Source organism: Hippocampus zosterae, chromosome 5 (assembly GCF_025434085.1).
Source record: "Hippocampus zosterae strain Florida chromosome 5, ASM2543408v3, whole genome shotgun sequence".
Taxonomy (NCBI): Eukaryota; Metazoa; Chordata; class Actinopteri; order Syngnathiformes; family Syngnathidae; genus Hippocampus; species Hippocampus zosterae.
Window position 1 is genome coordinate 9,945,928 of NC_067455.1, and position 104,237 is coordinate 10,050,164.

A 104,237-nucleotide genomic window follows, 5' to 3' on the forward strand; every position below is an offset into this window, starting at 1 on the left:
GCCGTGTTTGGGTTTTGTGTTTTGTGTTGATACTTAGGAGTGACAAGGATGGGCAGGATCACAAATGCAGAAAACAGGGGTGGATGGGAATTAATGACTCGCTGTGGCAACCCCTGAAAGCCGAAAGGAGAAGAAGAAGTGTTCTGTGTTGATAGCACACGTTTTAGTACTGACAAAATGTAAACCTCATGAAAATCCGTTGAAAAATGAGCAAATTACGCCTAAATTTCAATTTCCATGAAGAGAACGACGCCCCTGCCAACATGGCCGCCACGCAGGCGCGTTGGTCACTTCTGACGCTGTTCTTCTTGCTGTTCGTTGCGTAACCAGTAGGGGTCTGCAATGAACTAAAACGTACCCCGTTTGCCGAAAATACCCTTTGAGTAAATGCGCGCCTGCGCGGTATTGTTTTGAAAACAGCATGGCGCCATTTGTGTTGTTGTCGTAACGTCTACCGCTGTCTTTATGCTTCACTCTTTGAAAAAAAAAATTTCACAGAGAAAAAACAAGCCCTTCTACTTGAGGTTATTTGTAAGACCTGACGATAAAACGTATGTGCTGATTCCTAGATCGTCCTTTTAACGCGAGATAACTGGTAGCTAGCTGGTTAATGTTTCTAACTAAGAGTGACTCCAAGAAATGGAGGAATCAGCCAATCGATATAAAGTAAGTGAGTTAACAAATAGAGTATATATCAGACTCGTGTGTACCTTGCTTTAACCCCCGAAAAGTGAAAGTATGTTATAGTAAAAGTATGTAATAACATAACGTACAATACATGTCTGTCTGCAGAGGAGACCAAAGAGGAAGCTCTGCTATAAGACCACCATGCAGAGGTATGTTTGATAGTTTATACAATTTACGCATTTTTTATTAATGCTTTCAACTCAATGTGCTAAATCTGCTGCACAGCGCACTGAAAGATGAATCGAGAGGCACGGTGTCCAAGGGACACGTCGACAGGATGTTTGATGACCTGGGTAAGTTTTCTCAATTTGTTTGTTTGTTTTTTAGTTCACATATTGCTTGCCGTGTGCCATATTCGTATTAGTCCCCATCACCCCCCGCCCCACCACCACCACCACCACCATCAATTTAGCTTACAACATTAAGACTTGTGTTGTCTTGCAAAGTGTCATTCTTTTAATAAAACTGTCCCTGTTGGCAGTAAAATAATTAAATCCCATTTTAAATTGTATTATTTGTATTTAAATTATTAGAATTTTATGTTAAATTAGTATGATTTTAAAAATATATTTATTTAATTGTCTAAATCAATTAGTACACACACACACGCCTGGTGGTCGCAGGCATGATGGAGCCTATCCCAGCTGCCATGGGGCAGCAAGTGGGATAACCCTGAACTGGTTGGTTATATTGAGACAACCATTCCCACCTATGGACAATTTAGAGTGTTCAATTAATCTACCACGCATGTTTTTGGAATGTGGGAGGAAACTGGGATACCCAGAGAAAACCCAGTATTAGCAACATTTAGATCGGTCCACCTATCACTATTTACCATTGACATTTGTGCATACATTTGTTCTTCACAGACTCTCCCTTTTGCGTACTCCCGTCACTTCTCCAACTCTCGGACTCGGATAGTGAGGAAATCCAGGCTGTGGGACGTGCTACACCACTGGATGTAAAGGCAACATCTGCAAAGGTACAAGTAAAACATGCAGGACTTCGTCTGTGAAGGATTTGAGTTTTGGAGTATCACAGGGATAGTCCCGCTGCAGACAAAAGAAAATTGGCAACGAGTTGCTGCACAAATGCTCGTCTGCTCACTAGCTGCTAGAAATAGTTGGGGGGGAGGGGGGATTTGTTCAGGTCATATCGCCCAGGCCAACATTAAACTAAACTAAACATGTTTCCTTTTGAATCTTTAGTCTGCCAAAGAAGACCCATTACATCCTGTGAGATGTACGCCTGTATTAAGTCCTGAACTAAATATCGGTAAGAGGTGTGCACACTTCTGAAGCATATTCGGCATTTTGTTTCACAATGCAACTTTGTTTCAGACCATTCAGACGTTCCTTTCCAAGAACCTGTGAATACTTCCAGCCCACTAGAGGTGAGCAGGGGTGGCAATTTGGCACAGACAAAGACCAACAACAACGGCAAGATGCTGTCACCGATCGTCTCTGACTGTGAAGAAAAAAAAGATGCGGCAACAATTAAGCCGGCCACTGATAAGTAAGAAGCGATTCTTCCTGCCACATCATTTTATGTAGCCTGCGAACTCAAATCATGTGCCTCTACTTCCATAATTCTTGCTGAAATCAGTAGGCCTACCAACATTAAAGTTGTCATATTTAGTAAATAATAACATTGAGCTATTGCAGGCACTTTTTTAAAATACAAAACTTCTTTTTACAGTAAATTGAACAATAGTTGAACAAACTTACCGCTGAATCCTCATTTCAAAATAAGTTATTTCATTTCTGATTGATTCTCTGATCAAATACTCTCGCCTTTGCTAAGAAAACTAATTCTGATTGGATCTTGTGTCTGGCAGATAGTTACATCTCGTTTTTAATCGTTGACAAAAATGTCAACATTTCATCATCGCAAATACATTTTAATGTACTTATCAGAAAAAAAAGGTTGTTGAGTTTTAAGGGGAGTGGGCTAGTGAGTGACATCATGGGTGGTTAGTCTGTCAGCATCAGGATAAGGGTTTGGGTCTCTTGTGTAGCAAGCAGCTTGCTACACTCGAGGTGGGTGCTAGTGCTGCAAAGTTGTTTATCTGAGTTGGATATTTTTTGTTGTTATTAGCAAGTCAGCACAACAGGAGACAAGTGTGACCACTGCTGAGAAGGACCACCAGAGCGTTCCCAGAAATTCCTCCACCAAAACCCCCATTTGGGCATTCCTGCAGAAGGTTCAAGACTCCAACCAGTCCAAAACCATAGTGTGAGTTGAACTGACCTTTCCCATTGGAAAATAATATGAATCTCATTGCTTTTTAATTCTTTTTTTAAGCGTCAACATCAAGTAACAACGTCTATAGTTTAAAAAATATTTATGTGAAAAGTGAAGACAGTGCTACGTTTCTGATAGGTGGTGCCTACTTAATGATTTGACGAAATTGTCATCATGGTTGGCGGGTATTTGTTTTCAGTCATTTATCCGTGAATCAACTAGAGATGAAAATCCTCCGGATTTTAAAATTTTCATGAAATTTCCTCCGGAAAATGGAGGAAATTTTGCCTAAAATTAATCTGGATATTAGTTGACAACATTGAACGAGCACGCGTTTGCGTTCGTTGTTTTGCTTTCACGAACATAGCCATGTTGAGGCACTAACACCAGTAACAATAAAGAGATTTTCGTCTCTTTATAAAGACACTTGCTGAACTCCAGTGGAACGAATAAAAGATGCCGTGGACAAGACAGCTGTTGTAGTAAAAAAAAAAATGTACACCTGTATATATACACTATATACATGTATATATATTTTTGGACAAAAAGGGAAACGCACAGATTAGCAGAAAAGCATGTCCGTCCAACTTCGAGCGTCGTGTCGTGTCGGCTAGCTTAGCTGTTGTCGTGGATCAAAGCGTCTTTGATCTGTGAAGTTGGTTGCGTCAGCGCTGATTGGTTGAAACCAAAAGACGCGCACGTGCGGACATGTTGGCGCTGATGCACGCACAGCAGAGCGCAGCGGACTATCGACTGCTGAGGCGCGCTTCGCTCGAGTGGTGTCGCTACAACAGTAACACCCCTCCGCTCGCATTCTCATGGCCTCACCATATCTCGGAGATTTCAAAATTTCGGCGAGAACGGAAGCCACAAAGGGTGCTTGTGTGCACACAAAAGGCAGATTATTCATTGAATGTCGAGAATTTGAATAGCGTTTTGTGGAAACTAATTCATGCGTGATCGCCCAGGTACGGCCCCAGCGCAATATTCAAACAGCTAGACAGGCAAGCTGACATATGTGGAATAGACACGAGTGTTAGGAACACGTTCAAGTGGTCATGGCTTGAGGAAAAGGATTGAATTGAGATTCCAGTGGTTAGGACGTCGGCTTCACAGTGCGTAGGTACCGGGTTCGATTCCAGCTCCGGCCTCCCACTGTGGAGTTTGCATGTTCTCTCCGGGCCTGCATGGGTTTTCTCCGGGTGCTCCGGTTTCCTCCCACAATCCAAAAACATGCATGGCAGGCTGATTGGACGCTCTAAATTGTCCCTAGGTGTGAGTGTGGGCGTGGATGGTTGTTCGTCTCTGTGTGCCCTGCGATTGGCTGGCAACCAGTTCAGGGTGTCCCCCGCCTACTGCCCGAAGACGGCTGGGATAGGCTCCAGCACCTCCCGCGACCCTAGTGAGGATCAAGCGGTTCGGAGGATGGATGGATGGATGGATGGATGGATGGATGGATGGATGGATGGATATATATATATACCGGTATATATATATTTATTTTATTTTATTTTATTTTTCAGGAAAGTCCACTTTCATCTCTAATTTTAGAATTTGCGTTTGTGCATTGTCGCACCCTGCAGTAGATGTGGGTGTAGCGGTAACATGCTGATTTCAGTGAAGCTCAAAAAAGAAGGTGGAATTGTAATGTGCTGTATATCTTGATCCGTGATATTTTGACACTTTACATGAAGCATTTTATCAAGACACCTGGGAACTCTTAATTTATTTACTTACCGGTACTTATTAATTTTTGAACCCTAACAAAGATACCCCAACGTGCTGAGGGTACAAATTATAAGACCTCTCACGCTTCTTTTTTTAATTTCAGGAAATCCCTGACAACGGTCAAAGCGCCCACGCACCCTCCTGATTTCGAAGACGATTTCCTGATTGTGGATGACAACGTCCCTTTTTGCTTTTCCATTGCCACTAAATCGACTAATAAGCAGAATAAGAACAAAGAGTCCATCAGTGGTGGCAATGGCCGGGAGATGGACGTGCCGAGTAAGAAGCTACTCAAAGAGCAGACAACCCTCCAGAAAACTCCAAAGAACACGAAAGAAAAAAAGAGCGAGGCCAAGCGTCGCATGACTTTCAACAAAAACAATCCACAGCGTTCGCGCAACAAGGCTGACGATCAACCCAAAGCGGCGACCGGCAGACAACCAGACAACCAGAGCGTCACGCCTTCATCCGAGGTGAAGACATTTTTAAAACATAGGCCAGACATGCAGTTTGATGCCTTATTTTATGAAATTGTGACTTTATTAAGGATTTATCGACATGTTTTGGAAAAAAAGGGACATTATTTTTCAATATTTTAAGATGTCTCTAAAATATACATTTGTCTTATTTATGTGTATAAGTTGATGAAAGTGAATGCTCAGAAAAATCACATGCTTGTTAGTAGCAGGTGAAATACAACAAATCCCAGCTCATATATGTTTTCTCTAACCAATTGTTAAAAATCATTCAAATCAAATGTTTGTGGAAAGAACTCCACACTCTATAAGGCCACATTGTTCAGGCGTAGCCTAAACTCAACCTTTCCATTTCTATCTTTAGTCTCCCAACGAACCGTTACATCCAGCGACACGCTTGCCAAGTGCTGCTCTCGACATCGGTAAGTGACGTGCACACTTCTGAAGCACACTCGGCATTCTGTTTCACAATGCAACTTTGTTTCAGACCATTTAGACGTTCCTTTCCACGAACCTGTGAGGACTTCCAGCCCACTTGACGAGAGCGTGAGTCGGAATTCGGCACAGACAAAGACCAATAACAAAGACAAGATGGTGTCACCGATCGTCTCTGACTGTCAAGAAGATGCGGCAACGATTAAACCAGCCACTGATAAGTAAGAACCGATTGACAAGGGAGTTTGTGTTTGGCTTCTGCTTGCAATATTAGTGTCTTGGTGGATTGATGATTGATGGGAAAATGTATAATCACGATGATTTTCACTGAACTTGAAATCGCGATTAATAAATTGTATAAATGTTCAACCACTAAAACTCAACGACTCAAAACTATTAACATAGCCCCTGCCCATTCATCCCTGCATCAAGCGCTCTATTCTTTTTGTCAAGTACAAAATGACCTTGTATAGTGCTGTAAAATCGTATTTGCCGCCTTTGTGATTTCTGCATTCTTTGCATATTCATCATGTACAAACGTTTCAGTTCATCAAACCAATTTTAACATCACACAGATTACCCAAGGAAATACTAATGCAGTTTTTCAATGCCAGTTTAATTTATTAAGGCAAAAAAAAAAAAAAAAAGCAACTAACTGTCCCTATAGGCAGCCCGGTGGTCCAGTGGCTAGTGCATCAACCTCACAGTGCAGAGGTACCGGGTTCAATTCCAGCTCCGACCTCCCTGTGTGGAGTTTGCATGTTCTCCCCGTGCCTGGGTGGGTTTTCTCCGGGTACCCCGGTTTCCTCCCACATTCCAAGAACATGCGTGGCAGGCTGATTGAACACCCAAAATTGTCCGAGGTGTGAGTGTGAGCGCAGATGGTTGTTCGTCTCTGTGAGCAATTGGCTGGCAACTGGTTCAGGGTGTCCCCCGCCTACTGCCCAAAGACGGCTGGGATTGGCTCAGTTTAATCCTCACAAGGTGGGTGACCCCTGTGAGGATTAAGCGGATCGGAAAATGAATGAATGAACTGTCCCCATGTGAGATTTTAGTTGATCAACTCCAGCTTTTTATTAGCCAACTAAAGTTATAAAAGTAATGGTTTCAAAATGGGTGGCACGGTGCTTAACTGATTAGCAGTGCTCTTCCGCCTCACAGTGCAGACGTCCTGGATTCGATTCCAGGCTCCGGCTCAGGGACAGCAGAATCATATCATGCAACACATGGTGCATTCGGGTTACTTTCACAACTTTGGGAACCTTTCCACGCACGCACCACACCATTCTGCACCTTTATCTTTTTTATTCGATTAAAATATTTTCAAGATGGAGACAAGGCAAAATTCAAATAAGAATTACATTTCAATTAATCGTCCAGCCCTATTTGTCCATTGTCGGACAAATAAAGGATATCTTATCTTATCTTATCTTACAAATAAAATCTCCCATGCTTGTTTTTGACATTTCAGGAAGACCCTGCCACCGGCTAAAGCGCCCACTCCCCCTCCTGATTTAGGGGATGATTTCCTGACCGTGGATGACGTGTCTTTTTGCGTTTCCATTCCTACGAAATCAACCAGTAAGCAGCTTAAGAGCAAAGAGTCCAGCAGTGACAAAGGCGGACTGACGGACAGCTGGCAGCGGAACGAGCCATCAAAGAAGAAGTTGCTCAAAGAGCAGACGGCCCGGAAAAAAACTCCAAAGAACACGAGAGTAAAAAAGAACCAGCTAAAGCATCGCAATACCCCCAACAAAAAGAACCCACAGCGTCCGCGCAACAAGGCTGACAACCAAACCAAAGTGGCGGCCGGCAGCCTGACAGACGCCCAGAGCGTCAAGCCTTCAGTTGACCTGGCTTCTCCTTTCGGTAAGATCATTTTCTCGTCATTTCTCGCTTTCACACTGGCGTCGCGGTAAATTGCCAGAACACAGCGGCGAGATACCATCGCTTGTCCTTTCGCAACATAACCCACTGAAGTATGACAGTTCCACGTTGACGCAGCTGGATTATTAGATACAAAATATTTTACGAGACATTTCCGAAAAGCCAAAAGCATAAAGTGTAATTGTTCGTTTTGAGCTACTTTTTTTCTCTCTCTCTCTGAGAAATTCTGCATCATATGAACGCTTGTTGCGTAGCCACTTTTCACAAAAGGTCAAATCATCCATCCAACATGATTAATATTGGGATAAAAATAACAGTGTAACATCATAATGTACCAAAGATTTGGCAGTCACGATCAAAAAGTGCCATCCTAAAACCAAAAATGCATAGTTCAGTTGTTTTTTTTTTTTTTTTGTTTGCACTTCCGGTAGTGCGCAGCGCTCGTTATTTATTTTATAGATTTTATTTACTATATTTTGCCGCTTCCTCGCATTTTGTTTTGGGATTTTGACTTTGCTTATACTACAAGTCGACTAAGACAGAAATATTTGTTTCTGTTATGATTTAATGTCGGAGTCAATTTTTTAAGAAAAAAGTAGATTGCACCTAACATTGATTGATCAAAACACAACAATAATGAAATCAAAAACATTATCCTGATCCAGAATATCAAATTCACAGTTTTTCTGACATTAAAGAATAAAAAAGCCAGAAATTAGGTTCAGGTGGCAACCTCCAAATTTTATATGAAGGAAAAAAGACTGTTTTTAGAATGTAACTCAGTTAGCTAATGCTAATATTTGGTGACGCTAGCAGGGGTGTTGCTTCCGGTTCCATGGAGGATGTGCGTGTTTCTACATGCGAGTGCCTTTGCGTCATCGTGTTTTAGACAGTTGCCTGAAAGTCTCTCGGAATCTTCGGCCAGCTTAGCTGATTATGTCTGTCATTTAACAGTCCTGTCAACTCCTTTGATCAATTTTTTTCCCTTTAAACATTGATATTTCATCTGACTTCTCTTCTCCCTAAAATATGCTTTGCACATCAATTCTTATTTTTTAAATTTCACAAATGTAGCTTTCATCACACAGATTTCGACTTGGAGCAACCCGACACCGCTGAGGATTCGGCAGCCCGAACAGTGGGCAAAAGGAAAAGAAACCCGCCTGGAGAGTGGTGGCTCGGCTGCCCTCAAACGGAGGCGCAACCTGAGGTGAGAGGCGAGGTGCACAGTGTCAAGAAGTCCAAAGCTAACCGCGGAGAACCGGTCAATGAAGCGTCTGCGTTACCGGCCAAGCCCAAGAGATTGCTCAAAAGCACAATCAAGAAGGTTTCGAAAAGGTCCAAGAAGGTTCAGTCGAAGGCGAAAAGAGCCCTGTGGAAAAGATCCAGTGAACCAAGCGGTGATGGAGCAGAACAAACAGAAGCTTGGCAGCAACAGCAATTCCCGGATCGGGACTCTTCTCCTCAGCTTACCAGTCCCCTGGACTTCATAGAACAGCCCCAGAACCACCATTCAGGTATGACACACACCCAAAAAGCCAACAATGGAAGCTTGTCCCAGCCGTCTTTGGACAGGTTACCAGCAGGAAACAAACAATCATTCACACTGGACAAATTCATTTTGAGTCATTCATTCATTTATTCTTTCATTTTCGGAACCGCTTGATCCTCACAAGGGTCACGGGGGGGTGCTGGAGCCTATCCCAGCTGTCTTTGGGCAGTAGGCGAGGGACACCCTGAACCAGTTGCCAACCTGGTGCCCTGCAACTGTAAAGACAAACAACCATTTGCGCTCACACTCACACCTAAGAGCAATATAGAGTGATGAATCAGCCTGCCATGCATGTTTTTGGAACGTGGGAGGAAACCGGAGTACCCGGAGAAAACCCACGCAGGCCCGGGGAGAACATGCAAACTCCACACGGGGAGGCCGCAGCTGGAATTGAATCCGGTACCTCTGCACTGTGAGGTCGACGGGCTAACCACTGGACCACCATTCTGAGTCATAAACTTGAAATTCTTTAGGTATGATAATTGCGAGCAAAAAATATTGCGGTATCACAGCAGCATGTGAACTCAATCAAGTTTATTTTGAAAGATATTGTAGAATATTTGGTACAGAAGAAATGTGTACCATGTTAAATTGAAATACGTAAATGTTGACTTTGTTCTGTTTGTATTAATTAGTCACAGTGTCCCATCAGAAGTGAGCTATTGGTAGAACAGAAATATGGCTGCTGGCACTTTTTTTTGGAGGTAGGGTTTGACAATACACATCAACAGCGCAAAAAAAAAAAGCCATCTGTGCTTGCTGTGCATCTTTCATCTTTCTCCCTCACTCCTCTGTGCATCACTCACCTGGAGGAGGAAAAGAAAAAAGGTCCCCTCAAAAAAGAAGAGCAGAGCTCATTACCAGTGATAGCCAGCGACTCAAATGGCAACATACTCGTGTTTTACAGAGCATCAAGTATTCCTTCGAATGTACCAGAAAAAAGTGTCCGGCAAGCCCATCCCGCCGAGCACCACGGGATCTCTCGAGCAGCTGCCGGAGAAACGGCGAAGCAGACTGCCCGGTGAATGGTGGAAGGTCACGGCCACGCCAGAGAACGCGGAGGCGGGGCTTCCGAGTCCCAAGAAGTCCAAACTTGGCGTGAAAGCCAAAGCCAAACAAAGCAGACCTTCGGCAAAATCGCCTCGGCAGGCGGTCGTTTTGCCGCCCAGTCGAACGACGCGGGACGAAGAGCAGGCGGAGAGAGTGAACACCCCTGCCAAGGTTTTCTCCACCCGGCCCTTACCCAACGACGGAGGCGCCGCTCAGAGTCATGAAGTCGTGGTGCGAGTCTACACTCCCGACTGCGCGACTGCCAACAGGCAGGGAACTTTCACTGTGGAAGGACGGCGGGACAACCTAGAGGACGGTTCCTGTCCTGAACAAGAAATGTAAGAAGACGGAGCATATGATCATTCGTGGGATTTTTGTCTCCTGTGTTCATGTTTTTGTTTTTCGGGGGACGGGGGCGCAGATTACAAAGCGGACCGGTGTCCATGATTGAACTAGAAGCACACCATGATGCAGGTAAGTCCAAATTAAAAAATAATAATTTCTTTTCAACCTCAAGAAGGGATCACGACTGGATGTGAGTGAGCAATGTTGGTCACATGAAGTGACAACGTTCAGTGTTCGTTTCAACAGAATGAGAATCCATTTCATAAAAGAATGCGATGCGGGCAAACGCCTCCGGGGAAGTGGTTCATCTCAGGACCTGCCCCAGTCCATCGATGCCGAATCCTTTCCGCAATATCACCAATTTGCTCATCGTCACCAGCATCTCTTCGCTGGAGAGGAGAGAGGAGAATAGGCAGTAAAACAGACCCACTTTTACTATGACAAGACATGAAAACCAGAAGAAATTGTCCAGCATCATGCATGTACTTGAATTCAGATTCTTCACCAATTTAGAAATTCATCAAGCATCATTATATTCAAACACTTTATTTTATTTTTTTCAATCCAATCCATTGATAACAATAATAATAATTTCGTTTTTTTGGGGGGGGTGTTTACTGTTTTCATGTTATTCATTCATTGTTGTACTCGTCTTTGTTTTATATGCCGTATTTTTACTTGATGTAGAAAAGGAAGGTGTTACGTGTAGTAAGTGCTCTATCGAGTTGAGTTTATTTCAGCAGCAGACAGGTACCAACGATCTGGTGTTTAGTTAACTGGCAACTCTTCATTCCAGACCTTCCGTCGACCAGACGCCGCCTCGCCGAGCTGTCGGTTTGCGACATGTGCGCTCCTCCTCTCAAGCCGTGCACCCTGCCGGCCAGGGACAGGAACGATCTGAGCGAGTGGCTCCAACTTCTGTTCCCCACCACACTCACAGGAGAAAATCATAAAAGTAGGACTGCAAAGGCCTTTTTAAAATTTTTGATGTTGTCTTTATTTGTTGACCAAACGCACGTTTTTTTGTCAACCGATCCCTGCAGACGCGGCCGTTTCCCCCGACCAGTTTGATTGGTACTTCCACAAAAACGGCACCATGGGCATCGTGGAGGACTTGCATTGTTGGAACTTCTCTCACGGGAAGATGCTGCTGGGCTCCTTCATGAAGAAACCTCTTTGGGTGGACCACAGCGCCACCGTGGTCAGAATGGTTTTTTTCCCCTCTCCAAATATTGGAAAATGTATGAATAAAAAATGATGTTTTAATTTGTTGTTGTTGTTTTGTTGGTGCTAAAGGTTTTTTTTCTGCTAACGAGCTCCGTCAGGGTCAACGTAGACTGTGTCGAGTCTTGTGTGCATGCGGGCAATTCCTTCATGGTGCCTTGTGGTAAGAACTGTCACTTTTGTTACTTTTATTCAGGACTGGACAAGTGATTACAACTGGTCAACAGCAAATTTTAATCGAGTATGGCTTTAAGTGTCGCAAACTTAGGTAATGGTCTCAAAGTAGGGCTTCAAATTGGGTTTATGGTTTCAAAGTAAGGTATGGTATTCAATTTAGTGTTTTAAACTTGAGTTAGGGTTTCAAACTAGTGTTTCAAAATCGGGTTTAGGGTTTCAAGCTCGGAGTAGGGTTTCAAACTCAGGAGAGGGTTTCAAAGTAAGGTTTCAAACTAGGATTAAGGTTATAAAGTAGGGTTTCACAAATTAGAGTGTCAAAGTAGGGTTTCAAACTCTGAATAGGGTGTCACGGTCAAGGTCATCTTTATTGTCAAATACACTTACATATATATGACATGCAGCATAGATGAAATTTCTTTCTCTCAATCCTCAGTGCAAATATGCATGCAAACATGCTATGTTTCATATTCGGGTTAGGGTTTCTAAGTAGGGTTTCAAACTAGGGCTAGAGTTTTAAAGTGAGATTCCTAACTAGGGTTAGGGTTTTAAAGTCGGGTTTTAAATTAGGGTTCCGATCTCAAATTGGAGTATGATACTAGGGTTAGGGTTTCAAACTAGGGCTATTTCTGCCAGCCCAAGTTAGATGATTCTTTCATCTTCTCTTCTCTCTTGCTCTGCTCCAACAGGCCACGCCTACAGCATCCAAAACCTGGCGGAGCAGCCCGCATTCCTCTGCTTTAACAGAATGCTCACCGAGAGTCCCGACTGAACATTGACCGGCCGCATCCAGTTTAGGATTCTTAATCGCTATTCGTCGAGCAGCAGTTTTGCCTAATGTGTTTTTTTTCACTATTTGGCAGAAATATGAAATGAATTTGTATAAGTCCATTTGTCAATGATTGTTTTGGAAGTAATTTTCTTCCTTGTACAGTATGTCTAAATCGCCAACCTTTGAAGCTGCTCTACTGCGGCCAATGTTGCCAGATCAGATCAGAAGAGGTTTCATTAAAACAGCTATTCATTTCAAAAAGTACCTTAGATCCATTTTCTGACCCCCTTATCCTCTAAACGTATCCACGACCCTTTAGACTCTAAAGGGTCACGGGGCATGCTGGAGCCTATTCCAGCTGTCTGGGCAGTCAGGGCAGTACATTAACCGGTAATGCATGTTTTTCTTTTTTGGGGGGGGAAATGTAGGAGGAAACCAGAGTATCCGGAGAAAACACGTTTTTAGCGTGTTTTGAGCGGGGAAAAAAACGACCATGTATAGTAAGACGTTTTTAGCCAAAAAAAACGACCACGTTTTGTAAGGTGTTTTTAGCCGGAAAAAACGACCATGTATAGTAAGGCGTTTTCGCCCCCAAAAAAACCCCACCATGTATAGAAAGGTGTCTTTAGACGAAAAAAACGACCATGTATAGTAAGGCGTTTTTAGCTAAAAAAAACGACCATGTATAGTAAGGCATTTTTGGCGGAAAAACGACCATGTATATATAGTAAGGCGTTTTTAGCCGAAAAAAATGACCATGTATAGTAAGGCGTTTTCACCAACAAAAAAAAAACGACCATGTATAGAAAGGTGTGTTTAGACGAAAAAAACGACCATGTATAGTAGGGCATTTTTGGCCGAAAAAAAACGACCATGTTAAAGTAAGGCGTTTTTAGCCGAAAAAAACGACCATGTATAGTAAGGCGTTTTTAGCTGAAAAAAACGACCATGTAGAGTAAGGCATTTTCACCAAAAAAAAAAAGACCATGTATAGTAAGGCGTTTTCACCCAAAAAAAACCCCCCACCATGTATAGAAAGGTGTGTTTAGACGAAAAAAACGACCATGTATAGTAAGGCGTTTTCACCAACAAAAAAAAAACGACCATGTATAGAAAGGTGTGTTTAGACGAAAAAAACGACCATGTATAGTAAGGCATTTTTGGCGGAAAAAAATGACCATGTATATATAGTAAGCGTTTTTAGCCGAAAAAAACGACATTGTATAGTAAGGCATTTTTGGCCGAAAAAAAACGACCATGTTAAAGTAAGGCGTTTTTAGCCGGAAAAAACGACCATGCATAGTAAGGCGTTTTTAGCTCAAAAAAATGACCATGTATATATAGTAAGGCATTTTTAGCTGAAAAAAACGACCATGTATAGTAAGGCATTTTTGGCCGAAAAAATGACCATGTTCAGTAAGGTGTTTTTACACAGTATGTCAGTATATCAGCGTCCAATGAAAAGACTGATCAAGAAATGTGCATCTCTTTAATTTCATACATAAACTCGCACACGCACTTACACACTCCTTGGAGCCAAGATGGCATACGTTAACCCTTAAATTACAATACATAAATAAGTTGTTTGCATATAAACACTCACCGGTGTACACGTTCCAAACTGGTGAGAGGCCTCAAAATGACCAACAGTTTGTTGCCTTTTAACTATTTTCGTACATTTTTCTCACCTGCAATCTTTGCATAACCAAGCAGGAGTAAATCCTCGTGTAGCTGCATTCTATTTACAATGACAAAAGAAAAAAATTGGGGCTTTTTTTTTTTTACATTCATGTGCCATCGAAGCAATGATAAAAACAGGAAATTTCGCGAATTACCAGTTAGACCAGTGAGGGGGGGGGGGGAAACCTACAGCTCACTGTGCACTTAAAACAAACACCTTCAAATCCTCACTATAGCGTATATACAGAGTATTGTTTTTTTTGTTCAATGGGTTGTTAAATTTCAAACAACACTTTGAGATTACATTAAAAAACTGAAGCAGCTCCTTTTGAGAAAGGGGTTTTCACCGTCACATCACTAATACTGTTCTCAGTTCTCACCTGCTTTACAGTGCGAGAATAAAACAAATCATAGTGCCATTCATTAAAACAAACAAAAACAATGTTGCTTGATCAACCAGCTTTGAAAGCTGTAAAAAAAAAAAAATTGTGTGTGTGTTTGGGGGGGTGCGACATCCCACAAACAATGTAAGGAACATTTTTGCAGCTGTTTGTAGTTATTGGACGTTTCAGTAAACAATACAAGGGACACCCCCCCCCCCTCCCACTTTTAAGTCCATTGAGAAGCGAGCAATTAATTGAAGTTGATGGCTTTTCTGTCAACGTTTCTGTTGGGAGCCTCCAGTTATTCTTCATCGGCGCTCTTAAACATGAGGATGGAGTTGTAGATCTTCAGGGCAGGACCCAGCTTGATGGACAGGATCTTGACGATGTCCGATTGGGTGAGCAGCAGAAAGGCCTCGCCATCTATTTGCTGGAGGCAACAAAAATAAATAGATTTCACCACTAAAACGTCAAATCTAAATCGCTCCATGTATTAAAAGCTGTCGAGACAGTTACCGTACCTCCGTTTTAAATGTAGCTGCATGTTCTTTACACCCCGGAAGTCCTTTTACAAAACTGGCCACCTGGTGGAAAAACAATTAAAACGTGAGCCCTTTTCACACTTCCTGGAAATGTCAGCTGAGTCATGACCGCATCCACATCCCGACTAAATGCTCACTTCAACCTCTGAAAATATTAAACGACGGCCCCAGTATTTGGGGTTTTATGGACGTTACGCTTTTATATTCCATGGGAACTCTTGAGTGAAAAAAAACGTCACTTAATGTCCGAAAACTATAATCAGTTATCACCCAAATTTAAGTGCACATCTGTACGCATACCCACAAAATATGAAAACAATTCCCTCAATATTTGGGATTTTATGGACGTTAAGTGTTTCCCTCTTTATAGAGAAAGCAGAATGTCCATTAAATACCGGAGTGATTGCTCTGATATCCACAGAAGTCGAAATGGGCGTAAATAGGGATGCTCACATCTATTTCGGTGATGATTGATTCTAGTTCGCTGACAATAAATGACTCTGCTTTTTCACACTGACGTAACTGCGTTTTCGACTGTCTCAAGGGTTGATAAATTGCTGCCCTGAGAAGTAGTATCAGAACTGTAACAGCAGTTTAAACACTCTGCGTCGAAGCTTACAAAATAGGAAAACCCCGTAGAAACTATCGCTCTACATCTCAGATTTTCGCATTGGACAGTTAGGTAACGTTATATAACAGATGAACGATGAATCGGAAAATACCAAAGGAAGACACTGTAGAGTCATGATCATATCAATCGTAAGAGTGCATGCTGAATGCCTGACCTCCTCGGTGCTCCATCCCGCCACCCTCTTGGCGGTGAGCCCCAAAACCTCGGGCAGCAACTGACAGTGTTTGTCCCAGCATAGCGCCACCCGGTGGGGTGGAGCGGCAGAGATGCCAGGGGAGAACACTGACTCGTGAAGGGCTTGCTGGAGGGAAATGGAGTCCGAGGTGGCTGTGCAGGGAGACAATATTAGACACTTTAGTGACACGGTGGTTTTCAGTGTTGGAATAAACGCACAGTTTATTCAAAAAGCACCCGCAGTCCTACAATTTGAACAATAGTTTCAAAATGCACGGGAAAAACATTGAAACATGTCACCATGCAAGATGTCAAGATACTAAAAAAAAAGGGATCAACTTTTTCATGACACTTCCAAGATGTTTCAGAATTTTTAGCTAGCGGATTGTTCTGTCAAGGAGGCCATGTTTTCAGTGAAAGGGTTAACTTCTTCAAAAGTTGACAAACGCCTTCTGAGCATAATCGTACCTTTGGACTTGAGGAATTGTATTGTGTTTACGTCTTCATATCGAGTCGTACTTTCCACACAAATTACCTTTGCATTATTCTTTCAACATCAAAAGGTTAACACTCGGGTGCTTTATTGTTTTTACATCTGAATGTGAACAGTGGTTAGGTTTTTTTTTCATGTGCATGACAGTAATTAAGTACAAATATGTATAAAATGAGACCTGTACATTTTTTATTTCACACTAACATTCATATTAAATTTGTTTTGTCACACGACTTATACATTTTCCCTAGAGTTAATTCAGGGTTTTACGACAGCAACAATTTGGTCCTGGAACGGATTATTTCGATTCCCCTTACTTCCTATGGATCATTTTTTGCGAACAAATTGTGCTCTACACAGTGAAAAAGTACACACACCTTTACCATTGCCAGGCTCTTCTTTCACGTAGTGCATTTTGAAATATTTGGGAAGAGGAGCAGTCCTGAAAAGAACAATGTTAGAGCTTAGAATTCATTTTGTGTGATGTGACTTTTTTTTTTTTTTTTAAATAAACCTTTTGAGTTTGGTTCCATTCTGGTTCTGCTCACTAGCACCTCTTAGTGCCTCTGGCTGGCTACTGCGACCTGACAGCTCCAACTCCACCTCAGGTGGTTTCCTAGCAACAGAGACAACTGACTCTCAGGTCAATTCTGCAGCAATGTGATTCCCGTCAAACGCAGAGAGGAGCTCTCTTGGGGCGGACCTGGAGTGGGCGTCATCGGTTGCCTCGAGCCGGTCCGGGGCAGAGGCGATTTGCGCGGCGGGAGCCGCGTTGGGCTCGGGGCGTCGCCCGCGGGGGAGGGCGCCGCCGAGCGTGAGGGGTCGCTCGCCGCTAAGACGGTCTGGGAGCAAGCTCTCTTTGTTCAGATTCATTTCCGAGTAGGGACAGCTCACCTGACTGCACATCGCGCATTTGATTCGGACCCCAAATCATCGACTATGACATGTCCTGGCATGAATAAGGTGATTAAAAATGTTGAAAAATGGAACAGGACTGACGTGTAATGTGTCCCATAACGAGGTCCTCTGATGTGGCCGACTCCGTTGCATCCTGGGGTGGGACATCCCTGTCCTGGAGGACTCACATCGTTCGTGCCTAATAGGACACATAAAGACATTTGGAGAGACGGTTACAGAAAAAAACGTTTTTTTCTCTGTCGACGGCAAGTGGCAGTTTGGTGTGAGACACAACAGAGGTGCTGCAGAGGTTTCCGAGAGGCTAAAAGCAGCCATTAGCAAATGAGCGCCGAGTCATCTACTCAAATTAAAACCCTGCGGATGTCCTAAATTGTGTCAGGCTACCTCAGGGACAACTTGTTAAGGGGAGTAACAAGGGTCTCACTGTTCGGGTGCTGCAAAGTGTGTCCAGTTTTGTGACACCAGCCCACAGGGTGCAGGTCGGGGCAGTCCGTCTCCACCCAGAAATCGTACTCTGGATTCCAGCCGTCGAAATGAATCTAAAAGGTGGTTGATGGCGGTTTAGTGAGGAGCCAAAGTGCGGGGCGAAAGTTGACGGACAGTTTGTACCTTGAGCCGGTGGTCTTCCGTGTCCGCCACGGTGGCGACACGGATGAGCATCGGGTTCCTCCTGTCCACGGCTTCGACCTTCATCCCCACCTGAAAACCATGTGGAGGTCTCTGCAAGAAACCATACTGTTACATGTTTGCGACACACTCAATCCCCACAATTCCCCCCCCTTGAAAATTTTATTAACCATTTGAAGGGATTTTTCTCCTTTCGCTTCGAGAAATATCAATAGAAAGGACATCATTCAAAACAGGTTTTGCTTTTTTTTTTGTTTGTTTTATACAAACCTACTGGGATGTTGTTACTTGATTTCTTTTAGATTATTTTTTAAATTGTAAAGTAAACCTCATTACCACTGGGGCTCTTTCAATCGCTCTGATCAACAAACTAACAAAACACGGAACATAGAAGCACATTCTTGGCACACCGGTAGCCTCAACTGATATCGTCACTCGACCGCCAGAGTGATATAACACACACACACACACACACACACCACACACAATCACACACGGACGACATTATTGTAAGGCAGAATGTGCGCCTGGCTTTTCTTGTCTAATTCGCATCGAAAATCAAAGTCATGTTAAAATAAATAAATGAATAAAAAGCGATAAGCATCCCAAAAGGGTTTGGGGAAATTCACTAAATTAGCAACAGTGGCTGTCTTAAACTCGAATGAATAGAAAATCTGCATTCCTCGACCAGCTCGATGCATATAAAACATTTATGTGAGAGAGAGTGAGAGAGAGAAACATACCGGTTTGAAAGCCCGAGCAGGAGCAGCCTGTGTGCTCGTCTCTTCCAGATATTTCTCCCAGGAGAAACTCTTTGGTTGCTTATATTCTGGTGAGAGCAAAAAAAAACAGGTGAGCTCAATGATGTTGCTGTTAACTACGAAGAGTACATACAGCCAGTGACCGCAGCATGCGTTCCCAACGTTTCTACCTTGCTACGGGTTAAAGGAAACTACTCATCATCACCACAAAATTAGGTACACCTCAACAATCCAATTACCCGAAGAGCTGTATCAAAAGTTGTCTGCCTTTTCGCTGCGTCAAACAGAGCTTCCAAACATTTTTGCACCTCTCATTGTGATGTGAGTGCAGTTCTCGACCACTGAAAACTACAACCGCATCATAAATACATTGTTCACGTGGCAAAGGCGGAATTTTTGATACATTCTTGTATTGGATCGTGTTCCAAATGCAAGTGAGTGGAACAAAAGCCAAAAATAATTGAAGTGAGTGAGTGAGCGAGTGTTTATTTGGTAAATGGGTATATTTCAGGGGCAAAGACATGTTTCTTCTCTTCAAAATATTCCCTATTTTAAATTTTTTACACCAGGGTCTTTTGTTGCTTCTTCAAACCTGTCCACGGATATGAATATAATTGAAAAATGGGGAATGGGGAGGGGAGACAATGAAAAATACTAATATTAATAAATAACATTTTAGCCTTTTTGACACTTTTTGGTGTCAATTCCAACCAAATGATACCCATTTAAGAAATAGCGATGAAAAAAAAAAAAGTACTCAAAATGTGGACAGATTAGTCATCATTTTGGCCTTAACGATAAAATCAACATGTTAAAAGCAAGGCAGCAGGCAATGTTTTGAATCTACATATTAGTGAGGCCTTACAGAACAGCAACGTCGGTGATACTGACCCACATGTGTCTTGGTCTGTGTCTTACCAGCTGGAGTGGTCAGAGTCAGCTCGGCCTCCTCGCAGTAGCCTACTGGGTGGATGTATGGGCTGCTAGCGTCACACCTTCGTACAGGACATGGAACAGGTTGACTCATGGAATGCAACATTATTTAAATTTAAAAAAAGGGGGGTATTTTATGATTTTTTATGAAGCCTTCTCATTAGTGAAAGGAATGTTGAGAGGAGTCAAGTGACGCATTCAAGTGCGCTCAGTTTGTTCGAGAAACGAAATTCGGTTGTCATCCGAGGCATAAAAAGCTAGAAATTTTTGGTCGAAAACCGATTTGGTCGAGAACAGAGACGTTCGAAAACCGGGGTTCGATTGTGTGTGTGTATATATATATATATATATATATATATATTTTTTTTTTTTTTAAATACAAATTCAAGATATTTTACAAAAACGCACTTATTAAAAACAGAAAAAAGTTAATAACATTTCAACAGATAAGCATACTTTTTTTTTTTAATTGTACGGCGTACTATCACGACAGTCACACATCGACTACGAAGCGAACTAAATTTCCGCCAGCACTGATTGGACAAGCAATGTCATGTGATCATCCGCAGCCAGTGATGGCCAAGCGGGCGTGTCATTAACTAATTGACATGTTTAAGGTGGAAAAAAACCTTAAAGGTGACATTTGTTCTAGCTGTGAATTTCTAAATTAACTTTGTTATTATCATGGTTATTATTATTAAATGTTTACGTATTGGACACATTACTGTGTGTACGTGTGCCTGAACAAAGCAACCGCACTGTCACCACGTCTCGACGCCGGGGCGGGCTCACCAGTAATCATACGTGTCGTCCCAGTTATCAAAGTGAATGAGAAGTCTGTTGTCCACCACAGCTGCGATGGTTGCCACGCAGATCAGCGACGGGTTCTTCCTGTCGACCGCTTCCAGCTTCATGCCCGCTCGAAATCCGGAGGGAGTCACGGACTGAAAAGGGGATACATTGACGGCGCAGTCGGAATGAAAGGAGCCGGTGGATGACCCTCAGATGCTGACGGCGCGTGACACTGACGGTGTTGAGACTCTTGAAGAGGTGCTTGGGTGCCAGCTGCCCTCGGCAGTTCTTCACGTACATGCTCCAGTTGAACTCGCCATCCTTACAACCTACGTGACGAACGGATACGGGGTAAGAAAGCAACAACTTGCATGTGGAAGTCCGCGTGTGTGTGTGTAACTACCTTTGGGCAACAATAATTTGTGTCCATTTTTCTCACACCAGCCTGCCGGTTTCAAATCCCACGAGTCTGCGTTGGCCCAAAAGTCATAGCACTCTGGGTAGCCGTCAAAGTGAAGCCTCACTCGATAGCCTTGGATCTGTTGTTACAGTAGAGTTCATGCTTAATGTTAAACAGGGTGACGCCACATTCAGTTGAATGCTCCGTAAATCTTTGTAAGTTTCAAATGGCAACTCTGACAAAGGTGACATGTTTTGACGTGAGTCGAGAGTGTCTGGTTTTTATTTTGAAGTCATCACTTCACGGCAAAGAAGAGAACGCAGAAGAAGCATTGTGATTTTACGTTAAAGGGCATCAGGCATCCATGTTTTGCCAGTAACGCCACTCATGAGGTTTCTTATGTACTGGAGACATTTATAGCCTAAATCTAAAGCTAAAATTCATCTGTTCATTCTATTTTTGCAAGATTTTTTTTCTCTTGAAAACTCCTCTCTCTTGTTAAGTTAAACAAATACAAATGGACAAAGTGCAATCCCGTTAAATGTTCTGCCTTTAATATCTATATATATACTGTATATCCAGTATATATATTTTTTTTAAATAATAGGACAATTAATTTAATTGGTTATCGATTTTTTCTTTTCCTGACAAATATCGTGGGTGGCATCGGCCTAAAAAATCCTCATCAGCCAGCTCCTAGTAATTACCTACCCATGTGCTGTGGCAAATGTGTGTGAGGAATTGTAGGTCGGTTGGGTCAGAGTAAATGATCCAATTTCCCATAATTGTTCCGAAATGCATTTACAAATAACAAATAATGTGTCTTTCTTCATCTAGTATCAAACGGCGTATTTGACAGTGACAAGCAGAAGAGTGAAATCCTCCTTCCACTAGATGGCAGAAAGTAGAATTGACCAGTGAAACTTCAGTTATCGTTCATCTACAGCGTAACATAATAAAGGCTTCCTGTTCAACAAAGCGGCCTTTGATTTTAAACCGAGTCACTAAATGGAGACAAAACGATTCTTATTTTCGGGTCCTACACTTCTTGTGACTTATGCGTTTGCCATGACACTTTTTTTTCCAATGTAAAAGATATGCTTTGGCTCAATTACATTTGAGGAAACATTTCCTCAAATAAACGTCAGCCTTACCTCCGCCACGGTGAGCACACAGAAGAGAGACGGGTGACATGGGTCCAGCCCTTCCAGCTTCATGCCCACCTTAAAACTGTTCCGGCTTTGAGGAACCGACTGGTACTACAAGACCAAAGCAGACAGTTGGTCACGGGCTTTTAAGGAGGTGAAGATATTTTGCTTCTTGAGATAATGAAGGAGTGGCACCTCTTTGAACAGTTTGACAGGAGCAGCGATCGCCCGCTCCTCCTCCAGGTAGGCCGGCCAGCTCCATGCCCGCTTCTTGTTCAGCGGGGCTGTGGCTAGGCGGCGGAGTGAGGAAATAAATAGAAATGATTGGTGGTGGCAGTAGATGACCACAATTTATCCCACAAATTAGGTTCTAGTATTTCTCATGCATTCACATACGCTAGTGAATGGAAGCACAAAAACTGTTGTTTTGTTTTGTTTTTATGGCCCGCCGAATGTCAAGAGTAAAATGGTCTTAAAGTAAACTTTATTGATGATTTGTCAAATTTAAACATGCTTTTTTTAAAATGATGCATTTATTATACTGAGGCTGCACGGTGTCCATATGGTCAGTAACTTCGAATCATGTTCTCCCCTTTCCATCCCATATTCCAAAAATATTCACTGTAGTTTCAGTGAAGACAATCTAAAGAGACCTTTGGTGTGAATGTGAGTGTGGAGGGCTGTTAGAAGTGTTCACTATTAAAAGAGAAACCTGCTTTGCAATGTTTTAATGCCGAATAATTGTTTTCGAATGTATATTGTGTTGAATTTTGGTCGCACGACATTTCCGGGCTTTTTAAGAATGTACAGACACTCCCTCATCAGCACAGTTTATCGTGTCAACACGCAAAACGTACCAAGTTTGGCCATTTTGGCTGCTCTCCTGCCTTTGGTAGTCTTGGATTTCTCCTGACAAAATAGAAAATAAAAAAATTGGTTGATATCACTCGTAGTGGGGTAACTTTGCAATGTGGATGTTTCCTACTTCTGGTTCCTCTTGGTTGTCTTCCTCCTCATCGCCAGAATCCATATAGATTTTTCTCTTTTTTCGCACACGTTTACCTAAGGTCTCACTTTCGGCAGCTTGGCCGTCCCGGGGCTCCCCAGGAGATGACCTGGACAGGAAAAAAAAAAAACCTCTTGCTGGAAACAAATGCAATTCGCAGCGGACAAAAAGCATAAAGTGAGAATATCACTTGTACCGTCCACTTGTGGGCTGGGCACAATTGGGGCTACAGAACTTTCCCTGTAGGAGGGCATCCCGAGCAACGTGACCACCGCAGGTTCGGCATTGAGTAAGGTCCCCGTTTGGACCAACTTCCACACTTGGACCAACTTCCACTTTGGGGCTTTCTAAAGTGGGCGTCTCCTCCAAAGATAAGACAACAGGAGCAGGGGCTGCAGGAAAGAACGGTACCTTAAACAGTGTTGGATTGAGCCGAGGCCGAAGAGCCCACAAGTGAGGTGTGGATGTATAAATAATGTAACAGGAGCGCCATGTCAAGATGAAATGATGGTGATGTGATGGATCTATTGCGAAATACATGAATGAGTTAATGTGTTAACTCCTAGGAATAGGTAGTTGATCTAATTTGAATTTGGAATCGATTTAAATTGTAATATCCAAATAAAACGCTAGGGTGCGCCAGACCTAATTCAAATTTAGGACACGGTCCACACAACCGTTTAACAAATTCTTCTAAAATTAAAACTTAACCATTAGATTTTTGTATCATTTAATTGCTGTGGTAATTTTTACATTTTGATGGTTGTCACCTCAATACACTTTATCTTATTTGATTGATGATTAGCGTTTGAATTATTGGTGCGCTGTTAAATCTTTTAAAAATGTTAATTAATTTTATTCTTGTCACCCTTATTATTTGATGACACACTCAGTCTCTCTTACATGGAAGAACAGCTGCGCACATGACGTCGGTTGTTGCTATTACAAAATCCAAGTAGTTACTCTGGCTCTTTGTATCAAATTATAAACAAGTACTTACGGTCTTACCAAAGACAGTAAAAGTTTTAACAAACGCACCAGATCGAAGAGGGAGCTACCGTAAAAAGGAAGCGGCATGACGTTCGCCTTATTTCTTAAGGTTACTCACTAAGGGTGGATGAAAGGGCTTAAAACAGGACTGACGTCTTCAAGGCTATCGTAAACCTAGATGGTAAACCATGGTACCTTTCACTTGAGACGATACCGGCTGAATATTATTAGCCACCGTGGGCGCTGTTTTTGTCTGCGATTGACCCTCTGGTGGAGGAGTGGGACTGTGAGATGGCACCGGGTCCAATCCATCCTTTTTTGGCGTCGACTGCTGCCCTTTAAATTCTACGTCTGTCACAATCTCAAGTGTGCCAAACTCTGTCATGCGGAACTGAAGAACACAAGGAACAAAAATTAGATTGATCACTGAAATTATTGACCTGAAGATGACATTAAGTTCAGATGACAACCATTCTATTAACAAAATGTCACAAATTAAATACAGCAAGCAAACACCAATCTTGAAAAATATATGGCTCATACACCCCAAGAGCACTGTTAAACCGACTTCTCATCAGATGAACAGTGAGTGTGCCATTCCCAAAAGTAAAACAAAAACAGCATTTTTATTCAAAGCAATAACAGAGTGGGGCATCCTCCAGTCAATCACAGGGCAATTACAGACAAACAAACACTCGCACCAAACTCCACACAAAGAGACCAAAGTCAAGATTCAAAACCCTGAACCGCAGAACTGTTGAGGCAGACGCGATAACCACTAGGTCACCATGTAAACTCAAAAACGAATTTGCTGTACCCTGATGTCACTGCCTGGCAATGTGGCAATGCCATCCTTCCAGTCCAGAGCGCCCATCATGTCAAAGTCAGCACCTTGCGAGGGGCCGTCACTGGGTGGAGTGTCAGCCATTCCGGATCCTTAAAAATTCCTGCAAAACAAGACTATCATAAATAAAGTGGGGGGAAAACAAAGAGCCAGATTATACAGAATTATTTATCGGTCTCACTTTTACTATTGCCTTTTTTTTAGCCATTGAACGCATAGTCAGCGACCCGACGGGCTTCCGATGCATACGCTACTTGCAAATGTAAACAGCGATTTGCAACATCACCGCTTGATGGCGACTGTGTGCTGGCTCGCATGATCCACCATGCACTTGGATTCCACACAAAACACTCACTAATAAGATTCTTTTTGCTGGCCAAATAGCGGGGAAATGTGTTGACAAAGCGGCTCATTAGGGCCAAACAACCTCCCGTTGAATGGCAACCACAAGAAAACATGTCCCGATTTAGAGTTAACCACATAAATTCATCTTTTCCTCGTTTTAACAGTATCTCTTAAAGACGTTCCTTTGCCTTCCGCTAAACAAGCGACGGCTCTGTTTATTTATCAGTTTCCACAAGAACGCCACTTTCTACGCCGACTGGTCCAAGTTGTGATCGTTTTGATCCGATATCTATTGCGATATAACGTTTTAGTCCTGACGCAGGGTCAACGGTGGGAATAAGATGTTTTTGTGCAGTTTAAGGGCCTCAACCTGGAGAAAAGTAACGAACGAAGGCGGGCCAATGCGTATGTGTTAAGTTTCACTTAGTACACGGCTGATTGCATTGTTTTAATTCCTGCCATAAATAAAAGTGGAGGCAAGAGCGCCCCGTGATTAGCATTCGTCTTGGTACAAAATGGCGGAGTATTGGGGGGTGGGAAGAGGCCAACCAACACGTTTTAAACTATGTAAATTACTCAAGTTACGCCACGAAACAATATACACGAGTCCTGCCGGGGCATCGAACAAGGGTTGACGCTCGACATGTAATTTCCCGGCGGCTTGTTTTCTGTCGTCTCTCTTATTTTCTGCACTTTGTTGTCACGGAATGTCAGCCCCAGCTCGGCTAGCTTAGCCCTGACACAAAGCTAACTGTCAGCTAGCTCCGCTCTGACTAGCATTAGCATCGGGATTGGATGCAGCCAGCAAAGGGCAAGCCGTAATAAATAAGTTTCCCGGTTAATAACAATAGCAAAAAGACGTTAGCGCTATTTCTCACATCAGTATTTAGATTGATAATAACGCCGCGTAACTGTCACCACCTTCGACATTGTTGACTGATTAAATTCTTCAATAGAAACTTGAAAAACGATTTATTCTCACCGTTTCAAACCGGGGTGGGGGGAAAATACCGCAAACTGACGCCGCGTGCTGAAACGAGAACGGAATTTATTTAAACAAACCGTCCCTAACTTACAATAAATTACTATTAGTGAACCTATTGTGTTTTTCAACAAAAATGTGGAACTCACCTCGTTTCTCTTTTAACTCTTATTTTGAGCTGAGGAGGCTGCGCATGCGTGGAAGATGCGCTGCCTGACAAGTTTGTGTTCGAAGAAAAAAAAGTTCACTTTACGATCGGTGGTCAATGCAACACACGCGCGCATACACACGCTTTGAACCGGCTGTGACACAGCCCAATGAGGAGTCACTTTCACCGGTGTCGTTCAACACGAGCAACCGTTCGACCCTAGCGAGCTCATCGCGGTTGCATGTTCTCATTGTCTGCCGTTAACAATAAAAACACTACAATCCATCATACACTCAACACTACATCTACCGATACCATTATTTTTTACTCCACGTAACATTCATTTTATACTTATCGCACGGCAGTTCATTGAAATACGACCGAACGCTCACATGCTATATTCCTCGGATTTGATGTGTTATTTAGCTACGGGTGGACAACACACACGCAGTTGTGTGGATGTATGTGCCACGCAGATGGAAATGCGCATTTCTTTTTCCAAAATGGAAAAAAAAAGTCAAACAAAACAACAACGGCACATAGCGTCTAATTCTTACGCAACGCGTCGGTCTCGTAACGTAACCAGAGTACAGCTATAGCTTTCATCGAGGGTTCAAGTACGTCTCAAAACAAACGAATTCAACCGCGTGGACGGTTTGCTTCAGCGTCTTTAGTTGGACATGTTTCAACCACCCCAAGTATCCCCGTTTAACCTGCCTGATCGTCCATAATGGCTGCAGATCTCTACGACGCGCTTTAGCTCGTATGCAGCGATTTGTTTGCCTGCTGAAAAACACGCGTTGTTGTGTTTATTCGGTGCATTCTGCGGCTGAAACAAATGATTTTTGCGAACAAAGGCTCTTGCTGCTTTTTTTCTGGGGTGAGGTGAGTTCATTTTAGTGCAGCGAAGAGAAGCGGGCGGCTCACGCTCGGTCGTGTGCCACTTTGGCCTCTAGATGGCGTCAGAAGACCGTGGAAGAGCATCGAGGAGTGGTGCGGATTAGCGGGGGTTGCAGCATTGCAATCCTTAACAAGCCTCACCTCACGCATTATCGTTCTGTCACGAAGACACAATGAGATGGCATTCAAAAGCAAAGCGGTCGACTCGAAGGTAAAACCGCTAAAAGAACTCTCAATGTTGACATTTCAGCCTGTTCCATGCATTTGAAATGGCAACGACGCTATATCGTGATCCAAATAGTAAATACTAGCATGTGGCGCGTTCCAGTTTGACAAAGAAAGTAGTCCGGCTCCACCCACACTTGCATTGCCATCTCATTGAATCCAATGCATAGTAGTGCTTTGGTCTGTTTGATTGACTGCCATTGTAGAGAGCATCATACTGATAGCTGTTTTATATTTTTGTCATCCCGTTTAGCAATAGCTACTTGAGAGAAATTATTATATAATGCATAATGTATTTTAGGGAAGCACAGTAACTGAAGTGTAGTGTTTAGCAATCTTTATTCAGCCAATGCGCGTATTATGTATAAAATAAAAAAATCAAGTGGCATGTTACCAAACAAAAATCTAACAAAAAGTGTATACACTGAAATAATAATGATCCTATTGTATCAATTTATTCACAAACGTACTTATTTGGAAATCTGGGTCTGTTTAGTTGAACCTTCAAGCTATTATTCTTTTATTTAAACGGCAACAGGTTGGATACAGGATTCGTACCTTGTGCCATCTAGTGGAAGAGCATGTAATTGTTGTACTTGTCACTATACGTCACCAGTATTGATAGTTGAGCAAATATACAGAACTGCTAAACCAATAATGATCTTCGGACCTTTTATTTTAAATTGGATAATCTTCACTGCACACTTGTGGGAATCGAACATGCATTTTAGGGCAGGGCAAGCGTGTGGTTAATTTGTCATTCTAATTCTGAATTACATTTTAAATTCAATAAGTTTAATTTAATTTGTATTTTTTCCCCCTACTAATTACAATGCCTCAAATTCAGATCACACTGCTTTGTGTTTGTATGTCACACAGACCTACATCACACACTTGCAGCAACGCTCGGAGAGATGTCAGCGTGAAACGTTTATGCAGAACTGCACCTCTTGAGCTGAGAGGATCGCAAGCATCAGTCTAAGTTTTAAATGAGAGATTCCCATATAATGGCATTTGTTTTGAATAGATTCATACAAGTGTTTATAAAGTAGAACTGTTATATTTCCCGAAAGGCCATTTAATACAGATGTATATTATCGATGAAAGCTCACAACCAGAAAGTATATTTCTAAACTTGCATGGTGTTTGGAGCACCGTGGTCAACTGATTAGCATATCCACCTCACAGTTCAAAGGTCGTGGTTTCGTAGTCATGCTCCTGCTTTCCTGTGAGAATCTTAAGAATAAAGATTTGTTGCATCTTGAGGGGTTTTTTTTGTTTTCCTTGAGAAATACTGTACAATATGGCCTCCCCAGGACTTTATAACAACTGAAATGGTCCCTGGTACAAAATGGTTGATTTACAACACCACAGCGGAAAATCAACAAAACAATATGCTGGCACAATAATTTGTTTAGAATTGATCTTATGAAGCTAAACTGTGCTGATACTTTTTCCTTCATGTGATTAAATGATGATCGTAAATGGCATGGCCTGTGAAGAGTCCCCAACATGTTGGGAGCTTCAGCGCAGATGACTCACTTGTAGTAAACACCCACAACTCCCAATCGGGAGGTGCTTAAGAAAATATCCTCCTCGCGTTGTCTACCATGGGAATGATGTAAAAATTGCAAGATGATATTACCATCTCTGTCTCTGCCCGCCAGAACGTATTCCTCAATCTGCTGCTCTGCCTGCTCGCCTTCTACTCTCTGTTTTACATGATCGGCAGTGTTTGTTTCGGTGCCTTCAGGTGAGAAACCCTTGCCCACATTCACCCTAAAGACACGTGTCCAATAAATAACAGTACAATCAAAAGCACTCACGTACACTATCACGTGAATGATACGTGTTTTGATGTTATTCCCAACTATAATGAGCGGCACCAACTTGATTCGCCGTCAAAGTAAAAAGCCCACAATTGCATTGTAGCCCGTCCATCCGTCCACATGATTTTTACGACGGATTTCAGTTCCTTCGACGACGACGTAACCCAAACCTTTACGTAATTCGGAACAGGCCATCACTCATATCTAAAAATACTTTGCTCTCCAATGACCAACATCATGGCCAAAAATCTAATACAGTGTTTATGATAAACAAGATTTTATTCTTCACTTCCATGCACCCTGTAACCTGATAACATGGCAAGCTGTCCACTGTAGCAACTGTTGTCCCTGAAAGGGTTTAACCCACCAAGCCAATGTAACGTGTAGCGTTTGCTCATTCATGATCCACCTACAGTGCTTAAATATTAGCGGGAAAAAAATGTACTTAAATAATTCATAGAGTAGTACTCAAAAGTTAAATACAACTGAACTGCACTCAAAATATGTTCTTGTACTTGAAAAGTAAAACCTACTGCACTGGGGACAAGGGGGACACAACAGGCTGTTTGCAAAGAAACTAATTTGAGCATCGTTCATTTCCAAAAATGACCTAATCACAGAAAATATTCGTATGACAAACACTTCTCCACCATAGATATAAACAAATGAAATGAAAAACTGCAAGTACAGAAGTAACTGGGATTGCCTTCTTGTGCTACATGACGACGCAAATTAGCTAATTGCGTGCCATTTTTTAAACTTCAAAATGTCATAATTGCAGTACACCTTTGAATGAAAAGCATTTCTACGTCATAAATGTTAAATTAAAACTAGGAAGTACGTCAGTAACTGAGTGTGCTTGTTCTTTTGCCATGTGCCTTTTGTAACTTTAAAATGTCAACGGGACCACGATGGGACCCAAGATGAGGTCCCCCTTGCGTTATTTAGTCAGACTGAACTCACTAAATGCCTTTCACTCCTGATTTTCTTTGGTTTACTTTTTACATCTCTTTCGGTTTTCAACCCAACGCAGGTTGGATTATTTTGACGGACGTATCCCTTTCGACTTCAAAACCAAGCCGCAGGATTCCATCTCTAAATACTTGGGTGAGCGCACCCTAAGGCAGCTAGCCAGCATGATACCCAACAAACCAGATTGTCAACTCTGACGGACTTGTCTTTATTTACTACGTGCCAGTCAACCTGCTGTCCTTGGAGCTCACTTACTTCTGCAGTGGCTTGGTGTTTGCCGCTGTGGTGAAGAGGAGAGTGTGGGACTATGCTCTCACTGTCACCTGTCTTCACATCGTCATCACCAGCCTTGGTGAGTGGTGTAGTATTAAGCTATTAATCACGAGGGTGAAAATGCTCTTTAGATTGTGCAGCCGACTTGTGTGTATATATATTTGATGTATCTTTCAGTAATGCTGGAGTTTCCCGTGGCATGGCAGTGGTGGGTGGCCTTAGGTGAGACCAACTGCCGAGTCTGTCCAAACCTAAATGTACAACGTGCATGGATGAGATTTTCCTTTTGTTTGTTCTTCCACAGGTGGCGGCTTGTTTCTGATGATCTGCAATGGTCAGCTGATTGCTTACTTTGCCTGTCAAGATGACTAAAGCTATGTTATGTTACGTTCAACGTTACGTGTGGAATATCAGAAAGGTTCGCTTTGGTCAGTGGCGTTACTAACACGATGGGATCTCATCGTTTCGACAGTACTGTGCAGATGTCATTGACTAACAACAGATTGGTTGTTTCAGCAGTCCTGGCGACCAGTTCAGTGTATGTTACCCCGCCTCTCTCCGATAGGCTGCAGCTCACTTGTGATCTGAATGAAGGCAAACACTATTTTCAGTGAAATAGTGTATATAATTAGCTTCATTTTTGGAATGCACAAGCTAATTTATTGTTCATGACAAACATATGGATGGTGTTCGTATGGTTGTGAGGGGTGGACCGTCTCTCTCTTGCCATCCACAAGGAGATGTTTCTGTATTTTAATTTAATTGTGATGCACATTGTACAGCATGGGTACCCAAACTTTTTCCTGTGAGGGCCACATAACTTTTCCCTTCTCTGATGGGGGGCCGGTGTCAATTTTTAACATCAACGATCGTAGGGGAGCTTAAAAAATGTATTGTTTCCCAGAAAGCCACACATAACCAAATAACCCTTTCCAGGTTCTTTACAGAAAAAAAGTCAGGAAACAAATAATGACACTATTAATGAAATAAATAATAACTAAATAACCCTCTTCGAGTTCTTCACAGAAAAAAATGGAAATAAATAATAACTAAACAACTCTCTCTCTTTATAGCCCCTTGAAATCCACAAAAAAAGAGCTTTGCCATCTACGAGAACGCCACCTATCTTGTCTTGTTTATAAATGATAGCGTCTCGTTCACGTGTTCTATTAATTGATCTGAGACACAACTAAAACACTGAAACATTCTATGGTGTGTAAATAACGTTGTGACCTTGATTTCAATCCTATTTGCGTCATGGGTCATTTTGCCCCGAAGACCGTCTTTGTACTTTTTTTTGTACAACTTCCATGGAAATGTGAATAAAAACAACATTTCAATTTTTCTGCAGTTGGGGACAATCTAGGAAAAGTCATAAAATTTCAAGTTAAAAAAATGATCATTTAGGGGGATTTTGGGGCATTTTTAACACAGTGACGGTTGACCCGAGGACAACAGGAGGGTTAGAGGGCCGGGTCAAATGTGCCATGTTGGCCGTTGTTTGGGGACCCGTGTTGTACAGTATTGGCTTCTGTATTTTGGAAAACTGTGAATGTAACAACAGAATGGGAATGATGCAATGTGTACTTATATATTTAGAAAGAATTAAATGTGTCAAAGCTAAATCTTCTGACATTTCATTCTACTCCCGTTGAAGTATTTGGACAATTAGAGGAGGCTTAAATTTTTTTTTTTAATTTTGTCTTCACACACCACCACAACGTAATCAAAATAAAGCAATTCAAATATGACTGCAGTGTAGGTTTTGAGCTTTAATTGTAGAGGTTTCACAAGAACACGACATTTAACATTTAGGAACTACAGCCACGTTAAGTTCAGCCTCGTAAATACCTAGACACTTGACACAACTGTGCAGACATGTTTAACTATCAAATGTTATACTTGGATGGAAATTCTTTGAAGTCAGTAAGTGCTTGAAGTGTGGAGCACAGACATACTACCTGACCTAACGATATGGTTGTCGCCATTTGGTAAATCAGAACACATCATGATAGAGGCCTTCATTTTTTTTAAAATATCATCCACACCCATTGAAACACACACAGTAGCCATTCATTTTCTACAGAACTTATCCTCTTCAAGGTTACAGGTGAGCTGGAGCCTATCCCAGTTTACCGCACCTTGGAATGGTCAATCACAAAGCGCGCAGAGTGAGATAAAATCCATTTAAATTCACATTCAGGCGAGTGAACCACTAGACCATCAGTATGAAAAATAAATACTTTGTACAACGGTTGCTCCATCCGCTTGATGAATCCAGCTCATGTGGCGTTCATGTAGGAGAATCCTACAAAGGTTTCGCTAATCCCGCCATCTTGGCACCTGTCATTTATGGAGACAGGCACGGGCTGTAGCGTGAACTCAGGGTCGATGTAGCTGATGTCGCAAGGACTCCTCTGTGAAAAGCGACAGGACACTCAAGATCGCAATGTAGTGTATTTAAAAACATCTGGTTGTAAAATTACCACATTGGGGGTGAATGGAGGCGGGACTTTCTTCGCCAGTAGGTCATCCCAATTGATGGACGTGAAGAACGGATGTTCCTGCAGCTCCACCTGGGTAGACGAGAGGTTGATCTCATTGTGGCTACGTGTATTTATAAAGTCTAGCTGTCTTCTGCTTGAGCTCTTACTATGTCACGGCTTTCCCCCAAGCGTCTGGAGATCTTCCTTTCCAGTAAACCCGCTAAGAGCGAGCAGGCCGCCTCAGATATTCCACTCCGCAGGTGAAGAGGTGCATGGAGTATCTTCTCAAACATCTCTGTTTTACTGTTGCTGTAAAATGGAGGCTGACAAAGCAAACGGTATTAATAACAATAATAATAATATTTATTATTATTATTATTATTATTATTAAAAGCTGATGTGATCAAGAAAATACAAGGGCAGATTTGGAATCAGCACAAAATTCATTTCGAACAATTTACTTGCATGTCTGATTAAAAAAATGTATACATTTGCAATGCATACACCAGTGATACGTACATTCTATCATTGATAGTTCCACCCGCAAACCTTGGAGAGTTTTTGAGGACAGGAAAGCCCTCAAAAAGGCAGGTACATATTGGGATACAGTAATAATAAGAAAAAAAATACATTTGCATTGTAAGAGGTTGTTGTTTAATAAAAACTGCACTCACCAGCCCATGCAGCATCTCGAAAAGCACGCAGCCGAGTCCCCACCAGTCCACTGCGGGACTGTACATGTGACCCTGCAGCACCTCTGGAGCGAGGTACTCCGGAGTTCCGCAGAACGTATGCATGAGCCCACCTACGGCCACCCCTTCTTTACAAAGTCCAAAGTCGGTCAGCTTCACATGTCCCTCGCTGTCTAGTAAAATGTTCTCCGGTTTGAGGTCTCTGACACACAAACACATGCAAAGGTAAATGCTTCACCGAAGAGCATGTACTGGGAAAAAAAAATTGGGGCAGTAAATTAGGTAAACCAGAACAGGATAACGCGATCCGATATTAAAATTCGGTCTTTAAAGAGTTAACAATGTTTAATTTTGATTGAATGACCATTTTTGTCAAACTTTCTGATTTATTATGTGCCACCAGAAGGCATTTCGTAACATGATAACATCTTGTAGCAGTATGAAGCATTCCGGTGGAATTCAGAGCCAGCGAAAACGCGAAGCAAGATGTTACTAAGGTTACCTGTACACAATGTCTAAGGAGTGAAGGTAGCCCAGCGCCAAGGCCATCTCTGCAGCGTAAAAAGCAGCCCTGCTTTCAGGAAATGAACGCTCTCTCTGGAGGTGATAGAAAAGCTGAAAGTGACAAAATGAATCAATGATTATTGAGTACTTGGAAAAACAACTGAGAATGTTGCATTACGTTTACCTCGCCTCCATTAACATAGTCCACAACAAAGTAGAGCATGTTTGGTGTCTGGAAAGAGTAGTGGAGTCCCACCAAGAAGGGATGTTGCACCCCTTTAAGCAGAACGCTCCTCTCAACCATCACATGCTGCTGCTGCAAAAACGGTAGTTATAGTGTGAGATAGAGAGATAGGAGGGCAGGTAAATAGTTAAGTCGGAAGAGCAGAGATGGGCGACTGGCAGCCCCTTGATTTTTTTAAAAACAAAAACATTTTGAAAAATAAATTTATTTGGGGAAAATTATTTTTGTAGCTCCCAAAAACTAAAAAAAAAATCACTGATAAATATTCCCTAAAATTGTTTCAGAAATCACGGAGGGTAAATAGGGAAATAAAATTATGGAAAAACGAGGGGAAGAAAATAGCTAAGAATAATATTGGAGAAAATAAATATCCAAAACTATTGCCAAAGTGCAGCAACTTTTTTCAATTTCAAGTTTTCAATTGAAATATGGCTTAGTTGCACGTAAACTGAGTCTTATACTTCGCAAAACTACAGCAGGTCGAATATTTTTTGTTGCTTTGAAATGATATGCAGGGCAAAGTACCTCAATAATATTAATATTCTGTTCTTGTGTTATATTAGTTGATATTTTATACATGTATTGGGAAATGTATCAAAATAAAAGGAGACCAAGATCCTTTCAAAACTTGTGCAACTCAATTGGGTGTTTCTTTTTATTTATCTTTTAGAGTGGGAAAGTGAAAATAAACAAAAAGTGCAAGTGTGCACATACATTCAATACTGTGGACGCTGTGGATGTGGCTACAGTATGTTCAGAAGTGACCAGTCACATTCAAACTCACGTTAAATGGGAGTCAACAAACAGCTGTCACTTTTTAAAGTGCCTTTGGTTCACCCCTAATAAAGCAGTGTGTCCACCTTTTATATCTACTGTAGGTATGCAAGTAGGTAGTTTACCTCTTTCCTCATAACAACTGTCTGTTTGTGTAACACTTTCACAGCAAAGTAGCCTCCAAGTTTTCTGTGTCTGGCCAGCAGCACCTGATTCAAAAGGATCGAGCGATGACACAAAACAAAAAGCGACACATACAACAAAAAAGAAAGAATTTAAAAAAGCCTACCTTTCCAAAACTCCCTTTGCCAATAACTTTGAGGTAATCAAAATCAGATGGTTTCATCCTAAAGGACACAAACGAAGATGATGGGTTTTTAAAAAATGTTTTTGTCTTTCTATAACACCACAATGGGAAATAATTACATCCAAAACATATGCATAAAATACAAAAATAGAAACACATATTGATGGCAAGAAAAAAAAATGTATGTAGAAAAACCGTGATCCAAAGCATACCACACCATCTGTCAAACATGGAGGAAGCTGTGTTATTACATGGGCGTTGAATAGCTACTAATGGAGCAACAATTGTTTTCATTTGACACTTCAAAATTATGAACGGCGCTCGATGTAAGAATACGCAATCATTCACTGTTCTCACTGTATTTAAAAAAAAATATTTATGGCCTATTTTCCCATGGAAATATTTACTTTAAATGACCATATGACTGTGTTCAAATAGGTTAATGATTGACTAGGAACAGAACACCATCAGAAACCAAAGAGCCCCTGTTTATGACTATACTGTACTCACATTTATTCTAATGGCACAAAACTGATGGAATGGCTCAATCATGACACAAAACATACGCATGAAGGACTCGTCTGTCAGAAAGATTTTTTTTTTGTCAACCTACAGTCATTTGTGGAATTATGGTCATGACCATTACCATGCATCTGTTTCTAGCAATGTGGTTTTATTCTGTGTTTTTGCCAGCAAATTAGTTCCATAACACTGGGACTATGAGCTGTGACTATTTCCCCTAGCCTTAACTTCTGCGGCTTAAATGATGTAGTGGTTTATTTGCGGACTTTCACAATTCACTGGACCGTCACGCTCTCAGCTTCTCTATAACTCACCAAAATCGTGTTGGCTGTTCAGATAGTTTCTCATGGGCTCCATCCGAACATGTACTGCTCATGTTTTAAAATCAAATTCATACACATTGTAAAATTCAGACCTGCTCAAGAGAACAGCCTGCATTACATTTCCACTTGGGTTTATTTTCGACAGTATGGTTGGTCGTTTTTGTTTTCTTCTGTTCTGTATTTGTACAAACTATGTATAATACAGTAAGTGTCGCTTGAAACCAGTGACTTATCAGTGACACTTTTTTGTAATCTATTGGGTGTGGCTTACGGTATACCATATACTCATATGCTCACCGACCACATTTTATATTCCATCTATTCTTGACCTTCAGTGAAAAACATATACTCACAAGGAGGATTGAGACCTCGGTGAACCCTGATGAGACAGAAAATAAAAAGAAAATAAAAGGTTAAGTAGTCAGATCCTGTTTAGTTTTCTGTCAATAGACTGCTCTTTCTTTCTTTTTAAGTGTCATTCAAATCTCACCGCATTATCTCTGTCGTCCATCTTTGCCCTCGTTTTGCTCCATAGGTGACGGATCTTTCTAGTCTCCTGACTTCAAGGGAGGGGACAGTGCAATGAGAAGTGTCATAATGTTTTCCAACATGTACAGTATTTTAACTGTGACTTACTCCTGACGAAGTGGTTGATAAGGGCCGAGTTTGTGTAATAAGTGCCTGAAGAGAGCTTTTCTCCCCTTCAGCAGAGCTGAAAGACAGTCGTGAGGAAGGTTAGTTACAAAACCATTTACAGTAGTACTATGCAGCCTAGTGCCCTCTGTCATACAAAATTCAACACACAAAATATGCAAAGAGAGGGCTTTAAACAACATTAGGTTCAGTGGATGAGCGCTTCATGGAATACTTTACCTTTATAATGACTAATAGTAGGATTAGTTTGAATTGAAGTTGAATTTTTACCATTGACACTTTCTAATATAGTGAAGTTATTTTGCTTCCTAATAAAACGAGGCAAGTGTAATGAAGGTCAGCAGACAAGGTTCACGTTTTATGCGACGTTTTAATAAGAACGTGGCATAATAATAGCCTATTATGACAGCAAGTGAAAGTGCAAGACAGAAGAGCGCATCACTTGTGCCATTTGGTCAAGTAATTTGAAACGATCCCATTTCCATTGTACCGTCGAAGACTCAAAATCAAAATTCCCGTTTCTAATAGGATTTTAATATGCTAAAAGCAGCATTCATTCAGTTATTAATATCATGAACGTTTCCAGACATATTGTTAGCATCTTTGTATGACGTCCTGAATCATTCGTGCACTCGAAATGACGTCGGTCTTGCAAATTAAAAGTACTGTAACCGCCTTACCTGAGAATAATGACACAAGCCTCCTCACTTTGGCGTAGGTCATCGCCCCGTCGTGAGTCAAAGTCATGTGGATGAAACAACTAACAGCTGTATAAAATAAATTAAGAAGGGACGGGAGATATAATGTTCGGGGCTGGTCTCAAAGTCATCTGAGCTTCTTTGACAGACCTCGACCCAAATGAACGGCTGTGGTGCGTTCACTGACCATCGGAATTTGTAGAGGTCATGAGAAAAGGCCACATTTTGAGTGAGGTCGGTGAGTGAACATATTTTGATTGGAAGATGCTGTATAATATAAATGTCATCTAAATTATTTGTTTAATATACTTAATTTTATTATCATCATCCGTATCATCATATCATATCATCATCAAAATTGCATTGTATGGGTACTTAAATGCAGCCTCCAGTGTAAAAGGTAACGTGTTAAGATGATATTTTGTTCTCCTTTTACCATTACAGTGTGGTAAATAAGAAAAAAGGCCGGGAGCAAGACAAAAATGTTACTTCCTTTTCACAAAGTGACATTAATTCAAAAGAAAAATTCTATGTGGCCGTTATGCCGAGAAATAGCAAGAAAGTACAAAGAGAGACTGAAGTGGTGTCCAATTTGTTTTTAAACCTTAACACTGCTCACACTGGTTTAGCGTGTCTCTGTTTTGGAATTATAGCTCCTTTATTAACTGTGTACTTTACCCCAGTTCCTGATTTTAATCTTGAGGAATTTCCATAACAAATTTAATGAATGATCATTTATACCCCCTGACAAATAGTAGAAATACTTCAGCTGAAACATTTGTGCACTGTTTGCCAGCAACCATGCGTTGTTTTTATTGAAATTCAAGAAAGTAGAACAGAATTTCCATTGCAGACTAAATATAGTTAATAGGTCATGACCTACTGTGACGGACGGCATTTGAAAACTCTGTATCAGTCCTCTAGTTTCATGTAGCCATTGCATGCCTAAGAATCCACCGGACATGTATGCATCGTTTCCATGCCACATTGTGATTTGTGATTGAATGAAACCAATTCAGCATTTATACTTGTTTACTACTATAGTTCAAGCACCCCCCCCCCCACAATCATCATCCTTAACCTTTCAGTTTTATTGTCTGAATTACATAACCACACTTTTATGACTGTGTGATCATATGATGAATGAAAATAGCAAGAGGTGCTATTCTGAGTTACCGCACAGTAAGTGATGTAGTCTTAGAGGAGTTTGCATGTTCTCCCCGTGCCTGCGTGGGTTTTCTCTGGGTGCTCTGGTTTCCTCCCACATTCCAAAAGCATGTAAAACACTCATTTTCATGACTGGTCAGGTTAAAGCCAAACAACTCAACTTTGATTTCATCTGGCCATGTCGTACTTTATCGCAATTCTTCTCTGAGTCATTTTGATGACTTTTATAATAATGTCATCAAATGTTGTGATATTCTCACCAAGCCGTTCACTGATGTTTTTTGTTTGTTTGTTTGTTTTATCCCATTCCCTAGCTACAATCATGTCTGTCTCAGCTTTTAGTCTTGCCAACGGTGGCATTGAGATTGGAAAGTAAGAAAATGATTCTTAGAACAGGTGTGCTTTACATGACTCTGTGAGCTCAGGAATGCTGGTTAGTTGTTGACTCCTCATAGCTGTGTGCCACATGGGCATCTGTGGGAGCCAAAATTCTGGTGTCCGTCCAAGATCAAATACTTCATTTCATTCATGAAACTGGACTGCTTTTCATAACTTTTATATCATGTTATTTTTAACATTAATGTTTTTTGACTGATTTACAGATGTGGTATGCTTTGGATCACGAGACATGAATGATACTGAAGTAATATCAAGTTTGTCTCTGTGGCCCATGTCTAAAATTGGGAATGAGTGCTGAGTTGATATGGGTCATGTGGATTACTGGTACAGAAAGCTGATCTCTTGACAGTTCATGTTTTCACTGCATTGCCCCGAGAGCAAATGGGTTGGCGTTGGTCACCATGACAACAGCCCAAAGTTTTTTTTGTCTAGTTTTAGACATTCAGTAGAATGTCAACCCTCAAACCGGATCAGTCTTTAGGAGGAAAAGAATATTCCCTACAAGAGTTGAAATCCATCTTCATGCAGGAGCCATACTTCACTCAGCTTAGATTGTCTTGATATCAAATGTCAAGCCTGAGAAACAAAAGGTCCTAATTCATTAAAAAAATGGGAGGGGTAGCTAATAAAATATGGACAAATTCAAGTCTTCAATGAACATAACACGAATTGGTGGGCGGGGGGGGGGTAGAGATTTGGGAACAGGGACACCTTCAGGATTATTTTCTCTCCCACGGCCCCTTCTCAAGATTTCTCATTTTCCCTAGATGTTTTGTTTTCCCTTGCCCTTCCCCAGGGTTAAGGTCAGGGGAGTTTGTAAATATTTGTCAACTGCGGGCATGTGAAGTCCGTTGAGACTGTTTGTGATTAAGGGCTGTATAAAATAATGTGACTTGACGTGGCTAAAATGAGGCTTGACCGATAGGGAGGCTTAGAAAAAAATCGATACATATATCATATATTTTAGAATATAAAATAAAATGGTTAAAAAATGGATTATCTGGGGCTACACAGATTTCTGACAGGTCTATAGCCCCCTAGCCCAGGTGTAGCGATATCCCGGTTTGAGAAGAAATAGGAGTTCTCTGCTCGAAGAAAACACAGCAAGATGCAAACAAGTGTGACAATCGCAGTACCTCGTTTGTCCTTTAGGTGACGACAAAACCAGAAGAAATGCAAGATGCCAGATTCCACTGAAAACACACTTGCACTGTTCTGTTTACGGGAGGAAAAGAGTGTACCATGTTAAACATTGTTTACCCTGATTTGTTATATATCTAGTATACTGTGAAAATTAGACGTTATAAGTTCTAGTTAGTAAGAACAAAAAACAATTCCACAAGATGGCAAAAACAATGACCTGTGAATTAACCTGTTGCTATTGACAGGCCAACTGAGTTGTCGATTTGTGAGCAAATATAGCTAATTTCATTTCATTTCAGGATATAGTCTGGAATTTTTGTGACTTTTTTTTTGGTGGTGTACCATTACATTTTTCTAATGTAAAATATGTGCCTCGGCTCATTAAATGTTGGGAAACACTGTCTTGCATAATCTAGGCAAGTCATGAGCCACATTTTAGCAACGGTTTCCTAAGAACTTGAAACAGAGCCTTCAAGAGCTAAATACAGAAAAATCGGACAATTTTTAAAGCAGTTACTTGAAGATCATTATATGGTATACGCTCACAAATTGGACCATGACACAGAGCAGAAAGTGGAGGAAACCATATTTGCTTGCGAAATTGCAATTCTAGTTTAGTTTTATACCGTTGACATGCATCTTTACCGACCGCTGCCTCTAAAATTTTAATATACCAAAGTCCGCTGAAAAATGAGAGACGAGCTCCTGGGCTGTGGTTTAGACACCGTATTTGCTTGCAAAATAGCATTTCTATTTTTGTTGTATATACTGTAGTTTATATGTGTCTTTAAATACATGCGCTGCTTCTAGCATTTTAGTATATACCACCGGCTGCTGAAAAATGGGAGCTGGGCCCAAAGCGCTGTAATTTGGACACCTCTGCGTTTGAGGGACAGTATATGGTATACAGTAACTGTGAACTGATATAAATTTAGAATTTAATACAATACAATACAATACATGCTGATTTATATAGCGCTTTCACAACAGCGGCAGCTGTAACAAAGCGCTTTACAAAACAGTTAACATAAAGTAAAATAATAAACACAACACATAACATAAAACACGGACAGTCGTGCAGTCCTAACCACTTTTCCGTCACACGCTTTGTTGTTTGAAGCGGTTTGAGATGAAAGAGGAGAGAATCAAAGTGTCCTTTAACCAGTGGATCAGAGACGTCATGCTCAAAATGCGCACACGTCGGCTACAAGCTAAGTTTCAAAGTCAACAAGAAGCTGTAGCATCCATTGACGAAAAAAGAGATTGGTTCACTTCTCCTGTCCCATGGAAATCCATTTCAATTCCAAGCGGCAACTCACGGTTCCAAATACCCTTATCATAGTACTGATACATAACACATTGACGAGTTTAGACATCAGAAGCCAGTGAGCATTGTTTAAAACTCATTCACTCCCAAAGACGTTTTTATGTGTCTTTTTAGACTTGGTTTAGAATTGGCTGGTACTGAACGAGTTTAGGGCGGCCCGGTAGTCCAGTGGTTAGCACGTCGGCTTCACAGTGCAGAGGTACCGGGTTCGATTCCAGCTCCGGCCTCCCTGTGTGGAGTTTGCATGTTCTCCCCGGGCCTGCGTGGGTTTTCTCCGGGTGCTCCGGTTTCCTCCCACATTCCAAAAATATGCATGGCAGGCTGATTGAACACTCTAAATTGTCCCTAGGTGTGAGTGTGAGGGTGGATGTTGTTCGTCTCTGTGTGCCCTGTGATTGGCTGGCAACCGATTCAGGGTGTCCCCCGCCTACTGCCCGGAGACGGCTGGGATGGGCTCCAGCACCCCCCGCGACCCTAGTGAGGATCAAGCGGTACGGAAGATGAATGAATGAATGAACGAGTTTAACCATTGTTCAATTTATTTGATTTGGTCGTGAAAAAAAGGCTTGCAATATCGCAATCACTAAAGGCAGACATAGCCTTCAAATTTGATACAAACGTAACCATTAAACACGAATAGAATGAGTAGGCCACATCAAAAGATGTATCAGACACCTGTGTAAAATATAATCTAAAAGATAAAAATGAAAACACTGAAGAAACGTATTTCACTTTAGAACATTATTATTATTGTTGTTGTTAAACAAAAGAAGCAGAAAGTGTGTCCAAACTTTCGCCCGCACTGTTTTATTGATTTCTCGGTGTTTATGTGCGCGCTCCCGGCAGCCTGACTACCAGCTCGGGAGGGTGCGCGCAGAGCGAAGGGGCGGGGCGGAGTTGCGTGGAATCAGGGCAGCTGTTGGTGAAGAGTGACCTGGATATTTACCTTCCTCAACCTGGATCCTCGTACGCCACGACCCGTCCCGAGGTGTCCCCGGCGGTCACTTACATGTGCGCGATTCGTCTCTAAAGCGGGACGACGGAGGTAGAGGCGACTTTTTTCTCTTTTTTTGTGCCCGCTCCCTCTCTCTTAAGAAAGGTTTGATGTCGCCGGAGTTGCTCCGGGCTTGAGGGAAAAGTTTAGTAGCAACGCGTTTTTTCGTGTTTAGGGTGTGTAGCTACACACATTGCACGCTCAAGTCGAGGCTGTCAACAGGTTCCGCGTTCGGCACAAAGTACGGAGAGGTCACTGCCGTTTATGTGGACAACACCATACCATTGTTTATTGCTTTTCAGATAATGATTTGTTTGGTTTGTATTCGTTTTAACTCCCTTTGTGTATTTTTGTGTACCCGTCCCTATAGTATTTGGCCGCTGTGCTGAATCTCAAGCACTTAATTCGGTGTATCCCAACCTCTACTGAGTCAGGGCATATTTTTCTGTACGTACTGTATTTGACATTTGGGAAAACTGTCAAGGCACAGAATCAAGCAAAAATGTCACCAAAAATGAACGCACAGGTTGATTGTCTCCTTTGCCATCCCGTGGAAGAGCTTTTATTTTTTGTTGCCTGTCATTATGTCACCGGCAAAGATAGCTGAACAAAGATACATTTTGGGGGTAAATATGCTGAAATTCAGATTTAGAACGCCATTTTAAACTCACACAGGCTGTAATTTTGGGGGATAAAATCATTTTGGTCAGCTGGTACTAAACAGGTCCTAAATCTGATTATAATACGGATTTATTTACTTCTTGTATTTATTAAATACATTGGAAGAGGACTGAAAAATATCATTGGATATTTAATCACAATCACAAAATTGGGGGCGTAGTCACAATGTGACTATTTTTCAGAATCATTCAGCCGTCGCAGTAATTAAATAAAATTGGGTAATTTCTGGTAGCACACCTGATGATCTATGTCACAGGAATGAGCCATGACACACTGGTTATTTATTGACAGTTATCTAATAAATGTGTTCAAGTCAATCTATCACATGTACTGTATATGCTAACCACTAAGAGAAGCCCGCATATCCTTATTATAAAGCGCTCACTTGTAAGTAAGCCTGTGAGAGGCTTACTACGGAAAAACAAGCCATCAAGTAGAGCTCAGCTCGGTTTTAATACATTCCAAGTGTGTCCCTGTGTTCAAACATTAACTCAGAACACTGCGGGCCCTTGTTTTTTTTTCTTTTTTCACAATCCATTAATCGTTTACCTGGAAGCCAAGACAGGACTGGACACACTCGCATGCACGCAGGAACATTCCTCCAGCCTACTAAGAGGTGTGAGTGGTTGCTTTAGTCCTGTACATGTGTATGTTCAGCCTACAACTGCAAAATGGGCGTGTTGGAGAGCTGGAAAAAATGTTGAACATTCTTATCATTCAGCTGCCTTTGCAAGAGGAAGCAAGAGCCAAAGGCAGGCCCGGGCCGAACATAAGACGGATCACCCGGAGTGGGGAAATGTTTACATTTCTTCCTTGGGGACCTTGCAACATTTTTTTCTGAAATGGTAAAATAGAAACAAATAATTTAAAGTTTTTTGTAACCGTTTATTTGGTTTTAGAAATGCACGGCAGCCGGATTAAATTCTCTCGTCAGTTTTATGTGGCCCACGAGCCGTAGGTTCACCACCATCCTGCACTGTGTACACTCACAGCACTCCTTTGCATTCATGCTACATTCGTCACTGCTCCATCCAGTGCTCGGCATTCAGTGTCATTGTCAGGGCGGTGCTGTCAGACAACAGTGTGAAAATGTCGATCATGTTTGTTGTCGTGTTTCTCAGGTCCCCGTCTCTGAGACCAGCCAAGGGCCAGGGTGGTTACCTGCAGTGACAGACATGCCAAAACCGGACCTGCTCTGCTTAGTTCAGCTGCTGGACGGCACCATTGAGACCTTCCGAGTCAATGTACGAAACACACCGAGAAACAGTTTCCTGCCCGTGAATATGAGGAGATCATATGTTGCTGCTATCTGTCGCCGTGCTCCGCTAGTGATCGTTATGTGGGAGCATGACGCATCCTTTTTTTTCCTTCCTCCCATTGATCCACATTTCATGCCCAACACTGAACCTTGGTGTCAAGGACACGTTCACCTCCTGCGGTTGTCACCCTTGAGAGGCTTATGCATGATCAGCACACCGTGTCAAACGAAGCACACGGGCGATATAGATGCAAAGGTGCAAGGCAATCAGTGTTGCGCTCTGAAACCGCAGCTGTCTAGCATCTTTGTCTGAAGATTTAATATGCAATATGAACCCCCACCTTGATCACATAATACAGTGAAGATAAAACGGCAATTTTTTTCCCCACACATTTCTTGCAAATAATACTCGAATGCAGCAGCTTTATAATCTGCTACTAATGACTTCTTGTTGGGGACTGCAACCTTTTTCTTCCTCAGCCATGCCATGCAAAAGCTGTTTAGAGAATTGTACACACCTCTGCATAAACTGCACACTGATTAGACTGTGCAAAAGTACCACTGAGGGAATAATATCTGTTGAACAGAATATGTTAAGGCCTTTTTTGGAGGGCGGGGGGGCAATAGGAATAACTAATAGCCTCATCCGGAGGCGGCTTTTATACCAAAGTCCTATTTAGCCGTTCAAATCAGATGGCTGTAATGGATGCGATGAGTGTATATACAATAGTTTGTGTTCAGGATGTCTGTACCTGCGTAAGTACTGCACAACCTCAAATTGAGGCCTCCGTTTTGACCGACAACAAAATCAAAACACAGAAGCACATTGCGAACATCCAAGCTCCACACTTGCAAGGCCTGAGCCAAGAAACAAACCTAGAACCTCAGAAGTATGTGGTAGGTGTCCTGCCTCAGCACAAATATTTTAGATAGTCAAATGATTATTGGAATGTGGCAGGAAACCACAGAACCCGGAAAAAACCCATATAAGCACATGAAGGACGAAGCCGAGGTTCAAGTTCTTTGAACTTTTAATACAGAGAGAGAGAGAGATGTGCCGCGCCTCATGTCATGTCCGTGTTTCAGAAGCAGGATGAAGGTGTGGTTTTGTTGGACCAAGTGTGCGACCACCTGGGCCTGCAGGAGAGGCAGCTCTTCAGTCTGCAGATCAGAGAGTCTAGCACAGCCGTTACCTCAATCATGGCCAATACACATTCGCCCGTGAGTGCACACACTCTTCTCAACCTCATGCACTTTTTTTATTATTATTATTTAAAGCCAGCCACTGTAACACATTGCACTTACTCGTTGTTGTTTTTTTGCCTCTATTATTGATTATTTGAGCATACAAAAGCACATGTGGTCAAGAGACATTTGAATACAAAAAACAATTTAAAGGATATCCACATGCATATAAAATAATGTTGTTGCTGTTTAAACACAGAGTGTGCTTGCTTTGTGTTTTTTCCGTCTTTGTAAGTGATTATGTTTCACAAATTTCTTTCTGTTAGAGATGGTTGGAGCCTGAGAAACCCTTTAAGAAGCAAATCAAAGGTATCCACCGGGCAATTTATTGCCGTTTTTCTCCCATTGCAAAGTACATTTTGACATTTCCAAAGAGGCAGTGTGATGACGGCACTGACATAATGACATTTCCCTGCAGGTCTTGCATCTCCCTTTTACCTAAACTTCAGAGTGCGCTTCTTCATTACCGATCCCAACTCTCTACAACATGAACAGACAAGGTGCTCTCTTCTTTTTGCCTTAGTTTAATTCGTTTTGTATTTGGTAAGCACAACATTTTGTCCAGTCGATGAACTCAATCACAAAATCATGCCATTATTGAAGATAATAATGCTCAGTTTTGTATTTATTTCACACATTCCTTAACAGTCGTTTCTATTTTGTTCTGCTGTTTTCAAATATTTTAGATTCTTATACAGTGCAATGAAAAACTATTTTCCCTTTCTAAAATGTTTTTTTTTGCATAGTTTCCCCACTTTAATGTTTAAAATCATCAAACAAATGTACGTAAGCATTATACAATAATAGCCTACTTTGTCAGTAAATATAAAATGCTCGTTTTATATATTAAGAGAAAAAAAATTCAAAGCTATATTAAATCGTGAATGTAGCTGTGGCTTATCACATTTTTCAGTTCATTTTCACTGACCACACCTAAGCCTGATTACCCCCGGACCTGTTCAATCAATAAATCACCGAAATAGAACAAGTCTAACAAAATCAAGTCAGACAAAATATCTCAAAAAGATGCGACAATATTCCATATCTTTCCACCCACCAAAACAAAACGAAACAAAAAAAATCAAGAACAGATGAGAAATAAACTAACTGACATACATCAGTCTGGAAAGGGTTACAAGAGTCACTCTGAAAGCTTCCAGCGGTTCCAGCTAATCATGGTGAGGGCCATTATCCATAAATTAACCCATTTAATCCCACTGGTGACATTTGTGAAGGGCAACATTGATTTACATTTTTTTATTACTGATTACTTAAAAGGGCTACCAATGACACCTGATTTTGACTTTTAATTATCTGGGAAAATATTGGGTTAAGAAAGCATGGAATGGAACAGTAGTGACTCTTCCAAGGGGTGGGCAGCCTACAGAAATTACCCTGAGAGCATAGCGAAGACTCATCCGGGATGTCACAAAGGAATCCAGGACAACGTCGAAAGAACTGCTGGCCTTCCCTTAATGAAGGTCAGTGCTCATGACTCAATGAGGAAGAGGCTGAGCAAAAATATCATCCATCGCAAAGGTCTAAGCCTAAAGCCACTACGGACCAAAAAGAACAGAAAGGCCCATCTTGCTTTTGGAAAACACATCTGAATGATTCCTCAGACCTTTGGGAGAATATTCTATGGATTGACAAAAAGAAACTTGTTGGAAGGAATGTGCCTCGTTACATCTGACATAAATGCAACACGGCATTATAGAAAAAGAACGTCATACTCATGGTCAAATGCACTGGGAGTGTGATGCTCTGGGGCTTGCTTGGTTAATTCAGGACCTGGACGAATTGCATGAACTCTATTCTTTACCTGAAAATCCTGAGGGAGAATATTTGATCATCAGTTTGTGGCCTCAAGTTGAAGCGCATTTGGATTCTGCATCAAGACAATGATCGAAAACATCTCACCAAGTCCATTTATGAATGGCGTAATCTTTAAAATTCCGTTCATGCACGAATAGAAAAATACTTGATTTCGGTTGTTGCTGCCGAGGGTGGCTCAACCAATTATTAGATTTAGGGGGCAAGGACTTTTGAACACTGGGCCTTGTAGGCTTGGATTTTCTTCCTCCCTAAATAATAAAAACCTTCATTTCAAAACAGCATTTTGTGTTTGCTTTTGTCTTTTACTAAAAATGAATTTGTCTGATGATAGTAAACATTGTCCAACTGAAATATCAAACGCCTCAGTATGATGCAGTGCAGTTTGACATCTCAGTAATAAGCTTGTTGTTAAATCTCTAACAAACCGGACATCATTATCTTTATAAAAGCAATATTTTTGCTTAAGGTAATGTATCCGTTCAGCGGCTTCATTGTAAATAATCTCACAGCATGACGTTATTTCCCTTACTGACGTTTCACACCCCCAAAAAGTTCTTTCTAATTCTAAAATCTCTTTAATTTTGTTCTCCGCAGGAACCTTTACTTCCTCCAGATCAGGAGTGACATTAAAGAAGGCAGGTTGGTGCGCAAAACAAGCCCGAACACAACCATTACAACCAGCCCATTTGTGTACACTTTTTTTTCTAGCTTGCTACATTGTGTCGCGCTTGATTGCAGGTTGCAGTGCCCGCTGAGTTCAGCTGTCGTGTTGGCCTCTTACGCCGTGCAGTGTAAGTCCCCCGCAGCAACCTGTGATTAATGACTTCAAAACAGCTGTGGGAATAATCACACTGTTGAATGTGCTCTCGAGTTCTCGACAAATGCGACAAAAGTATTGGGCCACGAGGAAGTGAAAGGATGATATGCGTTCTTGCGGCGATAATACTCCAATAAACTTTCTACAAATTCTCCCCCCCCCCCCCCCCCCCTCACAATAGTGTGTGCCTCTGGGAATTCTTGTCCATTTAGTAATACAGCTTTTATGGACACCGGAACACATCAATGAGCATTCCTCGAAACCTTCCACAAAGTCCGAAGTATTTAAATGTCCACAATGTCTTTTGTAAGATGATGACTTTAAGGCGACATATGATTTTGAAATATTTATAATTTGATATTAAAGTACATATAAATGTATTTTTACTTTAATATCAAATATGTGACACCCATTGAAAGCTAATAATGTTAGCCAATGACAATCTGTGCATCTACCAAAATTTGATGCAGCTCTGCTTACCATTTGGCTTTGTCATAATAGTATCATACAAAGAGGGCGGTTGTGGGTGTGTTTGCATGATAGGATTTCAGGCTGTCATATTAAAGTGGCTCTTAACTCATTCAGTACCAGCCAATTCTAGACCCCCTTTTTTTTTTACCCTAAGTCTTGGAAAAATTGGGGAAAAAAAGTATCTGGGGTTGAACGTGTAGAATGTGAAAGGACATAGAAATATGTCTTTGGGAGTGATGAATCCTCTACCAGTCTAGCTGATCATGACATGGGCGGATAAGCTCGATGTGATGCTGGTTATTATTTCTAATGCTACCACTGGTCAAGTGACCACTTGATCTCGAATGACAAGGAGCCCAATTGTTACGTGGCAAATTTGCAAAAGTGCAGAACGACCTGATAAACACGTTTACTTTTTGTTTATAACCCCATAAAGAGTACGTTTTCCGCAAATTGTCTTGTGTAAGATGAATTGAAAACTAAGGGGTCAATCCCACCCTGTGATTTAATTGATCAAAAGGTTTGTCTCAAGAAATTTGCCATTATGGCATACGAGCATCACATCATCTCATGGACTACTTCTGTTTGAACAATAGCTGAGCTGGGGGATCACAGTCCATCCCAGCAAAGCGGTTACTTGTCCAAGTACCACTTCATCCCTGAGCAGGATGAGAACTTTGTTTCCAAAGTGGAGGACCTGCATCCAAAGCACAAGTAATGTGATTCATAGCATCCATTCATACTCTTGCTGCGCTTTTCGGTCGGTTGATTGACTCGATTGCACGTGTCTGTGTGTGTTGGTCTAGGGGTCTGAAGAAAAGCGAGGCCGAGTTGTGTTTCCTCAACACAGCACGGACGTTGGAGCTTTATGGAGTGGAGCTGCACGCTGCCTTGGTATCATGGCCTCCTGCATCCAAACGGCCATTTCATGCTCCATTTTCATTTCATGGCTGACATTTCTCTGACACTCTCGCTTCTTTCTCGATTTCAGGATACCAACAATACCTCTCTAATGGTGGGCCTGGCATCAAGTGGTGTTGCAATATTCTGTAATATGATTTGCTCGAGTTTCTTCCCTTGGTGAGTGATGGCCGCGCTCATCAGGGTTTTTTTTTTCCTTTTACCCTCAAGTTCACCACAAATGACGTTGTCCCAAATCAAATTGTTCCCATGCAGGGGGAACATTATCAAGATTTCATTTAAGAGGAAGCGATTCTTTATGCATCTCAAACGTAAACATGTAAGTATTTTGTTGTTGGTAATAGTTAGCTATCCACAGGTCCGAGGCCGCCATTGTGTGTCTTTAAAGGGTTCCAACTCAAGTCAACAAATTTCTTTGCAATAATAGGTTCGATGTGACCCATGACGTTCGCTGCGTGTGACCGAGGGCACTTTGACATCACTTTCAGACAACTGCAGTGGGCGGTGTTGCATGAAATGCGAGCCTCCTGAGAATGCTAAAAAACAAAAACAAAGAGTAGATTCATTGACTTAATTCTTCGTCCACCAATGCAATATTAGTCAGAATATTCTTTCAATTATTGCGACCGCATAAAACGTATTGCATGTGTGACCACGATTATAGCCCCATATTGCTAGACTGTCAGAGTGACTCAATACAGTTGAAGTCATTTCTTGAATTGGCAGCTTTATCCAGATTCTCACACAAATTAAGAAAAAAAAGATGGTTTGTTTCTAGCCTCAGCTTATTGTGTGCATATTTACCAAGTCAAAATGACCGCAGTAAATAGGGTTGTTAAACCAACAGAGTTTCCTGGATGTCTGTTGCTTTTTAGTGGGACATCCGTTCCAAGTTGCTCCATGAATTTCTTGTGGGGATATCTTACCGGTGTGTGTAATACTTTTAGTTAGACTGCAGATATTCCATTTATTCCTTTATTTTTGGATGAAATCCACATTTGGATCTCTAAATACGAACGCTTTGCCACTTATATGGCTTATTGCAGGAATTCATTTTGCTTGACCGCCTGAACAGTATTATAGCCAATAACATTTTTTTTTCCAGACTGAACACGAGTACCAGCACTTATATTCATTTTGAGGACTCATCACTAATACCGAGTATCGACAATGCTTATTAATGCCATTATGACTGAGTTGGGGTAAAAAAAAAAAAAATTGGGATTTTAATCACAAGTTTCATTCAAATACACCCACTTACAAACACTTTTTAATGACTTTGGTGTTGTCATCTGTGTTTACCTGAAAAGCATCTCCACATGACTGGCATGGCTTGTACCCCAACTTTCCATAAAGTATATATCGGGCTAATAAAGTGCTGTCAATGTCATAGTATAGTATTTATTCGAGAACAAGTAAGAGTACAGATGTCTTGGCACTGATACTGTTCCTGGTATCGGTGCATCCGTAATGTTTGATTCTGTGCGACATGCAAGAGTATCGATCTTTTTGACCTTGAAGCAATTGCGATTCCGCAGGGGGAGACCCAGGACTGCGAAGTGTCACTAGTACTGCTCTGCGCAAAGAGCTGTAAGAACCTGTGGCGCTCCTGTGTGGATCATCACTCTTTCTTCAGCAGCAACCGCACCGCCAGGAGCCCCAAACACAACAACAGCACAGTTCAATCCTACAGGAAGATGATCACACACCACCTGGGCCTTGCAAACAGTAAAAACGAAAGGTGTATTTTCTTTTAGTCCATCATACAAGATTTATTTAAATATTATGTTTTTTTAAACTCCACTTTCATCACTTGTAGTGGTCCAGTTTGTCAACGTGTGGTGGGCGGGATGGTGTGGAACCCAGTCCTGCGGCGGTCCATTTCATCAGAATATTTAGAGACGAAGAGTCTACCGTCTAGATCGCCCCCCAGCACACCCAAATGGTACAAGTGCAACATCTCACCAGACTGAATTCTGGAATCATCATTACCTTCTTTCTGATTTATGTCTCTGAGACAGGCGGAGTACTCGCGTTCGCCACGGCATCCGCAAAGTCCGTCCGTCATCCATGGAGCTGAACAGTGAGTTGAAAGACATGTCCGAGGGAGAAGACGTCTTCTACACTTACAGGACGTCCGTCAGCAGCAGCAAGGACAGCGAAGGGGACTCTTCGCTACATCAGTGTGTATTTCATCCTTTTCCGTATTATTCTTCGAGGCAGGTTTTTCACTTAACGGGAACTGACAAAAGTTTGCATATTCGCAGATTATAAACTTCGATTTTGAATGCATTGCTTTAGAGTCAATGTCATCCCAATCTATTTTGCACTTTGTGCAAAAATTGGTGATGGACTGCAATGTCATAATTTGCGCGATCTATCAATGACGTTATTGATCCTCAAAATAAGGCATTACAGAAAACACAACCGCATTCACACTGGGGTTGTTCGGTGCTACTCTAGTGGATGTGTGAGCCCGAAAGCTGGTTTATTTTTAGCCTTGTCACATGTCGTGGGAGTGGAATTGGTAATTGAGTATCGTTTTTTTTTGTTTTTGTTTCCAAAACTCGCTGATCGACCCCATAAATGGTGATCGCGTCAAACCTAGTTGAGAGAGCTTGAGTTCATTCTCTTCAGAACAAATAGCTCCTATCTGATTCAAGAGTGTGCTCGTTAAATGGAGCAATGATAGAAGTCAGAGAAAATAAAAATTAACTGCTCCACCCGGGCCCCGCTTGAGCAGATTGACTGCCTATCTCAAAGATGTGGAGGTAGCGGATGATTGTTTTAACATCAACTCAGTCAGGTAAGCAAGTGTTTATCAGACAGAGGTGACAGATTTGCCATTGGGGTCCATTGGTTTTATATACTTTTTTCCCATTACCACATCCACCATAGGGAGTTTAGCAAAACAAACATATTTTTATATGCTCATAACCTATTGTGATTTCAATTCAATTATGACGCAATTATGCTGTCGCTCTGCACTCTCATAATGTGATAAAGTAACATTTAAAATACGTATGCTGTATTTCCGGGAATGTCACTTACATGCTTTAAAGGCCTAAATTCATCTTGTCTGCTTGGAAAGTATGTGCATATACATATACAGAATACTGTAATCCTGGCCTCTGCTCTAGACGCCATGCCTCAATGTGTCGCCACATGCGTCATCCTCTTGAACAAATACACACCTCCACTATTTTACCCTCAAGGAAAAAAAATAAAAAACAATACAGGTGGGGCATTTTAGGTGGCTGAAACTGCCTTAACTATAGCAAGGTTTCCACTTGCTTACAGTAAAATATGATGTGCTTTTTTGACACTGTATACGGGCCATTACAGGCCTCTGTAACCATTATTTAAGGTAATAAGATGATTAATTTCCTCACTCTTATTACAATCCATAACCAAAGGTTGGATGATATCTCGTTGCAAGCTGATGACAGTATAACAGAAGAGGATGGCGTCAGCAGCTCCCTCTACAACAAGGTATTTTATGCACTGTAATTTGGCCACGCCCTTAACTACGTATGCTGTACTTCATTTTGTGTGTTGTAATTATGAGTGTCTGCGTTTATGCAACAGGCCCTCAGCGACGGCGACCTGCTGCTAATTCGCATCGCTCCTGATCATGAGGGCAAGTTTGGCTTTAATGTTAAAGTAAGTGTAAAACGGTTGTATTCCCTCTTGTGGCTGTTGTTGTGTGTTTTGTCACTCCACTCTTATTATTTAATTTCATTTTAGGGTGGGGTGGATCAAAAGATGCCTCTTGCCATATCCCATGTTAAACCTGACTCTCCGGTAAGAGCCAAATGACGCAAGCACGCACTTATCACTCTGGCCAGGAGGGAGTGAATCTGGCAAAATCTGACTTAAAAACATTTGAGCCACATTTTCCTATTCCTTTATTCTTAGTGCATGGTTTAAGTCAAGCTTCAAATCTTCAATTGAAACTCTGTCATTGACTGGTGTACCTTGCAAAGTAGGCTGTTATAGGTTCCAGCTCACCTGCCGCAGTGAAGAGAAACGCAATTTCAAATCATTTTTGCACATAAACAGCACAGAATCTGCATTCGCTTAAAGCATATCACATCATGTTGTCTGCAAGGTGGTAACCTTCACAACATTGTGAGGTTGAAATGTTCTGGAGAATTGGAAACCTTTCATGGAATCAGCTGGCATATTTATTCATGCAACTAAAGTGAAAGTTTTTAGGTTAGTCATTTCAGCATTTACGACTTACTGCAAGGTAATTGTGACCAGACCATCAGAAGGTTCTGTGCATGCGTGAGTCATTTCTGCAATCCTGCAGTGGCTTTATCAAGGCCACAATTTCAAATTTTACATCAAGGAAGTTTTGAGTAGGGAATAGGAGAACATATAAAAGTATTATTCACCGTGAGGGAAATGAACAAAAAAAAAAATCGCGGGACAAGCAGCTGTAGTCATGTCGACGGAGTGCGTTGTGCCTAAGTTAAGAGAAGGCAAAAAAGGATAGTAGGAACCCGTTCCTGTATGGTGGGGTTAAGGGACAGTATGTACTATCTATTCCCCAAAAAGAACTTGAGGGAACAAATTTGCTTGACACCGCATTTGCGAATCGGCTACTAGCTTTGCAGTTAGTAAATATAGCACAAGTGGAAATGCTATGTATAGTTTTCCCCTTTTTTGTTCGAGTCACTTTTTAAAATACTGTTCACCACATTGGGATTCTGTGCGCCACGTCCAGTCTTGCATCATAAGTAGGAGGGCACTTTCTTCCTATTGGTCAATTCAGAAGAAACAATCGAAGGATCACGTAGGACATGTCACACTATGTGGCAAGATGAACAAAAATTCTGACACGCCAGACCTTCGTCGTCATGGTTGTGAAGGGTTCCAGCTAAAAATCTGTCAGCTAAAAATCAGGGTCCATTTGTGTAGTTTGACATCGGCATATGACAGTCTACAGAATGTGGATTGATATGTGGGCGGAGTTGGAAATATTTGCTGTTAAGTGACATTGACTCGTCTCCAGGCCGGTCGATGTGAGCCCAAACTGCTGGAGGGAGACCAGGTGGTACTCATCAATGGTCGAGACATTTCTGAACACACACACGACCAGGTGGTCATGTTCATACGGGCCAGCAGAGAGTCGCACTCCGGAGAGCTTGCCCTGCTCATCAAACGCAAAGGTCTGCTCGTAGACATGCAAATGGCAGGAAATGTGCTGAGGCGAAGTCTCACGGGTGACGCCCCCCCCCCCCCCACCTTGTATTCCAGGTCCTGGCCGTGCAGCGGCCCTGCTGCTGCCGCCTCCCGCCCTCACCCTCACCAGTCAATCCCAAGGAGATGGGCAGCCAGAGCTGGTCACGACATTAGACGAATCTATGCGACAGGTGGAGAGAGGAATTCAGTCAGGAACTCTGTGCTTCCACTTTGAGGTATTTGAGTTCAAAAGACGCAGATTTGATGCAGGTCGATGTCGACATCCAAGTTGCAGATGACGTCAGTGATATTTTTACAGTACAGTGTTCAGAAATATTTTTCGGATTCCTGTTTGAGCCTTGCAAAGCAAAGCCCATTTGGAAACAGAAGACAGTTAAAATCAATTAAGGTTGTAGAGTCATTTTGTTTGGCGTACTTTGTTGTTGTTCTGTCTGCTCCTCGAGCCAAAAACACGTCATTAGCGATTGGTCCGCGTCATCCTCTAAATGTCATTGTGGAGTAGTATAGTCGATTAGTCTGTAAAATTCCTAATTTGTATACTGCACTAAAATTGATTTGTCATTCTAAGCAGGAAGTCTTGTGTCCCTTCCCAATGTGGAGTACACCGTATTGGTCCAAATATAAGACGGCCCTGATTATAAGACGACACCCTCTTTTTCAAGACTCAAGTTTGAAAAAAGACTTTTTGAACACCAAATAAATGTTTATACAGAAAATAATTACAGTATATCTGAAACAAATGATTATAATATATTTGAGAAAAAAAGCATTTATTTTTCCTCATTCAAATCTTAATATCTGAACATTTAAATATATAAACTAAAGTGCAATCGCATTCGTAAATTAATGGCTTCTGGTTTTTGAAATGAGAAGAATGACATCATAACTTCTCCTCAGCTGCCGGTTAACCTGGCCGATCTTCAACCCACTTTTCTCCAGATTGTCACTATGTTTCTCCATTTTCTGTTATCTCTTCTATTATTTTCTTCTCTTTTCTTTCTTACCGTTATTTTTTTTCCCTCTCCCTACCCAGTGTTTACTTTTTTGAACTCTGACTGTAAATTTCCCAATTGCGGGACAAATAAAGGATATCTTAATCTTAATTTTTATTTTTATTCTTCGTGACAGGGGTTCACTTTGGCCTGGGGAGTCAAGTTCAGCATTCGCTGCAATGATATCTGGCGCCATCTAGCGTCGTGAATGGGTATAATGTCTAGACCCCGAATATAAGACGACCCCCACTTTTTCCAGTCTTATTTAAATGCAAAAAAAGACCGTCTTATATTCGGGCCAATACGGTAATAATGAGTCTTTTAATCGGGACCGATGCTGGCCCTAATCCTCACTGGACCGCCATACTCTAGTATTTGTAGTTGTTGTTTGTGTATGAATTTTCATTAGTTTGCATTCTTATCATTCCCAGAATTTATATCGGAGGAAGCCCGGCTTGACGCTCAGCTGCGCTCGGCTTCCCAAGAACATGGAGAAGAATCGCTATAGGGACATTTTACCCTGTGAGTGCTTACTTCCAATCCCTTGATGCTTCCTCCCAACCAGCATCACGTTACTACTCACTGATGTAGCACCATGCGCGATTTTACCTGGTGAGGTGTGTGAATATGCTCACTTGCCCATTTCCTCGCTCTCCTTGCAGATGACGTGACCAGAGTCACCCTCGAGGGCCAGGAGGACTACATCAATGCCAGCCATATCACGGTGCCCATTCAGCAATGCATTTACATCTCTCGAATGGATGAATGTAAATGCGTGTGGTTGGTTTCTGTTTGTCCGTTTCTTAGATGGCACCTCCGGTGTCTGGGGAGTGTTTACGTTACGTTGCAGCTCAGGGTCCACTGCCGCAGACCTGCTCTCACTTTTGGCAGAGTGTTTGGGAGCAGCAGTCACACACCATTGTCATGCTTACGACTCTGACAGAGCGAGGAAGGGTATGCAAGCGACTCCACTTCCTCTGCATCTTCATGATGGGAAAAAAACAATATTTTCTTGGGAATGACAATGAGTAAACAGCCACGGAAATGCTGGACATTCAAACATGTAGTTGGGGTTTTATGAAATGCACGATGACTGCATGGATACTTAAGAGGTGCAGGTTATGATTTTGTGAATGTGCCAAAATAAGAGAATTGTGTCACCTTCACTCAGACACAGCAGTAAGTCATAATTAAACTTTGTTATGATGATGATGATGATGATGAAGAAACACACATAATGTACATAAATAGCAGTTGGAAAAAAAGTGTGGACCTCAAAGTTAGCTAAGGCCGGTTAAATGACAACACTAAAGCTGAGCAAAATAAGAAAAAACAACTCGAAAGAAGCAAACCTACAATAATTGTAAGAGCCTCAAGCCTGGACCATTTCTCTCTTAAAAGCAGGTTGAATGGTTGTCTTCTTAATTGTGTGATAATGCAGAGTTATAAAAGACACAAATTACTTATTGTATTGACCTGATGCATATGTTGTTTGTACAACAGTCATTTGCTTTCTGTTGAGTTGATTTACAAAAGTGTAAAGAGAGGCATCATTGTCAAGGTCTTGGATAAAAGAAGTGTGCTTCCTTGTGTCGTGGCCGTTGCTTGGTAACCTGAAGCTCTCGTTAATTGTTCGTTTTTCTGATGTTTGTTAAGTGCCTTGACATTTTCCTTTTGTTGAGATGTGCGTGTACACACATTACAATCACTTCACATCCTGCTCCCGATGAATTGCCAATTCCTCTCAAGTGTCCAAACGTACAGTAGACCAGTTTGGTTTCAAGAGCAAATAAATGATATCTTGACTGATGACTCAAACTGATCCAAGTCACTGCTTGCTGTGATGATTTTGCAGACCAAGTGTCACCAGTACTGGCCGCATCCACCGGAAGTGAAGGATTACGGACACATGCGAGTGAAGTGCCACTCAGAGGAGTGTAACCTGGCCTATGTGACACGGCAATTCACCCTCACACACACTCAGGTACCCTAGTAGAAGATTGTTTTTCTTATTGCACAATTACTTTTTCCTTTTTTTTTGTTGTTAAACTCCTCTACCCTTTGTCACAAAGTGTCGTGTTTTTCCGCTTTTACCGCCACTTTTCTGCTCTCTTTCTCTTTCTAAACATGATGATGCAAAATACTGGGCCATGCCATTTGATAGTCTTAGGCTAAACCCGGCATTCTTGCCGTCTCTGCTTCCTCATTTTGTGGGAACATTGGGGAACCAAGCATGGTCCATAAAAGCATGCTTTGAAGAACACCATCAGCACCTTTAAGATGAACTACATCAGAGATGGTGAGCAAGCATGACCAGGGCCTTGAAGTGTACATTATCAAATAAGCGTTCTAACCTGAAGTATGTTGCTCTTGGCATTTTTGACATTTGCCCATCGCATCAGCTCCTTCCCTCACTGCTGTTTTGTCATCCCCTTCACGTCTTAACACCCTCAAGCCAGTAGCGCTCGCTGCGGTTTTCTCCATCTCAAATCAGCTATGCTTTTCAAAGTGTTACCATGGTTTCGTGTTCAACGGTGGATGCATTTCTTACTCAGAGAAAACTTGTTCGGAAGTTTGGGTACTACACGTGTTGTTAATATATAGCCAACAGCCAATCAGGGAAAAAAGGAGGTGCTGCTGTACTAGGTTCCATAATATAAATGTGAAACAGGCTTAATAGAAGTCATAATACAACAGCATGATAATGATATTTACGTAATCCATCAGGGACATGTACAGGCTGTGACTCATGTTAAATGAAACACCTAAAGGCCACGGTGCATTTTGCTTTCATGCTTGAAAACAGGAGAGGGAGGGGTATTCCCTTGAATGTCAGGCTCCGATAAATCCTATGCAATGGCCCTTTAACACTGACTTTCTTTGTTGCATGAGAGAATTATGACAGCCGACACAGCGATGGTTTGCTGCTACATGTGCCGCGGTTGTGCCATATGTCCCATCTCCACGGGAAGTTACCAGTAGCCAAAACATGCTAATATCCGTGTAGGCGGACTGATGTGTATCCAGGTAGTAAATAGGGTGCAACGTTCAAGCGGAGGCGTGTGCATGGACAGTTAGGTTGACATGGCGCACACTCTTCCTAGTCATAAAATCGGACTGGATTTTCCACATGAACCTCCCAAGAGAACCATACAAGGCTCAAGGATGCATAAAGTATGAACGTGCTCACATGCATGCACAAATACTACCGTGTTGTCCCATCTGTTACTCTGGCGGTGCTAGTTAATCCCTGCATGAAGTCACAGGCCGCATGCCTGTTTAAAAAAAAACAACAACAAAAACACTCAACTCAGCTCTTCTGTGTTCCTCTCTCCAATCCCCTGCACCTGTTTGTTTGCTTTTATCCCATCGTTGTGTCGTCACCCCGCATTTTGTGATCTCACCTCAGGATCACGTGCGCCGAACACACCCTGTACTTTTTGTCTTCTCACATGGCAAACTAAGTCATTGTGGTAAGGCCTCCAGTTTAGTTGGTACATTAATGTCACTCAACTCAACTGTATTTATAGAGCAATTTCAAACAGCCATCGCTGCATACAAAGTGCTGTACAGGGAGCAACTAACATATCCAACAATAAAGCAATAAATCAGTCACAAAGATGGTAGAAAGCGCCAAACAGTAAAACTGAGATCAAATCTGAGTCATGCTGAGTCAAATGCCAAAGAATACAAGTAAGTTTTGAGGAGAGTTTTAAAAGATGGGCAGCGAGGGGGCACATTTTAGTCCAGTGTTGTAACAGAGGTTTTGCACTGCTTGCAGTCTCTCTAATGATCTTCATATGTGTGTGTACTCAGCGGGGTGAAGAGCGTGCGGTCACACACCTGCAATACGTGGCGTGGCCTGACCACGGTGTACCTGATGACCCTTCCGACTTCCTGCTGTTCATCACCTCGGCCAGGGAGAGGAGACGAGCCGAAGAGCCACTCGTGGTGCACTGCAGGTAACACCCTCCAGCCCCTAATTGAACACACACCGCCTTCTACTGTGCACCCAGCGCTGTTCGCTCCAGCAGAATACTTCTCTTTTAGCGCCGGGATTGGACGGACGGGTGTTCTGATCACCATGGAGACGGCTCTGACGCTGTTAGATCGAGGGCTACCGGTGTTCCCGCTGGACATTGTCAAAACACTGAGAGATCAGCGAGCCATGATGATTCAGACCACGGTACACTGGACCAAACATAATCCTTTCCAGGAAAATGTGTCCAAATGTCTCAGGAAATAAGGGATAATATGATTTCATGGTCAAAACCGGCGCCTTCATAAATCCTTTGTGCTGTACATATGTGCTACTAAAAAAATTAATAAAAATCTCAGGTGCGGTATATATATTTATGTGATTACATTTATTATTTTCTTTAACATAATTGATTTTAAATGACTAATAACTATAACGCCTGGATCAACACAATTGTTCCATTCTGCAAATTTACGCAACTTCAATGTTTTTAACAAGATGTTTTTCCCCCAGGACTTGCATTAGAAAATTTTTTCAAAAAAGTTTAGACTACAATGGAGCTAAATTAGATGCATTCAAATGAATGTTGCCTGTTTTTTTTGTCTTTTGGGGTTTTTTTTTTGTTGCCGTCTCTCACTATTTATTCTGTCTGTTGCAGTGTCAGTTCCAGTTCGTGTGCGAAGCCATTCTGCGAGTCTACAAGGAGAAGCAAGGGGGATCTAAGACCCCGCAGCCCAAATGAGAACCAGCACCAGAGAAAATTTAGCCTCATAACTTCCACTCGAGCGACTCCCAACGAGGGGCTGACAAGCACCACAAGAGATTAACCTCTGTTGTGCCTGCGGGGTCGCTACATAGTCTGGATAAGAATTATGTAGCATCCAAGCGCAGCTGGATGTCAGCTATGTAGCCAAGATCAAATAGGACACTTTGAAGCTCACACTCGTCTGCCTTACGTTCTGCCTATCACGCCAACCGAGCTTTGAGTGGGACACACAAAACGAATGAAAGCTGCTAAGCTCAGGAATAAATTGGTGTCGTCTGCAGGATGACTGATGGAAAAGGCAGAGAAAATGTTATAAATATGTAGTTTATATGCGTGCCTTTTAGTAGAAGAGCAGAAGTCTGTATACTACAGAAGATACTGTGCGGGGTACTGTGGCGTTGCTACCACTTTTAACTTAAATTATTCTCACCATGAAATAAACGCCGATTTATATGCCTATCGTCTACTTTATTAGCATCCTCATTCTAAAATTGTCAACCATACATATGCACCTCAAACTGGAATATCATTGAAAACTTGAGAAAAGCCAGCACTTATCCTCTTCATTCCTACTCTGCTAGCTTGTTGTTAGCAGATTTTGATGGTCCGTCCTGCTGGGGGCTGTACGCACCTCTCACCACATTGTCTCAATTGTGACAGAACAAACAATTTGCCAAGCATAATAAACTCTGACGACGGTCTTCCTGCAGCTCATCAATCAAATTTTGGTCATCTGGACGGTAACCCCGGGAGATTAAAAATTGATTTTAAAAAAACTGACTACCTTTTTGGAATCTGCATGCCAGTGTTATTTCCGCTGTGTAATTAGTCGATAGAATTCTATGGTAAATGTACAATCGGACGATTTCATCATGGTCTTCTACGACCATGAATTACTGGCAATGTGAGAACCTCTTTCTTTCACATCCCAACAGGACGATGCTGCACACTGAAGAGTTTCAGGCCATTCAGTTGACCTTCAGATGAGTGACTCGCAAGCTGGCATCCAACCAGCACAAGTATCAGCATAACAAATCAAGCCCCACCGGTCTGTTCTGACAATGTATTGGCATCTATCAGGAAGATACTTGTGATCTTGTTGTGAAGACAACTGTAACTGCACATTTGTAGCATTAATGTTAATGTTAGGTTCACATATCATTGATAGTAATACGTTTTGGTTTTGCCTGTACTAAAGCAATGAAATTATTTTCATGAACATGACTACTGACATATTTAGGCCTTGCAACGAGGCTATCATTAATTAAATAACTGGAAAACCCATATCCAAAGCCATATATATGATGCACTATACCTTATTATATTGTATTAGAGTGTAGATTGTGTGAGTGTGTGTGTGTGTTTTAAATAATTTTGATGATTACGTCTTGCAAAAAACCCAAAGAAATTATAAGATAAGATAAGATAAGATATCCTTTAGCTGGGATAGGCAAGCTTGCGACTCCAGTGAGAATAAGCAGTACAGAATATGAATCAATAACAATGACAATTAACGTTAATATAGAAATTAGGTTGGAAGTGGCCTTTGTAAAAAGTATTTTCCGACGTGATTAATGAATCTGGATAATACTTTGACATTTAAAAAATTTTTTTTTTTTATTTGAATAATCAGTTAAAATCAGTCGCTGATTAGTTAGTAGGCAGGATAAAATTTATTTTCGGGAATTTTGACACCTTGTCGCCAGCCACCTCCGATCGTTCTCTCAATGTGGACAGATGTCCGCCAGATGGCGCAGTTCTGTATGCGCGCGCACACACACACGGGCGCGCGCACGCGGGTCGCAGAAGTTTGAAGTGTTTCTACGCATGCGCGGATGAGGCTGTTTGTCCAGTTTCACTGGTTTGACTTTTACCAGTCAGCACAGAGACGAGTTTGCGGTTCCCATGCGGAGCTTTTGAAGCTCGTCGATCCGCAGGGGGTGCTCCCATGCCGGCCCAGATGCGCGAGACTTTCCTCCCCCCTCCCCGGAGCGTGTGACTAAGGGGTTCCCACTGCAGAGAGTCACGGCGGGATTTTTTTCCCCTTGGTGTGTCGGTGGGCAAACATCAAGGAAGCAAGCGGCAGGTGCACCCGGGAGAGGACGGGGCAAGTCCGGAGGAAGGGGCGGAGGAGGAGGGCGGCCCCCGCGGAGAGGAAATCAACTGGTTGGCTTCTACCATTAGCATGCGTGTCGAGTCCCCTCGTCCTGCCTGAGCCGCCGAGTCTCCTTCTGCGCCTGCCGACCGAGTGACACCTCAGCACGGGGAGAGGACGCGGACCCGAAGGGACTCCCCGCCCCCTACCGCCGTGGGACTCCGTCCTATCACGGAAAGGAGAATGATGGGTTTTTTGCGCCGGACGTTCAGCCGCCGCTCGAGAAGCCGCCCCCAGGCGAGGGATAGGGACGAGCGGGATGGTACGGCTGGAGGAGGGTACCCCCTGCTCATGGCCCACCAGCAGCAGGTCGTCCACGCGCCCGCTGTGGTCACCGGGGGAGTGGCTGTACACATCCCGGCTGCTGGGAACGCGAGGACCGCCATCACCTGCCGGGTTCTGCTGTTGGACGGCTCGGATGTCAGCGTGGATTTGCCCGTGAGTGGCTCAGTGGCGCGTTGGCTTTAACTCTGGCGTCCTAGTGATAATATATATATTTTTTTCTGGATTTCAACTCGTTAACTTTTATATCACTTTTTGAAGCCATGGCTGGGTGAATGGATAAATAGATCCAGGGTATATTTTAAATAACGTTGCAGTTTATTTGGGCAGCATAGTCTGATAGAGGTTAGCCTGTCTGCCTTACACTTCCGAGGTCTGGGGTTCGAATCTCTGCTCCCGCCCTTCCTGTATGGCGTTAGCGTGTTTTCTCCAGCTTCTTCGCACATTCCAAAAACTTGTTTGGTTCTTTCAGGACTGTAAAGGTGAGTGTGAATGGTTGTCTCTATGCCCCTTATAATTGGCCAGCGACCAACCTCTTTGCTCATTCATTACATCATCCATCCATTTCTTATCTGTTTAGCCATACGAGGGTCGCTGGCGTGCGGATGTTTTCGGGCACTTTGCGGGGTACTCTTTTTTTTTTAAACATTTTTTAACATCATATTGAATTTAAATTTAGTTTGGCACAAAAATGTTCCTCAACCCTGGTTTACATCTTATAGTAGCATACTGACCATCAGTTTATTATTGGACTATTCTTGAGAATAGCACTTGTCAATCTTATTTCTACTGCATGAAAAGTGGCAAAAACGAAAGTAAGATAACACTGTGCCACTATTGTGTTGACATACAGGACTGGCTTCATATTTGACACACTCTTGTAGGTACGAGACCACAACCACACATAGTGCTTGACTGTAACCAAACATTCTTCAAGACTATAATCAAAGATTGTGTCAACAGTGTCATTTTTATTTTCATTAAGGGCCAGAATTGGTCATTTTTGCCTTCAAGGTGGCTGGTGGTTATATTTGTGAAACCACATACATATATAACCCCTGGAGTGTATGCCAAAAATCGACAACAAACTACAAATGGTCTTGGTTTGACTCACGTTTTAGCCTGTGAGCAAAATTGTTTACATTTTCTTTTTAAGAAAACATAGATGTGTTAGATCAACAGTTTCTACGCATTTGTTCTTGCTTTGGCTCCATTTTAATTCTGCCTATGTACCGTGTGACTTTTTCTTCTCCGTGCAACACTGACATTTGTGATGCTGTTTAAATGAGTCAACAAATTTGACGTTCTGCCAGAAGCTGAGCTTCACTGTTCATTCACGGAAGAGCTGGTTGCAAGACTGTAAGACAGTTACAGTTATTGCCTCTATATGTTCTGTTTGGAAGCCCTCATAATCGCCCCATGACATAACATAATTGACCCTCGGTTTGATTTTTATAATTTATGTGGTAGTTTTGAACAGAAGTCAAGGAAAACTGATCACATTGGATTAGGCCGTGTACTAGACTCTAACCACTGATCGTGGTGCTAGACCATAACCAATGGTGGTGGTGCTAGAATATAACACAAGGCTGATCGACTTGGTGCTGTGCGATATAAAAACTTGTGCCGTACAGCCCTAACACTCTTTAGCTTATTTCGTTATTTTGAATGTTGGATTAGCACTGTTGCTACACTGATGTGGCATCTGAGACAGGATGACAACAGTACATTTTGGGGAATGTTGATTTTTGAATTTAATTTATCCACTAGTCTTTATTTAAATTTGTATCTCCTAATTACAGTAACATACTCTATACCACAGCTACACAAGTGGCAGTTTATGAAAACAATACAATTTACTGCTTCACATTTGAGTTGGCATTTTGTTGTGCCCCTCGACAACCCTTTGACTTCCTCAGATGGCCCCTTCAGAAAATGAATTGCCTCTGACCCAAGATTGTGCCACTGTATATTCACAGAGATTATGCTAGGCTATAACTACGCAACTATTGATGTTGACAAAACCAAACTCAGCGTTTTTATAACCGAATAAAGTTAATTCTGTCTCTTATAACTGACGTTTTTGGTTCCTTTATCTCAAATAGTTTTCGTTTTAGGAAAATAAATACAGACGGCGACCATGAATGGAAGGAGGAGTTATTAGTCAAGCCACAAGATGGCTGCCATTTCCTTATTGCCAAGTGCTCAGATGAGGGGAAAAAAAGGCAACGAGAGGCGCGGCCTCATCTGGTTCCCTATTTTGAATGTAGGCAAATTCTGCCAAACACCCAGAATGTCGCCAACTACCTTAACCCTGTGCTTTATATTTTACACCATCTCCTTGTCAACTCACAATTCCCCTTATCCTCCCATCTTGTGGCATCTTAATCTTTTTTTACACGCTCTCTTGCTCATCGCCACTTTCTCTCCTCCTCCATCCATCCCTTCTCCGTCCTTCCTCTATTCCCAGATTCCCTGATCTGATTTGGTGTCACACACGTACAAGTGCGTGTGGGTGAGCGAGTGTGTGGGTATGCGTGCGTAAGTGCCTTTTGGTAAGATGGTCTCATTTTGAAGGTTGTGTGCGCGTCACCTCGCACCGCTTTGCCCGTGTCTGCATGTGTCCAGCTGGGACTCGCAACAACAACATGTAGGTTCCAACGAATAATTCAAAATGACACATGGCTCATCAGAGCGGCGGCTTAGTCACAGATGTGTTGCAACAAGTTTGCTCATGTCCTTGTGTTTCCCTGAAGGCTGAGACACAGGTGTGCCCAGTCTAAAAAAGCTTATTAGACATTCACCATTTGGGAGTACTACACGCAAGCCAAATTTTGTCCTCCTCATGCATCTTCAACAGGATCCAGGTCATGACTTCAAATACCCTTTGCAGAATGAACAAGGGTACTTCTGCTGCTACCCCCCCCCCCCCCCCCTCCCTCCCATCATGTCCCCAATCCTTTAATACCTCTGATTTCCTCACACACCCACCACAAAGTTTGGATTGGTTATCAGGATCCAAAGTACAAGGCTGTCATCATTTTACACACAAACACACCCACTCGATGGAGAAGCTTCACTTCCGGTTCCACGTGAAGATTTTGACAAGAAGTGTGGTTTCTGCTTTTTTTTTTCCTAGGCAAAAAGTCTAAAGGTTTCCCCGTGGGGCTATTCTGCATTTGACCTAAATGCAACACAAACAGTCCACTACAGGCAGTGACCCAACAGAATGACAATATTTTCATTACTTATGTAAGGCATGGGAATAATACTCAATTAGTTCCTAGACTTGTGTTAGGTGGAATTGATTATTGATTGCTTCTTAAATGAGATATTTTTAAAAATCTAATTAGATTGTTTTGCAGGTCTCAAAAAAATAAACTAGTGTCCATAAAATTGAGCATTTGATTGACCACCATGCATTTTTATAAAAAAATCAAACCTCACAATCAGCATGTGTCTTATTAAAGATGAATTGTAATGTCACAATTTAAAAGTTGTTGATTCCCGACCAATTACTGCTCTTAATACTATTTTTTTGTTTAAACAAATCCTGATTACAGCACGACCTATGAGTTGTTAGATTTAGCACATCTAACCTCAGCTATGGTCTTGCTGTGTGGACTTTGCTTAGTCTCCCCTGTGCTTGCATTTTTTTCCCTTGTACTCTGACTACCTCCCAAGTTCCAAGGACATATATTTGTTTCATTGAAGGCTCTAAATTGTCCATCGGGGTGAATGATAATTTCGATCCTTGAATTAATCAAACTGAAATTGAAATTGCAATATAGTAGAATGCAATTTTCAAATCACAAAGGCTGCGGTCTAAAAAAAAAAAAAACAATCAATGAGTTATGATAGCCAGTATGCTTTTTTGTTTTTTAAAATAGATGTCCATCCATCCATCCATCTTCCGAACCGCTTGATCCTCACTAGGGTCGCGGGGGGTGCTGGAGCCTATCCCAGCCGTCTTCGGGCAGTAGGCGGGGGACATCCTGAATCAGTTGTAAAATAGATGTATGTTTATTTACCGGTATTTAGTGTATACATGAGTTCACTGCAGTCGACACATTTACATATTGTTTCATGAAATATGCAAAATTGAGGTGATAAAGCCACAGATTTGTTTGCATCACTGCTGTCATCTGATGTAAGAGTGACTGACTTGTATTTACACCACACTTTTAGAACACTGTTAAGTTGTTGCAGTGAACACTTAAGACTGCAAGTCAACGTGTGAACAAATTGAACCAGCTACATGAACTGTCATTTTATATTCATTCATTGTTTATTTGCCTTCTATTATAGTGCAAGCCAAAGAGAACAAAATATTTCTGTATTAGTCTGATATGGTTTATTGCAATATAGATTCATTTGTTGCTTGTGTTTGTGTTTCTTAAAATGACACGGGAAGGGAACCTTGAAAAAATAATCGTATATTAAATTGGACAAAAAAAACCCTCCGTTTTTTTCCAGGCACTTGTTTATACCGTTGCATAGCGCTGCCAGATGTACCGCTGCAATTGTCAGCCGACCAGTCCAGGGCGTACCCTGGGTAATGGCTAAAGTTAGCTAGGATAGACTCTAGCTAACGCTAAAATGCTAATGAGGATCAGCGGCATCGAGAACGGATGGACTACTGACGAGAAGTCATTCTGCTCTGGAAATGTTGTAACGTGGCTGTTTTGGCTCATGTTACCTGCCAAAAATGAGTGTCTTGAGTCATTTTACCACGAAAAGATCATGTTACTCAACACCCACAAAGCCCCTTTTAGGAAACAATTCACTTTTTTGTTCTTCTGTTGTAGAGCAAAAGCAAAGGCCAGGACCTTTTTGACCAAATCATGTATCACATAGATCTGGTGGAGGCGGATTACTTTGGACTGCAGTACATGGACGCAGACCAAGTCTCAGTGAGTCCTTGACACGCACGTCAACAACCTTGTTTTTGGTCCGCACTAATTCTCGCTCGGTGCTCTTTCAGCACTGGCTGGATGTGTCCAAGCAAATCAAGAAACAAATCCGAGGTGAGTTCATCCCTCCTTTGTGTTGATGAATCTTGAAGTGCACTTGCATGTGTAGGGAGCAGGTACCACTTTATCAAACGTGGACAAGGTTATTAGCATTTGGAGATGTACCCTTGTTTGCGCTCCTATGTGAACATGAAATGTGATACAGTCGCAAGGGAAAGAGGATGTAAACAGCCGGTTTGCAGCCTGCGCATTTGAATGAGCTACAATACGAGAGCTTCTATAATTGACACAAATAGTGGGGAAGTGGGGATTATTTACTAACCTGCAGACGATGGCAGGAGGCAGCAATAATACAAAACAATGTGGCAAGTATATTTTAATTTATGTCAAGCGAAACTGCAATTTTAAAGACAATGGTGCCTGGATATATGAGTTGAATTTGTTCTTTGTCCAACACTGACATTGCAAATCATCTCTCCCCATTGAAATGAATTGAAAAGCGAGCAATCCGTTACAGCTCAACAGTTAAAAAAAAAAAATTCAAAAAGAATAAAATGTAAAATATACTTTTAAAAAAACATACAGTAATTACATAATTAATCACACTGTAAAGAATTAAGCAGGATTTTCCACAGTTGTGCTGTGCCCCCTGATGTGTGGTCCTGGGCCACCTGGGGCACGGTTCTACATTAACGTGACTGTGTAAGACCACCTGAAGTTCACTGACCCTGGCTTGATCGGATCAGGACACATCTCTTAAATAAATACGATGAAATCAACACATTCTTGCTTTTTAAATATTAAATGTTCAATATTTTGAATTTTATTCACCGAGATCGATCAGTCACCGTCACTGAGGTCCTTACTGTGCTGTGCCCATTTTTTGGGCGTCATAAGGAATGTCTTGAACAAGATATAAAGGTCATAAAATGCTAAACGTTAAGTATCCAGTTAGATTGTATGTTGAAAAAACCCCCAGATGCTTAATATCAAATAATCATTGAAACTTTCATTACCAGTGCCGGTTCTGGCAGGACCACCACAACACAGCTCAAGGCCCACCCAAAAAGGCTGAATGTAGGACTCTGACCTGGGGTAACAATATAAAACATACAAATTCAAATTGACATGGAGACGGTCTCGAGTAAGATGCAGTTTTAATGATTCGTTTTCCAAAGTCAGTTAAGACATACTGTAGCCTTTGAGTGTGCAGGTTTTCCTCATACTGTCCAGTGTGTGCGTATTCATATCGTGTTTGGAAAAGAAAATATCATACATGAAGCTGTTGAGCAATTGTCTTCCTTCTCCTAGATGGTCCGCCATTCCGACTCTTCTTCCGAGTGAAGTTTTACTCCTCAGAGCCAAATAACCTGCGTGAGGAATTCACAAGGTAAGAATAAGAAATCTCTATTGGCCTGAGCATGATGATGATGATGATGATGAGAAGGAGGATGTCCAGCAGGGATGCAAGGCTAATTACTTTGCCGCTATGGGCCGATTGGGATTGGAAAAAAAAAATCCAAATAGACTTTTTAGAGCAAAGTGTACTTTAACAGAGCAGGGACAATTGTAATACATTTGAAAATGCATGCTACATAACATTTTTAATCATGTCACTCTCACTGCAGGTATCTGTTTGTACTGCAGCTTCGACAGGATATTTTGTCTGGCAAGTAAGTCTACTTGCACATGGAAATGGGTAATCATGATGAACGGTGTAATGTTTTATGTTATGAAGGCCATGGATACCACTCTAAATGTGCTGCTGTATCGTCACACGCAAACTCTTCTAAATGTAGAATACATTTTATTTATTTTATTGTCATGGAATTAATATAATGCCCCTTTCCTATTCATACACAGTACCGGTACTTGACACACTGTTTTGTACCAGCAAAGGTACTACCATGTATTGCTCGCTCCCAAAGATGCCGAGTCAGGATAGACCATTTCTCGTCACATAGTGCTTGGAGCATATTTGTCATGGTAGCATTGCACTATGCACGGCTACACCCTGATGTTTCCTATTCCGCTTTCCCTACTTTGCTGCAGCGGTGCGTTTCCTCGCTGCCACTCAGTCTCCTCTCGAATACTTATTAGCATAGTGAATGCAGGAGAACGTTGATGTCATTTATTGTTGTTGTTTGGATGTGTGTCTTATACTGGCTGTTGTGTTCAATGCGCTACGGCTTCCGCATTTTCCCACACTAGTACGGTATTTGGAAGTGTAGACTGCTCCAGGCATCGACAGTTTTTTTTTTTTTAATCTGTTGTTTAGTGATATTAATACTAATTATTAATACTAATTTGGTACGTAACCTTCAGGAAATTTTTATTTATTGATGTATTTTGACAACTCATCAAGGTGACATTCGCAATGTGGTTGCATGCAGTTTGTTGGCTGACAGTTGGAAATGGAGCGTTTGTTTGACTTGTGGACAGTCGGTGTCTGAGAGGCACACACACACAGTTTTGCGCGCACACACACATGCACGCACGCGCACACAGAGGCGTGTTGCCCATCTCTATGTTCTAGCTCTATCTGGGCCACAGATCCCCCGAGTGCAGCTTTATTATAACACTCAAGATCAGGATCTGAAGAGGTGATTATTTTGGGAAAGGGGTTGCTTCTCCTTCACACACACATACACACGCACACGCGCACACACAGATAATTGTAATTGACTCGGCGAGTGTGTGTGGGACACTCCCACTGAGAGCAGCTCATCACACCGTTCTTACCCTCCCTTTTTCTCCCCCCCCCGTTTTCAGATTGAAAAGTCCATACGATGTCTCAGTAGAACTGGCCGCCTATTGTTTGCAAAGTAAGTAGACTTAACCTCCAAGATGATTTCATTCCATTTGATTTCGTTCAACCAATATTTAGAACGGAATGGAATCATTTTTGTTACTTGGTAAAAATTTGAGGAAAAAAAGATTTAGACCTGACCAGCGTTTCACAGTGCAGCTTTTTGAAATATGATAGTTACACCGAACACAATGTTTGCATTACATACAGTACCTTAAGTCACAATAAATGACAAAATGATCTTAAGCATGCTTGTGAACCACACAAGACACACTTGCACACGCAGAGATCCAAGACAAGAGCTGTATCACACATTCATGCATTAGTGCTCAGTTTTAGTATTGATCCTTTTTCCAAAATCTTGCAACCGGTGTGATCTCTCTGTGATGCATTCCACATCCACACTGCCCCTAAAAAAAATGTCCAACTCGAAAAGTAAATCCTCTAAAACGGATGCAATTATGCATACAAACACAATTAGAATTTCTATCAATGAATAATTCTTCGGCAGTGACGATACAAACCGGATTAAATTTATTTTAGTAAAGGATCAGGATGGAATCTTATTGAGTCGATTGGTGGTGCAGAAGTGACTGTTCCTCCAAGAGATTGAAGCCAAAAGGACTCCAAATGTCGTTTGTTTGTTTGCTGAAACCGCTTTGGAAGAGGTCGAGAAACACTGATCTATAGTGATAAAGCTCATGTATTTGTGTGGCCAATGAGTGAATATGAGCTTGTGTGCTTATTGTTTAGGTTGTATCGAAATGCTCCGTGTCTCCTTGCTCTCCTCTCGTTTTCATAGTTGTGTTCCTTTTTTGGTATGTCCAGGTGAGCTGGGAGACTGTGATCCCTTGGATCACTCTCCCGCGCTGGTGTCGGAGTTCCGCTTCACACCGAAGCAGAGCGAGGCCATGGAGGCCGACATCTTCACCAGGTGGCTGGATCTCAGGTGAGAATGAAGCCGTTTCAGCGTAAGAGGCGGCGGTGACTTGTTGCCGTTTTCTCCTCCTCCTCCGCGAGTCCCAGTCACTTAGCTGGCCACACTCTCGCTGGTCTGTGTGAAGGATTAAGGGGGATTAATCCGAGGAGGGTCTTGATTGATTCTGGGCAGCATTTAAACCACAGTGGCGGTCTGATCGCTCCCATCTGGGATTAGATTACATATACTGTAATTTCACTGAACCCACTGCGCCACGCAAGTACAAACGGATACCCATCACCAGCGTGTTATCGAAAGTATTTTCGTAATGTCAAAGTCCACGTCTCCTTTTCAGGGGCAAGAGTCCGTCGCAAGCCGAAATCTCCTTTCTCAACAAATGCAAGTGGCTGGAGCTTTACGGTGTAGATATGCACTTTGTTAAGGTGCGCCTCATACATTTAACGATGTCACGCTCGCTGTGTATTCTTGAGTGTTAAATGTGCACATGGTGTCATCAGGGAAGAGACGGTTGTGACTACGCGCTGGGTCTCACTCCTACTGGCATCCTGGTGTTTGAGGGTTCCAACAAAATCGGGCTCTTCTTTTGGTAAGACTTCTTGAATCATCTTCCTATGTGCACTCAAAGTGGTTGTGATTCATAAGTAAAATGTCAAACATTTATGCGGGGTGTCCCCTGCTGCTTTTTCCGCTCTGCTGTTAGAGCAATTTAAATATCAAGACATTTGATGAAGTCGCAAGTACCGCACAGGCCATGTTTTAAGCGGTATTATCGCTTTGGCGTTGGCGTTGAATGAAGTTGTACAAGTTTCAAACTCGTTACACGGCTCAAGCAACAAAAAAAAAAATTTAAAAACATCACATTATGGACTACAGCCAGACGAAAGCGGAGCTCCTCGCACCTGCTGTTGTGCGCCTCAAAAGTAAACAAATATCTCAACTCAGCATGGCTGGAGCATTCATGCACTAACATAGGCTGCAGAGATTGAGATTGCTTTTATTGTTTGTTTGATTTTTTTCATCCAGCGGTGACTACATGAGCGCCTTGGCAGTGGCATTTTACTTGTACAAGGTGACTTATTTACTGTCTGGCTTAAAACGATTACATAACAAGAATAATAAAACCTTTATTTGTCTTACAATGGAGAAATTTCCAATTTACAGCAGTAAAGTTACGAAAGGAAGAATGTAGAAGAACAAATAGTAGAGGAGCTGCTGTCAAGGCAGCCACTCTCACGGCCCTATCTTGAAGTCATAACAACATAATAACAAAAGAATACAATGCAACACATAAGACAGAGTAAAATAGGAAATGTTACAATTTTTGAGGCAAGGGGTCAAATAGTCAAGTTTTTTTTTCCTGATGTACGAAACACAGAATTTATTTCATTAGAATTTTAGACATTTAGAACAACACTGTTACTTACCGGTAACTCTGAAAAAAAAAAAAAGAGAGTAAATAAATTTATTTTTATGCATAGTATTTTTTTTGTATACTTTGTTGAAGAATTGGCGATATTTTTTATACTATGTATTTTGTGGGACACCTTTGCTCAAACAACACATGATTGATTTGCACTTCCTAAAAGTGTAAATATGGCTTAAAAAAGAAATTTGTACAATCTGTCATATTTAGGCCCAAAATCACACGTCTGGACTTCAAAAAGAGTCGACTCACTCTGGTGGTCGTGGAAGATGACGAGCAGGTTTGTGTCTGGAAGCAAACTCATGCACACACGCGTACGTGCACACACATTCCAATGAGGTCAGTCTTGGCCGGACTACAAATCGACATCTTCTTTCCGCTTTAAAGGGCCGCGAGCAGGAGCACACGTTTGTGTTCCAGCTGGCCAGCGCCAAGAGCTGCAAGCATGTGTGGAAGTGCGCCGTGGAGAGCCATGCCTTTTTCCGGTTACGCCAGCCAACCACGGGCAAGCCGGGCCGCAGCGACTTCACGCGACTCGGCTCTCGCTTCAGATTCAGGTAGCGCTCATCACTCGCCTCGTTACCGAAGCGACGTGACGTTGTGAGAATTTAGCAGGATATTGCAGACGAAGTTTGATACTAATTTACCAGAGAGAATCTATTTGACATCACCCAAGCAGATTACGAGAATATAAAAGAAAACCTCTGAAGGTTAAGATATCCTAAAAACTAGATTTATTTGAATTACGTGTTACTTTTGAAATGGAATCCAACTAAAGTTACGGGTTTGAGGTCTGCTGTGAACAAAAATGGAGAAATAGCCGCAAGTGGTTGGGGAGATACTCGTCTGCTTGCTGGCTACTATCAAAGTGCCCTTGAGCAGGGTGCTGTAGCCACCCCTCAGCTCAAGTTAGTGCCGCAGTGTTTGCGTGCCTCTTTCACTCTGAATTTCTTTTTGCATTCCTGCTTGCGCGTCATCTGGTTCTCCTTGTTGTATGAAACACAATTATACAGCAGCGTGTACATTGATTTTTTTTTCCCCCTCAAAGATATTATCATGAGTATAATAGATCATTACACAAAAAAAATTCTCCTGAGAACATAATTATGAAAGTAAGCCAGCAGCAACAAACAAACCAAATGATGCGTGCATTGTGCCTATGGTTACTTCGTATCTATGGTTACGTGGAGGTGTTCCTATGACGACCGAGATATGCCCTTCGTATTGTTTTCCTTCTCACTTTTTATGAAAGCAACTACCGGTACTCTCACTTGATTGGCACTTGCTGTTATTTTTAAGAGCAGCCGCACAGGGCGCACCCGAGTCACAAGATTTCTTCTTACAAGATAGCAACATCTTTGGTGGAAGAGATTCATAAAGTCGATTAAATTAGCCTATTAGGGTAAGTGGCCCTATTCACTTTGGTCGGAATGTTGTGACTGACGATAATTCATCACTTTAAATGACAATGGCGTCTTCATTCAGTCTGGGCGCTAACTACATTTCCAATCTCCTAATCCATGAGCTGTAGCTGCAGTTGCAGCAATAACAAGCAATCAAAAATCCCTAATTCCTGGCTCCTGTCAATCTCAGCGGTAAAACGGAGTACCAGGCGACTCACGGAAGCCGGCTAAGGAGAGCCAGCACGTTTGAGAGACGGCCGAGCAAACGATACCCCTCCCGCACGCAGTCACTGGGCAAAGGTGAGTCTTATCTGTGCACACAATTGCGTACATACAACCCTGTGTACTTTAAGAACTTGCGACATGCCTCCGAGTCATAGTTATCACTTAGCTTCAAAACACTCATCAACCACAACATTATGTACACTTGTACAATTAAATGAGAACCGTTAATGTATCTTAACAAATGTAATAATGCTTCAAGTTTTGATTGACACTGTTGAGGTGCTGTTTATTAATGCGGTTGTGGTTTGCAATGGGGTAAAACTGCACTCCATCATAACAGAGTTATCATTTTGGATTTTTCGTTTTTGTCAGTTTTGACTTTTGTTGTTTAATTTCAGTTAGCTTTAATTCATTTTTAGAGCAAGTTTTTATGTTCATGAAACAGACCTGGATAAAAATGACAATATTTTGTTGTACAGTTGAGGCAATTATTGCAATGAAAATATTTTTTTTTTGTAATGTTCATTGAGAGTTCTGTGCAACTTTGACTTGACATTTCAAAATTCAGCACATTTTGTGACTTTTTCCCTCCTTGTGTTTAGAGTATTTGTCGTGAGCGTTATCAGGGAACACATTTTAGTCCCGTCCTCGCTCTCTGAAAGCATCATTTTTCATCTTGTATTGGATCTCATTATAGTGTGGATGTAAAAAAAAAAAAGGTCTGCTGTTTGTATAACCATAATTCCAAGACAATTGTTTTAAACAAAGAGGAAGCGCTGCGACGGCGTCTTGAACTTATCAGTTAGCAGGTTCGTTTGAACAAACCGCCTCCCACTATCGCGTCCCACGCTAGCTGATAATTTACCTCGATAGCTTCAACAAAGTCCCTCACATTCCCAACGTTTAAGACTTGAATTGCCACTTTCGACACTGTGTTGACGTCAGTGAGAAAACATGGTGACATAGAGCACATACACTTGTTCGTTGCTAACATCGTGTGCGTGCTTGTGTGTGTGTGTGTGTGTGTGTGTGTCTCCGTCGCCCAAATAGTTGCTGCCATTTCTCCAGCCAAGCCGCCACACATCAGGTAACGCCGAAAAACCTACACAAATAATATTATGTGGACATGCACTTAATATAAGTGCTGATTGTGATATCAACAGCTGAACATTTTGAACCTTTTTTTTCTTCTTCATGGCAAAACATGATGTGTTTACCAAGCACTTCCTTTATTGGATTTCTCTCCTCACCGCTTGCCCACCTCACACAACTACGCTTGCGCCACTCACAAATTTGATTGGCTGAGTCGTGTCATGTGGGTCGAGTTACAGTGCCCATGATTAGTCTGTCTGTTGTGCGGATACATCGACTACTTTGAAGACCTTAAAAGATGGCATGAGTCTGCTACGGTTAAAATAAGTCGAGTGTAAATTCCCCCCCCCCCCCCCCACAACCCCACCCATGCAAGTTAAATAAAAACAAGCACAGATCACACAATGATTTCGTAATATGTCTGAGTCTGTATCGAGTCCATCTAATGAGGACCTTCGCTGCAGATGATACAAGGAGGTCTTAACTGCACATGAATTTAAAGTTTGAAAGTTAATCTGTGATTGCTGATTGTTCTCATTCTTTCTCTGACAGCCCTGATCCCAGCCTACATGCAGTGAGTGACCTCAGATGATCTACTTACACACACACACACGCGCGCGTGCGCGCACGTATACCCACACCTTTGTAGTATACACAGGCCTGGCTTTGATGTGAAACATTTCATTTTCGTCATCTCTTCAATCCTCTCCAGTACCAACACAACATCCCAGTGGCGGGTCACGAAGCATGGCGCCCGGCCCACCCCGCATACACGCCCTCAGTTTACCTGCAGCCCTCCGGACACACGTCGCCGCACAGGTAGGACGGGGGCAGGGACCGCCATCAGGCTACTGGGTAATGTCAATAGGCCGGCACTATTTTTTTTTAGTACAGGGGTGGGGAAACTTGCTCGACGGCCACATAAAATTTTAATTGGACAGTTGGGTTAAGTCATTCGTACATGGGGTAAGAATGCGTAAAAGAGCTTCTTTTTTTTTGTCAAGTAGTAATTCAATTTTTTCAGTTTGATGATGGTTTTTAGTTACATTTTTGTACATGACTAATAATAATAATTAACAAATATGAAATGAAATAGAAGCATTAAGAATAATTAATATTGTTATTTGTTTTTGCTGTAAATGATGAACCAGTTATGTATATTTAATATACAGTACATATATTCGTAATTATATTCAATGAGTTTCAGGAAAAAATGACTAAAATGTTCATGTCAAATAATTTTTAAATTGCATTGTTCAGAATGTAATACTTTACACTTTATTGAGGTCAATGCAAAAAAAGATTCAAATGTATGTGTAAAAATCTCATTTTTAAATCGTCATAATTTAGTTATTTAATCACATTTAAAAAATCATGTTAATATATTCAATATATATATACAGTACATAAAATTGTCTACAGTTTTTATTTATTAAAAAAAAAAAAAACAACTTCAGGCCATATTTTTGTTTTAGTATCTTCAGCAGGGCTCACCTGCAGGGCAGTTTTCTATTTTCATATCCCATCGTATCTGTGTTTTCATCTCACTTCATGTCATGCATCTCATCCAGTCTGTACGTGTGTGTGCTTGCCCTTTGTGTCCATGTGTCCGTGTCCATGCGTGTGGGTTCAGGCCTTCTGTCGGGGCCTCTTCCTCGTCTACCAGTCCCGTGTCCGGTCACCCCGTCGTCCCGGAACGAACCAGCAGCTTGCACCACGCGCCCATCATCAGTGTCATGCACATGGACAAGGTCATGACTACACTTTGACCTCTACTTAACCTTGGACTGGCCATTGAAAAAAAAAAAGCAATAATCTCTTCCTCCTCCTATTCCATTATTCATCACATCTCCAGTAGACGCCTCTAGAATGACGAGTCATAATAGTAGCTTAGTTTGCTTGTAAATGGTTCGATTATATCCCATGATATATTTGTTGCTATGGGCTTGAGAAAAAAACCTGCTTTATGGTTTCTTATAACAGTTGTGGGGAACCTATGGCTTGTGGGCCATACGCGGCCCTGGAGATCATTTGGTCACTGGAGAGTAATGTTGCTAGACTATGAAATGGAATCATGTTTTTTTTTGGAACTCCAGACATCATTTGAAATGTGAAACATTAACAAATACATTTACACTTGAACAGACAAAAAAAGCACAGCTTTTGGACAATGACATACCCAAACATGACTTCTAACACATAAAAAATCAGCCAAAATTTGCTTTTCACTTCGACAGAGATTATTTTTGAGTGGGAGTTATTTTTATTTTATTTTTTTACACTGCACATAGAAGATACAATTTTCAAAAGTATGTGTAGAATGGGTCTCCAGAGGACTGAAATGGCCCCCACCGAAAAAAGCTTCTCCACCCCTGTTTTGCATTTGCATTTGTCTCTTTGTTGCAATTAAATGACAAAATCGCTTGAATAGCGTCGTTTTCCAGAGGTTATAAGGGTCCAAACATGCATATACTGTATGCTGCTTTAGAGGTGCTGAGTGTTTGTTGTTGCTTTATGCTATTATATAGTTCACCATGACATTATGAATGACAGTTATTGATGACCAACCAGCTGTTTACATGTGCCGTAACAATAATGTGGTTTTGCTGTGATAGTGGGCGGAGCTGGAATCCCGTTGTGGCTTCATAAATGAAAAAATGAGCTTTTGCAATATTGCTTATAAGAATCAAGAAAATAAAATCAAGAAATGAATGCGTTTTCATGTTGTGTATCATGTGTTGTGTAATGTGAAGGAATTTAACAAGTTGGAAACGTACAATGGGAATAATTGAGAATTTTCAGCAATCAACAGGATTGTGTCGGAAATTTTATGGAAAGAGAAACAGATTGCGCAATCCAGTTGTTATGTGAAAAAATACAATTTTATATATATATATACACACAGTATATCTTTTAGGCGGGATTGATTGCTTTTGATGTGCCGTGTCGTACTCAGCTTCACTCTGAGCAGTCCCGCCTCCGACCATCAGCTCAGTGTGGAAGAAAACGAGACGTCATATTCGGGAAAGGTCAATCGCCGTCACCGCCGCCACACGCACAGCCAGGACACGCTCTGCCACACACACAACAAAATCCGTGAGTACAAAAAGGCCACGATGCAAGTTTGCGAAACTGCTTATTATGCATCCAGAATTTATGTGCCATCAGTCTCCACAATGTACTTGATAGACAAGTCTTCCGCTTCAATGGATATTTCACTCCCATTATACAGTTTAATGCAGTGGGCTCGTTCCTTGTAAATCGAGTCACGGATGACAAGGTACAACAGCAGTTACGAATCTCATTTCCTCTATTGTGAATGTAAAAGGTCCACAGACACCTGTTCAAATGCCAGGATTGTGTGAAATAATATCCAAACATATGATGCCATTAATGTGCCTCAACATACAACTAAGTTGGTGGGGGGGAGTGAAATCTGTTCTCGAAGGTAAGTAAAAGGAAAGTAAAAATTGTAAATCAAGGCTTCCCATAGCCCAGACATCCATCCAGGAAGAAGATGGCCGATTGTTGTCACATGAACAAAATAGCCAATTACTTGCCAGAAATTGCTGCAACGGCGTCAATGTGGCCGTCGTCCTCTTGGCATCTTCTCTAACCAGTTTTCTTCTTTTTCTCAATTTTTGGAGCGACGCCCAGTTAGTAATGTCACTGCTGTGGCATATTTTCATATTTGACGACTTATATGTCTTAATAATAAGATCCCTTGGATTCAATTTAAATTTTCTGCGGACCATGGCGTGTGCTGTAGTGTCAGGAATGTTGTATGATGTCAGGAAAAGACTCTGAGAACAGCTGAACTTTATTTGGGCCTTTTGAATGGTGGTGGGCAATGACTTATGGTCTGTTGAATGAATGGAAGCGGAAGTGGATGTTCAGCTTTATTGTACCATAAACCATCCAATGGAAGAGGATTTTATTTTTCTGCCTCTCAGATCCATGTAGCAATGTAGTAGGATATAATTTAAAAATTGCAAAGGCTGCAATTTGGGAGTAGAAAAGATTTCATTTCAGTCACAGTCATTTTTTTTAAGTATGTATATTTTATGTATTTATATTGTGTCTGGCTAAGTTCACTGCTTCAGAAATGCAGCCCACACTCCACTGCTCCACATTTACATATTGTTTTATGAAACATGAAAGGTGGATGTGATCATAGCCATAGATTAGTTTGCATTCATTGTGTCATCTCATTTACTGACTTTATCTTTACGCCGCACTTGTTTGGTAGCGTTTTATAAAGCTGTCATTGTGAACGCTCAAAAGACTTCCAAATCACAACACAAATTAAAGTCGATAATCTATCTTTCATATTTAGTCACCATTCATTTACCTTTTGTTTCGCATACGCCTAACTTATGAAACCAAAACAATAATGTTCACTAATTCTGATATTCTTGTATATTGTACTCAACACTCGACTACCTAACGTGTTTTTTTTTTAATTATTATTATTTCCGCTAAGAGTGTCGAGCATCACCTTGTCTAGGAAGGGAGTTGGACACATCTGCTTCTTTCCGCAAGGCCGTGGAGTCAGACAGCGAGTGTCCTGCATGGCCCTCGCTCTGCATCAACATAGACAACAAGGTCAGACACATTTCCACACGCTGAATTTCTCCTTCTGCTGATAAGATGAGACGATTCCAGTCTGGCTTCATTCTCTTCTTGTTGTTCCTCTTCGATATGTGACGTCTGCAGGGACAAGAGAAGCAGCTCTCGGAAAAGTCTCTCCACCCCTCAACCGCCTCCTCCCCGGCCTTGCTTCCAGATCACCTCAAGTGTAACATTCTTAAGGCCCAGATGGAGGCGGCTTTCAGGGTGGGTAACATACAGCACGTGATATAGTATTCTCTTCCTAATGCTTTTATTTTTACGTTTGTATCTTTTTATTTCTCTTTATTTTTTTGCCTCCAAATAGGATGGTCCACTCAGTCTAAGGGCGAAAAACTCAGATATGCCGCTCAAGGATAGGCAAGTTCTCTCCTTTTTTTTCTCTTGCTCTTTCTTGCTTGATGCTTGCTCCCAAACTGAAAGTGAAGCTGCATCAAGTGCATACTGACTTTTAAATGAACCGACCTTATCTGTACTGATCAGATACTGGACCTAATGACCATGGCACAAGCATAGATTAAGAATTCAGTGTTTCTTAACCTTGCTAGTGTTGGTAAGAACCACTCTGTTAGGTTAATTGAAGACTCTCATTTCTCCATAGGCATAGATGTCAGTGTCAATGCTTGTTCGTGCATACGTTTCATTTCAAAATCATTTGCGATAGGCTCTGGCTCATCCGCAACTCTAATGAAGATGAGCACTAGAAAATGAATGGATGTTTGGTCAATATACTGTATCCTCAAATGCTGTTGACAGGTACCAGAGCTCCTCTCAAGACTCATCAGCGTCCAGTTTGCCTGCAGACAAAATGTCGCAGAGACCGGATGTCCGTTTTGCGTCCGAGAGTCTCCATCCTAAATCCAGCCTGTGCACCAACCGCAGGAAACGTCTCGTCAGACAGTTCAGCTTGTGAGTTCACATCGCGCACGTCACTCGAGTGCACTTGAGCCTTCACGCAGGGGCACTTGAATCCTGTCTGTGCTTCTTCCGTTGGTTTTTCAAGTGGAATTGTATTAATGGATGATTCGTTTGAAGACTCAAACCGAAAATGGTCCACATGTAGTTTTAGAAATGTTATTCTTCAGGCATCACAAAATCAAACATTATATAAGCTTTCAAAAGGCAGTTTTAATAATAATAATACATTTTATTTATAAGCGCCTTTCAAGACACCCAAGGACACTTTACAATCAGGAACAAAAACAATAAAACCCAGAACGGGTTGAGCAGCGGCAGCCAGACGCGCCAGCGTTCACTCAACCCCGAAACTGATTATCTTTGTGTTGATTCCAAATTTTAGAAAACAATGATGAACATTTTTGTCAATTTTCTGACATGCTACAGCCGAACCAATAGTCGAAACAAATGTCCTTCATCCACTCGCTAAGAGAGTTTTCAGAATTTAAAATAGTACGTAGTTTGACAACACAACAACAGATAAAGCTAATCTTAAAATGCTGCAGTCCAATAAATTAAAATAAATAAATGTATATGGACAAGTTTGATTTGTTCCCTCTCCACACTCGTAAATGATACCAATCATGTCAAATGATCTTTTACCATTTAGATGAATGGGATGCCATTAGTCTGCTCCAGCCCTTTTTTAAATATAATAAAACTAGCACTCTACAATATTCTACTGTAGTTTACAAAAACAAACGAACAGTAATGACATGATTAAACTGAATGTAAAGAATTAAAGCGCTTCATGATTTTTTTAAGGTAAATTGTTAACCTTGCGGCCCCACTTTGGCCAACAAGCGGCAGGAAAATAATCATACATAAAGTGCAGACATGAAGAAGACGGTTGCTACGGAGTCATTTTTCGCATCGGATAAATAATGTTTCTAATTATTGCTGTCATGTCAGTCCATATAGTTGCCAGTCATATTTGGATGTTTTTCTCCTTTTTTGTAAAAGAAGAAAAAAACATTTTTTAGGAAGCACATTGGTTTATTTAATTTATTTGGTAAAAATGATTTGTTATGCTAGCAGGCTAGCGCTATATAAAGTCTTTTACATCCTTTGGGTTTTTTGTTTTGTTTTTGTTTTTATTTTTGCTCCGCAGTAACCATGAGGATGAAGATAACCTTCCAGAAGCTCTTGCAGCCATCTCCTGTGAGAGCACAGCCAAGTCGGGCTCCAGTAGTTCACTGGACAAACAGATCCAGCCCTCCATTTACCCACAGGTAACATATACATGCAATTAAACGCAAGTTACGAGAAATTCATGGAGGGGAAAGTATGAGGAATGTCTATGTGTGTATGCGTCCATGTGCATTCCAGGTGGACAATGTGCCAACACTGGAAGTGGCTAGTTCATGCCGTGTGTCCCCTTTGCCTTCTCCCCACCTCTCTCCTTCGTGCTACTGTAGTCCCCTCCCTCAATTGGTCCCTTATCTCGCGGCCCATCACGACAGGTAACAACACCCTCGTCCTGTCATTCGCTTTAGGGACACTTTGTGTTGGACCCAATATGTCAATATTCTTGTTATCCGAATTAAAGGCCCATGTTCTCTCAGTCTTAAGACAATTCAGTGCGTCGTTGGAACAAGTACGGCACAATGGAACAACCATGTATTGCTAATAATGGTTTACTTACAGGCACCTATTCTCTGGGGAAAAAATGATACAGTACTGCAACTTGTCGTAGTTGTAAAACTATTCTGTCTCGCCGCTGACTGTCTTATACTGCTCTCTGGTGGCCATGTCACACACACCAGAAGGAAAGCCAAAGAACTAATCAAGATGTATAAACGGTTTAATTTTTAAATTTTTCTATGTAATTATGTTAATGCAGTGTTTAAGACGTTATAGAAATGTCATAGAGCAGTGGAAGGCTGTGGTGGAGAAATGTCTCTCGTAAAACAGTCATTCCACCCGTGCTCTCAATTGTCTTTGTGAAGTCAAAGAGCATACTGTACTGGAAGTCAATGGACCTGAAACTGACTTTTAGGGATATTGAATACTTGGTGAGGTGTGATGGAATGAACTTAATGTTTGCAGAAATTCATCGTACAAAGTAGATCTAATTTATCTTGTCTAAAATACCCATTTCATTCAGTAATAAGAAAATAATCTAATTATAAATCCTGTGTGCGTGTGTGTGTGTGTCTAGTGGAGAGGACATGAGGGCGGACAGAGAGAAGCTCCTAAGAGCCCTCTTGATGACCGAGCTCTGAGAGCGCACCACTTGACGCCCTGACATGGAAGAGGAAGACTTGAAAGGCGTCAGCCGCACTCCTCATTTTTGTGTATTTTAGTTAATTTAATTTTATGTTATATTTGCTGAAGAAGGCTCACTTTCTACTCCAACACAATATACAATATATAAACTTTCAGATGGAATCCGAAGTGGCTTAAAGCAACAAATGGGACTGGAACTGCCTGCATGAGAACAGCTGTACACAACAAAGGGTCTTTTATCTCGACTTTTATCGCTAATTTTTCAACAACTTGAATGTACTTCACTTATTCTAAGGGAATAACACCTCAGTTCTTTCTGAGGCAAGAGATGGAAGTTTGATCAAACATACAGTATGTATTTAGTTCAACCTTTGTCTTCTGCGTATGCTCTATGGACAAAAATATTGGGATACCCAGTTATTACATCTCTATCTCCGTTCCAGTTCACCCCAATATCCATCCATCCATTTTCCGATCCGATTTATCCTCACAAGGGTCGCGGGGTGTGCTGGAGTGCGGCTCTCATCCCAATAGGACTTTTTCAAATCAATCCAAGCATGCCTTTTTTATGGACCTCACTGTGGACTGGGGCATGTTCAGAAATGAACAGAAAAGAACTTTCTCAAACTTGTCCCAGATTTTCAGTTGTCCAAAACGTCTTGGGATTTGGGGGTATTGTCCAATACCCTGATTGATTATTTAAATCATGGGAAATTGAAGTACAAGCCTCTTTGTGCAGATTGTGTTGCATGCTCCTTTTAAGCAAAAAAAAAAGTGTGCACTTGATTCTTTAAAATGTACTTCTTCATTTCATGTTTTATTTTTTTTGCGCTCAGAAAATCAAGGTAATTTTTAATGGGAAACTGCCCATACAAGTATCACATTATTTATTTGTTGGTTTGTTTAGTGGGAATTGAAGGAGTAATTTAAGTTATTAAAATATATATTAATAATGTGGAATGTTTTTGTCAAATGTCGAGTGAATATTTAAAACCATCATTATAATAAAAGAGAAAGCTACCTACAAGATATGTAAAAGGTATTGCAAGACAATCCAATGACATTAGTGTATTTACGTATTTGAGAAACGTAATCCCTAAAAATAGTTACTGAAGCTATTAGAATAAACCAAAAAGTAATGTCATTGATCACAATCATGTTTGGGGCGGGGGGGATTTAAAATAAACAATCTCTCATAAGTGATTTTTTATAAGTTCTATTGTTTTTGTTTCAATAAGACGGTTTCTTATCTTTTAGATCAAAAGTAAATCAAAGTTCATAAAAGCTGAAATAAACGTTAATCCTAGTTTCAAATTTTAATGACGGCTTGGCAAGACAATAAAACGTTACTGAGAATAATCAATCAAATACGCTCGTCTGTTCATTGGCATTACTCCAGTAGTCCAAATGTTCTTTTTTTATCAAATTGGTGTCTTAAAGTGTCCACTAGGAGGCGACAAATGTGCTCCGTTGGCAGGCGAGTACGGCTAACTACTCGAGGGTGTCGTCGTTTAGCGGCGTCGACGTCACCCGAATGTGGACCTCAGAACCTTCGCAAAAGCAACTATCCTAGCCTGGATTCCGAGCTGACATTATCAAAATCACAAAAGAAACCTAACACATGTTTTTGGAACATGCAAAGTTAATTTCGCACAGAAACACGGAGCCCAGATTCAAACCAAGAATTTATGAAACAGCCTTTTGCTAACCACGTGGGTCGCGCTTCTTGCTGATGCTACGGGCCAATCAGTTATGCTGGGATTTGAGTGGGATTTACCACCACTATCACATCACGATATCGAGACTGTAAGTACTAGTCTATGCAAAAATGTGATACAAGTAAATAAAAGGCAATATTTATCAAATTGGACAAAAACATTAAAAATATAAAATACACCATGCTCTCCTGTGCTACTGATTATTAAATGTGTTAATTGAAATGTCCAGATCGGTAAAGACTGGGGTTTACAGTTAATTGTTGACGTTATTGTGAGGATGAATTTTAAATTTGATTGGTTAAAGAACCAGCCCCATCGTCAGTATACTGTAGTTTATTTATGTCTGATTCGACGTCGGCGCTGGGCAGAATAGAATGGCATGGCAACAGTAAAGGCTGTAACCTGATTGGATGCGGGGGGAAAAAATGCCATCCGCATACACATACAGTACTGGAAGCAGTGAAGCCAAGAGAAATGCTACCCGATCTGGAAACATGAATACATTCACATGGAACAAATAATGTAATAAAACGTTGGTCTGTGTAATGCCGTCATCATTTTGGCGTGTTTTATATTTTCCCACGGACAAACATTTACCTGTTGTTGCCGTTTGTGTTGCTGTTAAAACATCCTTATGTCTAATTGGCCTTGTGATCATCAAGTCATTATGATAACAACTGCTTGGGCATTGAATTCACGCAACAACGCCTCCTTCTCCTTCCGCTTCTACTATGTTCATTAACATCCCCATCAAAAACATGAGTTATTATACAATTTTAAATGTGTAGCCCCTCACGTCACGTCACATCACTGCGCGACACGTTACACATCAAGGTGAGCCAAACATAAGCCACGTCATCACGATTTTGAAAAAAAGCATGGGAGCATTTGTAGTGTATGTGTGTGTGTGTGTGTGTGTGTACGTGCGCGCGTTTGCAATGACATGGGAATGTGGATCAGCCCCACCCTCCGTGTGTGTGTGTGTGGTTTACCCGCCCTGCGAGGGAATGCTGCCTTTATGGAGAAGAATATAACTGATTTAGCTGCCCTCCCCCCTCCACACCTGTCTGTCAAGTATATCAAGCAGTGAATGACGCCGCAATTGCTGTGTTGTGAGGATTCGGTAAAAAGGAAGGCGTTTTACGACGTACTTTGCATTACATCCATATAGGAGGCTCCTTATAGCCATGCACAAAAACACGTACTAAAAAAATAATCAAATGCTCGCTTGGAATGTATTTATAACATTTGGTTCTCTAACCTTTTAAATTAACCACAAGATTCATAAATGGATGCCTCAGGCTCCTCCTGATAAGGAGGTAGAAACGTATGATTTCTCCCAGCCAATCAAGGAGAGGATGAAATAAAAGTACCTTCCTTCCTGCTCACTATAATGATAACAACCCTATTATTATAATGATGACAAAGCCTGAAAAAATGACAAAAACTCATTTTGAAAATCTGGAACCATGTGAATTCCACTAGCTAAACAAGCAAGAAAAAATATGCCAACAGCTTATCTGGGGTCACGTCACTGGCGTAGTAGCTTTAGCAGTGAAGCCAAGACTTCTCTCCTGAGCCACTTTGCCAAGCTTTTTTTCCCCTGGGGAATCCCGAGGAGTCCCCAAGCCAGCTGGGAGAAATTGTCCCATCAAGGTTTCCCATGTCATCCCCAGGGCCTCCTCCCGGTGTGACGTGCCCGGAACACCTCACCAGGGAGGCATCCTAATCGGATGCCCGAGCCACTTCATAATATCTATAATACCCCCAAAATGATAAGGGATCAAATTTAAAAAAGTTGTTTTATTTTTTCCAATTTAGGGGAAAACACAGAGGTGGAGAGATGCTTTTCATTAACCATGTGGACGACATGATGTCGCGGTGTCACGTGTAGGAATCAGCGTGAGCGTTTGATGGAGTTGAGCAGGTAGGGTGGGGTGCACGCTCATATTAAATTACAACAATGGCACATCTTCCCTGAGGGACTGTGACATGCTTTTTGTCTGCTTTCCTTCTTTCTTCCCCTTTTCCTATTCTTGCCATTCATCCTCTCTGTGGAAAAAAAACACACACCCCTAGAGAGTGTATTTATGTGTGTGTGTGTAATAACCGGGGGACCATGTGAGGGGGTTTCCAGTCTAGCCTTCAGGCCACTGCGTTGTCACCCCCTCTTATAACACACCGTGAATAACGCTAGTCAGAGTGGTGCAAATTTCATAGGTTTATTTTTCAGCAAGACCTTCCAGTCCTACTACATACACAAAACATCAAGTCACAATGTAAATGTATTCAATCTGCATCTAGAGTTTCTGTTTATTCAGCAGCCTTTGGTAGAGAAATGTCTCATAAAATGATTATTTTCAAGCTTCACTCCGTTAAGATGAGATGCTGACAAAAGTCCTCTTGGTGAATGTAACCATGCAAACAACCGGAGCTCTGCTTTAATCCCCCAACAAAAGGCACAACAGCATTGGCAACAAATTGCGTAGGGCACATTCCAAATCAAATGAGCCACTGAGACCAAGAGTGGTCTAACAGCATTTTGGTCACGTTTGAGATAAGTGCAAAAAATGAAGAGCAAAAAGGCATATCTTTTAGATCCATACACATGAATAAGTTACAAATTTGTCGTGTAATATGTGGTCCATTACTGCAGTCAGAACTTTTATTTTATTTTTTAGCTTGAGTGCTACTGCCTAGACGTAAGAATTACAAGTTGTGTATTTAACCAAACATGAACTTTATCTAAGTCTGCGATCCGTGATGCTAATACACAATGCAGAACGACACAGAAGGGCTAAGAAAAGCAGCATCAATGTCGCGGTAATTAGAAACCTTTGACCGACTGATATCTGAACACAAGCGTCAACCCATGCAGTGCATACAAGAATACTCCCAGGCATACATTCTTTATCCTCTGCAAAAAAAATCATTGCAATACAATGCCCATTGAATGATCATGATGCACAAACTGTTTTGTTCTTTCGATTGTGTTTATGTTAGTATCGTTTTTTTTATATAGTCCAATATTGTTGATGACTATTTTTCTATGACAAAAATGTTTCACATTTTTTTGTCAGTTTTTTTGGGGGGTGCACTGAAATTGATTAAATGCATTCCCAATGGGGAAACTCCGTCCCCCGCTCCCCTTGCAAAATGAGCCTAACGGTATTAGCCCACTCTCGTTCTCAGCGGCTCCAAAGTAAGTGATAGTGACTCACAGTGTAACATAAACCAGCATTCAAACATCCTGCCGTGCCGTTATGAGCATCGATTGGCAGTACATCGGTATTGGCCCATGTAAACATCGGAAGTTTTGACTGCTAACTTCTTCATGCATTAAAGTTTCCAATACAATCGGTGTGGATTGGATGTGGATTAAAAACACATCAAGTGGATGACAAAAACAATTTAGTGATTAAAACATGGACGACAAAGACAACAATGAGTGGGAGGTGCGGGGCCACACTGAAAAGAATTAAGTAGTCCAAGAGAAGGGTTTAAAAAACATGTTATGATATTCCATAAATACAGTATATTCTCAATATTGTGATTCGATTATGTCTTTTTTCTTTTTTTGTTGATGCTTAAAATAATTTGATTCTTGTTACATTTTGATATTTTTAGGGAAAAAGCTTTTTTTCTGTTTTATTTTTAAAATGTCAACTTTATTCTTGTAACATGTTTGATGAAAACACATGATTTATTTTTATTTTTAATGACTCAAAAAATATTTTGACTTTTATTCTCAGAACATTACTTGTGTGTAAAAAAATAATTTTTAGAACCCCGACAAATTCCTGACTGTTATGACTTTACTTTTAGGACTTTCAATAGGAATAAAACAAGTAATTTTTCCCTTAAAATATTTTTTTCTCCCAAAAAATCTGATTAAGAGAATAATGTAATCTAGTAGGACTTTTTTGCATTACAACTTTAGTCACCCAAGATTTTTTTTAATCTGACTCTTTCCTTTGCACTATTTAAAAAACAAAAACTTTTTTCTTGCGAAATCAAGACGTTTTTCCCGAAATAATGTTTCTTGCCTCCCAACACATTTTTTTGGTAAAATTAAAAACTTTCTTGAAACTAATTTTTCCCCCTCATATTACCATTTTAATCATATCTTACATGTTAGAATATTAAAACATTTTTTCTAGGACTCTTAACATTGCAAACTTCTCAACATGCAAAACTTTTTGTCACCGTAATTTTCTCATATTACATTAGGATTTAAAAGAAATAAAATGTAGCGTGTAATATGACTTTTTAGTCAAAAATGCTTTTAAAACATTTTTTTGAAGCTTTTTATTGACAAAACTTTGTCCCCCTCATGTTACTTCATTGTCATAACTTCCTTTTTTTGTTAATTTTTTTTCCAGTGTGGCCCAAATGTTGTTTTGTAAAAACACTAAGTATATAAAACACATACACACGCGCGTGCACACATGCTCACACACGCGCACACACACGCACACACACGCAGTTTATCTCTTCACGGAGAAGCTTGAAACATTGAGCTCACTTGCCACAAAGTCATTCCTTGGCTAGCAAATATATAATAGTGATGATTCAACTAATGTAACACATTAAAAAAAAAATTACAAAGCTTTTTTTTCTCTTTCTTTCTAAAGGTACACTTTGTGCAATAAAAGACAAACTGCTTTTCTTGGCTAAAGCCATACATGGTATAAAATATAATAGTAGCTGTTTTTGAAGATATAAATAAGACTACTTTGAAAGAAAAAATAAAAAGCTAACAATACATGTGTGCGAGGCTTAGAGCAGGCTCAAGTCCAGGTAGTGTCCGGTAGGCTTGGTCATCAGGGCGGGGAGAGACACGACAGGAGGCTCGCCACCGCCTGCTTGGCCGAGCAGGCTGCTGCTCAGGACGGAGACCGGCTCCACGGCAGTCTGGACATTTGGAGCAACATGGAGGAGGAGGATCTCAGATTTGTCATGTCATTTTCAACCCTATCCTGTACAGTGTACAAGGTTACAGTATCCCGGGCTAGCTTCTGGCGGAAGGCCGACTACAGTTCGCCAGTCACACACAGAAAGGAAAACCTCGCACATATATCGTATCTCCACCATCACCGAGCGGGAAGCGAGTGTACCTTACACATCAGCTTTTTGATATACTATATGAAGATTGGATTGATTTATTTATAGAAGTGTCGCCATCACTTCAGTGCTTGCAAAGTGCAGTCCACATGTTCACACGCCGTATCATTTGTTTTCATGCAACATGAACACTTGAAGTGTTGGAAGTTACGTGTCTGAGTGCGTTCTTGCGGTAATCTGACTTTAGGATTTACTGACACCGGTTTGTTGATGTTGTTGTTGCAGGACTGCAAGTCGGAGTTTAGTAGATTCACGACTCGAACTGAAGTAGCGGATTATATTTTCTCTCTTTCGTTTGAATCCACGGTTCATTTCTCTTTATTTTAGCATAAAGCGAAACATTGATGGATAATAAGTCCGATATTGTTCATTTTCATACATCGTAGCATATTGCCCGTTTGTTAAAACATAAATAAATATATAGGAAGCGGACCATGAAAAAAACAAATGGTCGCACTCACAATATTGAGAGGTAGGTGGGAAACAAATTTCATTCATTTCCAAAATGGTTCAGCCCGCGATTCTACTGAATATATTTTTATTGACTAGATCTACGTTTACTTTGTCTGCTGCTGCTCTGTCATAGAAATTAGAAACGGCTCCCTCCTGATGAGCCCGATAGCCGCCCCTCCGCCACGAGCCTTCAACTAATTCAAAAAAACACGCCCACTCTGCAGGCTACAACGTCCCGCCCGGGGGGGGTCAAGGCCAAGCCAAAGCGTCATCACAGGTGCGCCGGGGAGAAATGATCAACTCCAGGATAGGATGTCATCCAAAAGGCCACACAGACCCCGAAATAAATCCACCAGCTTGTCGTTATGAAGCACATTTCTGGCTTTTCGATGTTGACATGAGCTCTGCGAGTACAAGTCGAAGCAAGCAGCAGAGTGCGAGAGTCACGGAGCGGGGAGAGGAGACAGGACAAACTCGTTTGCGAGCCTCCGGGCTAACACGGCGTTGTCTGACAACCCACACCCTCGACACAGGGACATTTGGATAAGGATGTTTGGACTCCGTTGAGGCAAATGGTGGACACAAGTTGCTTCGTTTACCTGATAGCCCTGCATCGCGCTAATGAGGTCTTTGCTGTTGTAGGTCAGACCCGGCATTCTCAGGAAACCCCCGGGGGTGGAGAGAGCGGACGGGGATGGGAAGAAACCGACGGTCGTGGGCGAGCCAGGTGGGCTGCAGGGGAGGAAACAAAAAAAAACAACAACAACAAAAAAATTTTTATCTACACGTGTGAAAGTGTGCGTTGATGCACAAACAATCGTGGTGCTGCAATAGCACAAACCGAGTTTCTCTGCGGCAGACGGCTCAACATTTGGACTCAACCCCTGTCGAGCAGGTTCTAATACCAAAGAGTTGAGTTGTTGAACTACTTTAACCACTGAAGGGCACATCTGAACGTCAATATTCAATGTTGCTTTTCGGGGGGGAATATTGGCTAGCCGAGGAAAACAGCCAGAGTTTGTTGATTTAATTCACTGCAGTAAGTAGCTGGAGCCCATCCCAGCGGGCTTCAGGCAGTAGGCGGGGGACACCCTGAACCGGTTGCCAGCCAATCGCAGGGCACACAGAGACGAACGACCATCCGCGCTCACTCTCGCACCTAGCGACAATTTAGAGTGTTCAATCAGCCTCCCACACCCCCACATTTTTGGAATGTGGGAGGTAACCGGAGTACCCGGAGAAAACCCGCGCAGGCCCGGGGAGAACATGCAAACTCCACACAGGAAGGCCAGAGTGGGGGATTGAACCCAAGACCTCCGCACGGTGAGGTCGACGCGCTAACCACTGGTCCACCGGGCTGCGCAGATATAAATTATTCATTCATTCATCTTCCGAGCCGCTTGATTCTCACTAGGGTCGCGGGGGTGCTGGAGCCTATCCCAGCTGTCTTCGGGCAGTAGGCGGGGGACACCCTGAATCGGTTGCCAGCCAATCGCAGGGCACAGAAACGAACAACCATTCGCACTCACACTCACACCTAGGGACAATTTAGAGTGTTCAATCAGCCTGCCACGCATGTTTTTGGAATGTGGGAGGAAACCGGAGCAACCGGAGAAAACCCACGCAGGCCCGGGGAGAACATGCAAACTCCACACAGGGAGGCCGGAGCTGGAATCGAACCCGGTACCTCTGCACTGTGAAGCCGACGTGCTAACCACTGGACTACCGGGCCGCCAGATATAAATTAAATTCATATTCATACTATCAAACATTAACTGGGTGGCAGTACGTGTCCTCCCCGGATAATGACACGATTCTCTGAAGACGGCCGGACAAGGGAGTTTCATTCGACTCTACCGCGTCTACAAATGTGCTCCAAAGTTGCTCGCAACATTTCATCATCAATATTTCATCCGTAGAAAGCTTTGAAAAATGTGACGGGCCGAACTGCAGCCCTTGGATCGGATAACTGTGATGGACTGATCATCATATGAGGATACACAGTAAGCTCATCAAAAAAGATGGCCGCTTACCTGGGATAGTAGGCTGTGTAGTTCATATATAGCTGCCCCGAGGATGGGTAGTAGGCATGTCCTGGCGGGAGGGCGCGAGGACCTAGCAGCATTTGACCGAGTGGAGGATAGAGGGCGGTGGCGGCCTCAGTTGGCAGGACAGGTGCCGTGGGGGTGAAGGAGTACGATGGCGGAGATAAACCTGGAGCAGAGACAAAAGAAACAAAAACAAAACAAAACAAAAAAAGGTGTCAATCCATTTGAAGTGTGCCAACACAAAGACGTGATTGTGCCGTGTGTTCACGGTTTAGGAGAGGCGCTCATGCACGCTTGCAAACGATGACCACATTCACTTCACTGGGTACACACGTGTTAAATGGCGACACAATGTGTACAGTATTATTTGTAATGTTGTCATAACGTAGAGATGTTTTTTTTCTTTTTTTTTCTTGTTTAGACTCTGAATTGGTTCAAAGGTGAAGTGGGTGACCGTGGTTTGCAATTTTCAGCCTCCTTGGAATTAACTTTGGCTCTACGTTCCCAAATCAGGCAAAGCCTCAATGCTGGAACCTTAACCACACTGGCAAAGTGAATCGAAGATATACGTCATGTTTCATTCCAATGACGAATGAATTCTGTAATTTCATATCGATCTGAACCCTTTCCCCTCCCAAAATCGGTATTTGGCTCGGGGCATTATATGTGGTGATATGGAACAGGATCTCACTATCTGGCATTTATTGCCAGTCATAAAAGTTAAGACGTGTCCCGACACGACCCCAATTCCGTCTACAGTCTGCCTTGTGTTCCGTTCGCTCGTGTGAACATCAACGCATCGAGAATCGGTGTTTGGAAAAGTGCGAGTAAAAGGTTTTAAAACAAGCTCGTTTCTGTCAGCTGTCATGTCTGCTGTTAAGCCCCGCCCACCTTTCCTGAATTAATGAGACGAGCACAAGAGGTGTGCCACTCCGCTGCACAACCAAGACGAACTGGTAAGACTGGAGATTAAAGAAACAAGCCCTTAGTCACATTTTACCCCTCCTAATTTTACCCCTCCTAATTTTTTTATGCCACCATGAATCATCACTGATCGATGTAAAAAAAAAAAAAAAAGTAAAAGGGAGTGTCTGGTGTGAACGACAAAGTGAATTCAGGTCACAATGTGTAAGGTCCAAACTGGAAGCGAACATTTGGCATGCAGGCTAGTGAATTAATCGCACTAATTTCTTCAGAGGCACCACATCTGCAAACTGATCGCACACACACACACACACACACACACTTGTGGATCTCCTGGTTAGACCAGTATGTCCAGTCCACACTTCTAGATTGGAGAAAACCCAGCAACCCTGCCCCCCACGGCAGGAGCCCACCTACCCCTGCAGGCCCAAAGCACCCCCAGCTCCCAGCAGCACTTACGTCTGGACTTACATGGCGGGGGGCTGAGCCCTGTCCCACTCCTGTTCCGGTTGTGTGTGTGTGTGTGCGTGTGCGAGAGCGAGCCTCCCATCAGCACCAGGCCCATCTCCTCGGCGCTGCAGGGGAACACCTCCACGTAGCGGCTGTTGGGCCCGTGCTGGCAGGTCATCACATGCTTGTGGAGCTGCTGGGAGGCCGAAAGCGCTCGCTCTGCCGACGTCATCTGGATAAAGCAGTCGCCTGATGGACGACCCTGAAAACATTACTCAACGATTCAGACGACAAACCATCCACTCCCAACACCCCAGCGGCTTCAACAGAGAGTTTTGTGGATTTTCCGGTTTCCAGGATCGGCACCTTGGTGTCTAGTCTACACTTCTGTTTCATGCACCCAAATCATGTCAACTGTTCATAATTTTTTTTTCAATGAGCTCCATTACGCCGTGTTCACCGCTCATGTGTTTAAATCAAATCCTCAGAAGTTTAATCTTTCCGATCAGTATTCAGATCTGCTCTAATCAAGCGCACCCCCTCATCATGCTGAAAAGAAAAAAAATGAATGAACGTGGAAAACAATGCGGTCCACCAAGTATTTTCACTTCGGTGTTACTCTGTGCGGTTTTAACTGTTTGTTTGTTTCTTCCAGTTGTGTTAATCGTTTCTGTTTTAGAAGTACTTGTTAGTGTAAAACGTGCGGCTCATGTGTGAGCTTGCGAAAGTCACATGACCAAACTCAGAAAACAGGTGAGCTGTAATTGGCCGTTAACTGCGATGAAATTTACGGTCAACAGTAAGTAGCGAAATGGCCACCCCGGATTAAAAACGGGCGGATTTTGCTGCTTATTTCATAGTCCACAAAAGTAAAATTAATCAGAATGCCTTGTATGTATTATTGGGGAAGCATAGAACAACATGATTGGAAACAAATGATTTGACTTGACTTCCCCTTTAATATAGAGGGTGCAGAATAAATACTTGTGTGCTCAATAGACCGTTTTGGTTGCAGGCCCATTCGCAATCGGTGAAAATCCATGACATAGAGCAGGGGTGTCAAACTCATTTCACATTGTGGCCGCATACAGCCTCGCCGGACCATTAAAATTATACCATATTCTGCTCTAAATAACCCAAATAATGTATTTCCTTTGTTTTGGTCTAAAGAAGCACACGAACATTAGGAAAATGTTGAAATTGAATAAACAGATCTAGCGGATACTCCATGAATTACACCTTATTAAAAGTATTCATTCTGTGTCTTTTATTCACTTTTAAATCATCCTGCGGGCCTGATCGAACCTCCTTGCGGGCCAATTTTGGCCCGTGGGTCGTATGTTTGACACCTCCGACATAGATCAACTATAACATTTTTTTAAAAATATTGTTTTATCCCACTCCATGCACTTCTCCTATCCCACATGCACGGGCATCACAGTAAGTACATACACAAATGAATCACTTCATAGCGCAGGAACACTAAATGTAACGAACGCGGCTTATATCACGGACGATGCGCTCAACAGACTAAACGTTCCAGTTCATTTGGTCAAACCAATCACGCAGATGGAGGGACTCGGTGGTTGCAGTTGCTGCATGTACCTGCTGATTGAGGACCATATGCACACCGTGCGGTCGAACGTCGTGGGTGAACTCGCCCAAGAAGGCGAGAATGTCCTCTATGCTCGCCGAATAGGGTAAGCCCCGCAGCCTCAGGCAGTCCCTCACGATGATGGGAGGGGGCAGGAGAGACACCGTGGGCAACACTGACAGCAAGGGGGCGGGGCCCACGGGGATCAGCGGGGCAGACGAATAGCGGTTCAACACCTGCAACCCAAAATGGCACATTTATGACACTTGGCATGGATTGTTCCTAAACTCCAAGAGCCTTCGACCGAGGGCAGTGAATTTTGGTGCAGCGGAGACTGTGATTCAAAGAACAAAACTGACTTCTGCTTGTGGGTATATGGATTTGATTCCAAATGCAGAATGTTGACAATATATAGCCTACGGGTTTCGTGGGAATTGTCCGAGTACTTTTTTCCAGAATAACTGACACGCAACAGTCCAACGAATACCTTCAATATACGTTTCACAGGGTCCGTACACGTGCAACGTCAGCCAGTTTTAATCAGATTGTTTGAATATTGCCGTCTAAGCAAGTAACTGGCTTGTCGGCAACAGGATGTTTGCATTTCGAGAGGTGACCAATAAAACTGAACTCAGCGTTTATCATTCGAGGCAGAGAATTGTTTGTTTATGCAGTTTACATTGTTTATATTGTTTATACTGTTCAAATTACATATCAAGTCTTTTATACAGTGGAGCTGCTATCTTGTCTTAGCCGTGCGCGGTTAATGCACAGCATGTTTGCATGCATATTTGCACTGAGGATGGAGAGAAATGTGTTGCATGTCACACATAAAGCACATTTGACAATAAAGATGACCTTGACCTTGAAGTCTAGTCGTTTTTGTCAGGTGGGCAGTAAAGACGCAAGACAGAATGAACAGAAGACAAAGGAGAACTTCCCTTCAGCAACTGCGCAAAGGTAAACACACGGCCCAAGTTCCCGCCCATAATAGGTCCTGTTTAGTTCTTCTTAATCAGGGAGTGGGGGGAGGGAAAAAGTCATGGAGTCATTCTGCAGTGTACACATGCAAACGGATCAATCTGCCCTTCCAGGAAAATGAAAAGACAATCGCATTGAACGCTGTTCTAAATTCCAAGTACCTGCTGGACCTCCGCTGCAGTGCTCTTGAATAACTCAATATATCTTCTTCCAAGGATCTCCTTGTGTTTCCTGAGCGCACACTGGGCATGTTCGTCGCAGGCGAACAGCACAAAGGCGTCACCGGTGGGTCGGCCGTCCGGGTAGCGCACAAATAGGATGCCGTCCCTGCCTCCGCTGACCGGACACGTGTCTTTGAGTCCATCCTCCGGCGAGAAGAAGGCGAGCACCTGCTCGTGCGTGGCCGTGAAAGGAAGACCTCGCATCCTCACTATGATCTGGTCCTCGCGGGACAGGAATACGGCTACTTCGTTGGACGTACCTGACACAAGGACACGAAGCAGGTTTAGATGATGTTGTGATCAAAGATGATGAACCATGATTGTTTTTGGTCAAAGGAAAGAAAAGGCCGCCTGTTATGTCCAGCCTGCTTTTGGCACCATTTCAGAACACGTTGAGATCGCTCAGAATTCTGAAGGCTGCATCTTGTTGAAGCATTTACGGCCCTGTTTCGTCTAAACTTATTTGCCGTCTGAAGAAGGAGAACGTGTCAATTATGGGAAGTCGTGCTACATCCATCATGCCTAGTCGATGAGAGGAGGGGGGGGGGATCCAAATGAGGCAGATTGACATTCAATCATGCCAAACGTTTTTGAACGGGAAATATCTGTCAGACAACAACAAGAAAAATCTATTTGATGATTATAAACCAAGGAGCGGGATGAGCCTTTTCTACAATGACAATTTTTTTTAAATTTGGAAATGTAAATTACGATGACAGCCAACTTGTCATTGTGGATACATAGATGGGTTCTGAGTTCAACACAATGACTTCCATCTTAGGGCAGCCCGGTGGTTGACTGGTAAGCGCGTCAGCCTCAAAGTGCAGAGGTGCAAGGTTCGATTCCGGCTCCGGCCTTCCTGTGTGGAGTTTGCATGTTCTCTCCGGTCCTGCGTGGGTCTTATCCGGGTACTCAGGTTTCCTCCCACATTCCAAAAACTTGCATGGCAGGTTAATGGAACACTCTAAATTTTCCCTAGGTGTGATTGTGAGCACGCATGGTTGTTTGTCTGTGTGCACTGCGATTGGCTGGTTCAGGGTGCCCCACCCCCCAATTGCCCGAAGACAGCTCGATAAGCTCCAGCACACCCCGCAACCCTTATGAGGATAAGTGTAAAATGTATAGATGGATGGACTTCCATCCCATCATGAAATAGGCTGTCAGCCTCACCTCCTGCTATTTTCAGGAAGTCTTCTCCAGTTGCCTTGTAAACCTGCAATGAAAAAGCGGTCCATGAAACAATGACACCATGAGCGGTAGGTGAAGTGATTGGTTAGCTTTCAGTAGTCAAGCGGCGTCTGACAGGCTACCTCGATGTATCTGTTGCCCATATGATGTTTGTGTCTTTGCAGCGCCAGGTCTCGATGTTCTTCGCTGACAAAACGAACGAGGGCCTCGCCGTTCCTCCTCCCCTGAGCGTTCAGGCACAGTGCAGCCCCTCCTCTGTGCGACACCGAGCAATATCCGATCAGGCACGATTTCGCACGTGACTTTGTTTTTTGTTTTTGTTTTGCATTGAAAGCAACACACTCACCTGGCAATATTTAGTCCGCTGAAGAAGCGCGCGATGTCCTGGTCTGACGACTGCCATGGCAACCCTCTGGCTCTGATTACTGTGCTGTCACTGACTTTCTCCGTTTTACTGCTGCAAACAAACATTCAAGGTGAAGTGCTTGTGCTTCATGAGTGACTTGAAGGAGACCTAAAAAGGAGTAGCCGTCTGGAGAAAACATTACTTACCACGTACCCGTCTCAAACTTCTCATTAACTCTTTCCGGGTTAGAGAAGGTGTGACCTGCAATTAACGAGTGCCAAAAATGAAACCAAGTACAGTATAATTCATTGTTGAAGCGTTCAATCGTGGTTATTTAAAGTCGTGTGGCAGTTAACCTCTCATTCATTGTCAATCAAAACAGAGCCTTATTTGTCGAGGCAGAATATTCATTTTTTGCATTGTGGATTTTTTGAGCTCGTGCATGACCGCATATTGGAAAAAAGCGCTTCATTTACCAGCCGAAAGTAACCATTAGACAAATGTAACGTTCAAACTGTTGCGATGGTTATTTTGCAGCAATTACGCTGCCTTGCAAATGAAAAACTAAAACGAGCCATTTGTGTGACGTCGCCGTGCACCCAAGGGCTCGGCTCTTCGTTTAACATACATCAGTGTCATAGAACCTTTCGCCTTTTGTTGAGCTAGATGCAATGACGTGCGGTACTCACAAAATGGCTCAGAAAGCAGGCTAAGTACGATTTGGGCCATCAGCCGGACCGTCTGAACTGCTACTTGTGGAGGCATTATGGCTAAAGGATCCAATGTATCCAGGGAGCTGCACATAGCAGGCGCTTCTATTGGTATGTTTAAAGCTGAACACGACGTCGGTCAAGGAAAGTGAAAATGAGAATGGTTGTGAGAGCGGAAGAAAGTAAAGAAACTGGCAGGGTTAGAAACAAGAGGCTGAGGTTGTAAATTGTTTCCTGTTCCAGTGAGTGTGGAGTAAGCTTGCACCTTGTCGGTTAAACACACACACACACACATTTTAACTGAGTGTTCAACAAGGTGCTGGTCATTTTCATTTCAAACTGTGAATTCCTGACGGAACAACACGAGTTCAAGGGTTTTGTAAAGGATACACTCCGCCATGGCGTATACGTCCAAAGCGCCCAGGTCAGAGGGGAAGTGCGTCTTGAACTCTTTACGAAGGTCAAAGAAGGAGTAAAAACAGTCTGGGATCAGGATGCTCTGGAGTGGTAAGACATGAGTTGACAAACATGAGCACAGGCGGCTTTTTTCTATAATTTGCTCGTGTAAGACATTCGAGTATGTGGTATCCTCTCGGGATTGTATTACAGAACACTAGATTTTAATTCCTCTCAATGACATTCAGGGCATGGCATCGACTAGTCGCTCATAACTTGTGGTTGGAGGGTTAGGGTTCAAATGTCTTCTATTTGTGAATGGGCAGCTTTTCCAAGTGAGGGAGAACCAGTAAATATTTAAATGACCACTATCAGAGTTGAAGGAGAAATGATTCCTCGACGAATTATTCCCACCATGCAGAACCCACACTGAATGGGGCCGGTACACGGACAGGTATCTCAATTGACGCTCCTGCGCTCTTATGTGCATGTTCTGCATCAATTTGGTATATGAGCGGTCCTTTTTGACAATGGCGTTTTCCGGGTACACAGGACGGAACTTTGGACCCCCACGCCCCAAAAAAATGGTACGCGAATTGATTTTCTATTGGCATCACGAAACATAAATACTTTGGGTTTGCATGTTTGCGGTTGTAAGCGAGAGTTTATCAAGGTCAAGGAAGTACAAAATGTCATTGTTCAAAGATCTCTGCATATGGGGGAGGAACGAATGATAGCTCGTTGTTGGTCGTGAGTGGGTCCAAGTGTTAAGGCCTCTAAGTATTGTGGCGACACCGAATCAGAAAAGAAGTCAGGCCACTTTGAGCTATTGGAAGAAGAGGCCATTTTTTTTGTCCCGGAAACGTGTGAAACTTGTGGATCACCACACAGAACACCACCCACAACCATATCACAAAAAAAAAAAAAGACAGCACAACAGAGCAAAAACAAGTAAGCATAACGTACATACATACAGCTACTTTTACTACGGAAAAATACAAAAAATGTCTAAATATTACGATTGAGCACTGCAAATGTGTACAAATATGATGCAAGGCATGCTGGGAAGGAGGGGGGGGGGGTGCGCACCAAAGAGAGGTCACGCACAGGACGCCATCCAGGCTATAAGACCGCCACTGATCAGGTAATGTCGATTATTACACAGCATTCCACCAGCCTACTTTTTTTTTTAATCTACGGTAATTATGTACTGGGGAAAAACAAACAAACTATGACATAATCAGTGACTAGTCCACATCAGGTGGATGACATTTATTGACATTTTTAAAAAATAATAAAATTTTTATCGTGCAACTCAGGCAGTTTCCGGGCTTGTGTTGTGTAGTCTTTTAAGATGTGGGAAAATGTTGGCGGTGACACGTTGTGCTCAAATGTGGTATGCGCATGGGTGTGTTGCAGTATTCAGCTCAACATAAGTACACCTCAGATGAGTAACTTCAACCAGGAACAACGCACTGACATAACAATGTTTTGTGCGTCCGCGCTGCAAAAAAAGGTTCCGGCAGAAAGGAGTGAGCGAGTGAACATCCGCCCTGGCCGTGGGGCGTTCACCTACGCAGCCCGCTCACCTTGCTGGCGGCCTCGGGGTGAATCACTTGACGGATGTGGAGCTGCCCGTCGGTACATAAACACACTGACGTGCCTGCACCTGCGCTGTTCACTTCATTCGTCAGCTGGAGATGGAACTGCGGAGGGTTTCGAAACAGAAATTAAATCTGGCATGTAAAAAAAAAAAAAAACACTCGTTGACATTGTGCGATGGGGTGTTTTAACTATCACCGTATTTAAAGCAGTCTCCAGGTTTTTCGCTGTAAAGACACAATCTGGTCCGGACACATTTTCTTCTTCTTCCACAAGCTCCTCCACCAAATCCTCCTCCTTTTTTTCATCCGTCAAGTCTGACACATCAGCCTTAATCAGCAGCTCGTTCACCTTGCCCAGCTTGACAAAAACATAAGGAATATTTTTCTAAGAGTGGTATATTAATGAGAAAATGATCTTATTTTAGGTTTAACCAAATGACTACCGTCTCATATTTAGGGCCATATCAGCGAGAGGTGACACACAATTGTGAGAACACTTTGTTGAGTCTATTACTATTACTATAGTATTACTATAGAGTAATAGAAGCTATGACTGTAAATAAATAAACAAACTCAAAATTTCACGGCAACAAACTTTGATAAAAAGGTAAATTTGACAATTCAACGAAATAGTTGTGAAAATTGGCTTTCTCACATTTCACAACAAAGAAATTATTATTCCTTGTATTGTCCCCAAATTTAAAGATACAAGTAAAAACAACTCGCAAATTGTTTGAAGCAGACAACTTGTTTGAAACGTTGAAAAGAATATCTCACAGGCACGGTAAACTGTATAATCTCACTAATAAATCTGTATAATCATTAGTTTTTAACGTCATAATAGGGGCATCCCTTTAGGAGGAAAACATGTCAGACCTGATTGTAAGTAGACATGGAATGTGGACAAAATGTTAGCTGTCAAGTGTGTTGTCAATTTAAAACATGAATTGAACACTTAATATCAGATTTAAAATGGGGGGGGGGGCGCAGTACATAGGATTAGATGGTTTTATCAATTACTATAAACACCACTTTTAGAACATAAGAGCAATGCAAGTGTACAGTATTTGCAAGTTGGCATCTCAAGTTCAAGTTCAACCACTAACACGTGGTTGTTGGACGACAATTTAACATGAAATTATTAGAACCCAGTTGAAAAGTTGCCCCAGTTACAATCATGATTGTTTGCGAATGCAAAGGAGGATAAAGTTTAATTGTTTACCTTTTTGTTGTTGACATCCACCTGCTGCCACACCAGCCTCGCTAGCTCCTTCTCGTCAGAGCCCAGCAGCTCCCCGCCGGCCCCAGATGTGGCGGCGCACACCACCACCAGGTAATCTACTTGCGCCGTCATTCGAGGACCGTCGAAAGTAAAAAAAAATTCAGTCCTCCACACGTAGGCCAAAGGGGAATGAACACCTTTGACACCTGAGCGCGAAAGCTGAGCTCCGTGGATCCTCGGGATTTCGTCGGCGAGGTTCAGTTATCTTTTTGTTGTTGTTGTTTTTTTTTTTTACCTGAAGGATCCCGAAGCCACCATCGCGAAGCAATGGCCGAATATCGTTTTTGTAGTGAAGCGACTACCTGTGGTGGTCACGTGATTTACCTACCTGCCGCCTTCTTCCCGCCTCCAGTGACGTGGCAGACGATCACACGGAATGTTTTTTTTTAAACGGGACAGATTGGCAAGTGTTAAAAACTAAAACAAACAAACAAACAAAAGTAAATGTGGATGTAAATATGTATAATAGGTAATTATAACAATACTATATTTTTTATTGTTTCCAATTTAATCGTAATTAAATAGCCACATATTCAATAACAAAAAATGTTTCGATTTCTTAGAATATTTTACTCATATTTGTGTATTATATTTAAAAAATTAGCTTGTTTATTTTTATTTCATTGTTTTTGTTTGTTTATTTTATTATTTAAAATTAATACATTTGTTACTAATTCATGTTACTAATATTTTGAATTTCATGTAAAGCTGTTTGTGTTCAATGTAAAACAACGTATGATGTGCTTTATTTCATTATTATAATTGTATTTTTAAAGTTCAACTTTTAAAACTAAAATAGTAATTCATGATCGGTACAAAAACATAACATACATTTCATCATACAGTAATTAATCTGTAATCAAGCATTTAAAATGCGTTTTTATATTCTTACTATTTTTGCAGTTTGTAGATTTTAATAATAAATACATAATTTATGTTCCTTTTGTCATCAAATATATCATGACCAATTATGGCTTCTGAATGATTTTCTTTCTTAGTGATTTGCTCCATTGTGAGACAAATAAAGGGTTTCTTCTTAACCAAGTAACATTTTTAATTGTATAAATCAATAATAAATACATTCATCAAATGTTTGGAAA

The 104,237-nt window shown here is 41.9% G+C and overlaps 7 protein-coding genes across 11 annotated transcripts; 4 read left to right on the forward strand and 3 right to left on the reverse strand.

Moving 5' to 3' along the window:
- Window positions 1–385: 385 nt before the first annotated feature.
- si:ch211-161h7.4 (uncharacterized) lies at window positions 386–12,838 on the forward strand. The gene is made up of 18 exons (XM_052065813.1): window positions 386–666; window positions 793–836; window positions 913–980; window positions 1,557–1,669; window positions 1,896–1,962; window positions 2,028–2,202; window positions 2,785–2,922; window positions 4,763–5,132; window positions 5,500–5,557; window positions 5,623–5,791; window positions 7,042–7,439; window positions 8,546–8,974; window positions 9,917–10,397; window positions 10,481–10,533; window positions 11,201–11,359; window positions 11,448–11,605; window positions 11,701–11,791; window positions 12,492–12,838. The coding sequence occupies exons 1-18, from the start codon at window positions 640–642 to the stop codon at window positions 12,572–12,574; spliced, it is 3,081 nt and encodes a 1,026-aa protein (XP_051921773.1). The 5' UTR covers window positions 386–639; the 3' UTR covers window positions 12,575–12,838.
- A 1,210-nt stretch (window positions 12,839–14,048) lies between these two features.
- l3mbtl1b (L3MBTL histone methyl-lysine binding protein 1b) lies at window positions 14,049–26,729 on the reverse strand. Of its 2 annotated transcripts, none has more exons than XM_052065821.1 (22): window positions 26,373–26,729; window positions 24,870–25,012; window positions 24,248–24,443; window positions 23,259–23,454; window positions 23,042–23,171; window positions 22,914–22,965; window positions 22,252–22,346; window positions 22,063–22,167; window positions 20,912–21,047; window positions 20,746–20,837; window positions 20,509–20,660; window positions 19,702–19,778; window positions 18,766–18,851; window positions 18,005–18,115; window positions 17,820–17,934; window positions 17,477–17,573; window positions 17,181–17,375; window positions 16,992–17,093; window positions 16,855–16,919; window positions 15,965–16,137; window positions 15,159–15,221; window positions 14,049–15,067 (listed from the first exon to the last, which is right to left on the reverse strand). In XM_052065821.1, exons 2-22 carry the CDS (start codon window positions 24,978–24,980, stop codon window positions 14,939–14,941), a joined length of 2,478 nt encoding a protein of 825 aa, XP_051921781.1. In that variant the 5' UTR covers window positions 24,981–25,012; window positions 26,373–26,729; the 3' UTR covers window positions 14,049–14,938. The 2 variants fall into 2 exon arrangements, with proteins under 2 accessions (XP_051921781.1, XP_051921780.1); XM_052065820.1 differs by having other exon boundaries at window positions 19,675–19,778.
- Window positions 26,730–27,081: 352 nt separating this feature from the next.
- LOC127600931 (transmembrane protein 244-like) lies at window positions 27,082–31,430 on the forward strand. Its single transcript, XM_052065854.1, has 6 exons — window positions 27,082–27,482; window positions 29,164–29,249; window positions 30,359–30,432; window positions 30,524–30,649; window positions 30,748–30,792; window positions 30,875–31,430. The coding sequence occupies exons 1-6, from the start codon at window positions 27,450–27,452 to the stop codon at window positions 30,940–30,942; spliced, it is 432 nt and encodes a 143-aa protein (XP_051921814.1). The 5' UTR covers window positions 27,082–27,449; the 3' UTR covers window positions 30,943–31,430.
- An 892-nt stretch (window positions 31,431–32,322) lies between these two features.
- On the reverse strand, window positions 32,323–38,007 carry sgk2b (serum/glucocorticoid regulated kinase 2b). The gene is made up of 12 exons (XM_052065833.1): window positions 37,757–38,007; window positions 37,059–37,134; window positions 36,913–36,982; window positions 36,776–36,801; window positions 35,560–35,617; window positions 35,396–35,479; window positions 34,437–34,568; window positions 34,251–34,363; window positions 33,731–33,950; window positions 33,224–33,379; window positions 33,057–33,146; window positions 32,323–32,987 (listed from the first exon to the last, which is right to left on the reverse strand). The coding sequence occupies exons 1-12, from the start codon at window positions 37,821–37,823 to the stop codon at window positions 32,853–32,855; spliced, it is 1,227 nt and encodes a 408-aa protein (XP_051921793.1). The 5' UTR covers window positions 37,824–38,007; the 3' UTR covers window positions 32,323–32,852.
- Window positions 38,008–42,680: 4,673 nt separating this feature from the next.
- ptpn3 (protein tyrosine phosphatase non-receptor type 3) lies at window positions 42,681–61,437 on the forward strand. 2 transcript variants are annotated; one of them, XM_052065816.1, is made up of 26 exons: window positions 42,681–42,855; window positions 44,607–44,729; window positions 45,830–45,964; window positions 46,255–46,297; window positions 46,407–46,488; window positions 48,419–48,463; window positions 48,563–48,615; window positions 49,709–49,826; window positions 49,919–50,006; window positions 50,104–50,192; window positions 50,289–50,352; window positions 51,572–51,774; window positions 51,853–51,978; window positions 52,055–52,216; window positions 53,450–53,525; window positions 53,619–53,696; window positions 53,781–53,837; window positions 55,054–55,210; window positions 55,299–55,459; window positions 56,668–56,758; window positions 56,899–56,960; window positions 57,044–57,190; window positions 58,092–58,220; window positions 60,053–60,198; window positions 60,287–60,422; window positions 60,874–61,437. In XM_052065816.1, the coding sequence occupies exons 2-26, from the start codon at window positions 44,661–44,663 to the stop codon at window positions 60,955–60,957; spliced, it is 2,601 nt and encodes an 866-aa protein (XP_051921776.1). In that variant the 5' UTR covers window positions 42,681–42,855; window positions 44,607–44,660; the 3' UTR covers window positions 60,958–61,437. The 2 variants fall into 2 exon arrangements, with proteins under 2 accessions (XP_051921776.1, XP_051921777.1); XM_052065817.1 differs by having other exon boundaries at window positions 53,622–53,696.
- A 1,365-nt stretch (window positions 61,438–62,802) lies between these two features.
- epb41l4b (erythrocyte membrane protein band 4.1 like 4B) lies at window positions 62,803–85,125 on the forward strand. Its single transcript, XM_052065856.1, has 23 exons — window positions 62,803–63,574; window positions 68,227–68,331; window positions 68,403–68,445; window positions 69,703–69,781; window positions 70,020–70,064; window positions 71,164–71,216; window positions 72,029–72,149; window positions 72,475–72,562; window positions 72,638–72,726; window positions 73,774–73,843; window positions 73,951–74,120; window positions 75,157–75,266; window positions 76,242–76,278; window positions 76,836–76,857; window positions 76,996–77,102; window positions 79,240–79,379; window positions 80,767–80,888; window positions 81,000–81,119; window positions 81,220–81,272; window positions 81,669–81,821; window positions 82,981–83,101; window positions 83,199–83,332; window positions 84,031–85,125. Exons 1-23 carry the CDS (start codon window positions 63,320–63,322, stop codon window positions 84,092–84,094), a joined length of 2,301 nt encoding a protein of 766 aa, XP_051921816.1. The 5' UTR covers window positions 62,803–63,319; the 3' UTR covers window positions 84,095–85,125.
- Window positions 85,126–88,019: 2,894 nt separating this feature from the next.
- On the reverse strand, window positions 88,020–103,427 carry esrp1 (epithelial splicing regulatory protein 1). Of its 3 annotated transcripts, none has more exons than XM_052064482.1 (15): window positions 103,078–103,427; window positions 102,052–102,213; window positions 101,841–101,957; window positions 100,246–100,354; window positions 99,835–99,978; window positions 99,352–99,406; window positions 99,146–99,253; window positions 98,922–99,054; window positions 98,782–98,824; window positions 97,552–97,871; window positions 96,421–96,645; window positions 94,825–95,077; window positions 93,427–93,607; window positions 91,993–92,125; window positions 88,020–90,730 (listed from the first exon to the last, which is right to left on the reverse strand). In XM_052064482.1, exons 1-15 carry the CDS (start codon window positions 103,207–103,209, stop codon window positions 90,596–90,598), a joined length of 2,250 nt encoding a protein of 749 aa, XP_051920442.1. In that variant the 5' UTR covers window positions 103,210–103,427; the 3' UTR covers window positions 88,020–90,595. The 3 variants fall into 3 exon arrangements, with proteins under 3 accessions (XP_051920442.1, XP_051920443.1, XP_051920441.1); XM_052064483.1 differs by having other exon boundaries at window positions 94,837–95,077; window positions 99,146–99,256; window positions 103,078–103,426; XM_052064481.1 differs by having other exon boundaries at window positions 99,146–99,256; window positions 103,078–103,426.
- Window positions 103,428–104,237: the final 810 nt, after the last annotated feature.

Coding starts and splice junctions, on each gene's coding strand:
- si:ch211-161h7.4 (XM_052065813.1), top strand. CDS start 640: ATGGAGGAATCAGCCAATCGATATAAA. Junction 981..1,556: donor CAGGATGTTTGATGACCTGG/GTAAGTTTTCTC, acceptor TGTTCTTCACAG/ACTCTCCCTTTTGCGTACTC. Junction 10,398..10,480: donor TCCTGTCCTGAACAAGAAAT/GTAAGAAGACGG, acceptor ACGGGGGCGCAG/ATTACAAAGCGGACCGGTGT.
- l3mbtl1b (XM_052065820.1), bottom strand. CDS start 24,980: ATGGCTGACACTCCACCCAGTGACGGCCCCTCGCAAGGTGCTGACTTT. Junction 24,444..24,869: donor TGCCAGGCAGTGACATCAGG/GTACAGCAAATT, acceptor TGTGTTCTTCAG/TTCCGCATGACAGAGTTTGG. Junction 19,779..20,508: donor GACGACACGTATGATTACTG/GTGAGCCCGCCC, acceptor TCCTGTACGAAG/GTGTGACGCTAGCAGCCCAT.
- LOC127600931 (XM_052065854.1), top strand. CDS start 27,450: ATGGCATTCAAAAGCAAAGCGGTCGACTCGAAG. Junction 30,650..30,747: donor CATCGTCATCACCAGCCTTG/GTGAGTGGTGTA, acceptor TGTATCTTTCAG/TAATGCTGGAGTTTCCCGTG. Junction 30,793..30,874: donor GCAGTGGTGGGTGGCCTTAG/GTGAGACCAACT, acceptor GTTCTTCCACAG/GTGGCGGCTTGTTTCTGATG.
- sgk2b (XM_052065833.1), bottom strand. CDS start 37,823: ATGACTTTGACTCACGACGGGGCGATGACCTACGCCAAAGTGAGGAGG. Junction 36,802..36,912: donor TGGACGACAGAGATAATGCG/GTGAGATTTGAA, acceptor CTGTCTCATCAG/GGTTCACCGAGGTCTCAATC. Junction 32,988..33,056: donor CTCCATTCACCCCCAATGTG/GTAATTTTACAA, acceptor CGCTTTTCACAG/AGGAGTCCTTGCGACATCAG.
- ptpn3 (XM_052065816.1), top strand. CDS start 44,661: ATGCCAAAACCGGACCTGCTCTGCTTAGTTCAGCTGCTGGACGGCACC. Junction 49,827..49,918: donor GACCTGCATCCAAAGCACAA/GTAATGTGATTC, acceptor GTGTTGGTCTAG/GGGTCTGAAGAAAAGCGAGG. Junction 53,526..53,618: donor GCAGCTCCCTCTACAACAAG/GTATTTTATGCA, acceptor GCGTTTATGCAA/CAGGCCCTCAGCGACGGCGA.
- epb41l4b (XM_052065856.1), top strand. CDS start 63,320: ATGATGGGTTTTTTGCGCCGGACGTTCAGCCGCCGCTCGAGAAGCCGC. Junction 72,150..72,474: donor ACCAGGTGGCTGGATCTCAG/GTGAGAATGAAG, acceptor TCTCCTTTTCAG/GGGCAAGAGTCCGTCGCAAG. Junction 72,563..72,637: donor TAGATATGCACTTTGTTAAG/GTGCGCCTCATA, acceptor TGGTGTCATCAG/GGAAGAGACGGTTGTGACTA.
- esrp1 (XM_052064481.1), bottom strand. CDS start 103,209: ATGACGGCGCAAGTAGATTACCTGGTGGTGGTGTGCGCCGCCACATCT. Junction 93,608..94,824: donor CCCGCCATGTAAGTCCAGAC/GTAAGTGCTGCT, acceptor TCTCTGCTCCAG/GTTTATCTCCGCCATCGTAC. Junction 90,731..91,992: donor GCGCGATGCAGGGCTATCAG/GTAAACGAAGCA, acceptor CCAAATGTCCAG/ACTGCCGTGGAGCCGGTCTC.